The following is a 143,692-nucleotide window of genomic DNA, read 5'->3' as shown; positions in this document are numbered from 1 at the left end:
CTTCTGCTGAATGACTCACGGGTGATCTGTCAGCGTGTTTGTCCATCGCTGCCAGCCATGCTCACTCCAGCCTGCTCACAAAAGCTACCTGCCGCAGGCTGATGAGCTTGGTTCTGGCGAGCTTGCTGGTCACCATCGTGATATAATCTCCTTCCAGAGCAATTTAATTAGCACAGTGAAAGAACTGACCTTTCTCAAGATTTCTTTTTTTTCCCACTACGCTAAAAATATCCCGCTGAATATGTCAATAGTATCCTTGATGCACACAGCACTCTAATACCCTGTTGTAAGGAAAGCAGCATTTTGAAAGGACTGTTTTATAGGGAACGAGAAAAAGAAGCTTTTATGTGTTCTTCAAATTAGGCAGCATTATCTGGAATGCAAAATTATTACAAATGTCCTAGGTGAAAAAAGGACCATAGATAACAACATGCCACTCTTCTCCCAGAGCCTTTTTTACTAATCAGTACTGCTAGTACTGATTATCCATTACTAGCAGGAATGGATATTACGAGGCATTTTACAAAAAAAAAACCCTGTATTTTTTTTTAACCGTCATTTATGAATAAAGAGCCAGACAAAAGATAAGTGACTTGCCAAAGCCCAGTCTTTGAGTTGTCCATCTTACAGATTCTGGACACGTTTGAAATCTGCTCCTTTATCATTTATTAATGCCATCTTTGCCTGGACTGCAAAGGCACCAGCTAATGCTGTACAGCACGCTCACTGCCTCTGCCAAGCAGCTACAGCACAGAGTGCAGGGCTCGCCAGCTTCTTCCCAAACTCGCAGCCCTCCCCACTCCTCCTGCCCACCCACTCCCACAGAAAAATAAACCCTGTGGTTTTCCAGAGCCCCCCCCCCCCCCCCCCCCCCCCCGCTGCTGGATGATGGTGCAGGACAAAGTAGACCCACTCCAGTAGCTGGAAAGGAGTGACACTCCTGTCCACGTCTGTCCCCTCAAGGCCAGACCTTGGCACAGGGAGAGGATAACATTTTCCTATTGGAAAGCTTAGTCTTCAAGCCTGACAAGGTAAGTGAAATATTCTGCATTTCCATCTGCATTAAAAACCTGCTATTGTCTTCAGTTGCCTCTTTCTACTATTTCCTTGTGAAAGAAAGTGGTAGATGGGTGTCCTGGACAGGCCAGGACTCTCTTCTGCCCCCAAAGTCAGTAGCAGGAAGGTGATTCTGAGCTCAGACAGTTCAAATCTTCATCTCTTTGATACAAAGTAAACAACTCTCTGTTGTAAGTAAATACACTTAATGAATGGGGGAAATGCATCCTTTCAGGAATGTAAACAACATGAGAAACTCAGTTCATGAGCATCACAGTGCTCAACTGAAACGGGGTGGGGTGGGGGGGTTACTTGTGCAGAGGTTTTTGTTCCCAGTGTCTTTATGTCACTTGTCACTTCAATTTTAACGTGTCTTGTGGCTGGTGGTACTGTGTCTTGTGGCTGTCCCTGCGGGACAGCATCTATGTTGGAAGAGGAGCCCAAGGGTTGGCTCCCTGCACATCCTGGCTCTTTGTGTATGGACAAGACTGGCTGTCCACCATATGTCTGCAAGGGGTGATGTGATGTGCCACTGGAAAAGCGTATCTATTTGTGCGTGTACACATGCGTGTACACCCACAGAGAGACAGCAGGAATGCCCCAGCAGGTACCTTCTTTGTAAGGTTTCACGTAAAAAGAAGCATGAGGCTTCAGAAAGAAAAAAAGGAAGAATGAAAAAATGTTTTTCCTCACTTGTGCTTCAATGTGTCCAAACTGTCCATTATAACAAAATCAGACATTGCTGTTTTTAAGATACAATGCTCTGCTTAGAAAAGTTAGCAAGCTATAGTGACGGGATGGGGTCTACTTTATGGGTGGAATAAGCCCAGCTTTTCTCCTCCACCTTATTTTTGAGATCTCTTAAATGCCTCGTTTTTTTCCAAGCAGTCTGGGTTAAAAACGTAGTTGAGCTTAAGCACACACTTGATCCTGCAGCCAAAATACAACACACACTTTCTCTAATCTGCGGCAAGTTGTTCTGTGCAGTGTCTGTGTGACTGTGACCTGGTGCTCTGACTCCCTGGGCGTCTAATTGCCAGGGACAATGTGAGATACGGACTGAACAAAATCTATAAATCCTGCAAGCACTCAGCTACAAGAGCAATAAGGGCCAGAAAAGTGCTCAGATGGACTACACACAGAGGGAAAATGGCAAAGTGCCAAACATAAAGAGACTAAATGGTAGGAAAAGAAAGCAGATTTGAGCTTTCAAGGGGTAATTATAACTTTTGGTAAATGAAAAAGAAAATATTGAATGTCAAAAGTCTGTGTCATGCCTATGTAAGTTACAGGAGTGACTCATAACTGCTTCACCTCAGCACCATAAAACAGGCGTTGAGCACAGCAGCCTTCTCCTCTGGCTGCAGCTATTTATAACACCCTTTGGCATGACTTGGGGAATAAAAACAGCAGTATCTTAACTTTACATCTTACTTTCTTGCTTTGAATCTTGCAAAGTTTTGGAAACTTGCATGGGTATGAGACGAGACCACCTCCCATCTGAGAGTGAGGCCACAGGCATCTGGGTGGGAAAAGAGTGCCACAGGGCTTCACCAGAAACCCTTTCTCTTTGAGGCTTCAGGCAAAGTCACTGGTTAATACCTGCTTACTCCTTCAGGTTATGCACTTCCACAAGCAAACAGAAGTTTCACAAGTAATATGCAAAGTTTCTGCCTGCCTAGTCCTGGTGTCAGTAGTCATTCCTTGCAGTAGCGTAGCCTTAAAGAAGGTTGTGCAGCCATCTGTCCCCAAAGTTGTCACTCTCTGGGCTGATAAAACAGTCCAGTCAATTGTGTGTTTTTTGCTGCTCAGGTTCCTCTTCTTCCTGAAGTGCTACAAGAAAAGGAGATGTTTGTACTTTTGATGCACCCAAAACAGATAATGTTCTTTTGATTTTTGTGGCTTTTTCATCAAGGTTACATAGCAGTGCATGGCAAAGCTGTATACCAGCGTATAACAAGTGAAATCCAGCACACAATTACAGGGCAATCGAATGGTTTGGGTTGAAAAGGACTTCAGCTCACTCCAACTCCCCTGACATGGGCAGGGACACCTTCCACCAGACCAGATTGCTCTAAGCCTCGTCCAACCTCCCCTTGAACACTTCCAGAGATAGAGCAGCTACATTCTCTCTAGGCAACCTGTGACAGGGCCTCACCACTCTCACAGGGAAGAACTTTTATATCTCCACTTTTTCAGTTTAAAGACGTCACCCCTTGTGCTGTCACTACAGGCCCCTTTCAGCTTTCTTGTTGGCCCCAGAAGGGATCAAACCAGATCAAATTAGCATAAAACTAAATAAAACTAAAGAAGCATTTTAGCAGATGCAAAACTAATGAAGGATTAATTTGCACATGAAGGATTAATCCACACCAGAGAGTTTGCACTTCTCTTCGTGCATCATCTGAGTTGTTATGGTAGCCTGAAGACATGCTAGCCGTAAGTGTTAATCGCATAAAATATTAGTTACATGCATAAACCGTAACACCACACTTTTTGATATGTTTTTTGAGGAGAAATGGAGGGGTCTATTTGAGAAGATACTCCCATTTTTCCTTTTTCACTGATACCACCTTAGTAGCTTAGTGGGATGGGGTTTTTTTATTTTAAAAAGGGCCTCCAGGTGAGTCAACCTCAGTGGGAAGACTGTACACTGAAATAAGAGATTCCTCCATAAAGCATTGGAGGATTTGCAGGTGACAAGTGCTCGAGAGGAGCCCGGCCACAGCATGACCAAATAGACCCAGCGAGGCCTGCAGGTACCAGTGCACCCCACAAGCATCACACCCATCACTCCCTGGGAGAGGGGTCAATTCTTTGGCACTGACTGCAGCTGGCTCTTGGTAAAGGTGTAGTACAAATGACATCAGGGACAAAAAGAAATAGAAAGAACAGGGTATTTTACATGAACTTCTGAAGGCTCATTTAGTGTGAAGTTCCTGCACAATGAAGATACTTTTAATTGAATATTAAAGCGGGAACTGATTTTGCATTTACTCTTCAGTGCTTTCTCTCAGGACTGATAGCATCCTGCAGGCTCGAAAGACCTGCAAAAGTAATGCATAACAGTAGCTGTCACCCAACAGTTGTAATTTCTAGGGTAGTGTTGCAACTCAAAGTGTAGCCTATCTGAAAACAGAAAGGTATAGTTACTCTAGCAAGGTAGACCTGGTCATAGTTTATTTTATTTCCTGAACTGTTGCTCAAACTTTTGTTTAAAGGCAGAATCTGATACAAAAGTATGTGAAGTAGAGAAAATCTTTGTATGCTGGAAAACTAAATGTCAAAGAGACTGATGTAAATGAAGAATAATTGTTTTTTTCAGCTGTCTTTTGCATCACTGTTTTCTCATTAAAATCTTTATTGTGTTACAGAGTGTTCTCATACTTCCACAAGGTATGAGAAAAGATGGATAAAATGATCTTAGAGTCATTTTCAAGAATGTTTAAAGAACACAAGACAGTGAATTGAGAGTCCCTGCAGCGATGGCTGAAGTCTCGCAGCACACCCTGACTTGATGACATTTGCAGAATCATTTGTAAGTAAAAAAAAAAAAATTAAAAAGGAGTTTTGCTTGCTTCAAGATGGATAGTAAGTGCAGTGTTTCCCAAGAAATTTCACAGGCAGCTTAGCCATCTCTGTATCTGTCTCAAATGAATGTTGGCTATGGCCTTCTCACCAATGAGATGGTATGGGGGCTCTCATGCAGGCTTTGGTGACCTCTTAGTGGAAGCTCAGCAATGCCATGAACACATAAAGGTTCATAAAGCCTGTGTCCTGAGGAAACTCCAGCTGTTACAGAAACCTTGGAACAATCCAGGTGATCATGGGTACATCAGATATGGCCACCCTTGGGGGAATTGCATGCACAAAGAAATGTCTGCAGATGAAATGTCTAGGTCGCTGCAGGTTGATCTGCTGCAGCTGCAGCTCTGATTCCTCCTTTACACCAGCAAGGACACAAACATGAGCATGCACATGTAGAGCCCAAGAAAGGCCAGACAAAGCCAGGCTACTTGCACTCATGAGCACAAGCTAATGTCTGGGTGACCTGTCTTCCCCCATGCTGTGAGGCAGGTTGTGGATAATAAAACCTCAAAGGAGCCATAGCTGCAAAATTTTGTTTCAGGAAACTGTCTTTTCAGCTATTCTTCCTGCAAGACCTCCATAGCTGATAGTATACCCACTCTTATTTAACTGTCTAAGATCAAAAGGTAAAACTAATGCTTGGTATAATTTCAAAACCTTCCTGCAATTAATGAAATAGAATAAATTTATTAGAGGCCACCAAATCAATGGAAACAAATTCCAGAAAAATGTGAGCATAAGCAGAATTCAATTAAATTGTACAAGAAGAACACAGGAATGGCTGTACCTTGCATACAGTGTTTAATGAGCAAGCAATTATATTTCTATGTCATCCCATTTTATTTCTTATTTCTATTCACTATACCATGGTTAAAGTGCTTGAAAGCTGAAGTAAATTCCTACTGGTTTTTTACCATTATTTTATCACTAAAGTGACTTGTACTCATTTAAAGAATACCTGTTGTGCTTGTTTTCTTACAAATACTCTAGCTGATGGTACAAAAAAACCCCTTTTTTCTATCCTACGAGATTGTTTCTGTTAAATGCATTTCTGTTTCCTAAATGGATGCAAGCATGACTATCTGGTTCAGGTCTGTGGGTTGCACTATGAAACGAAGTCGCTAGAAGGTAGGCAGCTTGATGCTTGTGCATCAATGCCAGGGTCAGCCCTTACCTGTAAAGACAGGTCTAACCTACAGTGCACTGACCTGAGTTCATTTATCCAATGCAAATGGATAGAGAGAAGTCACACATCTTCTTACGCTTTTTCTATGCCAGAACTGAGGGGTTTGGATACTACTGTGAAGGCAAAAAGTTTTAAAAATCACAAAGCTTTGCATGCAAAGAATAAGACTAATTGTGCATTCTGCTCTAAAGCTGTGGCAGGGAGGCACCAGATGCTTCATGCACACCTCTGCAGACCCACTGCTCAAGCCATGAGGTAACACACAAGCTCACATGGGATCCATCCTCAGATGATTTAATCAGAACCAATAACCCTCTCCAACTGTGACACCAGAGCTGCCTAGTCACTCATCCCTGATTAAGAAACAGTGAGTCACTTTCTGACTCTTCCCTGTTGCTTTTGTCTGCAGAATAATTTGAATTAAAAATTTACGAAGAGCTCTGCGTAGTCACAAAGTTATTATAAAGATCAAACACATTGCAGAAAGTGTACAGTGTGGTGAGAGCACTCTGAAGCTGTGGTTATGTAACATCAGGTATTCCTACTGAAAAAAAACCGTATTCTTGAATAAACTTTTGAGCCTCTCACTACAAGAAAGACATTGAAGTGCTGGAGTGTGCCCAGAGATGGGCAACAAAGCTTGTGAAGGGTCTGGAGAACCAAGTCATGTGAGGAGTGGCAGAGGGAGCTGGGGCTGTTTAGCCTAACAAGGAGGCTGAGAGGAGACATGATCACTCTACAACTAACTGAAAGGAGGCTGTAGTGAGGTGAGGGTCCATCCGTTCTCTCCAGTAATGAATGCTAGGACATGAGGAAATGGATTCAAGTTGCTCCAGGGGAGGTTTAGATTATGCATTAGGAAGAACTTTTTCACAGAGAGGGTTATTAAACATTGGAACAGACTGCCCAGGGAGGTGGTGGAGTCACCGTACCTAGAGATATTCAAAAGATGCAGATGTGAGGTGTTGAGGTACATGGTTTAGTTTAGTGATGGGCTTGGCAGTGTGAGGTTAGTGGTTGGACTTGATGATCTTAAAGGTCTTTCCCAACCATAATGATTCTATGATTCTAGGAATGTTTTCTCACAAGGTCTAATAAAGAATCATCTTCTCCTAAGTCAAAGTTTGATCTGACTTTTCAAAAAGCCCCTGTGACTGTTGCTTTCACAAGGTTGCTGACATACAGCTCATACCTGGGACTGCACACGTCCATGGCTAGGTGACAGGCTGCTGAATGAGGCCACCACCTGCAAACTTCAAAATTCAACAGAGCATTTTTGCTTTGTTTTCTCTGTAGCCCTCCTCCATTTCTGCAGTACAGACATGATTTGCTAAGATATCTTAAAGTAGAAAGGATTTTTGCACCTATTAGAGATTATATTCCTCTTTGCCATTTTTCTCAGTTACTAGAATTATAATCTGCTGTATTGTGGGTTTTCAGGATCTTTGGAGAAATACTTCATCTCTGATATACAACACTAGCTGTCTCTGCCATCCTGGGTACTAGATGCATCTTGCGTTTTCCTATTAGGATTATTTGGGGGAACAGCTTTTTTTTTCCTAGTAACTTACAAATTCTACTGAGATTTGTATTTCTTACAAGGTATAAGCGAGAGCATTCAAGACCTTCTGAGAACATAAATCAGTTTTTTTCAAGGATTTTGAAGCTGTTCCCCAAAAAAGCCCTGAGGTCATTCCATTTCTTCTACTGTGCACTTGAGAGAAATGAAAGCAAGTTATGCTTTAACAAGGAGTGGTTTTGCTATATTCACACTTCAAATTAATATCATGTTTTAGATTAGTACTCATTTTTCTCTGCAGGTTAATTTCAGCCTGGTACAAGATTTCATTAGAATAAATCTAAAGCTCTTCCTTCTCCTGGTGGACGCAAATTCAGTAACACTCAACAAGCCTACAGTTCCTTGATGAACGGGAAATCAAACAAGAGGATTGATCTTGTTACATACAACTAATAAGTGACGCAGAATCAACTCTCTTGCACTAGTCATTTTTATCGAAGTATACAACAGAAGCAGGTGTTTTCCCCACACAGAGCACAATGAATGCAGATCACATATTTACCTGACTTCAGAGGTGTATGTAGAGACTATGAGCCTGTATCTCCACAGACAGGCGAACAGAGTCACGAGAGGTGGCGGCCACTATGGAAAGAGGTTTCATTACCATCATTGTTCTTTGGAAGCCTTGAGGGACTGTCTCAAATTGTCTGCTACGTGGCTCACCAGGAAGGCTGGGTGCCCTCACTGTTAAGAGCAGTAAGGGGCTTGGTACCACTACATGCAACCAGTAACTGCTTTTCTTAAAAATTTGTTTAATCTCAGAAAGGTCAGGATTTGCCCTTGATAAGAACGGTCTGGTTCCTCTTCTGTGATCTGAGGTACAGCTGAAGCTCCTCACCAGTCATCGACTTTTGTTGCTGTGGATGTGTCTTATATCTTGTGCTCTATAACATTTGACATGAGGTCAAATGCTATATGTCAGTACATGGCTTTTATCAATCAAATTAATCACAGTAGGTTTGTTTAAACTGTAAAGAATGGCTGTGTCTTGGGCATGGAGGTCAGTGGAGAAGCCTCATGTTAGAGCTGACCACATGCACCTGCTTGGTACATGTGTGGAGCAAAGATGGAGGGAACAGGAGCAGGAAAGGCTGACTGCCAGCTCTAAGTGAAAATGTATGAACTGTTCAGAATCCCTACATTGACATGTTAATAGAAGGAAAGGAAGGTATATGGTTACCTTCATTAATAGGAATGGCAAGAGAGGGCTAGGTGGATATCTTAGCTTCTCTATAAATATTAAATAGAGTAGTGTTTTTAACTCTCATGAAGAGTCCAGGTAAAATACAGATGGAAGGACTCTCTCTCAAGCAGACATAAAGGATAGCCACATTTCAGCTTGCTAGGCATGTCTATTGCCTCCCCAGTGTTACATCAATAAAATTCCCATTTGCCTGATGTAGAACATTCATTTCCTCATGGATTGTTACCAATTGTGGGAAAGAACTGATCGATAAAGTAAAATGATGGGATTCATGAATGCTAAAAAGTCATGCATAATTTACAGACGATGTTGAATTCCAGCATGCTGGAAATGAGGCTGCTATAAACCAGTATAACTACCACACACCACAGATGTTAGGGAAAACAAGTCAGATGAATGCTTTTGGTTAAGGTATAGAAAGTCCCATCCTGACATTTTTAAAGCAATCAGGAGACACAGACATGGACAAAGATTTATGACTGTGATTATCTTTTTGCTTGCTGACGTAAATTAGCCTTCTGGGAAACCTAAGTTATTTCTCAATATGCTCTTAATGGTCTGAGTCAGAACTGCGGATGATCTCTCTCCTACAAGGGATTTATAGTAAAAACAAAGGTGAGAGCTTCCGTTGCAAAGGACAATGGAAGTGGGAACAGAAATATTTCATGGGCGTGAGCTCATCTTCCAGTGTATGACAGGTGCTACCACTCAGCAAACGCGGCTCTAGCCATGAAAATGAAGTGTTTACTTTTCCACTGAGATCAGGTCAACGATTATTCCAATCATTGACATTATCTCTGCACACAAGGAATTACAGCTCAGACTGGCAGTTCAGGGTTTTCAAGGTAATGGAAGCTGCTTTTGTCTGAGACCATCCCTCTGTTACTGACCTCGTGTCAAGGGGGCGGAATAACCGATGTGCTGCTGCACCTCTTGTTCTGATCGTACAGTCATCCTCTCAGCTCTGCAGCTGGTACCAGCCCAGAGTCCCACCTCACTCAGCCCAATGTACGTGGCTCTATGTAGGGCATCAATCTCAGCAGCCACCACACGGTAGGAGAAGAAAGGCAGCCATAAAGCCTGGACAGTCCCATGCTCTGCACAAGACATGAGGTTTGTCTGCTGCTTCTGCTTCTTCATGTTGTAACTGATGCATATAGAAGGACAGTAAGTATGGCTGCAGCTGTGACTGAACAAATCTGTAAATAAACTGAATAAAGAGAAGAGCCCCTGGAAAGCACTTAGATATGTTTATTTGCCAGTGGGCATCTGCTCTCATGACAAACTTCCTGGATACTTTGCATAGTATATGCTCCTGGCATATAAAAAGAATACCAAAGGTGATAACCAGATGCCGAGGTGGGTTGATACCTCGGAACATGGGTAGTTTCTACCTGATCCCAGACATTGCTGCTGTTTGCCTGCTTAAGAGCAATTTTTTTAAAAAGGAAATGGTGCCAGGGTACTTGTGCAAAGTTCTTCTGTTCTGCTGAAATTTCATAGATGATCTATAAAAGACAAATTCATTTCAGGTTTCCAAGTTTCATCTTAAAACCAGGCAATCTCACAGCCCACGTTCACTGGTGCAAGGAAGATGATCTGGGCTTTGTTGCAGGAGATCCTCAAAAGTAATGACCCCCAGCACCTTCTCTCATCTTCCTCAGTAGCTTCTACAACTCTGGTGAAGCCGAGGCACGCAGTGTTCTGTGTGCAGCTGACACAGGTGCAGCTTTTACAGTGACTAACCAGGAAGCATGTAATGGAATATTCATAATAGTAAAGGTGCTTCTGACATTGGTTACTAGGCTGTAACACATAATTATCTGTCATTATGAATATTAGTCTCTCAGCTAGTGCCCTCAGATGAGCACTTTGCTACCCAGTCCTTTTCCCTGCTCTCCTCCTGCTCGTTCAGTGCTCAGCAGGGCTTGCATTGCCTTCAGTGACATGGTGGCCTGTAGGTTGCCCACAGACACTGTGCTTGCAGCAATGCCCAAGGGTAGAACCACACACATACTCAGACAGAATTAACCAGTTCTCATTCATGCAATAACTGCATGAAGCCTCTTCAATAGCATAACATGCTATTGTCTCCACTGTCAGCCATTTTCATGTGATGGAACCCTGTTTGGACAACGAATACGTTTGCTTGGACTCTTAGGTTTTCATGCATTCAGACAGCAAGTTTCCATCTTGTCGCAGCAGAAAGTACAATATGTTTTAAAAGCCTGCCTGAGGAGGGATGGTGACAAATTCAGCTTTCTATAATTTTTCTCCTGCTGAATTATTTATTTCCACTTATTTCTCAGGGAAAAAAAAAAGAGAGAGAGAGAGAGAGAGAGAGAGACATGCTCTCCTCCCTACCAAATCCTTTCAAACAGAGCTCCTCCTCTCTTCTCCTGCTAAAGGCTCACAGAACAAAGTCTCGGAGCCATCCACCTGCCTGCCAGATGTTTCCTGACAGCATCCACCCACCTTGCAAAAGGGTAAGGGTGATTACAACTCTTCCAGGTCAGCTCTGTCTTTGTGCCATAAGCCCAGAGAATGATGTTATGGAGCACTCACTGTGTGGGGCTAGGACATAAAATGAGGTCTCAAAAACACATATATAACTTCTTAAAATAGAAATTAAAAATATATCTAAATTCTTACTGATTGTACTAATTGTTTCTATTCTGGAATAATTTCTTCCTTTTCCTGTCCCATTTTGCCTTATCTTATATAAATTATGCCTCCTCCTAATCCCCAAAAAGCATGTGACAAAGCTTTCACAGACTTTGATGGATTTGGAAACTGAGCAATTTTAAACATAGGAGCACTAATTAACCCATTATTCAAATGAGGCAGGAACCCTTCTACTGCAGTTGAGAGCACAGTGATGCTCCCAAGTGCAGCCAGGAGCTGAATTTGCAGCCTCTTCCCTAGGCTGGGATAGAAAGGTCAGGGCTGTGGCTAGAGGATTGGTGTACAGGAAAATTAGTGATTGCAAAACAATTCATCCCCTTTCAAATAGATTTTCCAAAGTGCTCCTGTGATATGCTCACACACAGAGAGAGTACAGAGAATAAACCACCTCATGTGGAAGAGGAACTTTCCTAACCTAATTTTCTATAGACATTTTTGTAAAAAAAGTGTCTCAGTATCATGCCTCAGGGGCAATGTTGAGAAAATATCCACAAAAATGCAGCAGTGATTCCTGTTGGGTCCTGCTGTCCCTCCGAAAGGCAACAGAATGTGTGTTATGGCTTTCACAGAGCCAGTTTTAATCAAGGTTTCCAAACCAACGGTAAGAACTGGGGAATGTTTTCATGGCACAAGTGCAATTTGATTCTACTCTGTAAGACTGTCTGAACCATGTCTGGAAAGGGTAGGAAAGGACATGGATGTCTTTGAGATGTTTGCAGCTTGACAGAACAGAGAAGAGGGTTGGACAAGCCAGGGGACAGCTGACTGCAGCTTTGCAGAAGATCACAGGCGATTTGAGGCAATATAAATCAAACAGGCATGGAAGGGATTATGAAATAGGATTACTGGGCAGAAAGATTTTCTGCACAGAGAGGAGCAAATCTTAAGTGAAAGTGGAGTAAAAGGCATATTAGCAGAAGAGGAGCAGAGACGATAGGCAGCGCTCAGAGGCGTAACTCAGTGACCTGAAAGCTGGTGTTAAAATTTTGCCTCTGAGTTCAGAAGCAAACCTTTCACCTGCTTCAGTACAGCCAAGATTCCCAATTTGAATCAGGCTTAGCTAGAATTAAAACAGGTTTTGGTAAGTTATCCTCATCATGGAGAAACTGGGTTTCATGATCTTCATCAGGGCTGAATGCAACTATAGCCAGTGGTACTGCTCAGTGCTTATACTCACACCTACACAAAAGATGGCAGGACCAAAGCCTACATAACTGCACACTCCTGGGCTCCTCCAGGTCCCTCCACGGTGCAAGCAATCCCCACAGAAACTCCAATCAAGGACAAACTTGGCTGACTACAATTTGGGCTACCCCAATACTATCAATCATCCCTGCAGCTGCTGAAATTCCTCTGATTTATTTTCAGATATTTGGCTACTAGTACAAAGGGAAGAAGGGAAATGCAAGTGCCCATTTTTACACAGAGAAGCTGTTTGCAGTCATCCAGTCTGTATTCAAGGCTGTTGCAATCCCGGTGAAACAGACACATCCTTTGAGGTGACACAGTAGAGAAGTTCATCACACAGCCCCCCGGGACTGCTGGCCACTCTAATTAACGGCTCTCCCATGGCAATTTAGGGCTGGGGAAGAAACCACTACGGCAGGCTGACAGCTTGCAGAGAGGCAGCCAGTGCTCTGCTAACAAGCCATGAACATACCCACTGATTAAAAAAGACTGGTGAGTAGAACAGATTATTCTTTTTCTACTTAGCAAAATGATCATCTTTCCAAAGATATGACAGCAGGGAGGTAATAGCTTCAATCTTCCAGGATAACATCTTCTACAAAAAAAAAAAAAACCATGAAGAGTTTAAGGTGGATTCGTGACAACAGTCCAGAGCCTTTGAAAAGACCCAGGGCAGGATAAAGAAAAAATTTTTGCAAACTGGCATCAGACATTCAAAATAGTAATATGTAATGGGATCTATTAAAAGTGGAGGAGAAGTGGGAATATAGAATAGTATCAGCTGTGATTGTTCAATAAAATACGTGGTGCTGAGAGAGATAAAGGTACCGTTAACAGCGGGAAGCCCCGAGGAAAGGATTTCAAGACAAAATTTATTCTGTACTACTGTCCCAATAGCTGCAAAATGCAAATCACTTGCAGACCCAGCAGTCAAATTCATTTAGTCTCCAGTTTTATTGCTTTTGTAGGATGCAAATTATCAATGAAGCTTCACAATAAAACCTGCAATGGTTAATAAGGCAAAGCTGATGCAGAGTCAAGGCACAGCAATCATTTATACAGGCAGCATGAACATCACATTATTCAGGAAAGCCTTTGCTTTTCAAGGGAAGGCATGATGTGAACTGATACTAGATTTCTCGTCCCATTTTGAGCAAAACCTGTCCAAAATTAAGCTTATGGAAGGAATGGAGTTTCCACACATTGATGCTCTTTACTTGGTCAGAAAGACCTCCCTGTTTCAGCAAATGGTAGAAATCAGAAAGCATCATTCAGCAGTAGCTCTGAGAGATGTTTAACTCCACCACGTTGCCATCCAGCTGTGGCGGCTCGGTGGCTTTTTCTCAGCAAGGATCGATGTCCAGGTTGGATGGGGCTTTGAGCTCTCTGTTCTGCTTGGAAAGAGGTAACATTTAAGATCACTTCCAACCCAAACCATCCTGTACTTCTATGATTCTACATGATTCTGTAATGCTGAGAAGTAGCACAGCTCCTTTTGGGGGTGGCATATATCGTCTGTACTCTCAGGGTTATGTGGCTGCTGGATCTCTAGATATAACCCCAAAACCTTTGAGCACAGAAACCACAGTTCCATGACCTGCTGTTTTGAAACACACAGAAGTGCATTTATGGTGAAAACATCAGCATAAGACTCCTCCAAAAGACAGCCAATACCCAAAGCAACACTGGAACTTGTATTAATCTTGTCAAGATACTAATTATTACTATATGTATTTTTTATCCAGTGGTACTGTTTTTCTAAAGTAAACGCTGTCTTGTGTTTTTAGCCCAGTTTGCTGAAGAGCTTTGAACCCTGTGAGACTGTGTGCCGAAGCCTCTTTCTGGAAGCACCACAGTCCCAGTGGCAGAAGGCCACATAGACTGTCCGTATGAGGAATAGCACCCAGCTGTTTCCAGTTGTCATCATAACTTCTATTAGTTGAAAGTAAAACTTCCTTCTGAGTTCATTATTTATTATACTCTATAAGACACTGTATAGTTTCTCTCCTGCCGCGAAGTTTTCGGCTCTTGGCCTGAAAAACCAGACTCAAAGTCTGCAACCCAGACTCTAAGTCTGATAAACCCAGGCTCGAAGCCTGAACCCAGGCTCAAAGCCTGAAACCAGGCTCGAAGCCTGAAAAACCCAGGATCAAAGCCTGAAACCAGGCCTGAAGCCTGAAACCAGACTCTAAGTCTGAAACCAGACTCTAAGTCTGAAACACCCAGGCTCGAAGCCTGAAACACCCAGGCTCGAAGCCTGAACAACCAGCTCCAAGCCTGCTTCATGCGGCGATCAACCCAGGGTCCGATTCTCAGCTGGGTGGGAAGAAATCCAGTCCTACTCAATGTGAGTGATAGCAGAAATCTTCTCTTTTATTGAGAGCAGGCTCTAACTTATATACACAGCAGCTTCAAAGCTAGTTCAGCAACAGCAGCTAATAGATTACATTCTTATGTTCATCCTACTTGCGGTTTCTGCGATAAGCAAGCTCCCTCACATTTTCCCATCTTGTTTTTCCCCCCGTAGTTGTTTTCCACCTTGGGCTGTTAGCTCGTTAGCTGAAAACAGCCCAACCTTGAGCTATTAGCTCGTTAGCTGAAAACAGCCCGACCTTGAAGGAGCAGAAAGCGGCCTGCTATCTGCACTGACTACATGACAGCAACTGTTTTAACCATGGTTCTGACTCTGGTCTTGATTGTGCATTAAATTCATATAACTAGAACTCAGATTGCCTTGCCCCGTCGGGCCTAACATTATACCCTAGGGTCCATGTCCATTCTCCCTTAACCACTCCTCAACACTCTCCAATCTTTATTTTTATCTTTAGAAAGGCATTTTGGTACCTAAAAGGCTGAAGCCTCTCCATATGTGTCTCATGGTATCTTCATCATATACATTCTTGGGCCCTTCCACTGCAATAGGAAAGGATCAAATGGAAGGCACAGATTTGTAAAGAATAAGGTAACTCCCACTCACATGACCATGAAGCAATTGGTTTTACTGGATTTTACTTGGGAAAATTTGCCTTAGATTTTAAAATTGCTTTTTCTGCTCCTTAAGAGAGCATGAAACTTTGCTAAGATGAACAGAGCTTGCACATTGGCCACCACTTTGCCTTCTCACTTGTAGGATTTGGCTTGCTTCTGTTGCAGTGCTGACCCTGACTAGTCACAGACCCTGGGAGTAGGATGTTTGCCTGTCCCTGAACCAAAATGAGTGAAGTGCATTTGATGCAGGCTTGTCTGGCAATCCTGGCCAAGGAGGAAGCAACAGCCAAACAAAACGAATCAACCAACCAAAAAAGCCCCTGAAGCCCCTGTACTTCTCTTAGAATATCACAGAGTGTCACCCTTGCTCCATGTGTTACTCTGCTAGGTTGCATTTGTAAGGACCTAGAAAGGGGTACAAACCAGCTGTGTAGGGGAGTAGCTGGAGTCTGACCTTCCTTATCGCTGACTGCCAGTTCTTCAGCTGTTCTCTTCTTCAACAAGAATATGTGAACTCTGGAAAAGAACTCAAAGGTCCTTACCTATGTATACTGACACTTCCGTGTCCTCAAAGCAGCCGAAGAGTTGCAATAAAAGCCTGTAGCGTGTATTAAAGATCACATAGAAGGGACAAGCATTGAAAACATTGGCAAAAAAACCCCAAAAACAACCAAGATTGAAAACATTGACATATAACCATGACCCAATACAGCTGCCATGTGTCCACTGGTGTCCAGGTGTCTCCCATACAATGACATTGGTGCTTCCAGTGTAACCACAGGATAACCAGAAGAAAGAGGTCTCCTTCATCATTACAAGCAAATTGTTTCATGCAAATTATGTGACTATTTAGTTTCAATGCACTAGCAAGCAGAACGAGGAGGACTGTGACAACAGTCAGAGTTCTAGTCAGTCTGGGGGAACAGCCTGTGTGGTACAACAGCATGTTGGTATCAGTATTGACAATGTATGTGGCCATTCATCATTGTTGCTGTTTTTTCTCTTATTCACTGAGAAAAAGAATGCCTAAAAATTGACCTCATTTGAATTACCTCAACTATCTGCAAAGAAATGTCTTTAGTTTAAGTGAGAATTGCATTTTTATATGAAGGACTAATGTTGACTGGCATACTGTTTGTACCCACTGAGCTGAAATGCCTGTGAGGGAAAATACCAGCTTTTATCTGATTCTTGAGCATTGATCTTTGAAATGGAATCAATATATTTGCACTGGGAATGTGGCTATGATTGCCTCCCCTTTGTTACTGTATGGTAGTGAGCAGATCTATCTCCTAACAGTAACTAAGCAGAAATAATGCCACAGAATGTCCAGGAGTGTAAGGATAATTACTGACAAAATATGATAAAGATCAAGCTTGCTGATGATCTAAAAAAAACCCCACCCAATTTATTTTAGAATAAGCAGAGACAAAATTTAATTTCCTGTCATGATATAGTTACAAAATATTTTTAGACAACTGCATGGCTCTGGTGACTGTAGTCACAGTCATATGGTAGCTGAAGAGGCAGACAAAGTGCTCTATACGCATCTCAGAGAAGTCTCACAATTGCTAGGCCTTGTTCTTGTGGGACACTTCAAACGACCAAATACCTGCTGGAAATACCAAACAGCAGAGAAAAAACAGACTTGAAGGTCCCTGGAGTGTTTGGAAGAGAATTCCCTGACACAGTCAGTGAGGCTGCTAGCAAGGGAAGGCATGCATTGGTCTTACACTTGTGAACAGGGAAAGACTTGTGGGTGGTGTGGTGGTTGGATGCTGTCTTGGGCACAGCAATCATAAATTACAGAGTTTTAGATTCTGGCAATAGTAAGGAGGGGGGCCAGCAGAAGCGCTGGCTTGAACTAGCTGAGGTCAGACTTTGGCCTGTTTAGGAGCCTGGTTAACAGAGTTCCTTGAGCAGCAGTCCTGAAGGGCAAAGGAGCCCAGAAACATTCTGAGCTTTCTTTAAGAAGCAAAGAGCTTTCTTTAAGAGGAGTGCAAGAGAAGGCTGTCCCCATGTGCTGGAAGATGAGCCAGCAGTGAAGACAACTGGTCTGGCTGAATAGAGAGCTTTGGCTGGAACTCAGGGGGAAAAAAAAGCATTTATGACCTTTGAAAGAAGGGGCAAGAGAGTGAGGAGGAGTACAAGGATGTCACGAGGATATGCAAGGAGAAAATTAGACAGGCCAAAGCCCAACTAGAACTTATTCCAGGTACAGCCATAAAAGATAATAAAAATGTTTCTATAAATATATCAGCAATAAAAGGAAGGCTAAGGAGAGTCTCCATTGTTTGTTCGATGCAAGTGGAAACATAGTGCCATAGGATGAGGAAGAGTCTGAGGTACTTAATGCCTTCTTTGCCTCCATCTTTAACACTAAGACCAATTGCTCTCTGAACTGGAAGACAGGGATGGGGAATGCAATGAAGCCCACTCAGTCTTGGGGGAAATGGCTAGTAACGTAGTACCGATTAGAGACACACAAATTAACAGGGCTGGGTGGGATCCACCCAAGGGTACTGGAGGAGTTGACGAAAGTGTTCTCCAAGCCACTCTTCATCATCTGTCAGCAGTCCTGGCTCACTGGGGAGGTCTCATTGGACTGGATGTTGGCAAATGTGGCACCCATCTACAAGAAGGGCCAGAAGGAGGCTGTTGGGAACTTCAGGCCTATCAGCCTGATCTCGAAGCCAAGGAAGGTGCCAAGGCACAGACAGGATAACCAAGGGTTCAGGCCCAGGCAGTGTGGCTTTATGAAAGCCGAGTCCTGATTGACTAACCTGATATTCTTCTTTTACAAAGTGACCTGCTCAGTAGATCAGGGAAAGGCTGTGGATGTAGTCTTCCTGAACTTCAGTAAAGCCTTCAGCACCATGTCCCACAGCATCTTCCTGGAGAAACTGTCTGCCCATGGCTTGGACAGACTCTTTGTTGAGTGAAAAACTGTCTGTATGGCTGAGCCCAGAGAGTGGTGTGGAGTGGAGTTAATTCCAGCTGTTGGCCGGTTACCAGTGGTGTTCCTCAGGGCTCAGTGCTGGGACCTGTTCTGTTTAACATTTTTATCGATGATCTGGATGAGGGGATCAAGTGTACCCTCAGTCAGTTTGCTGATGACACCAAGTTGGGTAGGTGCATAGACCTGCTTGAGGGCAGGAAGGCTCTTCAGAGAGACCTGGACAGGCCAGAGCAATGGGCCAAGGCCAATTGCATGAGGTACAACAAGGCCAAGTGCTGGGTCCTGCACCTGCATCACACCAACCCCAGGCAGAGCTACAGGCAGGGGAAGAGGGATTGGAAAGGGCCTAGAGGTGTTGGTCGACAGTGACTAAGCATAAGCCAGCAGTTTACCCAGGTGGCCAAGAAGGCCAATGGCATCCTGGCTTATATCAGCACTAATATGACCAGAAGGACCAGGGCAGTAGCCATCCCTCTTTACTTGTCATTGGTGAGGCTGCACCTCAAGTGGTCTGTTCAGTGTTGAGCCCTTCACTACAACAGGGACACTGAGGGGCAGGAGCATGTCCAGAGATGGGTACCAGAGCTGGAGAAGGGTCTGGAGCACAAGTGCTGTGAGGAGTGGCTGAGGGACCTGGAGGTGTTCAGCCTTGAGAAAAGGAGGCTCTCAGGAACTCCCTGATGGGAGATTGTGGCGAGGCAAGGTTGGTCTCTTCTCTCAAGTGACAGGAAAAGAGGAAAAAGCCTCAAGATGTGCCAGGCATGGTTTAGATTGGAGACTGGGAGCAATTTCTTCCCCAAAAGGGTTGTCAAGCCCTAGCACAGGTTGACCAGGGAAGTGATTGAGTCACCATTCCTGAAGGGATTAAAAAGACATGTAGATATGGCACTTAGGGACATGGCTTAGCAGTGCACTTAGTAGTGTCAGACTTGATGATCTTAAAGGTCTCTTCCCATCTACATGATTCTATAATCTTATGATTCTGTGACTCATTTGTCCACCTTCACAAGACATAAACAGGGACATGGCAGAAGGCACAAGCCTCTTTTGCTGACACTGATAATCTGCCCACAGACTCCTCTCTTTGGAATAATACAATATCACCCAATGGTTTGCTATCTTTTTACAAATGTCATCGCTTTTTCAGACAGTCCAGTCTCCTTTTCCCATCTCTGCTGTCGTAACAGATGCCTAAATCTGGATATTTGCCCTTTCCCAAGGCAAATATATATTGTTATATTAGAAACAGAGATTGTGAAACCTGGGAGGGGGTACACAGAAATATCATCGCTGCAGACTATAAACAGTGCAGACCCGAGGGCTCTGAACAGCCATTTTGCTGACTTGTGGGAAGCGTGGCTCTGGAGGTGCAACCTTGCTCCTTCTAGTGAGGCCAGAACAGATCTCCAGGGAGCAATAAGGCTTCTGGAGCTGTAGTGCCTGATTACAGTGATGCCTTTAGCTGGTGAGAGATGAACTGCAGGAAACGTGCAGTTGGGATGGAGCCAGGCCTCACACCAGACTGCTCCTCTGCTGACTTGGGTCAGGAAGTCACCATGATTTCCATCCATCACCTCCAGCTCCTTCGAGGGAACTGCTCCCAGTTCCCCACACAGCCCCCAGAGGTGCTGTTGGGATCAAGAGGATGTATGACTTTGCTTTCCTGTTATGTCCCGTTTCATCAGGCCCTCAGGAGGAGGACTCCTCGATGCAAGGAAAAGAAACAGTTTGAGATGCCCATAGAAATAGAGAAAGCTATTGGAAACCTTAAATAAAGGTTTTCTTCAGGAAATTTTCCACTAAGGAAGGTTGCTGCTGTGATAAGGAGGTATCTTTAAGGACAACCCCACTAGTATAGGCTAGAACAAATATCTGTAATAACAAACAACAGCAAAAAGCCTAGGAGCAAAATCCTGGGAGATATGACTCCATCCCTTTAACAATTTTAAGCTTGGTCCTGGAGAATCCTTTTTTCATGATAGGATATACATCTGAACAGAAGATTTTTTTTTTGAGACAGAATGTGTACTGTGGCACAGGGCTGTTTTTGACAGCAGCAAACCCAAATGTTGGTAACAGCCCTTTCTAAGGAGAACAGACCTCTTCCCCTGTTAAAATTTAATGGAGAGTGTCATGCAGCATCTCTGGCCTCACACTCAAGATGCAGGAAGGGAGAGGCCCATCACAGGATGCTGCAGCCCATGAAAGGATGCTGTGGCCCACCAAGAGATGCTGAGACCCACGAGGGGATGTTGTGGCTCACAAAGGGATGCTAAGCCCCATGAAGAGATTCTCCAGCTTGTTGCAGGTAGGAAGCCACAGGCAGCACCGGCTCCAGGGCTTGCCTGAGCCTGGCAGCAAGTTGTCATGGCTACAAGGTAAGCTGCTTTGTGGGAAAAAAATTGAAAGGATGAAGTCTGCCAGGGCTGCCAGCCCTTAGCCTGCCCTGCCTGTGAGCTGGAGCCATGGCAATACCTTATGTGAGGTGGACAAGGGCAGGAGAAGCTCCAGCCCCTTGACAAGCCACTGCCAGCTGCAAAGCTCCCACCTTTGCTGTTAAACAGGACTTTCTGCATGCAGAGGGAACTCTGCATTTAAATCCAATTAGTTCATTTTACCATTCTTCATATGCACTCCTTAGCCTAGTTAAAAAGGGAGGTAAAAAAGTTGCACTGGCAAGGGAAGCCACAGGGTCCTCTTGACAGCAAGCACCAGAACTTGTGCTACAAATAGAGAAAAACAGCTCCCTTGTCATAAGGCAGCAAAAAGTCTGCTCATTCCCTACACTAGGTGTCCAAGCCTTGTATGCTGCCAACTCTTCAGTGATACATATGTTCAAGATTGTCATGCTTTATTTTATATTCTTTTATTTTCAATATTTCATTTTTCAATATTTTGAATGCCATGAAAACTGTCATGGCATTCACCAGAGCCTTTCAGTACAGAAGGGGCAAATTCAGTGTGTGGGACAGGAGCATTGCTGAATGTAAAACACCTTTGATGCTAATGAGCTTCAGATGAAAGACATCACTTCTCATACTCCTGGTAAAGGTCAGCAAAATCAGTCTGGGTTAGCTAGACTGACACCCATGCAGTATTTTGCCATTGGACACTACAGACTACCCATCCTCTCCCTGCCTCAGCTCCTTCCCCAGGCACCCCAGTCTCTCATACTGAACTAATTTTTACTACAGGGTTGATCCAGGCAAGTCCAGACACACACCCCTCACCGCTACTCCCCTAAAGCAGCACAAATTGGCCCAGGGCTCCTGGCAGGAACTTCAATCCCCCAGCCAAGTGCAGTAACAGGAGGTCACTGCCACACTGCTGCAGATGAGGGCAGAAAGTAGAGGAGTATGAAGATACTAAGATTACAGCAGTGGGGATTCAAAACTGTTTGATGGAAAGATTTCAAGACTCATATTTGCCAACAAGCAAATAAAAAAGGTAAAATTTCAAGAAATCATTTAATGTGATAATGGAAAATACAATGGAAATGGCTATAATCCCATAGATGCTTTTCAATTCTTTTTTTCATTTCTTCTCTTTTTTCCCAATCAGGACCCTAAAGCACCCACTTCTATTCAGGTTGGAAGCAATGATGCCTGTCATGTGCATAGACTTTTATTTTTGTGCCCATCACTTGTCCTTCATGAGTGAGATGAAGGACAAAGAGGATGCTTTGATCTGTTTAGCAGAGCTGCTCTCTTTAAACATTTTCTTCCTAAACACTGAGAATCTGTGAAACATCTGAAAACCCCTCTTGGTATTTCTTCAGCAGAGACAGTGCTTCCCTGAGTATTTTTTCAGGACTGAGATGGATTACTTCACAGCACCCAGGAATAAACCTCAGCTTTGTCACTGTCATATTCATATTTGATAGCATGAATTGCTAACAGGCTTATATTTGCATATTAGATTAATCAGATGCTGTCTTCCTGGTCTTGCTTGAAAAACTTTATGATGTGTCAAATTAAAGTGTACAAAGATTTGTTTCACGCTTGAGATTTTTTTGTAACGTGTGTTTAATTTTCATTCCACTGGAAATTAATTAACGATGAGTACAGAGGAGGCAGGTGACAGACACATTGCCACACACAAAGGGAGGGTGGTAAGTGATGCAGAACATGTGTTTCTCACCCAGACCTACTGCTTCTGCAGGCTGCAAGGTTCACACGAGCTGGGTGGATGCCAGTAGGCATGTGTTACTGTGGGAAGGTCATGTGGCCAGAATCACAGAAGTCCTCATCGGTGCCACAGCTGGGTATTTGCCTGCCCATTCCCCAAGGCTGACACATTCCCATCTCCCCACCCTGTGCTTCCCCAGGCTGCTTCCCACTCAGAACTGCTGACTGCACATCTTATATGGCAGCACAGTAACCGACCCAAGGTAGGTGTCAACCAGCATACAGATATCCCAAAACCACAGAAGACAGGAAAACCATGGAGGTGTGCCATTAAGCTAGGATAAGGGGATTTTTTTATCCTCTTGTTCGCAGTTTTTCCATTGTGACGTTGCATTCACATCATGCAAACAGTCCCTGCCACTATTCCTTTAACAATCACATGGGACAAAGCTTGGGCGTAGCAGTCTGCAGCTTTTGACAAATCATCACAGCAAAACACTAGTGCTCTGTGTCACTCCTTGGCTGGGCTTGCAGTAGTTGACAGTTCAGCCAGCCACCTCTCGGCTTCTTTGCTTCTGGAAATCCTTTGGCCATTATTTCATTGCAGGACAGCTCGTAGCTACGGCTTATCCCTAGAATCACAGAATCTCAAGGGTTGGAGGGGACCTTGAAAGATCACCTGGTCCAACCCCCCTGCCAAAGCAGAATCTCCTAGAGTAGGTCACACAGAAACTTGTCCAGGTGGTAGAAGCCCACCCTGGAGGCAGATCCTGGGGATGGCCAGGTTTTCTCCAGCCTATTGGTAAAGAACAACAGAGAAAATCTATTGCATTGCAGAAAGCCCTGGGGAACGTAATCCCAGAAGTCCTCCAGGCACAGAGAGAGGAAGAACAACATGGTTACATTTCCAATGTCACTGGTCACCTTGGAAAAATGCCCCAAATAGGCTGCAAATAACATCAAAAGGAGCCAAAAAACATTCTCTATTGCCATACTGATTAGGATTTCACACATCTAAAGCAGTCTATAACCTGTATGGACTTGCAAATGGATTGAAAATAAGCTTCTTTTAGTTTCAGGCTTTTAAAAATCTTTTTACATTTAGGGATATGGTGTAAGCACTGACTCTTTAGAAAAGACCACTCTTTGCTGTGATGCCCAACCTGACACAGGCTATTACCTGTCAGCTGCTAATAACAGATATAACCTATTTTTCATAAGGTTTTATCTTCCTTGATTGCACACGGCAGATATTAGCAGACCCCATCAGCCAATCACAGTTTAAAGTAGTGATTAGTTTAAAAAAAGGGTCAAGAGTGGACTGAGAGCATAATTACAGTCTTCTAATATGGTAACTGAGAACAGTCAGGCTGGTACGTAAAGGTCTATCTGGTGACTCAGCAGCTGCTTTGCTTTGAACCAAGAGAAAGAAAAAGGAAAAAAAAAAAAAGAAACAGATAAAGGAAAAGAAAGAAAATTTAAAAACAAGCAGAACTCATGACCTCAACAGATGGCACACAGTTCACTGTTTCAAGAGAAAATAAGGAATGAACTAAAAGATGCTGTCAACATGACCTAATCTTTCTTCTGCCATTTCAGCTCCTGTTTATAATTAGCAGTAAACACATTAAAAAAAAAAAAAAAAAAAAAAACCAATCAAACCTGAAATAAGCTCCTCATTACTGGCATTTCGGATGTGTCTTTTCATGTATGCTGGCAGAACAGGCTTTCTTAGTGCATGAGATGTTAATTGCATCGGTCTTGAAGTCAGAACCCTGCAAGTAAACACGAGAGCACCAACATCCTCTCCCTTTCACCCTTGAGAACCACTCCTCTGCTTCTGGTCAGATGTGGTTCAGTTTACCTCCAAGGCACCCTGCAAGTAGAATCAATTTATTTGGATGATTCCCAAAGAAGTGAGGTGCACTGTGTTCCAATGGGACAGTTTTAATTCTCCCAGGCAGCACAAAGCCACTCACACACACAGGCTAAAACACAACGTGGCAGCTCCCACTTGCTTCAGCCTCATATCTGGCCACACCTCTGGTGGTTTTATTTATAGCAATGAGCCATTCACTGCTGAATTGCCAGGTTTTATCCAGTAAAACAAATTGAACACTGAAGAAGTAGGCTGCATCTGATAGAGTCTACAGCAGTTTGTTATTTCTGGGCTCTAAGGATTGCAAATCCATAAGATAGGTAGTTTCCAAATGTGTCTCTCTTCACACAACCTGATGTCTGCCTGGGTACTGGCTTTGCAGCTGGATTTCCATTACACAATCTTGCTGTGCAATGCAATAGACCTAATACGACAGCAGACCTTTCATTCCAACCACAGTGCCCACAAGTACAGACTTTTGGACATGATAAGGTGTGATAACTTTTCATAGAAGAACAAAATATCATTGGCACATCACTGGTTGGCTATTCAAATAGATGAAGAAGTAGAATAAAAATCACCTCAGAGATCCTTATTTTCTCTGGTAGTGGTAGGAAGCTAAATCCTCAAGCTTAGTTATGTTAAATGGAGACTCACACCACTGAGGTTTTATTGTCTTCTGTCCTCAAATTGATATAAATAATGACACAATCTATATCTGAGTGTGGGTGAAAATTATCTAAGAAAGGCAGGAGGATAACTAAACTCTTCTTGTTTTTAATCCCCGAAAAGATTGATTTCTCTGGCAAAGAAAGGACCACATATCTTGAAAAATACAAAGACTGGCTTTCTGCTGTATTGTGCACATACAAATGCAGGGTTTTACAAAAAGAGCAGGAAACCATGCACCTTGATTTCCCTGCTAGCCTGTTGCTGGGAAGCATGCCTGCTGCTCACTGCTGCTCATTGCAAAGACCCCAGCAATGGCACTGCCTTCACTCAATAACTTCAGATGTTAATTCATACTGAGATGTCAAGACTGAAGTTTGAGGATGCTTTATTTTTTGAGTTACTACCAACAGTCCTCCCCTGCAAGTTTTCACAACAGGAATACAAACCAGCATCTTATGCAGATACTGGATTTTCTCACCACCTTTCATTACATGTCAGACTGTATACAAAGCCTGGCTGAGCTGCCTACAGACAAGACTCTGCTGCAAAAAAAAAAAAAAAAAAAAAAAGGGCAAGATTTTCTACAACGTGATGGCTTCACTTGTTTTCATAACAAGTTTTGCCACTGCAGAGGGAGGAGCAAGCCCTAAGCTCCAGCAGCAGACAGGATGAGATGAGACATATGAGGAAATGAGTCACAGCCTGAGGTGGGCAAAGGGAGTTCCCGAGAGAAGCAGCAAAAATCAAAGCTTGCTGTCCCATAGGAGTATCCTGAAGAAGGGGAGATGAAAGCTGGGCCAAATATTCCACAGGACAAGGAGAACCCAGTGCCATCATGCAACTGATATTTGGAGTCATTTTAAGCAGTAGAAAGGGCTATGTAGGTTTTACAGCATAAACTCTTCTGATTCTGTCTTTCCACCACATACTCGAATATTTCTAAGTCCAGGGGAGTGTTTGAGACTCCCATATTTCCTCGTAGCACCAGAAAAAAAAATGCTGACTAATATTATTTAATCAAACTAAGTCATGATGCTTAGCTCACACTGTTTTGATTCCCAGTAGGAATGGTGGAAACCAGGGTATTTCACAGACTACTTTTGAAGGATTTGTTTGCTGTGTACAGCAAACACTAACCTAGGTATATGTCACCTTGAAAGGACCTGCACTGCTGCTAGGACATTTCTAAGGATCTAACAGTCCAAAAAGGTGAAAAGCACAGAGGGGAAATTTATTTGGCCAGGTCTAGAAGGATTTTAACAGACAGCTACAACTTTGAAAATAAAAAGCATAAAACCTGGTACCTCAGATGGGGATTTCCTGAGTATGTGGTGGAGCTGATAGGCTTTTGGGTGGTTTGCAGAGCCTCAGTACATGTGCCAGGAAGATGGAGGGGCCAGGAGGCAGCACAGCCCTGCTGAAAGGCAGGAGATTCTCCCCAATAGTACAAGCACAGCAGTGCCTGGCATGTCCCAAACATGGCTCAGAAATTCAGAGCCAACCCATAATTACTTTTGTGATCCTTTCTGTCCAAGAAAGGGAAGACAAAAAAAAGAAAAATGTGGAGTACAAGCACAGTCCTGTCGACAGGTCTGTGCAGAGAGACCCAGCTCATCTGCAGAGTCAGAGTACAGAAAGGAAGGTTTCGGGTTTAACAACCCGGCACTGCCATCCACTCTGCACTGCTGGTGAGTCATGCTTTGTGTATCTCTCAAAGATCTGGTCTGCAATCCTGCTGCCAGTAAACACGCCAGAGTGCAGACAGAGAGGAGTAGAGAACAGCAGGACTGTGGCCAGAGGGAAGAAAATCAAGTGTTGGCCAGCCACCAACTCTGGCAAACTCTGGAAAAGGGGCACAAATAAGCTTCTGCCCAGAAACATGCAGTGGTCTTGAAAGAGTGAGGTTGGGCTGAGCAAGGGACAATGCTGCTCCTCATCCCAGAGTGCTGTCACTATTTGTCCAAGCCCTCCCTTACTTTGGGAATCCTTTTCCCTTTCCAACTTAATAGCCTGTACTTCCCCCCTCCAGAGTGTCCTGGTTCCCCTGGGATTCAGATTAACTCTCTTTGGCATGTGGAGCATGTAAACCACATGCTTTGGCAGCACAGGCAGAGGACATGGAGGAAATGTCTGCTGGCATCACAGCACAGGCACAGGCACACTGGCACTTAACTATTTGTTCACCAGAAATGTCAGCACGTTTGCAACCTACTGACAGCAGGTTTGCATGTAATTGTCAACTAAAAAGGACTCAGTATCTTCTGACAACAGTATGCAAAGCTGGCAGAGCTTTCTGGAGTCTGACTTAAAAGCATAATGAACTTTCGTGTCGTGAATTACACACTTTTTCCCCATTTTTCCCCTACAGATGGGAAAGGGAATTTTCACACATGCAGATATCTGGACCTGGCTAATGTAAAAAACTGTTACGATACTTTAACATTACAGAAATATTGCTTTTTGGACTTAACCTAAAATTCACTTGGGGCTATGGGAAGCCATTATTTTCAGTGAGGTTTGAATCAGGTTCCTGGCAAGCAAAAGTGACCACATTTTGTCCTGTTACGGCAAATTCTGAGTGGTGGAGGAGGATTTTAATTTCTCCAGTGCTTGGCATAGGAGGTGAACACTTGTGCTTTTATGCTGTTTGCAAAAATGTCATCTCAGTTTGCAGACTCTTAGAGCAGGGAATGTTTATTTTCTCACTAGAGGTCATTATCTTTGCCACATTTAATAGTCACACATTAATTCTTTAGTTTATTACTCCACCCTGAAGGTGCTGTGCTGCTGGCCTGGGGCCTTGTGAGAGCAGAGCAGGATAGATTTGTCATCCGTGCTGGCAAGTGCTGGGTGAGTCACAGCAAAGGCACGAGGGGAGCAGAAGGCATGGGGAAAGATCCACCATGATCCACCTCCCAGCATGGGCTGCTCGGGTCCAGCCCCAGGAGCTGCTGTGCAAGCTGCCTCGGTGCCTCAGGTTTTGGTACAGGGTAGGGTTGTGCTGCTGGTGCCTGGGAGGCTGCTGAGGAGGCAGCAGAGAATGTTTCCACCATCATCAGGCAGCCAGGCTGGTTCCCTTAAGACAGGACATACCCCTGTGCATGGGGCAGCTGTCCTGGGCAGTGTCATTGAAGGTTGCTCCACAACAAATGCATTTTCTCAAGTGAAAAGCTTCCCCTCAGATGTTACTGCTCTGCTGCCCTATGGCAACTAGAAATACTTGGGGTTTTGCAACATTTGGGGCTGATCTATAAAAAATGTGAGTTCCTGCAGAGCTGCTGTGGGTTTACCATCCACCCACATTTGATGCAGCTGCTGTGTGCTTGCAAACAGCATTTCCATCGCCAACACTTGAAAGGCTGGGGCAGTCCATGCTGCACCGTAGTGGGCACCTAGATACGTGAGCAGAGCACTTGCTCCCTGGCTCCCCTAGCCCTCCTCCTTGGAGAACAGCCCTCCAGGTAGAAATGACAGATTGGCTCGGTAAGCTCTCACAAAGATGTGGACATCAGATGGGTTTAGATTGTGATGGGTTGCTTTACCAAGCAGTTTCACCTCAAAGTAAGTCCTCTGTGCTCCTGCGACAATGCACATTCCTGAACACATGCAGCAGCAGGCCCTGCTGCAATGCAAGGCCACACCACCACACACCTCAGGCAAACATGAAACTAATGTGTGGCTCAAAATAGCACAGAGAACTGCTCCCCAGGGAGAGCAGTGCCTGCTGAGAGGAAGTTATCCACGCTTTGGCTCCATTAACACTGTGCCTGTTTTCAGAGGAGTGTGAGCAGGAAGGGGAGCTGCTGCAAGCAGGGATGTCCCCAAGCAATGCACTGCAGAGGCTCTTGCCTGTCACTGCTGCTTGGCCGCTCAGGCGAGTCAATGGTTTCTATTATTGTGCTATTTTGCAGCTACAAAATAGCTGCAATCAGTTACAGAAGTGTTTAGTGCACAGTGAAACATGAAAAAGCTGAGAGTTATATGCCATTTGCTTTGAACTAAATGTCAAGGCAAGCTGCACTGAATGCACTGGTCCTATTTCCAGGTGCACACTTGTATACAGCTTTACTCAATGTTAGTCCAATTTGCTTTCTTTTTTAGTTATCAAAAACCATACTGCCTTCAAGAGAGCATATAGCTGTAAAATATTTTCCATGTTACCACTGTTTCCCTTTAGACCAATCCCAGTTTCTTGTCGCATCTACGAAACATGAAAGAATTTCCTGTGCAGCAGTGTTGCAATTTTCCATAAAACCTTTCTGTACCAGCCTGTAATTACTTTGACTTCCTTTTTGTTGTTTTAACTGGAAGTTGTGCTTCTTAAAAGGCCCAAATTGTAACACTAATCTAAGGAGAGACTTGTGAGACCCAGTTCTGCAGAAAGCATACAGTCACTAGTCACCAGTGATGAAGAAGAGGCTGAACCATGCAACTGAGAAACCATATGAGCAGGGAAGGAACAACAAAGCAGCAGATGGCTATAATGGACTCAGAGACATCATGCTGTAAGCAGAGCTAGTTTTTTAAGACATGGTTATTAATATTAATGCAGCTTTTAACACGTTAGTCTTACTTTTAGATGAGGCACTAGTCCAACAAGTGAAGTACCAGATGAACCAGACACTAATAAGGCTGCTAAATGCACAGCATCCACCAGCCCTGATCAAGCCATTACTCAGCAATGCGATGCTCTCCTAAGGAACACTATTGTCTGCTTTTATCCCCTTTTCTAGGCACATCACACAATTGCAACTGGCAGGCTATTCAACAATGTTGTTTTATAACTTTAGAGTGTAATTAATACATTGTTTTTCTGTGTGTATATTTAAAATGCATATATGATTGCCTCAATGAGAAGTGAAAAAGGGCCTGGTTTCTTGGTAAGAGTGTAGGAACACTGCCAGAGCATGCAGGGGCATCCAGGGGTGCAACCAGGAAGGTTAAAGCTCTTTTAGAATTAAACCTGCCCAGGAAAGTACAGGAAAATAAGACAGGGTTTTTCAGGTACATCAGCAGCAAAAGGAAGATTAGAGAGAATGTGGGCCTGCTGCTGAACACAGAGGGTGCCCTGGTGACAGAGGATGCAGAGAAGGCTGAACTACTGAATGCCTTCTTTGCTTGGGTCTTTACAGCCAAGGCCAGCCCTCAGGAAGCCCAGTCCAGCAAGCACAGTAGGATAGTAGAATAGCCTGGACAGCAGAGGACTTGCCCTTAGTGGATGAGGAAGAGGTTAAAGTCTTGTTAGGCAAGCTTAAGGCTCATAAGTCAATGGGACCTCATGGGATGCATCCTAGAGTGCTGAGGGAGCTGGCTGATGTGGTTGCTCAGCTGGTCTCCATCATTTTTCAACATTCATGGAACATTCATGGCGAAATGTTTGAGGACTGGAGAAAGGCCAATATCACTCCAGTCTTCAAAAAGGGCAAGAAGGAGGATCCAGGAAACTACATCCCTGGAAAGGTGATGGAACAACTCATCCTCAATGTTGTTACTAAACATAAGAAGGAAAGGATGACTATCAAGGGGACTCAACATGGATTCACCAAGGGGAAACCAATCTGATAGCCCTCTATGAGTGCATAACTGGCTGGCTAGATGAAGTTGTGGAGCTCCTTCTCTGGAGGTTTTCAAAACTTGCCTGAACGCATTCCTGTGCGACCTGATCTAGCTGGACCTGATTTAGCAGGGGAGTTGGACTCGATGATCTCTAAAGGTCCCATCCAACCCTTATCATTCTGTGATTCTGTGTGATTGTGTGAATGCTTGCACCTGCATACAAATACATCTTGCAGATATAATTATCTCATTCCGCATGAGTGCCTGCTGCAACAAAAATGCAGCCAGGTCTCTCACAGACAATATGCCAGAGAGGACATGCTATGTGATAACTTTTCTTCACTGTTCATATAGCTGTTTTTAAGCTTGACAATCAAATCAGAAATATGGTGTTACTGAAAGGACTGTGCGTGAACAAACCTCAGGGTCAATGCCTTTATCTGCTACTTGCACCTTGTGTGACCCTGGATATCTCTCAGTCCTCCTGAGCCTCAGTATACCAGCAGCAAAGCCAACAGCTTCACTCACAAAGGCCAACAAAACCCTGCACTCCTCAGACTCCAGCATTGCAGGGGCTGCATCCATGGTGGAAAGGCAGATGTGCTACAGTTCATGAGAGCTGCTAGAGCCTAGCACTGTAATTCCCATCTCTCCTGACAGGAATTTCTTGTTTGCCAAAGGCTTATTCCTAACCTGTCACAAGTGCAGTGTGAGATACCACAGTAATTACTGATGTCTTGTTTCATGGGCAGCTGCTGAAATTATATGAGAAGATGCATCACTGCCCAGCCAATACAGCATTGGGGAAGAGTTTTCAACACACTAGCACAAAGCAAAAAAGATATTTAGCAGAGTTAGCAAGGAACCATTATGTGTTGTCTAAAAGGCAGTAGTGTTCAGTACTCTCTCAGCAGGACACTTCTATAAGGCACCAAGGAACATGCCCCTATAGGGCACAGCTACAAAATTACCTTCTTTTGTGGTACTAAAAGAATCATGGCCACCATGTGCTCCTTGTGTCAGAAGTAGCTGCAAATGATACCCAACTATAGACATGCTGTGGCTACTCCTCACAAAGCCTGAGTGGAGGCAGATGGAGGAGATATTTTTCTCCCTTTCCTGGTCCTAGAGATTCTCCAAAGTTTATATCAAAATTCTTAATCTTTTGTTGTGCAGGTTCCGTGTAAATTAATTATATCTATCTTTCAGCATTGCTTTGCTTTAAATTCTTGTTCTTTATTCTTTAGTCACTAGTCTTTCATTTTACCTAGGAATCTTGGGGATACTGGTCAGTAATGCATTACATCATCTACTTGTACGAAATAGTTGTGAGACAGATGTGTATGTATGTGTGTATGTACCTATATCCACACTATACATAGACAAGTGTTTGTTTTACTTTGGCTTTGGGGTTAGTTGCAAACTATACTTTTGATCTCGCTTGGGCTTCTTCAGCCATAATTGCATGTATATCTGTGTATGGATAAGACAGTGAGAAAAAGAAAACATAAAACAAATGAGAAGTGGTGTTATGCATAAACCTTTTCTTGGTCACCCTGGGATGACTCATTGAAAGTTACCCACATCAATGATTTCCTGCATCTTTGCAAAACAATACAAACAATTTTTACCTTGTTTTACAGGACACATTTTAGAAAACAACAGCTATTTTTCATAACACTTCCCCTGTGAAGTCTCTAGTAATAACAAGAATCTCAGGATTAATTTCCTCAGAAGGAGAGTATTGCCCTGAGGGGATCATTGCACATCCTGATGATGAGGGGCAAGTGTAGCGTTGCCCTGGAGAGCACACTATCATTCTCACGGAAATCATTGTTTCTGTGCAAAATGGAGATTAAGTGAGAAAATGGCAAAGAAGTGCATGAAAGTTTTATTCTCTTGCATGGGTTTTATGATTTGCAAGATGAAACACTGACACAAATAAAAACCATTTTGCTAAATTTTGCATGTTGAAAATGTTGACTATTCTTCAGAGGCATGTATTTTAGTTAGCATGATTTTCTGCTGTTTTTGAAACTTTCTAGTGTATAAAGTCTTCACAGTTAACTTCTAAACACACTTCTAAACTTTTTTCTTTTGTTTCATCTCACACAGAGGTCTACAAAGTTTTCCTTATCTGCAGTTTCTTGTTACAGGCTAATATAAGCCTACAGTTTGAGAATACGAGAGAAATTATATTGTTATTTTCATATGTATAAATTTTCTTTCAGCAGAGCTCCTCCAGGTTCACAAAAATCATAAATGTCTAGGACATACATTTTACTGTCATTTCATAGTTTAGCTTACACTTCCTCTCAGAGAAGTTCTTATCAGATAAAACCAGCAGCCAGAAACAAACTGCAATTTAGCCACTCCTACATAGCTGCAATGTTTGACATTCACTGGGGTAACACCCAGCTCTTCCTGCTGTACTTCCCTCTGGACCACATTGGACTTGTAACCTCCTACTGTCTATGTCTGTACCCAGCCCAGAAAATTTGCTAAAAGCTGAATTTACACTTAAACAAATCAATGATTCAAAGCACATATTCCTAAATTGCACATATTCAAATCAACAGCTAGGACTGCTCTAGGGATTGCTCTGTGGTCTCAATATAGCTGCCTTGAATCCCAAAACTGACGGTACTGTTCAGCTTCCCTGGGAGAAGCTGTCTGTGGGGAAAAAAAAAGAGTACCAAATGCATCAGGTGAAACAAAGTCTTGTATGATGGAGGCTACAAGATATATGCTTTTCATTGATGATTGTACATTATATGTTCTGGTGAAGCTTTGGGATTCCTCTGTTTCAGGGCAACGAAACAGAATATCTAGATAAGAAAATAATGTTGCACCTATCACTCAAATGCAGCTCTAGTAGTTGTTCAAGGTTAATGTCAAAGTTCGGTTGTTTTGTTGTTTTCTTTTTTTTTTTTAAATTAAAGCTCAGACCATTTTTCCAGGGATTTACAAAATAACAAACCCCAAGGAAGACTACAGAATCAACTCTATGTTTTCTCTTGCTTACTGTTGGAGCTTGGGCTTTCTGTTTGTGGAAAGGAAATTTCTATTCAATGGTGTGATGGAGTCCAGCAGGAAATCCTCAAATCACACTAAACAAGCAGAGGACATACCACTTATATGATAAAAGAAAACATGTTTACAACATGTACAAAACTATAGGTATCACTATACATAGAAGGAAACCTTTTCAATAGTAAGTACCTCAGCTATTACTTTGCAGAGCAAGGACGTTATCAAACTATTTACTCTTATCAACAAATATGATTTCCATAATCAAAAATTACAACCTCCCTGTACTGAACACTTGTTGAACAAAAGCAGTACAAGAAGTAATGAAATATACTTGTCCATCTTCATTACTGTTGATGTGTTAAAATAGGGTGGGACTGCATGCATCAAAATAAAAGATAAAAGTAAATCCCAATGGTTTTGGTTTTACGAGGAAGAGAACAGAAGGGAAACTTGTTATGAGTTTCTTGGTAGACTAGAAGAAGAGGAGGAAGGAGATTAAACAAATAGCTTAGTTGACTGAGTTTATGTAAGTTTTTATACTTAGTTTTAGACTTTTTTTTTTCATTGTTGCCCATGATAAAGATTCAATTACACAAGAGATTTTGTACTTTATTTTGTAAAGTTGGTGGATGACTCATAAGCCTGCAGTAGTACTGTTATGCAAGCTATACTCATAAAATACAGACGCTTGGCAAAAATTTCATCCCATTCTGCCAGGATTTTGAGCACCTTTTTCTTCAGAGGCATTTGATGTCAACTAGTGCCCTTTGGAGATGAAATACAGTAGGCAAAGATGGGTCCATGATTCTGGATTCCACTTTTAGATTCCCATTGTCTTGAATAACATGTAAAGGTATATATGAAATGTATCTCTAAGTGACTATTCAAAGCATAAAAATTGTTTTAAAATACTTGTTTACATGACACATTATCACAGTAAAGAACCAGTATTTTCAATGTGGCCACCTGCTGTTGCTTCAACCAGTACACATTGCATAAACTGTATACCTGGACTATCTGTCATCTCCTGTACCATTTCTGATCAGCCGTGTGCAGACTTCCACTCACAATGCCATGTAACACCTCAGCAGGCTTCAATCAGTTTATTCAGCTGCAGATGCTGTGAAGAAGTAGAAAATGAAACAGAAATCACAATTTGACTTTGGAATTATGCACCTGTAGACTACTGAAAGGTGCAAGGAAAACTTTTTTTTTCCTAATTAAAGATTTTAAGTGTCAGACTAGTGTGGATAATTACTGGCAACTCCTTCCCTCAAATACACAAATCTTTACCCAAATTAGCAAACCGCTGGAATGGTGTTTAGGTCTGCAGTAGTTCAAGAGGTGACTCAGGCATCCATCAGCTAAGATCACTTTTGTTAGAATAACAAGGATCTGCTTTTAATTCCCTGGAAATGTGTGCAAGCCACATCCTCTATATATAAAAGTCAACTAGACTAGTTATGAATAAATTTCTGCAGAAATTGCCAATAACAAGTCGCTTCTTAAAGCCGTGGCAAACTTAAGGAGCCTTCTAACAGAAGAAGAACTGTGCCAAACCCTTTGCCCCAAAGCAAGATGTCCTTGCAGTGCTGGAGCTCAGACAGTTTCCAAAACATTGCAGAAGTGTACAGTAGCTGTGAGAACAGGAATAAGTGCCCGGGAAAGCTCTCCTCCTTCCTGCAGCTACCCAGTGTTCAAATCAATTCTCATCTATACACCTAACTTCCTACTAAGCGAACTTAGAACCAGTGGTGTGCTTCTGGATCAGCAGAACCTCCAGTGTCAAGTTCAGTTCAAGCCTCAAACATAAGGATGTCATGTGTTACTGCCTTGTTACTGTGCAGCTCCACAATTTCAATTACAGGCAGTTGCTCACCATCAGGAACATAATAAGAGGGGTGAAGCTCACTGAAGGCTTCCTGGAGCACTGTGTCAGCAGGGAGAGACCACTGCCTGCATCTGAGGAATGCAGTACAATCTCTTAGACCTGATAGAGTGATCCCAGATAAAAGAGTGCACAGGAGCCTTATGTAAAAGCCAGGCACTGAATACAGTCTTCACCTTCACCTCCTTCCAAGCACCTTACCCAGGTGCACAAGTAACTGCTTTACAATTCCATGGCCAGATGTAATGCAGGTGACCCACCGAGTAGAATGCAAAACTTGTACATGTCACAGGCTGAAACACTTCAAAAGCCAGACATAAATCTGCATGGAGCTAATGAGAAGTGAAGAGCAGAGGCAGCTTAGGCAGATGACATGTCTAAACTGTCCTTCCTCCCTGGAGATTAAAGCCATTCCCCAAGGCCTCAAGGGATTCATCCTCGCCCACTCATCTCCATCTCTCTGTCTGATAGGAAAGGGCACAAGCACTGATTGTGTTTACAGACTTCCCACAAATGGTTTAGTCCTACTCCCACTTCCCTGGAGGAAGCAGGGAGCAGCTGCTGAGGCAGCACAAGTTCCCTCAAGTCTCAGACACTATGGCCTCCTCCTGCTGGTAGACATGGCCGTTCATGTCCTCACATCCATGAACTGCTGCTGCTGCTATCTCTTTGAAGTAATAAAACTCACTCAATGGCTGTTCCGCCCAGCCCATGTAAACCTGCCAGTCCCTAGCACAGAACATCCTAAGCACCTATTTATTTTACTTAAGCTGTGCGCAGGCAAGACCTGGGAAAGACAAAGCTGGTGAACCATGACATTTGTGGTACACAACCTCTGTGTTTATGTGCATGTACACAGCTAGGCAACTATTGCATTTTGAACACCTTTCACTGGAGGTTGACTTTATGGTACTAATCACATTGTGCTTGCTATAATACCTTAAAAATATTTGCTGCACCACCTCAATTGCAGTTATGTTTCCTAAGGGAGGCAGCCTTGGACAACTGCTCACAGTAGATGAAGAATTTTTCATTCCAGCTACACATCCACACAAACAGAAGACATGGTCAAACTGGGCTCAGGATTGCACTGTTCCTATTCCAGCTGTTGATCAGGATGGTTTGGTCATACACAATCTTCCTTTGTCCTTAACTGACCACTGCGGCTTCCTTCGGTGTTTTGGAAGAGCCACCAGCATATCCTAGACATCTAATTTGTGTGGAGACTCACAGACAGGAACATTTGAGACCCACTCTTACAAACCCATCAGACCTTGAAAGCTTTTCCATGTCCTGTACAGGTAAATCCTGTAGATGTGAGCATTAACACTACACTAACCCACGGAATACATGGCTGCAAAACTGAGGAAGGGCATCTGCATGGCAGGAAGGTATCCCTAGCTTTCCATGCCTGTTCAGTCCAAGGTGATGGCCAAGGCTAGAAGAGGAGCTGGGGTGGAGTAGCCGTCACAAGCACCTGCGGGGCTCATCCCCTGCTCCGAGCTGCCCTGGTGCCAACCTCCAGGTGAGTGTTAGGTGTCTAAACCTAACGCTTTTCCAAGAGGACAGTTTGAGCGACCCACTTTGAGAGAGGTAAAAGTATTTGTACATTTTCTTTTCCCCACAATAAAACTTTTAAGAAAAGCCACTCTTGTTCCGGGACAGTGCCGTCTTGTCACCCGCCCGGGCAGGGTGAGGGGCGCCGGGGCCGCCGCCTCACGGCCAGTACCCGCCCACCCGCCTCAGCCGGGGCCCGAGTCCCGGCCAACGGCTGCTGCCCGCTTCTCCCGCGGGCCCCCCCCCGGCCCGGGCCCCGGCCCGGGCCGGCCCCGGCAGGAAGGGGAGGGACCGGCCGCCGCCCCAACGGCCGTGTTGTCGGAACCGCTGAGAACTGCGACCTGAAGTCTCCCGCTTCCCCGGAGCCCGCAGCAGCTTTGGGGACAGGCGGCAGGCAGCCCCGCCACCATGTCGCAGCCCGGGACGGGGAGGAGGCCACCCCCCACTGCGCCCGCGGCGGTAAGGTGGGGCGAGGGCGGCTGGGCGCTGGGCGCGGGGGGGTTGGCGGCGGCCCGACTGCGCTGCCCGGCCGCCTCAGGGCTCCGGCGGGGCCGCGGCGCCGCCTCGCTCTTGGGCCCCGCGGCGGGTGCCGCCCTGGGGCGGAGGCGGCTGCCGGGGCGCGGCCCGGGCCCTGCCGTGCCCTGCCGTGCCTTGCCGTGCCCTGCCGTGCCGAGCGCGAGGAGAGTTGGCAGCGCCATGGCCTTTGCGAGGTGGTGGTACGCCATGGTAAATAGGGGTACGGGCCGGGGAGCGAGCCGCGGCGGGCCCGGGGTAGCCTGGGCCACTCGCGGGGAGCGGTCGGGGTGGGGAAGGGAAGGGAGGGCTCCCGCGGGCGGGGTGCCCAAGGCTCCGTCCCATTGCTGGCAAGAACGCTTAGGAAGGGATAAGGAAAGGATTTCTGTGGTGAGTGGAGGCAGGTAACGCTTTTTGTCAGCGCTTATGTGGTAGGATTTCAGGTCAAATGAGAACAGGGCGTTCTTTGGGTGCATTTCCACATCACTCCACGGTCTTCTACAAGCGACGCATCAAAAGCAGGCTTTTTCATGCTCTTGACTGTTTTTCGTCATCTTCCGAGTAATGCAAGATCCCTAGCTGACGAAAGTATACTCCCTGGTCAACACACGGCAATTTGAAACATAAAGCAGAGTTTTTATGGAATTGTTTCTACTCCGGAAAAAACTCTGCAGTGTGCCTTTTTTTTTTGAGAAACATGTTTCCAGGTGGGTGGTGGAGTTGCCAGGAACAATCATTGCTTGCTGAGTAAGCCACAGTGCTCTGATGGCTTCATGCAGTTTGGCTGGACTTGAGTCTTTGCTCATTACTATGACGAACCTGGAGTTACTTTAAAAAGTCATCTTTGTAATTTATTAATCATATGAGGAAGCAATTGGTTTCTCTATGGAGTAATGAAAAAAAGTTTGCATTCTCTTGAAGTTTTACACAAAGTAAGCATTTTGTAAGGTGGCTCTCAGAGGAGACATCGCTTTATCATATTTCCTAGATATAGAAGAATATAGATGAAACCTGTCACATTTGGTTTTGTACTTTTAAACTACTCTAAGTAGCCTGGATCAAGGCTTAGTAATGTTTTCAAGTATCATTCATTGTGTGGAGTGAAACTGGTGATAGAATCTGGTGGAGATGACACAGAGTCACAAGGATGAAAGTTTGGAAATTGCTGCGTTAAGTTATGACAGTAAGTGTTAAAGGCCTTAGTAGTCCCAGGTCACTGAATCCAAGGTAAGAAAAGAGACTAAGGCAACATGACTACCTGTGATGGGGTAAGGAAAGGCTTTCTCCACATAGTGCAGTGGAAACCCACCATTAGGATTGTTAGCAGCAGCACAGGACCAGTGGGGGTTTTGTGAGACTAAAGTCTTCTCTTATCTTGTTCACGTGTCACATGGGATAGACTGGAAAACCTATGACCTAAAGAATGAGAAAGGGCAGAAGAAAAGGTGGGAGAGAAAAATAGATGCAAAAGAGATTCGCTGTTTGCTCTGCTAAGGTTTTTACTGGGTGATATGTTTAAGGCAGTGTGGATTGGCTTTAAGAAGAATTTCATTTTCACCTTTCCATTTCTTATATTGCTTGATTGTAGTTGCTCTAACACCTTTTGTTGTTTGGCAGTTTTCTGAGCAGCTTCAAAGACATCTGTCTTCTTCCCAGTTTCAGTGGAAAACAGAGGTCAGATTCCAATCCATGTGTAGTGATATATCTCCTTTAATATCTGTAATGCAGAGTTGGTTGTCTTCCCCTGAGAGTTATGCAAGGAGACTTGCCTTCTCACACAGTTACTGAGCATGTTGTCACTGCAGTCCTCCAAGATGCTTTGCCATGGCTTTGGACCAAAGGCTTGTTAATGCTGATGCGGCTTCTAGGGTTTAAAAGTTAAGTCTTGAAGCAAGACCTTTAGTTGAGGTCTGATTTCTGCAAGTGTGGGCTAAGGATCCAGTTGTGTGTTCAGTTGTTAGTATTTTTCTCTGTGCTTTTCATCTAGGCCAAATACTTTCTAGTTTATGAATGCTCTTTGAATTGGAAGTTAAAGGTGTGTCTGTAAAGTAATAGTGTTATGACATTTTTTTGAACTGTAGAACAGGATGAGGATCTCAGGATGAACTTTCTTGTTTGTAGTACTTGTGTATTTTGTGAACATGTGATTATAGGTGGGTTTGTGTGTTTTGTTTTTAGTAAATTTGGAAAATATTTTGAGCTAACTTAAGAACTGTAAGAAATTGCTGTTAGCTCGCTAGTGAAAGTAAAAATATAACTTCAGCTGTACACCCATGGTTTGTGTGACAGAACTGCAGCTATTCACATCTGCTCACTGTCTTGGTTATGGGTATGTTTTTTTGATGTTGTATGGAAAGATGAGCAGAAGAGGGAAGGAATGCCCAAAGGAAAAGTCAACAGCTGTTTAGGGAGCCAGTGTGGCCTTCTCAGAAGGTGCATTAGGAAGTTGTGCTTTCCCAGGTTACCTCCTCAGCATGGCAGGGTTACAAGTTTGGTAATAACTTTAACAGGCAGTTTTAGTATCTGAGGCCAGAGAGTGTCAGTGTGCTTGACGTGTACACATTGTGTGACTCCAACCAAAAAATTACTTTAATTGGGCCAAATGTGCTTTGTTCCCACTGTTGAAGTAGCTGGTCTTTAAGTCAAAGTGTCATTATTACAGGTGCTGTTTGACAAAGCCTTATGGAGGAAACAGTGAATGGGTTTTTAAACTCTCTCTGACTTCAGTTTAGCAGTTGCAAAGTTGTGGTCCGTTTTCCTGGTCCATTCCTTGTCCTCTCTGGCCAATGAAGCCATGTTGGTGTCTCTCAGGGCCTTGGAGTTGGTGTTCTGTGTGAAGAGTGGTTAGGAGAATCCCCCAAGTACTTGACCCTCCCACACTGGGTCTGGGAAGAGAGAGGTCTCTGGTGAGGTGGGCAAATGCAGAAGCCTTGCCACCTGAGAGGTGCACCCCAAGTTCCATCCATCTGCTTGGACACAGCCTGTCCCTTTCTTCATAGTGCTGGAACTATGTGCCTTATTAGCATTGTATTCTATCTGGTCCAGGTTTTCTTAGTGTGAAAATGAGATGGACTTAGGGAGGAAGGGTGACACCAGATTTGGTCCTGATCACAGTCTGAGACATTCAGTGGGAACCGAGTGAAGCTCCTGCATTCTATAGTTCAGTTTAATAAATGAAAAAAAAATCTATGCTTTTATTGAAGTTGCTTCTTTTAAAGCTATGTCCACGAGTAAAGAAGCAGTAAAATACATGCAATGTGCGGGAAGATGTGCTTGCTTTATTATCTGAATTGGCTGGATTAAGGGTGTTGTGATGCCCTGAGTATCTGTTTAGGAACAGAGCCCTGTCTGCACAACAGAGTTTTGCTGGGCAGTGCTGGCTCTAGAGTTACTATTTTGTCAGTAAGAGCTTGCTCACTGATGCTGCTTTACTGGTATCTGTGTGGTGTGCTTTTATTGTTTCAGTAAAAAGCACAGATAACTGGGTTAATTGTGTCTATACTGAAAGTACCATCATGGGGCAGGGCATCAATTAATTTCTTACTCAAAAGGACAACCTATGGCGCTTGTTTTCCCTCTGAGGAGGCACAATTGGAGTATGAGAATAGCACTTCCAATTTTTAAACTTGTATCTTAGCATGCCTAAACTCATTTTAAAAACTTGAATTATTAGAGGTTATCTGAAACAAATATTGAAATTTCTGCCATGTACTGCCACAAGGGAAACAGATTAGAGACATGCAGCTTTTTTAGTTTTATTTGTTCGTTCAGCTATACTATTTTCCCAGCCTGTCTGCTGATGTGCTTGAACACATTCTGGTGGAATATGGTGTAATGATACATGGATCATTACTTTCTCCCTATAGCCATGTAACGAAAAATCTGTAGGAGCTCATTACTTGAGTGGGTTAGCATGCTTCACCTCCTGCTGCTCAGTCCTCAAAACAGGAGGGAATAAATGGGTCTCAAATCATCTCCTGCCTTTATTTAACAAAACAAACCAGACACAAATCCTCATTCCCAGATGTCACAATTGCTGTGGGAAGTTACAGTAGCTGAGATATTAGATAATAGCTATATTATTTTGCCTTTTATGTTCCTGGTAAAACTTCTTGCTTTTTACTTCTTTTTTACATGCTTTAAAGAAAGATTTTTTCTGAGACACCGTGTTCCCACTTTTCAGAGATGTAGAGAGTAAATAAAGCGTGTACTGAGTGCCAGTGTGCATGCTGAATAAACTCTTGTCTTTCTGTACATTGTCGGGTCTTGGGAGCAAATGGTATGAAAAGCAAATGAGATGAAGGCAAGAGGTTAAAAGTCTTGGAGGGAATGAAAGACAGAGAAGGTTTGGAGAACCTGGAAGAACTGTGTTTCGTAACGTGCACCTGTGCCTGAACTGTTAACAGCATTTCTTTTTTTGTGTATCAGCAGCAGAATTCTAGCTTTCTTCCAGATGAGGACGACTGGCCATAATGAGCATTTTAATGTATGTGAAGGAAGTCCAGATGTTGGAGCAGGTGCTCATTCATGACTGCATGCGTCACGTTGGTCTCTCTATGGATTGTCGGGTTTCTGCTGAACCCCATGGGACTGACAGCATTTCCAAAGCCAGTACTGGAGAGTGCTGTGCTGGTGAGGAAGGAGTGACAAGATGATTATCTTCCAGAACTTTTCATGAGAATAGTCATGTTACGTATACTGCCTTGGAAGTCATGACTTTGCAACTCTGATTTCAGTTGAAGTTGTCCAGCAGGTTGTCCATCATGTCTATTAGGGAGAAGGAAAGCGTAGAATGCTCCCTTCTATTTTAGTGTGGTAGGTGAAAGGAATAGTACATGCACTAAGATGTTTGGGAATTTCTGTACTTAGAAGGTGTAATTTAAGATCTTGATAACTCCGCATCTATTTTGTCTACTTACAGCATGGTGACAAGAAGGCAAGTGGAGCTTCTTCCAAATCGGAAGAGAAGAAAGCAGAAGTGGCAGAGGTAAATTCAAGTGTTTGAACATATTAAGAAGAAAACTTGGTCATGAATTTCATGGTATACAGATTTTTGTCTTTTGATAGTGAAGTTTTCAGGTAACTGAGTGTTGACTTTAGTCACTTGGTGTTCCCTCTGAGAACGTAGTTTTGTATTGTGCTGCTGAGCAGCCTACTGAAATTATTTATTTATCTTTTTCCTTGCACATAGTATTGGTGGACATGGTCTCTGTGAATGTGTTTGTTCTGCAGTGCAGGTACACTGTGAGACACATCTGATGGTCCAGTTTTTTCGAAGTCCAGACATATGGATGAAGTGAGAGTACCCTGTGAAGCTTTCCACCTTATCTGTGTCCTGGCTATTTTTCCAAAGATGCAAACTCAGGTTCATACCTAGATGTTGCATGTCTGGGCCATCTCCTGACACACTTGTAAATATGTGGTCAGCACTGTATTTTAGAAAAAAACTCCTTATTTTCCAAGGTACTGCCATGTCAGGAACTGATATTTTCAGTTCAAAACTCCTTGCTGCGTTACAGCATTGAGTTTACACAATTTTATAGCCTGATCATAGCAGCAATTTTCAACATTTAGTCAGAAGCTATATAGGTTGCAGGCAGTGTTTGGATTGGTATTGGGAAAGGGTCACTTCTCTCCCAGCAGCCACAAGCCCTGTTAGCCACTGAGAGGTAAGTCCTCATGTCCAGCAGTGAATCAGGCTGGTACTGCAAAGAGAAGGTGCTAGTGCTGACTTTTAGTTCCCCAACAGCCCCTACTGCTTCACACAGGAGCAGTGCTTCCCCAGGGAAGGGTGAGAGCAAATTCAGAGAAGAATTCATAGAGATGTGTTAGTAGTTGTCTACTTGTTGGCTTCAAATGTCAGTTGTTGATATAGGGAAGGCAGAAATAGGTGTACCTGATGCTTCATTTATAATAGAAGCTATTTGGAAAATAACTTTATCTAAGCTGTGATGTGTTTAACTGTACTGCAAATCTAGGCCAGTGAACCCTTTTATTACCATCCTCTGAAGTATATGATTAAAGCAATTACCTTCATTTCCTGTCCAAATACCAAGGAATGCTTGTCTAACCTGGGAACAGGTTCCTCCTTTCCTCTCTAGACAGTTTAGTTTTTTTCTTAAATAGTATTGTTCTTTTATACAATCTTAGTTTAATGCCAAATTCTTTGGCTGCACATTGTTGCTCTTAATATAGAAGTGCTAAGTTCTTTGTGGGAGGTGTGTGAGTTGAAGCCTGTAGTTTGGGTTGTGGAGTTCCTGTTTCTGACCTCTCACTGAGAAGGCCTTTTTCTGTCTAGCAAAAGAGGGCTGTTACTAAGTTTATCATCCTGATGCTTTTGCTTTTTGTGTCCTTAGAATACTATTTATGTGTTTTCTCTTGCAAATTACCTTGACTTCACAATGCTTAAAAGTGAAAGTAGGCCACTTTTTCTTGGGCTGGTGTAATGGCATTAGCTCCACCATGATTCACATCAACTGCCTGAACACCCTGATTTTTTTAAGGAGTTGAGATGGCACCTCAAAATCTTTTTACAGCTTTCTTAAGAGCCTGCTATGCTACATTTTTGTTTGACAGTTGGAGGTTATTCCTGTAGTGTTCAATTTTTGAAGCAAAAATTTATAATGTCTCTATGGATAACCTTGTCTAGGAAGGTTTGGTAATGTACTTTAAAAATGACTAGAAAATACAAAAGTCTTTGAAGAGTTCATATTGAAGGGAAAATTTTAAAAGCCTGTATGCTCATTGATTAACTAAAAATAACAAGATACTCCCTGTCTCAGATTCTTTGGATATGTAGTCCTGAAGGAGTGAGAGAAGCATAAAACTTTGTAAAGGAAAGGCTCGACACAGATTTGAGTAGGGGATGCTAATGAGCCACAACATCAGGGAGAACTCAAAATCAGTATTGTTAGGGGATAGAATAGGCTTCTCAAGTATTTTCTTCTTGGAGACTTTAAAGTAAGTTGCAAAAAGCACAACAGATTTGCTGTAAATAGAAACTTGATTGATAAGACATGCACTTGCACAGAGGTGTTGTGATTAAATGGCTCCGTAATATTTTTCTATTTCTAGCATTGTAATACAATACAATAATAATGCCTTAAAAGAGTGAGGAATGACCAGTGTCAAGGTGATCTATTTAATAACACTTTACTTTTGGAATTACATGCAATTATAGCAGGGAGTACATGCACTTTATGTTGTACCAAGAGACGTTCGTTTCTAAGACTGTTTCTTCAGCAAGTACACAATCTTGAAGTTGCAAATTACTTACTGCTTAAGTATCATGCAGTACTTCCATCCTTAGATCTTAAAGTATTGTATAAAGGAGACTAGAGTGCCATAGATGAAATGAAGGGGAGCTGCTGAAGCACAGAGCTGGATTTCACTGACTAAGGATCATCCAGCTGGTCAATAAAAGAGAAGAGAAACCAGGTCACTGAGCCCAAGCTGATCCTTGCAGCTGTGCCATGAACCCAACGAAGGCAATGAGCCTTTACCTCTGCATTGTGCAGCAGGCCTCCCTTCCTGCGTGTTATCAGTAGCGTAGCTGGCAGCTTCAGCTTCCATCCCCTCCTCACTTAAAAATGACCCTTCTAAAATGCACTGTGTTGTACAATGCTGGAGTGGCTGACAGTGAAGGCACGCAGCTAGAGCTTTCTGACTGGCTGGAAGAGAGACACAGCAGATGAGTTCAGCAGCTGTTTCCAGCAACCTCCATTCTGTTTGTTGGCTGACTAGCCTTGAGAGTAAGGGAAGATGCATTAAGTCCTTCCCTGCTTCTCTTCCCAAGGGTCCATCCTTTCTTCTGCTCAGTGGCTAGAAGCATAAAGCTTACCACAGTACTAAGGTTACAATTCTTCCTTTGGGAACTTAGTCTGTTCAGTTTCTGAAAACAAAACATAAAATATGGTCTTAAGGCCATATATACCTGTTTTACTTTCAACCCTGATCCTTCACAGTAGCATGTGGTAGATACTTAGTAGCATTAGTTGCACTAACACTCAATGCCATTGCACCTATCATGAGAGAGAAAAGTTGTACATGAGTTTTGGAAGGGACAGGACTGTGAGATCCTACTTCACAGGGCCATTTTGCTCTTGGAAAGATTAATCTCCTCCACTTCATTACCTAATGTATGTTAGCAAAGGAAAGACACCATCATAGTAGTTGGCCTCATTTCAGCAGCACTACTGAAGCTTTACATCCACTCAGATATGGAGATCTATTTGAGAGGAAGAGTATTTGGAAGGATTATCAACAAGTAACCAACTTATTTCTACATCACTAGTTTTCTTTTATGTCTGCTGTTGGCTACTGCTAGAGACAGGAAGATTGGATGTGTGAAGCTTAGCCAGACTCCGTAAGGCAGGTCTTGTGTTGCAATGACTTGCATGGTCCTACTGTCCTGTTTTTGAATACCCTTCAGAGGGCTGCCCATGGCGCACAGTGTGCTTTAATACGTGACCATGTGTATGACTCATAAGATGGATGCAAACCAAATTCTGTGTATGTAATTGTGCTTTGAAATACCCTCTTCTCAGTTTTAAATGGATGCATGCCTTTGTTAATAACTGCATGTAATCTGTCATAGAGAGGCTTAGCAAAGAAGGCTTCTGTATCAGTATAAAAATCTAGCCTTTTCATTATTGGTGTCTGAATGTAAAAATGTGATATTAAAAGGAAGACAGGGCCATATATTCCAGGAATTGAAAGCACCAGTTTGGAGTGGGCCCATATTTAACTAGAATTGGTATGAAATGACCCTCCCTAACACACCCTGCCATTTCAAGTTGTACTTTACAGCAGTGTAGACAAAGTATGTGCTGCTTGCTAGCTCATTATTCTTTATCTAAAAGGAAATAAATTCTTTACTTTGACAGGATGACAGTGATGATTGGCGATGAGGCATTATGGCCCTTTTAGATTTTTTTCTTTGCTCTAACATCAGGATTTCAGTGATAGCATTTGATCCTGATGCTTGTCATGCAGGATTCATTATCCAGAAGAAGCATTAGTAACTCCAGGGGCATATGACTGGTAAAAATCTTTCAGGGTGGTGCTACTGGTCTGAATTATGGAGGTACATATGTAACTTTGCCTGGAGCTTTGTAAGATTATTTCTACTTTGGTACCAAATTAATATTTTTTAATCTGTATTGTTTGAGTGTTTTTTCTCCCTGCACAAAGCACCAGGGGTTTGGCTGGGGATGCCTCCCCTTCTGCCCCAACATGCTTGGAGAACATGGTGGCTGCAGGGGAGTGTGGCCCAATCTTGGTGAAAGAATGATGGAATTCTGGGGGATACATCACCAGCTTTTTTCCTTTCTTTTCTGTTTTGGTTCTTCTGTGCCAAGGTGCAAAAAAAAAAGAGTTGAAAAATAGTGTTACTTCCATTAAGTTTTGGTACTTGTTGGATGCTGCTATGATACAAGGCTCTTCTTATCGTAGGAAGAAACAGAGATGAATGCTGCTAAAGCAATTCTTGAATGAAGGATTTAGAGGTGAAGCCTGAAAAGCTGCTTATGGTTGCCAAAGTCATTTCCAAGACAGAGATGGCACGTTCTTTCCTCTTGTGATTTTTCATTTTTTCTTAAAACAACTGTACTGTGTGCATTCTTATTGCAATAGTGAACACTTGAATGTTACAATCCAAAGTAAACATTTAATCTATATTTCTAGACACCAATCTTAATGCATGTCTTCTCTTAGAAAATCTACTTATCAAAAGGATATCTCCCCTTTATAAACATGGGGGAATTAATATTCCATTCTGAAACAATGCTTTGACTGTTTGTTTTGAAGTGTAGACTGTAAGTACCTGTATGTCACAACTTTTATTCCTTCACATACAATTCTGTACAGGTTCTTGATTCTTCTAATTCATGCTTTGATAATTCATTAGCGCTGTTTTTATCAGTTTGGGAAGTGAGGCATGAGTACTGCTGCAAGGAGATTCCTCAGCTGATCGTGTCTGAGACTGTCACAGTGGAAAAAAAAAAAAAGCTCTTGCCCTTCTTAGAGTGAGAAAAGATGGAAAAAGCTCTGCTGGGTTTGTTGATAAAGGGTGTCAGAGCTGGTTTGCCCGAAGGGAGTGTTGTGGAGAGAGTGCTGGCAAGCACATAACATTATTTTAATAAGAGAAAAAGAAGGACAAACCTAGTAGTATGATGTGGCCAGTTTTTCTACTTTGACAAATCTACTAACGGACAAATAACAAAGACATTAGTGTTGAAAGATAAGCCTGGAAACTAAAATGGAATTTAGCCTACTGTCAATAAATCAGAATTCTTATTTGATGGGATGCCTTTACTTTCCACATAAAGAGCAGCCTTTTGCTGCTCTTGAGAAAAACTTACTTGCCTCTTCTCTCTCTACTACCTCTATCCCTATTGCTGTTCAGCTTACCATGAAACATAGATTCTTGCATTAATGATTTTTGTTTATGCTGCCTAATTGATTAATGTAAGTTCATGCTCAGAACAAAGATTTAGTTCACTCAATATTAAGTTTTATCCTAGTTTGGACTTGGGGTGGTGGGGAGGCTAGCCTTGTGCCTGAAGTTTTTTAATATGTTGATAGGTGGCATAAAGACTCCTACAAAGAAATACTTATGTTTTTTCAGAGCATTATAGTTACACTAGACATAGATACTGAAAGTAAGTCCTGAACACCATGACCTATGAGGTCCTGAACCAAAGGTGCAAAGCAAGGGCTGTAGTACTGAAGGCTTACCCAGAATACTGATCGTTTTTCAGAGGTCCGCTCTTTTTCTTTTTTTTCTTTTCTTAGGTAGCACTTAAACAACTTAGTAACTTAGTTAAAAGTCAAAGCATTTGTGGCTGCTGCTTCTTACCGAGTCTTCCGTGCACTAGAGGTAAAAGCAAAGGTGTTCTGCATCTTGATACTGTCTCTGCAGAAGTGTAGTGCATCACTGATTTGTCACCTGCCATCAGGGGCATCATTTCCTCATACTGACTAGTCCCCTGGTCACTGTCAGTGGTGGATGGGTTCTGGAGGAACTGCGAAAAGCCAAGGGTGAGGCTGGAAACCTGAGAGCCCAGGGTGTGGGAGGGGGTCAGTGCTGTGACAGGGTGCCAGCCAAGCACCCACATGTGTGCTGTGGAGTCTGTGTGTGTGGGATGAGTGAGCCGTGCACCGACACAGGTGGGCTGCACTGTGGGCAAGGTGCAGACCCCAGCTGTGGGCAGGGCTGCTGGGTGGGCAGAGCGGCTGTGCTGGTTTTAGGGGCACCAGCACTGTGGGACCAGCAGTGTGGGGTGCCCATGGGACGAGCATGTGAGTTGCAGCAAGCAGCAAGCCAGGCCAGGCAGCAAGCAGGGTACCTGTGACAAAGCAGAAGGAGGGGGGCTTGGAAGGGGTGCTGGAGGGACAGAGAGGCTGTGCTGGTGGTCTACAGCTGTGCCTGTGCTCATGAGCTGAAAGAATCCACTTACCCTTAATACCTAAGACTATGTCTAACATAGCTATGTTGCCCTCAAAAACCACAAGTTGAAGTACTTCTTTACAGATGTCCTTATGCTGCCTACCAACATATTAAAAAATTTCAGGCACAAGGCTAGCCTCCCTCTTGCCACAAGTCTGGGCTAGGATAAAACCTAGTAGAGTGAAATAAATTCTTGTTCTGAGCATGAACTTATATGAAACAATGGAACATATTTTAAGATTAATTAATTAATTGATAAAAAATGATCAAAAATCAATCAATTAAACATATATAAAAGTATAAAGAAAAATCACTTTCACTAGTGACCTGCCTCTGCCAACCCCAGCTGGAGGGATGTGGCAATGGGTGCTGATGTGTGATGTGGGTAGTGCTGAAAGCACAGTAGCCACCTGTGTCAGTTTCCCATGTGTCTGTGTGTGTCTCTCTGGGATATGTGTTTGGCTTTGCTGCTGATTGAACTTGGAATCACATCCTTCAGCTTGGGCATAGACCCTGGTCCCCAGGCACTGGGCTGGCTTCAGTAGCTGGGCAGATAGGTACTGGGTAGCACTAGTTTGCACTGGGCAGCACTAGGCTTCAGTACCATGCAAGGGATCCTGGGCTGGACTGTCAGATAGAGGCAGCCATACTTGAAACACATCCCTTTAACAGGAAAAATCAGTACTACAGTAAGTTTGCAACATACTGTGAAATTTTACTTGGATGTCACTGTCTCCAGTCTAGCCAGTATTAAATGTTAAATCCTTGTGGTTAATATCCCACTTTGTGTCAGTCTGTACCATTAAGCCACATTTATGTGATATTCATCATATGTAAATGGACATAGGATGGCCCACTGTCACTGTCTCTGACTGGATTTTGGCTGTTAAATGTGTAGATTTTTTTATTCAAGATACTCCTCGTTTTTAAGCTGAATCAGTGAGACAACAGGAGGTGGAATTACCTTCATGACAGAGGTCTCGAAGTCTCCCAGTCTGTGACAGTAACTAGTGTACCATCATTTGAAAACTGGTGCTTCTGAGTTTGCTTACAAGTTTGCTGGTGACCTCTGGTCATTCTGCAGACTTCTCTGCTTGTAAATAGTAGAGTGAAAATGCTTCAGCTGTGTTACAAGTCTTGAGCTTCCAATTAATTTAATTAATAGGTCTCACCCATCTGCTGCCTCCAAAAATGTGATGTTTATTGCCCTGTTCGTTACCAACTGCTTATTTTCCCAGGCTTCATTAGATGTGATTTCAGCAACTGCTGAGTTTTTGCAGCAATACTTAGTGGTACTTGATAGTAATGGCATTGCATTGGTCAAAAACTGTTTTGCCATGGTTTTGTATCAGTTGCAAGAATAATTATTAGCTAGAAAAACTATCATTTTGCATTTAAGTTTTTATATTTACTTCCCTGCCTCAGGTGCAATGTTACCTTTTGTGTTAGCCTTCAGGGTATGTCTGTACAGCAATAGCTTACCCATCTTATTTTCATTGACAGTTTTCAATAAAGAATGTACGATTACTGTTGCTCCGTTAATTGAAATGGAGTCGCTCTGCCAGAGGAAATAGCACAAATTCCTGCATTGTCCATAAAACAGTTTAAGAGAACTCAGCCCATTCTGGGCTAGGCAAAACTGTCATGAAACAAGTCTCTGTGAATTAAAGTTACATGGGAAAATTTATGAAAATTTATTTCTGAATGACTTGTATAAAATGTTCTAATGGGTGTTTTTTTAGTGTACCTTTTTTTGTTTGTTTGCAGTTTTACTTGGCTTTTCATAGTCAACATTTGTGATGTTTATTATGTCTTTCTCTTGTTTTGTAGAAGAAACCAGCAAGTGCTAATGACAGTCAACCCCCCAAAGTACAGACAGGTGGAGCACCTCCTGCTGTTCAGGTAAGTTAAGGAAAGACTTATTTAAAGGTAAAGAGGATATGATACAATTGCATCTCCTGCAAGGGGACAGAAAGCTGTTTGTTTGTCAGCATTCAACACGGATGCTCTTCATGTCTTGCTAGAAATTGTAGGGAATTGAAATGAAAGAGGAACAGAAGCCAGCAGAATGCCAGTGTTGGCTTCATGAGGAAATGGATTTGTTAACATTCTCCCCTTTCACAGGTTGTTAGTCTCTTGGTTGCTTTCAAAAAATCCCAGTCACATTGATATCAGTGGCAAATTTCAGATGAATCCGGGGTTCTTTCTTCACCCTTAGGTGAAGAAAGGTTTGTGTGTCTGGGTTCTATACACTCCGTGGACGTGATGAGATGGAACCACTGACAGCTGCCTTTGCTTTTGTAGCTCCTGGAGGAGTTCAGTCCTTCAGGAAGTTAGTGTAAGAGGTATAAGTACTAAAGATTACTTCCATACAAGTGCAGCTGATGCTCCCTGAAGAGAAGCAGGGGTCACATTAAGTGTTCTCAGGTCTTGCACAGTGTGGAAATAAGGAGTCAAAACCACACTTTCTGATGGTAGTCACTCATGTGAATTCATGGCTGTAGTTGCTAGTCACTGTTAGGTGTGTATTTGTCATGGATGAGTGGAATGCACCTCAGCCAGAAAAGCAGCAGTAAATTCTATTGAGATAAAATAGCAATTTGACAGTTCAATAAGTTTTTGATGAAATTTAACAAAGTTTAACAGTGGTTTGACGGCATGTAATAGGTTTGATGGCAAGGTTCACCACATTAATTACTGCATGGAAAAAGCATACAAAGGAAAATTGAGTTAGAATGATTCACACAGAGACCAAAGACGCGAAGAGTAAGAGGGCCCTCCTGTTGAGTCATGAGGTTGGACCTCATTGCTTTCTAAACTCCTTTTGTAGCCCAGATGCAGCTGGGTCCAGTCTTAGTCTCAGACTTGAACAATGGTTTATGTCTAATGGAATTACCTATACAATGTTCATAATAATACTAACTACATGGATTAGTTATGTATCATAGCCTTAATTCTATATGCTATCAGTCAGTTGCCAAGAATCTGTCAGAAGAAGGGGATCTCATCACCTTGGGTAAGGAAGGGTCTCTTAGTCTCAGATAAGGAATCTCTAACCTTGAAAGGCATCTGTGTGCAAGAGGTGAGTCACCTGCTGTGCAGCCCAGCTGGAATTCAAGGAGAGCTCAAACTGAGACAGTCTTGAAGGTAACATTTAAGGAGTGAAGTAGTTGGCTGCTAGACAAATGTATAGATAAGATGGATGTCTTCATTTTAGCTCTGGTATTTTCTTCTGTAGTTCAGTTATCTTGCACTTTCAATTTCAAAAGCACCTTTTAAAGTATTTTTTGAGACATCTTCACTCACCTGTACATGAGCCAGAGGCTCTCCAGTCACCACTCCCCGGATGTGAGGCAAGTTCCTCCTTAGTCAGCCTGAACCAAAGTAGAATGAGCAGTCAATAGAATTTGCCACAGTATTCTGTATTTGGAGGTACCCCATTGTTCAAAAAATCTTGTCAGCAGGAAATGTTTCTGCTTTTGCATGCAATTTTTTATTTTCTTAAACAATGCTTTTGTAAAATAATACTCTTAAAGATACTTCTGTGATACCTAAGTTACTATTTTTCTACTCAATGAAGACACAAGGATATAAATCCTGTTGTACCTTTCTTTCACTGCCTTGTCTATAACTAAAGACAGACCACCGCTTTTGTCACTTTTCTTTCTGTTCCTTGCATTTTACCAGGGCCTTTCTGCTGCCATTTAAGCTGGATGTAGTCACTCATATGTAGTTCCTATGACAGATGCACAGGCTTGGACAATCTTGAGTAAAGCCTTTCCATGTTATCAGTCACTAGCTGCATAGTCCTGTGGAAGCTGACATATAATTTGCTCCCTAACACATCTTTAAGCATTTTTGGGTTTTTTTTGGGGATTTTTGTTTGTTTGTTTTCTGTATGTATTCTTTCTATTATAAGTGCACCTTTTACACTAAGTGTGCAAGGTACAATTTCCAGTGGTGCTGTTGACCATAAGAATTGGAAGGTAGTGTCATGAAAAAATGTCACATAATGTAATTGCTAGCAATTGCTTTATATTAGTTTATGATGACCCAGCAATGTGCCCTTATGGCCATGAAAGCCAATAGTATCTTGGCATACATCAAGAAGAGTGTGGCCAGTAGGTTGAGGGAGGTTCTTCTCCCCCTCTACTCTGCCTTGGTGGGGCCTCACCTGGAGTCCTGTGTCCAGTTTTGGGCTCCCCAGCTCAGGAGGGACAGGGAACTTCTTGAGAGAGTCCAGCACAGGGCCACCAAGATGATCAGGGGACTGGATCATCTTTCTTAATGAGGAAAAGCTGCAGGATCTGGGACTGTTCAGCCTGGAGGAGATGAGACTGAGAGGTGATCTCATTAATACTTAAAAGATATTTAAAGTATTTAAAAGGACTAGAGGTAATGGACAAAAGCTGGAACACAAAAAGTTCCACTTAAGGAAAAACTTCTTTCCTGTGAGGATGAGGGAGCCCTGGCACAGGCTGCCCAGGGAGGGTGTGGAGGCTCCTCTCTGGAGGTTTTCAAAACCCACCTGGATATGTTCCTGAGTGAAGTGATGTAGGCAGACCTGCTTGAGCAGGGGAGTTGGACTGAATGATCTTTAGAGGTTCCTTCCAACTCCTGCCATTCTGTGATTCTGTGATAACTGATACTATTTTATTCAGCAGTTGATGCTGCTCTAGTTTCCGTGACATTTCAAAATATTTACTGGTAAAGATGATGTACTATGAAAATACATACCTCATGCTGTCTAATACTGACCCTTAATCAATAGCTGTTTTCAGTTTTATGTCTGTAGTTCACACTTGGCCATGAATACCTTTCTTCATTTAGGCTAAGCCTTCTCTTAATGATATCATTTAATTGTAACCACCTTCTGCCATTCTGCAGTGTTACTTAGCACAATAAATTTCTGAGTTTTCTGTTGGTCTTGTAGTTATTGCCACCCATATTTTTTAAAGTCACTTGTCCAGCTATATTCTCTTCCACCCTTCTTTTTCTATTTGTCTCTAAAAATACCTATTGAAAAGGTAAATTTTGCATGGATTTTTTCTTTTAATGGAAATTCTACAGGAGAATAAGTATTTATTGAAAAAACAAGGCAGCATTTTCTCTTTTGCTGCAAAATTAGGTCAAATCTTTTAATGCAATCAAAGTTACTCAACCAGTTCTTAGACAACTTTGAGACTGCTGTTTCTTCGTTTAATTTTTTCCCTTCTGTAGCTTTAATGTATCCTATGTGCAAAATCACTTTCAATTACTTGGTCATTAATACTTTAATGTACCTTATCCCAGATAAACTTCTAACTTCACTGAGGAGGTGAGTGACATGGGGCAGTTCAGTTACTCCTTCTAGAACTGCTCTTTTTTTTAACCTACTCTTACTCTGTGGTGAAATTAAATAGCCAGGGAATTTTTTGCAGCCTTTATGTTATGGCTCACATATTTTTTCCTTCAGTTAATGAGTAATAGAAACTTATGGCTTGTGTTCTGCTTGGTTCACCTGTTTCTGCATTTAAGTTACAGGAACTTTTGTGTGATGCGTACTTGTCATTGCCTGATGCCTGGCTAATCTGTGGGTGGTTTAATTTTGCTGTAATGGTATCCTGTGATGTGGAGTACTCCTAAGAGTGGGCTCTTATCTGGCTGGCTACGTTTTCATTTCACTTTGTATCTAAACTGGCATTCTTCGTGTCCTATTTTTATCTCTGTGCTCTTTATTGTTTCACTGTTGAAGTCCTGGCATTTCAGGCAATATTTATTCACTACATCTACTCAATGTCTTCTTACAGGCATTTTATTCAGCTGCATATATGTCCATGTGGTGTAAGGAATAAGTTCTGAGTCTCTTCTCTTTTTTATATCAGTATGGCTTCTAAATACTCTGTTAAGGACACCTAGGAAGTGTAATAGCAGCCTTGATGTGCTTGGTTTCTGTATGACTCAAGGCCTGAAATAGATGTTCTGACTTCTTTCTATCTGCCACAAATCTTTCTTTCCTTTTTGATGTGACGTCCTGTCTGACTGTTATTTTGTACCAGGGTGTCTTCAGTAAACTCATGCCTTGTAGTGCCCTGTGAGATACATGGAGTGAAGAGTTAGATTCAAGTGAGGTTATGGTCATCAGGAATATTTCCTTGTTGCTCATGAGCAGCCTTTTCATGTATACATTGACTGCCAAGATGCACAGACCAGGAGGTCATTATTAGCAGGCAGCAGGAAAAGCTGAACTCGCCTCGTTACTCTGCAGAAGGTAGCTTACAAGTGCTGCTGCATTTTCTTATACACCTTTAATTGGTTTTGCCAGTTCTATAGCCAACAGGAAGGCAAATTTCTAGCTCAGTGTTCAAGCATGGCTCTTAATAGAAGGCACTAATATTTGAATGCGGCTGGATCCAGCTATCTGTCTTTGATCTTTGTATTTTATATGGTAATTCTGTTGATACCAAATGAAATTTTGCTGCTTTTTATGTAGCAGATATTTGGCATTACTCTCAATGAGTAGCTATTTTGTTGTTGTTGCTTGGTGCTGTAGCTTAGTGTAGGATCTTTGCCCATATTACTTTCATGGACAGTTTATTGAAGTGCTGCTGGAAGAATTCAGCAACAGTGGAAATTCACTAAGGATTATTTTTATTTCACACTCGACTGATCTTTAATATTTTCAGAGGAAAATATTAAAATTTGAGATTAGTTACTTTTAGCTGTCATCCAAAATAACACTGTTTTACAGGGGGATTCAGTCTGCTTTTTTTTGTATAACAAACAGGAAAACAACAGGAATAAAAAGAGCAGTCACTACATATCTTTGAATCCCTACTATTTCTACAGCAATCTGCAAATTCTGTCACAGGTTTATCCAGATTATCATAAAAAGTGATTACTACAGTCAATATATTTTCTGGGATTTCTTTTTTTCTGCTGCATACCTTACTTAACTGTCACAAAATTTTTATTCTTGTGAGCTTTGCACAGAGACCTTATTGTGAAGGAAGGTGTCTTTGAGTAGAAGGCATCTGAAATACTGGTTGGGAATGTCCACAGAAGTGAACCCATTTATTTTAGTGTTACCAGTTGTACTGTGAAGGTTGGAAAGCTATCTCTAAATTTTGAGGTTATTCAGCAAAATATTTAAATGGACTGAGAACTCCTTTACATGTTTTCCTTAGAGTAAATGTGTGTTGTGGTGCATAGATCCTTAAATTACAGATGTTTTGCAGCAAGTCTGTGCAAACCATGGGGATGTTCCTGTAAGTTGCCCTCAGAACTGTTGGCACCATGTAGCCCAGCACATGAAAAGCACAAGAACTGTGTCTGCCTGGAGAACAGTGCTGCTTTTCTTGGTAGAGAGGCTTGCTAAAAAAACACCAAAACATTAAAAAATGAAAGGTGTTGGAGTACAGAAGATGCGTCCTGTGTGGAAGATCTGGCTTTGTGTAGTGTTACGGGATGTGGTCTCCATCACTCAAGGTCATCTTCATGTTTGAAAAGTAGCAGTGTAAACGAGGCCTCTCATCTGATGACCACAAGAAAAGTTGCAACTTGTAAAGCTATGCAGTGGTTGCTTCTTACCTTGACATAATGGGTGGCATAGTGGCTATTACAAAAAAAAAAAGTGGCTGAAAGGCTTATTAGTGGCATGGGGGAGTCTTCTTTTAAAAAAAAAAAAAAGCATCAAAATGTACCAAAACCATATAGTACAGTTTTATTGATTTGATTCTGCAGAAAAAAATAAACATTCAAGAGCAGGTTACTGTTGCTATTTCAAGAAGCACCTTTTAATTTCTAAATTAATATAAATTATTTAGATTTGTCATGCTTAAAAATAGTCTTTAATGAGTCAATTTTGAGTGACCTTTCCAACTATCTTCTCTTGATTAATAATACATATTCAGGGAGTTGAGATTCCAAATTTGGGGAGAGGATGTCCCATAAACTTCTGATAAAGGTGTTAATCAGTTGAGGAAGTGAGTAGGCTGCTTACCTCAGCATCATGGCTGCTAACTCAAAAGGTGTGAGACTAATACTGCTTTTTGAATGCTAAAAGTAGCTCTGTCCTAGAGTTGCATCGTCGGCTCGTGCCTGCCTGCGGTGCGTGGAGCAGAAGCCCTGCTCACACCTCAGCATCCATGCGATGACGGCACTGACGGGGCCTGAACCGGCTGGTTGGGTTCCCCGCCCGGTGCAGGGGTGGCCGTGCCCGCTGCGTGGGGAGCGTCCGCTCCGCACACCGGCTCGCCCAGGGCTGGGCCTGTGCCTGCTGAGAACACAAACCACAGCCTGCTCATGCGCTGGGGTGAAGAACAGCTGTACCCTGCATTCCTGCTGGAAACAGAAGGCACACGTGTAACCAGTAAGTTCGCTGTTTGCACCGGCTTTGCTTCCCCACTGTCCCTGCTGATTTATGTTTGTGTTGTGGTTCTTTGTTTTTCTTGCCCCCTCTGGGGGATTTTGTGAGCTGAAATAACACAAGCTACAGACTTCCAGGGCTTCTGACATACATGATCCTGTCATCGGAAAGCTTGAAGCACTCCAGAATGTATGCAGTGAAGTGGCTTTTAAAACTGTTTGAACATATTAGAAACAGCCTTTTTAGGCACTGTATAAGACTGCATGTTTTGCACATTACACAAGTGCTTTATGTGATATAAGCAGTGTTGAAGAAGACAGGAATGAGGAAGAGACAACTTTCAAAGTAGTGCCTAAACTGTTCTGTATTTATATTTTTTTCTAAGATTGGGGTGGGTTTTTTTTTTTTTTTTTTTTATTATTGTTTTTTCCATAGCTTACAGGCCATGTTGTTCTTGCTTCAAAAAAACATGTAATTTTTTTGGGCATACAAACACAGTGAGAATCTGTAAGAATAACTTCTTGGTGGAAGTGTGCTTAGGTATTATTAACTTACAGACAAGAAGAGTTTGTTGTACTTCATACCTAAAAGATGCTAAAATACCATATACCACAATCATATCACCAAAAAAGCAATACTTTTCAATAAATTGTACATTATGGTTCTCTCAGTAGTAGAAATTAGGTAAGTGGATGTTGTTTAGGTTAGGCCACTATTTGTTTGGTGTTCCTAGTATACTACTCTGATTTGGAGAAAGTGAAAATAGTGTGTTAAGTAGCATAGTGTTCTTGAATGTTGCAGTCACCTCTACTGAGTTCTTGATCTTTTATCTTTTTTTGACCAGTAGTTTTATCAGCGCTGTATTTTTTAAAATTGACATGAAACATACTGGATAATAATTTCTTCCATGCAAGACATTTTGTTTTCTTTACTAAGATATTTGTTACTGTCAGTCTCGTATAGAACAGTGATATTTTGCTTGCTGATTTCTTAGGGGAGTTTCAGGGATGAGTTCATTGGCCAGTTCTTCTCACAGCTCTAATTGTGGAGTTTTGCACCTTGTTCAGATTCTCCCAGTCTGAAATTTATTCAAAGGTGTGTTGCCCTGAAGGTAGTGGCTCTTAGAGGACTAAGAATGGGGACGGAGGAGAAACCTCTGCTTTGAGAAGGTAAAGGAACTGCGTTTTCAGTGACTTCATTCTCCATTGTGCTCATTATGTGATAATGTGCTCATTATCATTGTCTCTGCTCTTTCTTTTTCTGAGAGTAGAAAACCTGCTTTCAGAAAAGCATGGGACTTTTCCCAGGGTCTCTTTTGCCCAAGGAAGAACCTCATAGGCAGGCAAGAAGGCTGGTCGCCTTGGGAACTCCTTGGGAGCTCTGTAAGGCTCGGTGACCTTCCTGGCTCTGGAAGAAGTCAGCTCTGTGCCTGACTGTACACCTTGCTTAGTAGTAGTGCTTGAGCCAACTAGAAAGTTCACTTTTTTGATGCCTGGGGAGGAAGCCTCTGTGAATCAGGACAAGGCCTCAGGAAGGTGGTGGAGTTTTCTTATTTTTTAATGGAACAATGATGTACTTATTCTTCCAGAGCATGTAGAGGGCCCTTCTGAAGCAAGTTGAGAGATACTGAATGAAGAGGTAATACTCAAGCAAGAAGTGACCCAGTCTATCTCCTTTTAAGTGGAATGGTAATACAATATTGAGTTTTTATAAATGATTTAAGAACAACACCCAGAAGCACACATAGAAGTTATGCAGTGTTATCCTTAGATTATGTTAGAAAAGAAAAATTCTATTAAAATTTCTTATTTTTAAAGAAATAATTGATTTTCATTTGTTCTTCCATTTTTCTGTTCATTTCAGTAGCCAGCACCATTGTGACAATATGTCAGTAAGGATAGTATTTTGTTCTGCATCCTCCAGTTAGGAATTTCTGCATTTCCAACCTGGAGTTATCACTCACTGACAACTTCTCATTTTGAATATTGTCTGGTTTGATTATTGTAGTAAAAATATCCAAGCTCATGACTTCAGTGACCTTCAATCTTAAGATGAAGTCCTCTTTTATGTAACAGTTTTGTCTTTTTAAACCCCTTTTTAAAGAAAACTGTTTCTGTTTGTAATTCCACGTTTCTCTTTTACTGCTGAGGAGGGCTTTGTGTTCTGTCCCCGGGTGATACTGCAGACCAAGTGACACAAATCCTAGCAGAGCTCAGCAGCTCTATGTGGCATGTGGCTGGCACCTAATCATGTGGTTTCCTGGTGTTTTCTTATCAGCTTGCCATTTGCTTCTGCAGATAGCTTTGGAACATTCTGATGTTTAAAACAACATGCAGAAATGCAGCAGTCATTACAGATAATAGTAACGTTCTGCAGGACATAGAACTGAAAAGACACTTCCGAGCTATCTAGAAAAATGGAGAGCTCTGCTAGTACATTTACTGTAGTGCTGTGTTGTGCAGAGTGGGAACCTGAGAAGAGTAGTGACAGTACTGTGTACTGCTTCTAATATTTGAATATGACTGAATGAAAATGACATTTTGGTATGTGTCAGCCTGTAGAATTTATTGTCATGAGAACAGGAAGTTTCCAAAAGGAGGTAACCTCAGAGCACGTTTTAAGAGGAAATGAGAATGAGGAGTTTAGACCAAATCATTGATGTGAGAACTCTTTTCATTATATTTGTATATATGCATGGTGAGGAGTTTTATCTGGTGCTTAAAAATATGGTTTTTTTCTGAGTATTTCTCAATGCTTAGCTGAGGGAAATTTCAAGTTATGTAACACATCCTGCGATCAAGTGGAAATACCAAAATCTCTTTTCATCAAAATGGCAATAAAGTTAACATCCTTGATAATGAAAATTAAGTTTGAAAATTAAACACAAGTGACCTGTGCTGAGTTGAAAAACTTTCACAGTGGAACAAACCCTCTGATGCTGAAGTATCATCTGGATACAAACCCAGAGCTTTCTTACAGTCTTTGCTTTTAAGTCCATTTAAAAGAAACAAGGAATGTGTATCCTGTGATATTAAAGCTATGACTGTTTGCATCAACACGGAATCTGAGGGCAACAGATGAATTCTGTTATCCTGATTGGCATAGACTGGTTTTCTTCCCAGATCACTTGAAATAATCATGAAAGGACATTGAAGTTGCCCTTGTGTAATAAAGGTTATAGAGCTATAGCCATGCTGAGGCTAAATAATTTCTTCTGCCCACAAACTGAGCTGTGTGCATGTAAAGGTTCTTCATGTTTAGGTATGGTGCTTGCTCAGTGACCACCTAGCAAACACTTTTCCTGTGCTTCCAAACAAAGTAAACAACCAACTAAAGAAGCTTGTGAAAGCATTAGACACAGTAGGAGGTAGTAACGAATGAATGTGTAGGATTTCTTACCACCAGCTATGGGAGAGTACTAAGTTTTCCTGGGTATCCTTAACTTCCTGCATATAAGTAAGCATAAACTCAGGTGTACAGAGTTTAGAGAAAAGAGTCAAATGGTATAAAAATTATTGCTGTAATTCACTGCCCTCCATTGTTTTTTGTTCAAGCATAAAGCAGTTTCGGAGTCTCAACCTAATAGTTACTAAAATATAGGAAAACAAGCATGTAAAGTTTTGGTCTTGACATATATTGTTGAAATCCAGAAATCTTAAAAGAGACATCTAACCTACAGGTGTTTTGGCGGATATATGAAGCCTTGTTCTATACTGGTAAATGTAATACTGATCTTAATCACAGGTTGTGCTTAATAACACATGATTTAGTATGACCAAATTCAAAATGCAAGGAGATTATCTCAGAAAACACTGCTTAAAAACTACTGTAAGTTTGAGTGCTATGGTTAATCAGCTTTACCTGATATATAAAATTCAGTGACTAATATTGCCAGGTTTTTTTTCCTGTGCCAAAATGGCAGAAATTGTATTTTACTTATCAAAATAGAGGACAACAATAAGTGTGAGTCTGTGTTATGGAAGTTGTCTGTCTCAATGTGCTGTGATAGTCAACAAATTTAGCAGCACTTGAGGCTATAAAATGCTTCATGAGCTAATCAGCTTTTCAGTGTCTTGGTTCAAACCAATTGCTTTAAAAATATCTGTCATGTTTTTGTTTCATGAGAAAATGGGTTTATTTCCTATGTACTCTTCTAGCATCTCTGATGGTTGATCTTCCTCCTGGGTATACATTAGTATTTGTTGCATACATTTACTCTGTATGGTAAGAAAATGCAGGCAAATAACATTCCAGGGTTAATCTTTTCTGCTATAGTAATCAAGATAACCTTTTAAACAGAGTTTTGCAGAAAGTCATGGTCTGGTGCTACCAGTGGGCTTTGAGTTTTGTCTCTGATTTACTGCAGTTGACTTGCTGATCTTGAAGTACCTACATAATCCTATTTTCTTTCTTGTTTAGGAGGAGAGTAGGTATGGAGTTTTGTCAGATGGCAAATCCACTTCTGAAGCTCTTTTTGTGTTCCAGCTTCATCCCATTACCCCTTGTCCTGTTGCCTGGCTACAATAGAAAAAAGGGATGTCCCAACCCTCCTGACACCCACCCTTTAGATATTTATAAATGTTAACAAGTTCTCCCCTCAGTCTCCTCCAGACTAAACAGCCCCAGTTACCGCAGCCTTTCCATATATGAAAGATATTCCAGTCCCCTGATCATCTTGGTGGTCCTGCACTGAACTCTCTCCAGCACTTCCCCATCCCCCTTGAGCTGAGGAGCCCAGAACTGGACACAGGACTCCAGATGAGGCCTCACCAGGGCAGAGTAGAGAGGGAGAACAACCTCCCTTGACCTGCTGGCCACACTCTTCTTGATGCATCCCAGGATGCCATTGGCCTTCTTGGCCAATTGCTGGCTCATATTTAGGTTATTATCAATCAGGACTCCCAGGTCTCTCTCTGCAGAGCTGCTCTTTAGCAGGTCAATCACCAGCCTGTACTGGTGCATGGGGTTGTTCCTTCCCAGATGCAGGACTCTGCACTTGTCCTTGTTGAACCTCAGGAGGTTCCTCTCTGCCCAACTCTCAAGCCAGTCGAGATCCTGCTGAATGGCAGCACAGCCTTCTGGGGAATCAGACAGTCCTCCCAGTTTGGTGTCATCAGCGAACTTGTTGAGGGTACACTCTGTCCCCTCATCCAGGTCATTGATGAAGATGTTGAACCAGACTGGCCCCAGAACTGGTCCCTGTGGAACTCCACTGGCCACAGGCCTCCAACTCGATTCTGTGCTATTGATCACCACCCTCTGGGCTCTGTCATTCAGCCAGCTCTCGATCCATCTCACTGTCCTCTCATCCAAGCCACACTGCTTGAGCTTTCTGATGAGGATGTTATGGGAGACAGTGTCAAAAGCCTTGCTGAAGTCAAGGTAGATGACATCCACTACTCTCCCCTCATCTAGCCAGCTGGTTATGCACTCATAGAAGGCTACCAGGTTGATCAAACAGGATTTCCCCTTGGTGAAGCCATGTTAATTCCCCCGAATAACCATCTTATCCTTCATATGTTCAGTGATAACATTCAGGATGAGTTGTTCCATCACTTTTTGAGGGATAGAGGTGAGGCTGACCGGCCTGTAGTTTCATGGGTCATCCTTCTTGCCCTTTTTGAAGACTGGGATGACATTGGCCTTTCTTCAGTCCTCAAGCACTTCGCCCATCCTCCATGATTGTTCAAAAACGACGGAGAGAGGCTTAGCAATCACATCAGCCAGCTCCCTCAGCACTCTAGGATGCATCCCATCAGGACCCATTGACTTATGAGCCTTAAGCTTGGCCAACAGGTCTTTAACCTCTCCCTCTTCCACCCAGGGCAAGTCCTCTGCTGTCCTGGCCATCCTGTTACCCTTGCCGGACTGGGCTTCCCGAGGGTCAGCCTTGACCGTAAAGACTGAAGCAAAGAAGGCATTCAGTACTTTGGCCTTCTCTGCATCCTCAGACACCAGAGCACCCTCAGCGTTTAGCAGCGGGCCCACATTACCCCTCACCATCCTTCTGCTGCTGATGGACTTGAAAAATGCCTTATTACAGTTCTTAACATTGCTGGCTAAATGTAATTCTTGAAGGGCTCTAGGCTTCCTAGTTGCACCCCTGCATGCCCTGGCAATGTTCCGATATTCTTCCCAAGAACCCAGCCCCAGTTTCCACCTCTCATAGATGGCTGGTTTCTGCCTGAGTTGTCCCAGCAGATCCTTGCTCATCCAAATTATTCTTGTTATTTTTGCCAAGTTTTTTCAATTTAAACTGTAGTGATAGATTTTAGGTTGTATTCACACCATGAGTTTGTGTGAGTTAAAAACACGGGAAGCATCCTTAACATAGGGTTTTTTTTGTTGGTGGTTTGGTTTTTCAAATGGATATTTTAAACATGTATATTCAAGAATTGAAAAGCACAAAAGCATGAATTCAACAAATTGTCCAAATGAATATGCTTACATATCAAATCCTATTCGGTTTGATTTGATTTATTGGAAAGAGTGCAAAGTGGGAGGGCTTTACTGAACCAGGGCTGTAATGAGCTCCTTGACATTAAAAATGACGTGACAGTAAAAATGTTAGTGAAGAATTTTAGATTTAATTGAAATTTAGGTACAGAAAAAAAATAACCATCCTCCAAGCATTTTTTCCCCATCTCTCTTGGGAGCTGTCAGGGGCAGTAGGGTTTGTTTACAACATGCAGTGTTTGGCAATTTCAACAGTGGTAATAGGCTTTAGAAACAAGAGAGGCATGCTGGTAGTCACGTGTGGCAAAGTCGGTCATTAGAAATTGCAATGTAAATTGTTTAGAAAAGAAATGGTGCTGATTACTCCTACAAAGAAACGCGTCACAAAAGCAGCATATATAGTAGAAGTGTTTTATGTAAATATACCACTTCTTGAGTAATATAAAGGTACTGTTCAGAAAACTATATCCTGCTCTTCCATTTTGTTAAGTTTTTAACTTAGACCTCACAAAATTCACTTGAAATCTTGGAAAAAAGATATTATTCTACTGGTTTTGTGTGAGTTTTTTACTCTTTCTTTTAAAAATATGTTGTTTTCTTAATAACAGAATATGTATAAGAACAGTAATTACAAAGTAATTCTTTCAGAATGATTTGGGATGGAAAATGGCAGAGGAAAAGCTCACATTTGTGACTTTTAACTCAGCTGCTATAGATTCCGTAATAATAAAATATATATAAAGAGCTAGTATCAGTGCTACATTTTTACCAGTTTTAAATCACTGTGTATCTTAGCTGCTATGTGGCTTTAAATATGACTATGTATTTTTGTGTATATATTTTTTTTGTACATATACACACACAGAGATGTGGGCTCCAGTTGTATTTGCAACTCGACTTGGCTTAATGGAAAGTTAATGGACTCATGCTTGTGCCACAAGTTGCAGTATTGATTCTTCAGCACAGATGTGTTTTTAAGACTCCACGTTGCATTGCTTTGCTGGCAATGTACAGATTGCTTGGTGGAATGCTGGAATGGTCTGTCACAATCATCCCTGGCCTGCATCTGCCTGCTAACAGCCTTTGTATGCCTGGGGAGATGAGGGCTACACAGCCATTACCACATGCCAGCAAAGCCAACAAGAGGCTTAACCTGTAACAGCTTGGGATGTATTTTACATGTAATTGAATCAATCTATTATTTTTCAGAATAGCTCTCTAAAGGGCATTTGCTGCCTGCATCTTACAAAGACTGATAATTAAAGCTCAGTAACAAAATCATGTAAAGAAGCAACCGTTTTTTATCAGGTAGATTTGGTCTTGCGCTGTGTTACCCAGCTGCATTGATGTAACCTGTCAGTAATATCAAAATAGTAACACCAATGTTAGATTTAAATCGGAGAAGCAGTCCTAACTCATTAATTTGTATGACGTGTAAACCCAAGCGAGTACTGAGGTGGCTCTTCAGTTGCCTGTCCTAGACTGAGTACAGCTAGATCACTCAAAGTAACTATATAAGCTGTCCTATAGGCTTCTGGGGCTGGAAATGCCTTTTTTATCTAGATAACCTCTGCCACAGGGTGACTCTTCTCCCAGGAGGAACGATCTTTGAGCTCTGACTTGAGAGATTCTTTGTTACAGAATAAGCCAGTCTCCTTTTCCTTTCTTCTTGGCTCCCTTGCTGGAGGATAAATTGTCAGGTGCTGGTTTGGTTTTCCAGTCACAAAGTCCCACGTACATGCTTTTAGGTTTTTTCCCCTGGACCTGTCCTCGGATCTTTCTTCATTCATCTGTAATGCAGTGTGATGACCAAAACTACTCAAGCATTTGACCTTGACAAGCTCAAGCCAAACAGATTTGGTTTTCTCATGTTTTACGTTTATATTTATGTTGTCAGGGCAACAGGTTTTTGTCTCAGATTCTTCTTTCCTTGTCTGTTTTTGGCAAAAGTATGTTAGTCTGTGGCGTTGTAACCTCACACGTTTTTGTCAGTATTGCTGCCTTCCTAGCTTATGGGTTTTTGTGGTATTCTTTCTGATCTCCTTCAGACAGTTTGTTGGAGATCCCTTCAGGAACTCATTGAAATGTTTAGGCTGGAAGTTGGCTGAAAGCAAGCCTGTACACTCACTTCTCCCTTTCATTTGAGAAAATGGCACCTCAAGTACTGTGAGAAGTTGCAGTCACAGCATTTCCTCCTCTGGAGATTTCGTTTGTTCTTATCCACCAGGCTTATTTCCCCATTGAAGTGTATTGAGTGCTGTGTTCATTTTACTTGCTTTATTCTTGACCAATCCATTGCTTCTTATTTATTCTCTTATTGTCATCCAAGTGTTTCTGTATTGGTTGCTTGGTAAATGTATTCAACATCTCTTCTCTTTTGGAAGGAAGCCAATTTTGGTGCATTGTGGTCCTTTCTGACAGTGGGCAGTCTGATCAATCTTCTCCATGAATTTAAAAAATGTATAGTGCTAGCTGTTCATAGTTCCTGCTATGTTGCATATAGGGTGGTTTCAACGATTTGTAGCTTTCTGCAACTGAGAGCTGTCATAGATTTCTCCACTTGCTGTTTTCTTTTTCCAAAGGGCATTTGCACCCAATTTGATGAATGGTTAAAGTTTTCTTTTGATGTTTGTCACTTTTACTTTTGTTTTTTTCTACTTTTGTAGATTAGATTTCTGAGGTATGTGCAGTGAGACTATATAAACAACTTTTGGAAGACTTTTTTTCTGTTTTTATTTACTAACTGACTTTTTGGCTTTTGTGAATATTCTCTTTCAACAGTAGGATGAAACATTAACAGTAGGATGCCCCATTAATTTGACTGAGTTTCTAAGGGTATTCCTTCCCTTATCAAATCCAGCCCTAAGTCTCATCATCAGACTGTCACAGGAGGCTATCCTCTAACTGACAGCCATGAGCATCTGCTGTCTGTTGGTCATGTCCTGCACTTGTCTGTCTCTCTGTGCCTGTCCTGCCAGTTGGCTGGGCTGGTGAGAGCACAGGCTGTGAACTGGCAGTTGTCACACTGCCTGTCATCCGGCAGCTTTGCTGGCAGGGAGGAGTAATTAATAGGTGGCAGTCTTCATTTAATCACTGTTAACCTGTAACCTCTTCTCTGTCTTTCAAGCCCCTTCTGTGGTTATTATGGGAGGCTCATACTGTTGTTGGACTCCTCTGCAGGTTGTATTTCCACATTCTTCCTGCTGGTGAGCTCTCTGTGATTGATCCTGGATGCTTTGCCATGAACTTTGTCTCCTCTCACACTCACAGAGGTGTTTTCTGAAGAGCGATGCAGCAGCTGTCCCTCTGGCCAGGGCCACTTACTGCCTCTTCACTCTCAGGAGACCTTCTGTGGGTTAAGATGGGGGCCAGTATGGCATCCTGCAACACCCATTTACACCTCTGTCTGGGCAGGATCTATGGGAGTGCAGCCACAGTAGGTGCAGGTGTCAGCAGCGATGACACTCATTTTTCCATCTGCTGTTGGCTTTGCCCTGCGGTACATCCCTAACAACACAACAAAAACTTTGCGCTCCCTGTGGGAGCACCTGCCTGGCTTTCTCTGCTGCGCCCCAACCTCCAGGGCCAGTCCAGCTCTCCTTGTTTTTCTGTTTGGCTGCGTCATCTTTTTGCAAGGGGTGTTTGGCCCAGGCCACAGCAGAGGTTACCAGCCCTGGGCATGAGCAGGGTGTGCCTGCCCAGGCCACAGCCACACTGGGAGCTGTGTGTCAGGCCCTTATTATGCTGGTTGCTAGGCAGCATTTTAATATTTACCTCCACGCCTGACAGACGTCCGTGTGTTGCTTCATCCCTTTTCAATCTGACTGTTGGATTGCAGAAAATACAGCTGATTAACGGCTGTGTTGCACAGCCCTCAGAAGTGGAAATACAGAACAACATGCAGTAAAAAGTAATCCCCCAGAAACAGGCTGTGGCTACCAAATGAGGGGCTAGACACTGGCTGCTGCTTGTATTCTGTGTGTGAGACTCAACATGGTTGCAGACCCTGCTTTGAAGGACAAGGACATCTTTCTTCCTTGTAGTGGCTTTTGAGGCGGAGAGAGTGGAAAATTAGAGGCCTTGAGTATTGTAGAATTCAGGCAAAAGGTGCTGTGAATGAAGCAAGGCACAGTATGCTCCTGAGGGAGCCAGAGGTCATGGTTGTACAGCATTGCCAGACAGATAGAGGGGGTCTGCAGGAAGGTGCTCTGCTCTGAAACACCTTCTTGCTTTGCCCCTCTGGCTCCCAGAGGTCTTGTTTCTTTGAAATCAACTCTGAAAGTTTATGGGGAGGACGGCTTAGCATTCTCGGTAGCTGCTCAGCAACTGTGCATTAAATTGTTAGTTCTGTCCTCAAGCTACTCTTCTTTCCATGAATATTTAAATTCCTCACCTCCCAGTTTCTCTACTGGTTACTGCCATCCAGCTGGACAGGACAATTGTTAGTTCTGTCCTCAAACTACTCTTCTTTCCGTGAACATTTAAATTCCTCACCGCCCAGTTTCTCTCCTGGTTACTGCCGTCCAGCTGGACAGGGTAGAAAGAGGAAGCAACTCGTTTCTTTGGGAGGATTTTTTTTTTATCTCTTCAGGTTTTAGTGTTGACACTGTGCTGGAGCTCAGGACAGAATTTTTCAGTGAATTGGAAGAAAATGGCTTTGTAGGAGTTTTCTGAAGGTAGGAAGAGAGAAGGGCTCAGATAAATGTGTTTTTATTAAATGGACAGGGACTAGGTGACTCATAAAAAGGTGTAGACTAGATAACTGTTTGTTAGTCATGTAGAAAGAATTCAGAGTACTGTCATGGAGAAGAAAAAGGAATAACTGTTAAAGATCAAATTAAGAGGAATATGGTGTTGCCTACAGATGACTTGATGGTGGTAGTGGAAATGTATTAGAAGATTGTTCAAATACGTATTTCTTCCCTGTCCTGAGGCTCTGTAGATTCTTGTGTGTCTCCACCATACAAAAGTTCACATCTGTTATGTAGTCAATTTATACCTATAGTCATATATGAAAACAGGTATTACTTGCTTCCATTTCTGTAGTGTGACAATTGCAAATCCTTTCTGGTATATATTTAGAGTAGTCAAACCTCATACTAAGGTGTGCAAGATACCGGATATGCTGCCGGGAGGAGCACAGTGTCATCATTGTAGTGTACCTGTTAAGTTCTGTGCAACTTTTGTCTTGTTGTTGTGAAATGCTTGTACTGTGCAGAGTTAGGGAAATGAGAAGATTTTCTGTGTGAAAATAAGAGTTCATTCAGACAATATGTAATTTCACATAGAAAGTGGCACGGTAAACATGAGGAGAAAATCCAGAAAAATCAGGAACTTATGCCATTTGACTAAATGCAAACTGTGAATGTGTGATCAAGCTGGGACATAGACCTTTAAGGACAGGAACACAAAGCAGCAGTAGAGAGATAGTATTACGTCTTTATAAAGTATTGATGATACAATTGAATATTCAATTCTAGGCTCTGAAGTTGGATACAGTCACAGCAGAATTAAACATGCTGTTCTCAGATTAACATCACTGAAAACAGACTGTGTCATTTGCAGCATTTCCAGGAGGGTGGCATATGTAGAAACACCTCTGCGTGTGTGTGTGTTACATACAGATTAATTGTTCCTTTTTATCTCAGCCTATTTGAGTTTGCTAATTTAGTATTAAATATTTTGTACCACAAACTAGTCCATCCAAAAGTACAATTTTTGTAAAGAAGAAAAAGGACCAGTCTTGCACAGTAAGTATAGATGTTTCAGTATAAGAGTAGGATTTGAGTTTGTTTTGATACTTCATATGAAATTTGCTTTCAATACATATGAGAAAAAATAAGACTGTTGTGAGAAAATCTATGGGCATTATGCTGTCAAAATTGAACATGTATTGCAGAAATACAGGAGAGAAGAAGATCTAACACAGTAGCTCTAATTTTCAGTAACAATTTATTCTTATTTTTTAGCTGCATGTTTCATTATTTCCAGTTGCTTATGGTTGCCTAACAATTCGAAGCATTTGTAACAAAGGTGAAATTAATTAATCTATTTTTTTCTCTCAGAAGCAGTCCGCCTCTGTGGATGCATCAAAACTACAAATTACGAAGCCATCTGAAACAAAGGTATACATTCCTGATAAACTCATGTTTGGAGTTAAGCACAAATACATGAAGCAATGGAATTTCTTTTTTAACACCTTGATACCAAGCAACTTTACTTTGTATATTTCCTGTTTGCAGCTTAGTTTCCTTTTCCAAAAATATCAAAAAATTGTTATACAAAGCACTTGGAGGATTTTATATAGACAGCAATAAATGTTTCATTTTAGCTTGGTCACATTTTGTGATGTGTACCTAGCTCCCCCCAGTGTAGTTACTGGTTTATTTACCTCATGGTGATTTTTTCACATATTCAAAGCATTCGAGACAAGTTTTGGCTTTTAGTGTGAGGGCAATTGTGTCTGCTTGTTAATTTCCTATCTCTGTATGTCTGACAGGTTCCTTCCCTTTGTCCTTTATGCTTGTCCTCTCTTGTCTGATGAGTAGAAATTCTTCAGTATTGAAGCTGTGTCATCAATCATGTACTCTACTTGTTAGAAGAGAGTCATAATCCTCCCTATGCCTATCTTGCCTAACAAAATTTACGTCTATTATTTAAACAAATGGTTAGGGATTTGCTGCCTCTTTCATTTTCCATAACTGTAGCAGTGAAATCAGCAAACAAAAATGCTGAACACCGAACCAGACCAGCAGGGACTTGTGCAGTGGTGGAGGCTAGGACAGCCTGCCCCTTGTGTACGTGTGTGAGTGAAGGAGCACTAAGAGCAGTGAGGTTAGCAGAGCCCTCCAGTCACAGCAGAGCCAGCTCTACAGGTGACTCAGACTGCTCACAGATGTGCCAGACAAGCTTTGACTATCTGCAGGTGTGCAGATCAGAGAGTGTCTCTGGGCAGCCAGTTCTTATGCTTGGTCACCTTCATTACAATGATTTTTTTTCCTTTTAGCAAATGGGAAGTTCCTTTGCTGCAGCTTGTACCTTGTCGTTTTAGCATGCATCTCTGAAGAGAGTCTGGCTCCATCTTCTCTGTATCAGAAGTTACCTCAACCTTTTTAAACCCTTTTCCCTCATGCACGTATATGAGACCTAGGCTAGCAGCCATGAGCTGGATGACAATGAAATCTTTTGTATTTGTTCATGATCGTCATTACTCATAAATGAAGGTACCTGCAAGTCTCAAGTTTCATTGCCATGTTGTGGTTGTGAATAAACTCACTTGTATCACATTCAGTGCTGATGTGGTCATCTGCATGTAACCCTGCTAGCTATCTAAAAGTAGTTGTGGTCTTCCCTACTTGAATTTTGAAATAACTCTCAGAAGAGTATGATAAATTTCTAGTCAGATCTTTAAAAGTGGTGTTTGCAAGATGAAACGAAAATACTGTAGCAGAGGCAGGCATTAGTGCTGAGAGACTGGTAAACACAAATCCCTTTGAAACAATGTCTTGCCTTTGCATGTGTAAGACAATTAATGATTTATTTTAATGTCTGTTGCATTATTAATGTCTTCCTCCTGGATTAAGCAAGTCATCTGCATTTTGACAGGAGACTTCTTTGAAAAGGAATGAGGTTGCTGAGTCACTTTCATTTCTAGTCCTCAATTTCTTGCAAATTAAGAACTCTTGCCTAATTGCCTGCTATAACCATGTCTCACTTGTCTTTCTTAGAGTCCCTGTAGTATGCAACCTCTCTTCAACATGCTCTGAAATCCTCTGTAGCTTTCAGATATGTGTGTGTGAATCCCTTGATCAAATTACCGCTCAGCATTATGCCCCTCTGAGTAAGCTGGAGTGACTGCAGCAGGGGAAGGAACATGAACCTGCTTATTTGGTAGGAAAAGCTCCAGGGTTGGATGGAAAGATTGGACCAGGCTGGAGACAGGGCAGACGCCTGGCAGCTTTTGCTGGAAGTGCTGTTACTGCCACTGAGAAAAAAGCCCATTTAACTTCCTTCCTTTTTCATACATTTGTGCAATTATGCTCTGAACTGGAGAACTACTTAAAAAATACTCTCTTTCTTTTGCAGGCTGTTTTTCAGTTTCCTGTGTTAGTTTAAAATGTGGCCTGTCAGGTACTGACAGAGTTCAGGCAGTAGAAGGGGAGGTGGAATATATTTTTCTCCGTAGGAGTTCAGTGAATGCTGTAAATAGATGTTGTGGCTTCAGGCTGTGACTGCTCACAACTGGCTGCCTTTAAACGAGGACTGAATGTATGGTTTCATACTAAAATTGTTGTTTCGATTGGAGCGCTAATACATTTTTTTAATTGTATTTGAATTTTGTCATAGCTAAAAGTTCATCTAAGTAGATGGGGCTGTGTGTGCATGTGAGCATTTACATGTTCATGAACCTGTGTTTTAAAATGACCGTAGCATCTTCTTATGTGTGTAAGTCTTGAATCCAGGCACTGCACATACGAGTCCATATATTCTTTTGTGTTGTATGTGAATTAATAGTATGAGCAGTCCTGCACATTTGAAAAGACGTGTGAGAATAATGAATAATGCATACCCTACCAAAAATACATTTAGTAAAATAATATTTACAATATTACAAAAAAAAAGGCAGGCAGTTGCTAATGACTGGTATGGCAGTTTGAGAGTTTGACTCTGTCTTCTCTACAGCTGTTGTTGGCTGCTGACAGAAATGCAAGTAAATATATTTTATTGGCCTGCAAAAAAGACAGATTTAGTTTTCTTCTGAAAAGCACATAAGGAAACTGAATTACTGTTCTAACAGCAGGGTACTTAACATCCTGAGCAGGCAGCCGTCCCTCAGCAGAAACAAACTCTGTTTCTTGAATGTCATGCTTGCACTTCTGTTGTGTTTCTTTGGAGTCTTGCTGCCAAAGGAGATCTCATCACAAAATCCTGGATTGGTGGGGATTGAAAGGGACCTCTAGAGATCATCGAACCCAACCCTGTGCTAGAGCATTTTTACCTTAATCGGGGTTTGGAAACCACCAGAGGAGACTCTGCACTCTCTAAGGCAGCCTGTGCCAGGGCTCCCTCACCTGAACAACAAAAAAAATTCTTTGTATTCCAGTGGAACTTCCTGTGTTACAGCTTATGCTTATGCTTGTTACTCCTTGTGCTGTCACTGGACACCACAGAAAAATGAATACCTATCCTCTTGGCACTTAGCTTTTAGGGTTCCTTCTGAGCCTTCTCCAGGCTAAACAGCCTTTCCTTGTCAGAGAGGTGTTCCAACCCCTTCATCATGTTGGTATCCCTGTGCTGAACTCTATCCATCAGTTCCCCATCTCTCTTGAGCTGGGTAGCCCAGAACTGGATACAGGACTCTAGATATGGCCTCACCAGGGCAGTGTAGAGAGGGAGAATGTCCCTCAACCTGCTACCTGCACTCTTCTCAAGGCCCCCAGGATGCTATTGGCTGCCCTACCCATGAGGGCACATTGCTGCTGATGTTTAGTTTGCTGGCCACCCGGATCCTTCTTGATGGAGCTGCTCTCTGGCAGTTTGGTGTCACCACTGAACTTGGTGAGGGTCATCCCTCAGCAGGTCATTGATGATGATGTTGAACAACACTGGCCCCAAAACTGACCCCTGTGAACCCCATTGACCACAGGCCTCCAACTAAACTCAGCTCTGTTGATTACCACCCTCTGGGCCCTGTCATTCAGCCAGCTCTTGATCCACCTCACTGTCCACTCATACAAGCCACACTTCCAGGGCTTTCTTAGAATGATATGGGAGACAGTGCTAAAAGTCTTGCTGAAGTCAAAATAGATGACATCCACTGCTCTCCCCTCATCTAGCCAGCCACTTATGCACTCATAGAAGGCTATCAGGTTGGTCAAACAGGATTTCCCCTTGGTGAAGCCATGCTGACTGTCCCTGATGATCATCTTTGTATTTAGAGATGACTGGTTGACTGCTTTAGATGTTACATAATATAAATATCATAGAATCATAGAATAGTAGGGGTTGGAAGGGACCTTTAGAGATCATCTAGCCCAACCCCCCTGCAGAAGCAGGTTCACCTAGATCAGGTCACATAGGAACATGTCCAGGCGGGTCTTGAAGACCTCCAAGGAAGGAGACTCCACAACCCCTCTGGGCATTTTTATGTGTGTTCAGGATTTCCCAACCAGGTGTCTGTGGTTCAGCTTGTGGGTGTGAATATTTACATATCAAATAGTAAAGAAATTCAGCATATTTCTCTATGTGGTCATAGAAAAACTGGATATATCTTAATGGTAATTAATATTTGGCAGCCGAAATGGGAACATTACAAAACAATGAAAATAATTAAATTGTCACCTAATTGAAATTTTTGGGGAATTGTTCACTGAATTTTAATAAGTTACTGAGTGGGGAAAAAGCCCCTAACTTTAGATGTGCTCAATGGATTGATGGGATAGAGAGGATAAGGAGCGCTTCCATCTGTAGCTTCTCATCTTCTAATGGAGTTCGAAACTGCTGCAGGTGGACAGAGTGCAATGAGACCCAGAACTGATGTTCCCCACTGGCTCTGGAGTACTTGGAGGAATGCCAGCCCCAGCTGGGAAGAAGCCCAGGCTTCAGGGTTTGCATCTCCCCCCAATCACTCCCTGCAGCTGGTGCTGTTACTGACAAATCAAACCAGGTTCCCCTGGTGTGTACATGGGCTTCCCAGGCTGTGCAGTGGCCAGAGATGCTGAGGCTCATGCAGGAGGTAGCAGCCTTCTCCAGGGCGTCTCTAGATTGCTTTCCAGTAGCCGCAGGAATTCTGTGTGAATCATGGCACAGCTGAAGTAGCAAGAGCAAGAAAAAATAGTGAGAAAAATGTGGTGAGCTGACATTTTCACTTTTCTTTCTTTTTACCAGGTGTAACTGTCCTTTAATTTTTAAGTGTTTGTTCATGTTTCTACTAGTACTAATTTATTGCTCAGTGTACTTTCACTTCAGCTGAGTCACAGGAATCAATTTTGTGGCATGGCTGCAGAAAATGTTCAGATGTAAATCAAACTGTTCATTCTGTGTAATACCTTCTTTCGCTCTCTTTTCAGTCCTCCATATGAACTGTGTGATGTATGTCTGTGTGCACACATGTTTGAGTGCTTTTTGAGTGGAGGTCTGTGCCAGGGCACTGTAAACTACAAGATCAAAGCACTGTGTGTTAATTAGATTGGATGTGTGCTCACGAGTGGGAACCCAACTGATACTTACCTTTATATAAGCTGACTCCTTAGAAATAACCAAGCACATTAATCTCTGGACGTATTTTGCTTATGTTTCAGTCCACACCAACAGCCAAAGCAGAGCCTGGAAAAAACATGCAGTCAACCAAGGTAAATACTGAATTTTGACCTTTGGTGCATAGTTGTACTTCGATCTTTGGCTTAGAAATAAGAGACTAAACTCTTTGCTACTGCTGTGCCACGCGAAACTGTGTGTGGTTAGTAACACACCAAAGAACTAGGAGCTGACAAGTGTAGGAATGTGATGTTGGTAGGGGGACTGTCAGGATGTTTTAGTGTTTCACAACAGCTAAAGTGTTCTGTTAACTGTCTTTAAACCTATCTGGTGCTTATTTGAGCTAATGTAGATTATCTTCCATAGCATGAAGAGTGGTAAGAGTAAATGATCTGGATCTTTTCTTTTTGACAGCCAACAGACTCTCAAAATAAACAGCCATCTGAAGAGAGGCAAAAAGAACCCCATGGTGTAAGTTCTATATTCTTTTTCTTCTTTTTTTCTTTCTTTCAAATGAGAGTCTGTTGTGGTATTTCTCTTCTTTCTTTCTTTTGTTTTGTCCTGATTGCATCTGGGATAGAGTTCATTTTCTTCCTACTAGCTGCTACAGGGCTGTGTTTTGGATTTATGCTCAAAAGAAAGTTGATGACAAGTTCATCAATGCTGAGCAGTCTTGCACAGCATCAAGGCCGCCTCTGCTCCTCACGCTACATGGACAGTGAGGAAGCTGGGGGGCACAAGGAGCAGGGAGGGGACACAGCTGGGACAGCTCACCTGAACTAGCCACGAGACTATTCCATACCAAAGAAGGTCATCCCTGGTATAGAAACTGGGGAGAGTTGGTGGGGACAGGTTGATCACTGCTCAGGCATTGTTTGGTGGATGAGGAGCAATTGCATCAGACATCGCTTGTTTGGGTGTTTTGTTTTCTTTTTCTTCCTTGAGTTTTATTTCTCTTTCTTTGTGTTATGTTACTTTTCATTATAATTATTATTATTATAGTTATTACATTTAATTTCATTTTAGTTAATAACTGTTCCTATCTCATGAGTTTTATTATTTTTTTTCCTTAATTCTTCTCCCACTGCACTGTGGGGGACCAGTGAGCAAGCAGCTTCATGGTGCTTAGTTGCTGGCTATATTTAAACCAGGGTAATTTAACAAAAAATCAAAAAACCAAACCAAAGAAAGCCAGCCCATAAGTATTTTTGTATATAGTGATAATGCTTTATCTTTACACAGGCAAAAAATCAGACCTTGAATTCTCTGACAACAACTTCTAAACCAAATAATGCAGGAAAAGTAACTACAAGTCAAGCTGACCAGCCTCCACAAGTACCCTCCACAGAGACAGCAAAGGTATGGCAGAAATAGCAATCACATTTTTGTTGCTTATGATATTGTAGGGATTAGCAATATGTGTCCAGCTAGATTCTGTGCTCAAAATTGTACAGTGAGACTAGGCCCCCAAAGATCACAGTGTAGAAAAGCTCAAAAGCTGTCTTGTGTTTAAAGGTGTCTGTGACAACTGTCCGTGTGCTGTTTTACAATCTGAGACTTAGAAACTTCACGTTACCCTCAAATAAACTTCAACAACATCCAGAATATACTGCTTCCAGCTAACCTATGACAGCATTAACTGCATCAGCTGCAGATAGAGCTGCCCAGATAGAACATAGGGGTAGTTTGCAATGGCTGTTTGGTGATCCTGATGTGCATCCACCTTTTGTCGTATTTGTACTCCCATTTTCATTGCCCAGCATGCTCTGGCTGTTACTCAAGGAAGTGACATTATCACAATTACAGGCCAATTCCTCTCTGGGTTTCCTTTGTCATTCAGAGGTTTTTGCAAATCTCTGATTGTTGTACAGAGGCATTCACCAGTTGCTGAGTCCAAAAAATGTCTGACCTCAGAATTGGGTGTTTTAGGCTGAGCTCAGGGTCATGCAAACTTGAAGTACTCAACTTCAGGCCACTCAGTTAGTAGGTAGAACCAGCCTATCGTTCTTACTCAAAGTGTAGATGAAGAGGGACAATTAGATACGCATACCTGAGTCAAACATCTCTGTTTCATTTTGTTTTATCTGTAGTTATTTTTAATGTGGGGCCATGTGATAAAACCATCTCTTAATTTTTCTCTAATTTCTCCAGCCTAAGTCTGAGAAGTCCACAGCAGCTGGGGCAGGTGCACCTGCCATGAGTGTGGTTGCAGCAGCTGAGAAGTCAAGTACTGAGGTTGGTAAACACAGTCCCAGACAAATACTCCTTTATGAAAATGTCTTCAAACACTTCAGGTTCCAAAAAAAATTAAAAAAAGGTGATAACTGCTGAAGTATTGCTACATAGTTGTGGTGTGTGGTGGTGAATGGCTGAAAGAGTAGGTAACTGGTGGCATGTAATTTGTGTTTTGGCAAATAGAACTTGACTTAGAATCACTTTTACCACAACAAACATAAAATTAATTGCTCTCTATCTTCAGTTATGTTTGTATATGTATATCTGTATATCAGCTTATATACAAATACAAATGATCCTGTTGCTGACAGTGGGGAACAAGTTTAAGAATCATACAGAATGAAAAATTTGAAGAAAAAAAGCTCTTGCTTTGATTTCCAGGAGTTTTCTACAGATTCAGAGAGTGATTCAGATTTTTTTTTTTTTTAATTTATACAGCATGATGACTTCTCTTATGGTTTGCTTATGTTTTAGCCTGCTATGGATGAGTCAGCACTAGATAGCCTAATAGATACCCTTGGTGGACCTGAAGAAGATGTACCTACTAGTCCTGTTTACACTGGTCCAGAAGTTACGGTATTTTCCACTGTTACTTTTTAGAAGATTAATCTCTAAAACACGTCTGTGGCTTCTGGCTACTGCATTGGTGCAGCATTTGTCAGTTTGATCTGCTAAGAGGTAAAATGGAGTTTGCACAGTTGCATTTAAGTGCTGTTTTCAGTAAAACGGCATGATACAGTCGTGTATGTGTTGCAGTAGAAAACAGTGAAGTGTCAGCAAAGAAAGTGTGTTGCCATTTTAACTGACTTCCCATCAGGGTCTCCAATGGATTTACACAAAAGACAGTAGAGAAGGTATAAGAGAGCATAAACAGTCTAGGAGATTTCATTTCTGCATGAGAAAGAGTGAAACATGGAGAATTTGGGGAAGTTCGCATAGAATGGGAGAGTCATAAGGAAGATAAAGATTGCAATCTCAGTAGCTCAGTGCAGTACTCAGCAATGATAAAAATGTTGAAATATATAAATATTTAAAATTTCATCTAGGTAAAGGAATACATTCTATAGTCCAAGACACTGAAATGGCTTATGTTAATGCAGAAGGAATCTGTAAATGGAGCTGCAGAGTTTTGCTAGATGAGGTGCACTGTTGCTTCTAGTGGAGAGGCACGTGCATGACACCAAGTTCTTAAGATATCATTATGGTCTAGGATAGTCCCTCTGACCCAGCCAACCCTCATATTCTCTTTTCTGAAGTATCACTGTAGATAGTTCTACAGTAGAAATGCATTTCAAGAAACAAGAGTACAAAAACATTAATGTATGTGCATTCTTTTCATAGGAAGATGTATCATCAAGATACTTGGAAGAACTGGGAAAACGAGAGGGTAGTCTTCCTCCAGAGTATGTTAAATTGTTGAAGGTTAGTGTGTCAAAAAAATGTTTCATGCATGTTTTCTTTCATGTTGATTTTGCTTCTCATTTACTATACAATTAATTCTTGTTGTAGAGCAAAGTGAAGGGCAAAGATGGAGTCCTACCAAAAGCAAATGAACAAGATGAAGTAAGACCTTTTTTTCCCTTATATTGAAAGATGAAAATAACCCATTTATCATAGGATTCCCAGGAAAATTAAAATGTTGCTTGTCTTCTAAAAATCCCAGGAAGTGGGAGAGGGCTGTGGGCTGCCAGGTAGCATAGATACTGATAAAATTAAACACAGCTTGGAACAGCTGTTTTTTTTAATAAGGAAGTAGGAATTTTCAGGATACCGAAGTCAAGTAAACACTCGCAGAGACAATAAATGGAAGAAATTGTAGCTGTGCATGCAGGAGTCTCTTCTTAACATCTTTAGCAGAGATTGAATTTCTATACTTAGCAAGAGAATTCTGTGAGCCAGCTTAATTTTAGTGTTTATAAGTTTAGATACAAAAATACAAGCTTATCTGAAAAATGAATCAGCCAGTGAGGGGAAATATCTTTGTTTTTTCTGTGACAGCAGCATTTGCTTATGAGGTCATTGTGTGACTAAGCTTGGAGAATGCTCAGATTTCAAACTGTGTTTGACAGCATTGATATTTGGCTTCAATAATCATAACCTAGTTTGCAATTTCTTACTCAGAAACCGATGACAGATGATGAGCTTGCAGAGGCTCTGTCATCAGACTTTGTCTGTGGTACTGCTTCTGCTGAAGAAAAGAAGACAGGTCTGACAGAGGTATAGATGTTTTTCTTGGCATTGCACACTTTCATTGCACCGAAACTTTGTCATTATCTTCATATTTCACTTCAAAATTATATTGACAACTTTCTCCTTTTTTTTATTTTTGTAAACTTTCTGTAATTACATCTCTCTCATAGAAACCAGTTAAGGAAGGAGAAATTGTGCAAGCACAGGCAGCAAGTTCAGTCAAGACCTCAGCTCCTCCTAATGAGAAGAAGACAAAATCAAAAGAGGTACATATAGTAATTCTATGACTGGTTATTCTCTAATTAAAATCTCATTGAATCACAGAGTGGTTTGGGTTGGAAGGAGCCTTAAAGACCATCTAATTCCAACGCCTCTGCCATGAGCAAGGACACCGTCCACCAGATCTGGCTGCTTCAAGCCCCTGCAACCTGACCTTGAACACTTCCAGGAATGGGGCAGCTACAGCCTCTCTGGGCAATGTGTTCCAGTGCCTAACCAGTCTCACAGGGAAGAACTTCCTGCTGAAATCTCCCCTCTGTCAGTTTGGAGCCATCATCCCTTGTTCTGTCGTTCCAGACCCTTGTACAAAATCCCTCCCCAGATTTCTTCGTCACCCCTTTAGGGACTGGTGGCTGTTTGTAAGGTCTCCTTAGAATTTTATCCAAGCTGAACACCCCCAGCTCTCTCTTAGCCTGTCTCCGCAGGACAGGGGCTCCTATTAACAATAATATATCGTATTCTGTGTGTACCTGATCTTGTGGAGATTCTCATTTTCAGTTCTGTTTATCATAGAAAGTAGAGGAACAGTAGGAATTGCAATTGCTCAGACTGCTGTGCCTTAAAGATCTAGTGTTGGTGGGTCAGATATTATTCTTCTGCAGAGTACTTGTGGTTCTTCTGACTAGGGGCAATAGACTAGAAAAATGTTTTCTTAGCTTTGTGAGGTGTGTTTAAAACTTGGATATTATGTAATTTTCTCATGTTTTAGACACCCTTTTTCCTTTGTAGAGAGCAAGTTAGACCTTACACTTTCTGGGTTCATGATACGTGTGGCAATTGTGTGTGAGATACTGTTCTGCCTTTTTTTTTTTCCCCTTTTTTTTTTCTTTTTCCCTCTCCTTAGTGGAGTCTCCTTCCTTGGAGGTGTTCAAGACCCACCTGGACATGTTCCTATGCAACCTGATCTAGGTGAAACTGCTTCTGCAGGGGGGTTGGACTAGATGATCTCTAAAGGTCCCTTCCAACCCCTACCATTCTGTGATTCTATGATATGTCGTGATTAGATTGTGCTAATCTTATCACATAATTTGTCATATCCTGCAATGTATTAAAGAGATCAGGTAAAGACAAATAGAAACAACCAGTCTGGTGCTGGCTGTTTGCTTCCTATGCAGCATAAAATGTATGTAAATAAAACCCATGTCAAATGAAAGAAATAATGAAATTATTTGTGTGTTCTCTTAAATACAGGAAAGTAAAGAAGATGCAATGGAAGCTCTTCTTGATACTCTTGGTGGACCTGAACCTGAACCTGAAGAAGATCTTACCCCTGTTGTAGAAGTGTCAGAGGTATTATCTTCATCTTTTTGCAGCAGCTTTTAGACTATCCTGTGGAATCTTGAGTCCTCGTTGTTAGATACTGTGGAAATGTGTAAAATAGTAACAAAATGACTTTCATGTCAAAGGCCTAAGGAGTGTCTGAGTAATATGTGATTAAAAAATGGAGAAATCATGAGTGAATACAGGCAGAACAGCTAGTAGTAAAATGGTCTGGAAAATGATAAGCTTTTAGTTTGACTGTACAAGCAAGCATACGTATCTCTGTCCCTGTGTTTGCTATTGTTGCTATTTTTTTTTTTCTGCAAGCACTAGGAACAATTTACAGCAAGCTGTTGTTTTGCATATATTTACTGTTTGATTTTTAATTAACTTCTGTGGGTTTCAGTGTGTGTACTACTTTTTCCATCAGACTTCATTATCATCATAATCTGAGTGTTGCCTTTCACTTTGTCACCTAAGACTTCAGTATTTCTTCAGCGGTTGGGTTTTTAACAGTAGCCTTGTGTTTGCACATTCAACTTTGACTTTTTAGTTTAGTTTTGCAAACTCTCCCTGTAACTCTGCTAATATCAGTTGTTTCCCTCTATCTTCACCTGTAGCTCAGAGCAAAGAGAGAAATAATAGAGTATAATTTGTTGCTGGTAGAAGCTGTTAGAGCAAAATTTTGAGGAAAAAACTCATATGTTGTATTGCAGATTCAGTAAGTCTGGGTAACATTGATGGAAAAAGATAGAGCTACAGCTTCTATAATCAGTGTGATGAAATACAAGGAGACTTGAGGATTTTGTATGCTTCAAATTCTGAAAGTGCCTACCACAAAGTTAGGTCTCTGAACAGTGTCTGAAGTATTTGAGAATTTCAAATAATATGGCCATGTTCACATATGGCATTGAGTCTTAAACCATGATGATTTTACCACAGAAATCTGAAAGGAGAAAACTGAGGAATTTTAGTGTCTTGATATACGGAATAATTTTATCTGATGTTAGTGCTGCTTCAAACAGTAAACTGAAGAGTCTTGACAGTTGAGTTTTAATTTCTCTGAGTGTGTTTCTCTATTCTGTCTTTATAAGGCAAAAGCTAAAGAGAAAAAAGAAAGAAAGGCTGGAGAACGTGATGATACAATACCTCCAGAGTACAGGTTAACACCAGAGCTGGTAAGTTTTTCAAATCTCCATTGCTTTGTAAATCAGGCACTGACACTTTCTGTTGCCACAGAAAGGGAAACAACATGGGGAAGACAAGCAAAACGGGTGTTTAATCAATGGTTTTCTGCAGTTGATTTATCTCTAGTTCCCTTCCCTTCCTTTGTGGACATGACTGGGTTTTTCAGGCATGCTGAGCAGAAGTCTGATCTTCCCAGGCTGCTTATGCCTTCTGCAAGGGTGGTGTTACTTGTTTCTGACATTAAACCCCAGTGTTTTAAAATCCATCTCTTTACAGAAGAGCTCTTAGATACCAGTTTATAATGTAACCTTGAAACACTATTGTGGTATGAAAATTACACTTACTTTTTTAGATTCAAGGATAAGCAAAGCAACAATAGAATTGAGATATGTTTTCCATAAAGTTAATAATTGAAAGTTTTTGCAACAGTTGTTAGTATCTAACTGATGTTAGTAAGGCTGCTGTATAAACTGCCCTTGCTGCAGCTGACTGTCAACATTCTTTTTTGAAAGGAGCAGGTTTTACCCCTCTTTTTAGAGATTTCAGGACTACTTGACTACAGACCTTGGATTTAACCCTCTGTTATTCAAGTGCAAAAGTTTATCTTTTGCATTCAAAGCTTGCTTTGCTACTGGATGAATTCCTGCTGGTTTACTATGGAATTAATTCCTGCTTCATATTGATGCTGGTAGGAATGAACACTTCTTGGCCCATTTGTATTGTGCTGACATCACATTTGCTTTTTTTATCCACTTAACTGGCCATGTAAGAATTCCATCTTTTTAGGGGAATTCCTATTACTGTGTCACTCGTTTCACCTTGTGTGCATTGTTTATGTTGTATTATTTTGGTGGTGATGATGGAGTGTGGCACTCTTTATAACAATGGAAAAATGTCAATAACGCTTACTTTGCTTTTAGGATAAAGATGGAGAACCAATATTGCCAAAGCCTGAAGAAAAACCTAAGGTTAGAAAACTGACAATATTGTAGGAGTGTGAATAGATAACCTGTTTTCTCCCTCTCTGTCATCACTTCCCTCTGTGACATTATGTAAGTCTCTGATCTTCACTTCCTTGCCCAAAACCTGCTAATCTGAACTGTCATATAAAAGTTGGACTTTTTTGAAATTCATTGACTGTGAATGGACAACTGATAACAATAAAAGATTGTTGAAAAAAAAGTTACTAAGATAGGAGAGAGTTACAGAAGCAGCTGCTGACACAAAGAAAAGCTGTAGGAAGAGTTAGCGTAAGTGTAAGGTATTCTGCAAGTGTTGAAGGACAGAGACACAAGTCAGGAAAAACTTGTTTTCTTGACAGTTTCCTCTCATTAGTCTTCAAATGTAAAGGAACACAACTGGAAAGAAGGAAAAACTGCTGTGGATATTTTCCTTATCACAAAGAACAACTTGGTCTTTGCAAAAAAATACCAGTTATGGCCTAGAAAGTGCAAGACAGAATGAAAAGACTGAAAGAGATGGTTACAAAGGTTAATTTAAAACGCATAGGAAGAAATAAAAACTTAGGAAAAGCAAAGGAGCTGTGCACTGAAGAAACTGAGAGCTCCTCTTTGGGAATACTGTGATTTGAGGAGTGCTACCAAAATTGAAACAGTACAGGAAACCTCTGTTCTGAAAGGAGTGTGAAGGTTGGCATCTTCTGAGTGAATGACACTATGCCTTCTTAGCAGAAGTGTGAAGTCCTTTGTATTATTCAGGCTTGAAATATCGAGGAATTCAAAGGCAGTAATGAAAGGACTTTACACTTCTAAAGGTTTGCGTGTCAAGTCTTAGACATGTGGTTGTCTTGAGTGGATGTTCTATGAGAGCAACACAGAAGGAACACCTGCCAAGTATGTCATAGAAAGAGCACAGCTGTGCTCTGAGGGGAGTGGGTACTAACACTAGGAGACAAAGCTTCCTGGTTCACCAGAAGCACAAAAAAGATGGCACACAAAGATAAAGTCTGCAGAAGAGGAACATGGCTTGAGCCAAGGGAGATTGGTTCATAGTTTGGCCAAATCCCAATACAAAGCAGGTGATGAACTCAGCATCAAGAGGTCTTACGTCTAAAATTAAGTGGTTAGTAGGACAAAAAGTATTCCTGTGCTTTTCCAGGTCTACCTGTCAGAGACACACGTGTAATTATGTAGTTGAGCACTTGTGCTCTAGGTGAATCACAGTGGTATCAAAGTCAATGTGTTGAAGTATTTTTTTCAACACTACTTTGCTATTTGTAATTTGGAGGAGGCGATCCTGAGCAAGAAGTGTTCACCAGTGTTCCCATGCCATCAGCAGAAATTTAGATCTGTGAAACCAAAACCATCAGAACAAAAAGGTTATGCTAGTAGCTGAAAAACCTTGCATCATGGTTCTTACTTGATTTCTGATGAATGCCATGTTCTTCTTCATGACTTCATCTAGGACTTCTGTCACTTTGGGTCTCTGGTCTGCATACACTTAAGCACATGCTGTGTCATTACAGTTGCAAAAAAAGGTTGTTACTGCCTAAAAGCTTTTTTAATATAGTGATTGAGAAGTGGGGCCTTATGTGAGGAGACATTTTATAAAGACTTAGGGGCACTAATGGACAAGGAACAGACAGGGGGATAGAAAATAAGAGACTTTCCTTTGCAGATGTCATTTTATAAGTGTGAATTTGACCGAGTGAATCCTGACTGAGTTCTACATAGCAAGTGAATGACTGTCACTGCTAGCAACATTTTGGGGTAATGGTAGTTCGAAGGATCCCAAGAGACATTAGTAATAGATCATAGAAGTGTATAAATCACATAGTGTCAACATATTGGAATAGGGCATACCACAGGGAATTAAGACTGCAAGTTTATTCACTTTTGCCTAAAACATGCACAGTGAAAACAATGAAGTGTCAGCAGTCAGTGCACAAGCTAGGAGAACTTCAGGGTGACACTACCTCTGGGGGAGCTCAGCTTCTGCTGGAAAAAAAACCAAACATGAGAATTGCAATCTGGTGATGCAGCTTTCCAGTGCCTATATATAATTTATTCTTGAGGTATTATAACAACATGATGATGTTATAGTAAATATTATCTAGTAGATATTAGCATTCTCTTTTTTTTTTCCCCTCATTGAGAGGCTTTATTTTCCTTTTCAGTAACACTGAAAACATTATGGAACATAATGTTCTTGATGTCATACTGGCTTTTGATAACAAAGCAACTGACTCATTCTGAAAGATGATTTTCTAAATTTTTATCTACTGCAAAATCCATGCTATTTTGTTGCACAGATAAGTGAAAGGTTATTTTGATGTAGGTTCCAAAAGTTTTCCTGCTTTCTGAGTAGCTGAAATATAATTCTCAAAAAAATGTTGAAAACAGGCAGTGAGTAACCTGTGCCACATATGTCTTTCTTGCAGCCTTTGAGTGAATCTGCTCTTGCTGATGAATTTTCTAAAGACTTTGCCTGCCCTGCACAGCCTGCAGTACAATCCAAACCATCGAAGCCCAGCAGCACATCCAAAGTATGTCTTTCAAGTTCACTGAAGATGCTGACACTGATAGTTTTGCTAAAACTGCGTAATGCTGCCACTGTTCTTTCAAGGAAAATGGTTTTTTCTGTTTTCCCCACTCCATTGCCTCAGTGGAACATGTAATATTGGTGCTTAGTCTATAATTGAGGAGCTTCAACCTGTAAATTTAGAGTTTTCTTTCTTATTTTGTACTGTATTAAAAAACTAGCTACTTAACAGGTACATTTTTGATTTCTGAGCATGTTCAGTAATACGCAGTGTAACATTTCTGTTTCAGAAGCCTTCAGATGCTGTGTCTGCAAAAGCTGCCGAGGATGAAGTAGTCCCTCGTGCCACAGCTTGCACTGTGCAGTCTTCAGCTCCATCACCTGCGTCTTCAGTGAGTAGTTTTAGCTGGAGCTAAGGTGAAACTCTATGCTTTGTTTAGACAATGGTGTAGCATGTTTCCAAGAGGCAGTGTTGCATATTCTTCTCCTTGAGAGTCAAGCCACAAAGAACGGTGAGCACAAACTGAATGGGAAAGTTCCGTGACCTTCTTAATAGAAGAAGTCAAACTGGCAGGTTTTGTCGTTTACTCTTAACTCACAATGCTCTAAAAGGGACGCCATTTGTGAACTGAAGGAAAAGACAAATTCCGCAAAAAAAAGGATCCATTAATGGCTGATATTCTTGTGTCTTGTCTCGCAATATATAAGCTTCTATTAAAAACAAAAGAAATAAGCACTCCCATACTGTGGAACATGTTAGCTATGAGTCAGTCTTTGGAAAGGTGAGCCCCTTTTATGGAGCAACCTTGTCAAAGTTTCTTTATGCCCTGAACTCAGCAGCTCCCAATAATGTGAAGACAGTTAGGGAGAGACATGTGACAGTTTTTTCTTAGTTTAGTTTTCATTTTCTACCATAAGTACTATGTGGCTGGCAGTGATAGTAAATGAACAAGTTTGTTTAGCTGCAGCTGAACTCCAAACTCAAACATCTTTTTTACTGTGTCGATACCCTTACAGATTGGTCATGTGTCAGATGAAGCTCTGGAGGCTTTGTCCAGTAGCTTAGGAAAGAGGGAGCCTGATCCAGATGAAAAGAAACCTGCTGTGGACAAAGTGAAGGTAGAGAAACAATCAGACTTACAAGATACACTGTTGTAATTATTTGAAGCATTAATGTGCTTCCTCAGGCTGGGAACAACTTGAATGTGATGTTTAAACTTTTTTAAAAACAAAATTTACTTAGGAAACCGCTTGTGTTCTGCTTAGTAAGTACTAGTAGGATTTCAATGCAGTGACTAAATTGTCTTTAATAATTTTGCCTGCCACACTGCAGTAGTTCCCTCAGCTTATGAAAACAGCACTTGCTTAGTGTCTTACTGCAGAACCAAAGCAGAATTAACGTGCACATCAGAGGTAGCATTCAGTGTGATTCTTTTTCAAAAGGAAACAAATTTATGGTGGTTTGTTTAAATTCAGAATGATACCTAAAACTTTGGAGTGACACTTACCTTGTTTTAACAAGGGTCCCTAAGTAAGTCACTGAAATGTGTGTATTCACTATTGCCACCCCAAACCATGGGCCAGATGGTATCAACTGAAGCCAGGAAAAGAGAGGATGGCACTTTTGGTGGGCTGGAACTCTCTCAAATCAAAGTTCCCAAAGTTGACTTAAGTACCTCTTCTTAGTTGTCATCTTCCATCATAACTTATATGGAGGGTAGTACTTTTGAGATTGGCTACCAGTTTCTCTGTTCAGCCTTCCATTGCATTCAGCCCAGCTAGCTGTTGATTTCTCAAAAAGTCAAGAGTTCTAATACTATTCTGTTATTTGTCCATGTGTGTCTGTCTGTGCAATGCTGTTGATCTCTGAGATTTCTATCTGGTTGTTGGATTGAATTAGAAGGACTAATTTGAATCAGTAGACTGAAGACTTTGAAAACTTGCTTTTGGGATGTAGTTTTTTTGTTTTAATACTGCTTTTGTTTTGCCTTCATAGGAGAAAACCAAAAAGGAAAAACGTGAGAAACTGGGTGAAGATGAAGAAACAATTCCTCCAGAGTATAGATTAACAGAAGCCAAAGTAATTTATTTAATGTGCTGTCTTAGTTTTACTTTCATTTCTCTGAAGATATGGGTGAAACTGAAACTCCCATTTAATTTCAAAATGGTGTTGTTTAGTTGGCAGTTCTATAGTATGTAAAAACTACCGTTCCTGAATATCTGACATCTGTCATTGGAAATAAGTGATTTTTAAGGTCCCTTCCAACCCAAACCATCCTGTGATTTGACGAATTAATGCTGAGTGAGAGTAGTGCACTGCAGTCTTTAATTGGCATTTTCTGTTTTAGAGCTTAATAAATTGGGAGTGGTCAAAGATGTTAGAAAAAAAAGGTGCTTCAAGGTGGTATGTTTAACAAACATCACCACATGCCTCATATGACCTAAAGAGGCTGCTTAGGTATAGCCAAGACTTGTACAACGTACCCCAGCTACAGCTGCTGTTGTGAAATGGGACAGGCTTTCTGGAGTCCTCATCCAGAACTACTGTTACCAGTCAGGAAGCCAGGATTTTATCTATTAATTTTGCTATTTCCATGGAAATTGAAATGCAGAGTTAGGGAAGGAAGCTCAGATTCCCACCCACTGAATCACTTTCAGCACTCAGATGTTTCTAACTTACAGGGCCTTGATTTTGTAACTGACACCTTGAGTAACAGCAGGAGATGCTGGAAATTGCTGGTTAGATGGTTTTCTTGTGTAATACTCTCTGTTGTTCAGTGCATGCTCTCAGTGACCATTTAAGGACCACTTGGTTTACTGTGCGGAGATTTTTCTTTTGTAGGATAAAGACGGAAAACCACTCTTACCAAAACAGGAAGAAAAGGCCCAGGTAAAAAAAAGTGAATATTCACATAGATGTTTCATTCATGAATCAACCAAATGTCAGCAAACTTTCCCAGTCTTCAGTTTAAAAACATAGACTGTTATCTGCTTACTTAATAGGTGAAAAGGCTTAAAAGCCTTCTTTTTTGTCTTTTCAATAATAGCCTATGAGTGAAAATGATCTTTTAGAGGGTTTGACGAAAGGATTTTCCTCTTCTCCATCACCATCTGCACCTACAACAATGGTAATAAAGGTGAGTATATATTTCTGAAACCCTGCTTTATTTTCACGTTGTTTCAATAATCTTAGCATTTTATTTGTTTCCCTTAAAGATGACACAAACTCTTAAAAATCAGTAACTAAAAATTTAAACTACTATTTGCAATAAATAAATAGGAGAGCAGGAATTTAATAATAAGAAAAAAATCTAGGTAAGTTAGTTGTCATATTTTACCAGTTGCTCGCATAAGTAATGCTTTGCAGTTGAGAATTTTAAGAGTGTTAATTGTAAGTGGGCTTGGTGAAATCTCAGCTCCTCTGAAGTCATGTTAAACCTGCCTCTGACTTAAGGTATGCCAGCGTTTAACCTGAGAGTTGAGGTGGAAGATTGAACTTGAGCAAACTGAGATGTGAAACAGTTGTGCAGTGCTTCTCTGGAAGGGGTTTCAATCTGAAATAAGTAGAGCTTCTAATGAATATAATGTCCTACAAATAAACTGCATGGCAGTGCCTTTCAAGGGCATAGCACTTGACGCATGTTTTTCTCTTAGTGCTCCCTATTAGTAATGATGCTGAGTCTTGTTTCAGAAAACCAAGGAGCATGAAGTGCCCTCAGGTTCCTCAGAGGTTATCTCTGCTGCTGCTGTTCCTTCTGTGCACTCAGCGGCTCCTCCAGCATCTGCCTCAGTAAGCAGCCTCTTCCACACACCCTTATCTCAGACCTGAGTAATGAGGAGAGGTGGGAGCATGATCCAAATGCTTTTATCAGTATGTATGCCAAGTGCAGTAATGTATTGCTAATACTGCCTGTTGAAAGAAAGAAGGTGTTCCCGCTGGGAGGAAGAAAAAGGAGTAAGTTTCTGAGTGAGCTTTGTGATCAGATGTCTTTAAAGACTGTTGTGGCCCTTTAGTCCAAGTTCTGTCCGTGGTCGTGTTTCAGCTTGCCTTGGAAAGTTGGAAACCCCATTGCCTGCGCGTGGGGATAAGGTGCCCTGTCCTGTGTTGCTTCCTCCAGAGTTGCTGAGGACATCAGAGGCCATGTAGCTTTCCTTGCTGTGGGTCATTGTGGGTATTTAGTTGTGCACAAGTGGCTTCATCTGTAGGCTTGGGCTTTGAGCTGAACCACACCTCTCTGTTCCTGGTTAGGTGGTGGGAACACTTAAAATTATAACACAGTTATTACCAGAGCAGTAAAGTCATCTGTGAAGCCTATAAAAGCAGGAGCCCAAGGTTAATGGAGGGACAGGCAGCTCTATAGCCTCCTTTTAGGGAGAGAATCAGGAGAACTTCTGTGGTTTCATTTCTAGTGGTGTTCCCTGTCTGGATCCTTCGCGTTGATATGTGCAGCAGGAGCTCCCTCTGGTGTTCCCAGCCTAACTTGAAAGGGAATATAAAGCTCTTCACACATGGGTTTTACTTGTTTTTAAGGGCTTTTTTCCTAGCCAGTGCTTGAAGGAGACTGTTGTGAATTAGCAAAAGACCATACATACTGTGAAGATAAAGTCTGCAGTGATAATGATGTTTGAAACATGAAAAGGAATTGCCAAGACCCAATCTTTTCATAGAACTGCTCACGTTAGATCAGTTAGGCTTATGTGAACCAAAACAAAGCCATTAAAATAAATTCCATAACCCCATCTTGAAATTAAGTTTCTATAGGTCTAAATGTTCTGTGTGTCCCCCCCCCCGCCCCGCCCCAGCTATTGCACTACATTGTAGTTGTAAAGGGAGAGCTGATTGTTCATTGCTGACTGGAGTTGACAGTTCATTACTCAGTACTGAGTAGTGACTTAGCGTAGTGACAAATTATTTTTACCTCAGATTTGCTTTCACAGCTGTGTTTATCCTTTGTTAGGGAGGAAAAGAGATGGATGAAGCCTTGGATCTCCTGTCTGATTCCCTGGGAGAGAGGGAACCGGACCCTGATGAGAACAAACCAATTGTAGATAAAGTAAAGGTAACAAAAGACAATCGGAAACTTACGCAGTCTGGGGGCAAAAAACAAAGGAAGAAACTCTGAGATACTTTATTTCTTAGAAAGTGGAGTTTTTTTAAATGCAATACTAGCTACTTCTGTGCACTCTTAGGAGTACCTGGCATGTGATTCTCAGATGTAAGAGTGAGGTTACTAGAAAAAAGCACCATGTTGTCCTACATGTAGGCATATCAGCTGCTCTTCAGTCAGCTGGATTACTTGTGTGTTTTGTGAAAAATGTTGAATTTACTGATAAACTTAAGCCACTTGGAGGTAATTTTTGAAATATTACAGAATGTTTGCAATAATTTCATTTCTGTGCCTTTTATTATCATTATTCTAATTATTTTTCAGGTGTCTTCTCTGACTTCTGTTTCTAAAATTATTTTTGTGGCCAATTTTTGTCAAACTTTGACTTTTGTAACCCTACAGATACCATGTTTATGAAGGGATGGTTCATTTAATCAGTCCCATTATATTAACTTGCTTGTTTCTACTTGTTTTGTCTTTGTCCATGTAAATTTTATAAAGTCCTTTCTGCTAATAAGAAAATCAGGCATATTTCTGTATAACAGTGATAGTAAATTGTAAACTGAAATTGTTAAGTTAAAGAACACTACAAGGGAAAAAGCCACCATAAGCCACCCATGAATAAATTTAGGCTGGAATATAGAAGGACGTTCCTAAGGTCAGACCACACTCCAGTATGGAGATTGTAGGCTGTTTTAGGAATAGTTTTATACGGTCTGGGTAGCGTTGTCTCTTGCCATAGCAAGAGTCTGGATGCTTGACCCATGAGATCTCAGCAGCTCCTGTGTTTCAGTGGATCTTTAGGAGCCCAGCTTCCTTCACAGGCTGTTCTTTACAAAGGCATGGAAAATGCTTATGTTAAAAAAATATTTAACGAGAAGGCTAAAAACATCTGCAGTAAGAGATGCAAAAGTAGTCTTCAGTGGTATGCTTAAAAGCCTGCTTGTATCTAAACAAGGTGTTTTGTTTGTCGTTTTTCTGATAAGTTTGACAGAAATCAGAACAACACAAACTGACAAATAAATGTGTAGGAAGGAATGCCTCCCTCCTCAGCGCAGTTTTCAGGAGCTTGTGATTTCTGTCTTCTTGTTATGTTGGAACTGGAACTACCTCAGGCACCTACACCTGAGGAGAAGTGCAGGCCATTCCTGATCAGTTTGGGTATGAGGTGGAGAAGTGTCCCAGGTTCTGCTGAAGGTACTTAGGTACCTTCACAGACAAGCTGCTTGCAGCAATGTCAATTTTGTGTGAAAGCCATGATGCGTGGATGAGCTTTGATGCAGAAGGGTGGAATGACTCCTTTTGGTCACAGTGTTGAAAAGCAGAAATGAAAGTTGACACAACTTATGTTTTTTCAATGTTAGGATGCTGCCATGTATATGAACATCTAGCTTAAGTGCGTGCCCTTGATGAGAAATGGTAATTTTAACACTTTCAGGCATGGAGCACACTTTGTAGTGAAATAAATGCATGGGTTTTTCCTGCTAGCTTTAAAATTTTAAATTCAAAAAAGGCATCTGTCCTAAATTTAATGGCTTACTGTTACTAGTATTTCTAACATAGGTATTAAAGTTGTTAAAAAGTGAAATGCTTTCAGGAAAAGGCTAAATCGGAGCACAGAGACAAGCTTGGAGAAAGAGATGATACTATCCCACCTGACTATCGAAAACTCCTGGAGTCAGGTGAGCAGGTAAGGAAAAGTCTTCTTAGGTTTTTATTTGCAACACCAGAAATGTCTTGTAAGCCAGTCTGTCCTCTTCAGAATTATGAAGAGAATGAGGAGACTGAGTGAGTAAGTGTATGTACTGTGTGTGTTTATTAGGATTAAACATATTAGAAGTCCAATATGCAGAGTGGCTCTGTATGCATGTAGTTAAAAAAAGGAAAAAAAATAGATAATTTGGGGTTTGGTTTTGTTTTGTTTTAATTGGGCAATCTAAACAAATCACTTTGAACTGCTCAGTAGCAACCAATGTCCTGGACATTTGGGAGTATAGATTTCAGTGACATTGGCTCAGTGTTGTGGGTACTCCAGAAAGCCAGGTGAAAAAATAGGGTGTCTCCCTTGAAACAGCTTGGCTTCATAGCCTGCTTTTAAATAGGAGATGCTTGTAAATTGTGGGTAGTAATGCGTGTTCATTTACAAATGGTTTTGTTCCAAGTTTGGGGAGAAGCTTTGTGTGCAGATATGACCTCGGTGGTGCACCTGAAGCCCTTTAAAACTGCATGAGCACCACAGGACTGCTCTGACAGCAATTTGGTCTTTTGTGGATCAGGAAACTGTTATTTCCAGTAGACTGCAAAGATAGAAAGACAATATCCCAAGTATGGTCAAAGTAACAGGCCATGAAAACACATCATGGACTGACTTTGAATAGACAGGATGAGAAACAGTGAATCCAATTCAGAATGCTGCAATTTTTTTGGTAATCGGTAAACTCTCAATGTCATGCATTTGTATATTAAAGTGCTTACAAGTGTAATCTTAAAACTAAACCATTCAGTTAAAACGAGGATGTAATCTTTCTTCTTCCCAAGGGTAAACCAGGGAAGCTAACAACAAAGGATGATGCAAAGCAAAAAGAACAAAAGGTATAATATTTTATACTTCTGTCTTTGTTTCATACTGTGTGCTGTGATTTCTTTTGAAGTAATGTCACTGTAGACTCAAGGCGTGATTCACTGCAAGTCCTCATAAATGCTGTTCATTGCAGCAGATGACAGTAGCCATGTGTAACTGTAAAACATTTGTGAAGAGTCACTTCACAATAAATGCAGCTTCCATGCACAACCACACCATGAATGTTCAGGCCCAGTGTCCAGAGAAGCTGTATATCTTGTAATCCTTGAGTAGACATCTCTGTTCAGATGAGTAGAGCTCAGTTATGGGATTCTTAAAGAAAGGGATAACTAAAGCAAACTAAGTTCCTGAAACATTAATTTGAGTGTGGGAAGTGTTGCATATGGTGTGACTTCAGAATTAAAATCATTGCAGAAGGCTACAGGTGACTCTGCAGCTATTGATGCCCTGTCAGATGACTTTGATACCTGTACAAAGGCTGCTGCCACGCCACAGCCCTCAAAGGTAGGACATTTCTGCTAACAACTTGTAAAACAAACATCCTTTCACTACTCTCTGGAAGTTCCTCACTGCTCTCTGCAGTAGCTGTTTAGAGCTAGAGTTAGCCTCTTTGTAAGATTTCACTAGTGTAAATGGAAGTTTGATGTTTCTTGCCGTGTACTAAATATTTGGAAGGAGAAAAGCTTGTGGTATTACAATCTGCCCATATATACCAGCATTTTCATCTGTACATGCTTTCTGATGCTCTGTTCTCCCCATTATTAAGGAAGGCTCCAGAGTCTGGCTTGCTGGGGACTCGGGCAGTAGTGACATGCAGCCACACTTAAACCAGCATGTCATGGCAGTTGTCAGAGTAGGAGCCAACAATTCTCTATTCTGCTTGTAACTGTAATTATTTTTTTTCTTTGGAGTGTAGGACAAAAGTGGGAAGGAAACCATCACCACTAAACCAGCCCCAAAGGACAAAGGAAAACGCAAAGACCCTAAAACGGTAGGAACATAAGCGTTGTAATATGGACATGGTTAACATACATACCGTATAAACGTGGGAGTTTGGATTAGTACTATGTGGAATTATGTTGAACTATAGGTTGGACTTCATCAGTTTTTGTAAGCATGCACATAGGAGAAAGGCACCTGTTTCAAGGGGAGTTTTTCACAAAAAGGGGCTAAACCATGTTTGTTTCAGAGAGGATGTGGCCTCCTTCAGGAAGCTCAAAGCGTGCTCCACAGGCTTCTCCTTCCCGTATTTGCTGATCCAGGAGTCAGGCTTCATGTGCCTGTAGCTACCTCAGGATCCCCATCACTCCTGTCATGTCCCAACAGTTTTAAGTACCAGCATTCTTCAAGTGATGACAGTGCACCCCTTCAGCTACACCTCTGTTCCTCAAGTCATTGTCTTAGTGTATTTTTAAAAATGAATTAAAACCTACGTACATTTGTAAACAAGTGTTCACAGTGAATCTAGGGTAAAATGGGAAAAGATGTTTCTATATTAAAAAAAACAAAAGGTTGCTTGGCTTTTGTCATGCAGAAATACAGAGAATGGGTTTAGGTAAGGGTGAGACTTCTCCCTTCTCATTCTTTCACGGAATACATGCAGTCAGGAGCCTGAGTCAGATGGTCACATCTGCTCTGCAAGTTTAATGTGTCATGTTTCAAATGATGGGGCTCTTCTTTGTTATGAAGTTGCCACACAGGCCTTTTGTGCGACAACAGAACAGTCTTAACATTTTGGATGTGAAATCGGGGGCATCTTCAACTCCTCTTCAGAAGGTTGTGTTTTCTGATGTTCTGAGTCATTAGTAGATCGCTAGCCTGGGTAAAAAGATGCTGAGAAGAGGGTGTGAAGAGGTCACCCAGAGCCCTCTTGCTCTGAGACAGGGTGAGTGATGGTGGAAAAATGAAAATGTGCATATACCACAGAAGCTGTAAATACTGTTGCTAAAACTTTCTGCATTTCAAGAGCAGATCATACTTGTGTCTGAATTGCGACTTCTAATGAGTATCCTCCACTGTTTTCTTTCAGGAATTGACTTAATTCACAATTTCTTACCATCTCATGCCTCTCTTGCTTTGTAGGCAAAGGGACAGTCCTCCAGCAGCAAATCTGAGAAGCAGAAAACAAGCTAAACGCTGACATCACTGGGTGAGAGTTCTTCCTCTGTTCTCTGAACCAACACAAAGACAACTCTTGCTTATGTTACTAGTATTTTAACTGAGTTGAGACATGGCTAGGGATGCTGTTAGGCAGAAAGCTTGGACTGACCCTCAGTGTTCCTAGGCAGAAAAGGGCCATAGCTTTTTTCCACACCCTTTGACCCTACAGCTTGTGCAGAACTACTCCATGTAGCTGCATTCCTTCACATTTGTGTACCTGAGGACTGCACAGCATGACACACTGCATCCCTATTCAGAGATTTTTACAGCATAAGGAGGACCAAGCGCATCTCAACTGGTTGTTTTTACATTTAGGACAGTGAGCTTACATCATTATTTCTGCAGCAGGCTACTTTTGGAGCAGCACCCAGAACATACAGAAAGTCCCATGTCTGAGCTGTCAGGTCTGACAGGTTTCTGTATCCTGCTCTGGATTTCCTGGCACAAACACACCGGTTCCGTGCACGTTGTCCTGCGCCCCTTTGTAGCTTGATGACACCCAAATGGCAGAGTGAGGAGGTGGACACTTTCATCATCATCATCATCAACTGATGCTGGATACAAATGCTTCAGGCCAGAGAGTGCACTGGGGGGATGGAGGAGAGAGGCATGAGCATGTCCAGCAACAGCTCCATCCATCCATCCATCCATCCATCCATCCATCCATCCATCCATCCATATGCCAGCACGGAGGGTCTGAGTTCTGGCTGTGAGGGACTCTTCTCTGATTGCTGAGGCACTCTGTCACAGGAGTTCTCAATAGGGTTTCTTCCACTGAGTCATGATGCTTAGGCTGGTCTCCTTTGCTTTCTGAACTGCTGAGAGCAGCCTGGATGTGGCTGGATCCAGTCTCAGCCCCCATCCAACAGGAGGTCAGATTCAGCATTCTGCCCCAGAGTCGGTTCATTATTACTCAAGCTGGAGCCCCTCTTACGAGAGCAGTTGTGAAACAAGAAGTCCCTGGGGTGTTACACCCTGGCAATGCAAGTTCCCTCTTTGAGAGGGATTGGTCTCATACTAATATTGAATCTGAAGTCTTCATGTTCATTTTTCCATCTGCAGACAGTTTCTGTTCTTATTTGTCAGTCCAGGTTTATACAGATTTACTATCATCGTAGCTGCACTTGGCTGTCGTCAGTGTCACCAGTCAGGCAGGACATGATTTGCCCCCTCACAAGGATTCCTTTGTTAATTCCCAGTGCTTTGTCATCCTGACGTTTGTGGCCTCAGCACTCATACAGTTGTTCAGCTTTAGTGAGTCTCAGTTCATCCCAATTTTACACAAGTAATTCCCGTATTTCACAGTCAAGTTATTTTAATTCCCAACACGATCCTGGCTCCTCTGAGAGCTCGAGTCATTGCTCTCTCATCAAACTAACTTCCTGGTTTCTTTTCTGTTGCTAGAGACTTGCCATTCCAGTGACTCTTCCCAGATGCACTCTGTGCGTTCTCTTCCAAGTTAAGATAAGCATTCTAACCTTTCTTCTTCTCCTCCCGCAGGATCTTGGCACATCATGTCAAAACATCTTCTCTCTGTTGGTGGATAATTATTCCTGAAGAACAAAAGCTGATGCAAAAAGCATGTGGTTATTCTGGGTGGATTTTGTAGAGTGATACTTGCTGGACTCTTTTCGTATTTTCTTTTTTCCAGTAGTAGACTAAGGTGTTCTTTTTTCCCCCCAAGTCATTCATTTTATTATAGTCGTATACTTCCACTTTTTGTAATTTTGTTCGGTTTTCAGAGGGAAAGAATGCTTTATATTTGCAAGAAATATATTTCATAAATGAATAGCAATGCCAAAAAAAAAATTCTGCAGACTTTTGCACATAACCTCCACATAGTGCCTGTAAATCTCAGCAGAACTTGTCTGTGCTAGCGTTTTCATCATTGCGGTGAATGCATTAAGTGTTCTGGATCATAGCAAGCTTTGGTTACCCTCAGCCCACCTCAGCCTGGCTGTGCAGCCTTTCCTCACGCCAGTTCCTGGCAGGAAACCAGAGACAGGCTGTGGGTAGCTAAAGATTGAGAAACTGGGGATCTACCGCTTCACCAAGGCGCATTGAGTCATAAAACAGGTATTTTGGATGCTGCTTTAACTGTAGTTAAAACAACAAGAACACACCAGAAAAGGCTTTTGGGTTTGGGTTTGGTTTTTTTTTCCAATTGTACCTGTACTGTTAATGTCAGAATTTCAGGCGTCTACTGGACTGAACAAATACAAACGTAGTATAAGAAAAGCACCGTTGCTGCCACAGAAGAGGAAATGACGGGTACACAAGCCTCAGCAGAGACCAAGGAGAAGTTCAGGTCAACAGGCAGGCTTTTCTAAACTGCATTTTGCATTGTGATTAACCCTTGTGCTCTGGGAGGGATCACAGGCATGGGGCAAAGGCTGGAGCTGCAGGGAGCAGGCGTGGGGCAGAGGCTGGAGCTGCAGGGAGCTGGACTGTGCTCAACAGCTCTGCAAGAGAAGAGGCTTGAGGAAACCCCTGCAGCCCGTGGGCTATGGGCAGAGCTGCTGTGTAGCCAGTGTGTCTGTTCCTTCCCTCTACATTGCCCGCAGAACACCATTGTGTGCATCCCTACACAAGAGCCGCTTCACACCTGCTCACGGAGGGGATCACACCGACCTCTGTACCGATACCAAGGGCTGGCTTGAGGATGTGGCGTGCCAGACAGGGGCAGCCCAGAGATTTAAGTTGGGGATATTTAGACTTTCAGCTGTACTTGTCAGTCTGTACTTGGAACCTGTGTCACACTAATAGAGTTTTTAAGAACGCATAATGGTGTTTGTTCATCTGTTGCTGCTGACACCTGCACACGTGTTCTGAGACAAACTCCAGGAATGATTACAGACTCCAAACATTTGGGTTAATCAAAACTGATTATCATCTGTTTAAAAAGCCTCGAAAATACTTGTCTGACACTTCACAAAGGTCTTGCAAAACCAAGATCCAGCTACAGTTTTTCCCCCTTTCCTCTGCTTTTCAAAGCACTATTGCAGTGAGTGCAGGTTTAAGGTGTGGACTCCCTTTGTGTAGGGAAGCAGCTAAAGATGGACCTAAGTGCCAGAGTTTTCAGAAACAAAGCAGTGATTTAGCTGCAGACCTGGAATTTTTGTTGCAAGGTACGATACACAAATGATTTCATGGTGGTTCTGGGGTGACAGAGGAAATGCTGGGCTGCAACAGAGCATTCAGGGGACTGGAACATCTTTCATATGTGGAAAGGCTGTGGGAACTGGGGCTGTTTAGTCTGGAGGAGACTGAGGGGAGATCTTGTTAACATTTACAAATACCTAAAGGGTGGGTGTCAGGAGGTTGGGACATCCCTTTTTCCTGTAGTAGAGTAACAGGACAAGGGGTAAAGGGATGAAGCTGGAACACAAAAAGTTCCACTTAAACATAAGAAAAAACTATTTCACTGTTGAGGTGAGGGAGCCCTGGCACAGGCTGCCCAGAGGGGTTGTGGAGTCTCCTTCCTTGGAGGTCTTCAAGGCCCACCTGGACATGTTCCTGTGCAACCTGATCTAGGTGACCCTGCTTCTGCAGGGGGGTTGGACCAGATGATCTCTAAAGGTCCCTTCCAACCCCCACCATTCTATGATTCCACGTCAATGCTACCCAGCAGCACTGTGTCCCCCCCCACAGCAGCGTCTCACGACAGCACCATGTTCCCCACAGCACCCTGTCACCCATGGCACCACAGCATCTGACTCCACTGCTCAGGGCCAACGCACCAGATCGTGTCCTGCAGAGCAAGCGGCGGAGCAGCTGGACACACCCAGGCTGAGTGATGCTTCCTCAACTGAAAAGAGAGGTGAGGGAGCAAGAAAGGGGCTGTGGTGTGTCAGGAATAGTACTTTTATTATCCCTGAAGTCGAGAAACTGCAATTGCAGCTGAAGGAGGGAGCAGTGCTGCAAACCACAGCTCACAACAGCGAGACGTGAAAACGACACAAGTGAAGCACTTTACCCAGAGTCATGGAAACACGTTTAATTTTTTGTAAAATCCCCTTTTCAACTCTGAAAACATTTTAAAGGAAGCAACAGCCAACAATGCCTGCAATACCAAAAAAACACTGTACATGTTGCCACACACCTGACACAAAACAGTTGTTTGCCCTTAACAGTGGAACCCAGCAACCCTCCTGGATTCTGATGAAAGGGTTTTAACCACTCGGACAGATGTAGTTGCTATCCCATTGAAAGGCAAGCAAGGCACAGCCAAAGCTTGTGATTAGTTCCAGATAATGCATTTCTCACAAAGTCTTTGTCTTTGTTGAAAATTCCTGTCAGCTGCCGTGAATCGGAGGAAACTGAGGTGAGACACACAGAGGAAATAAGTATGATGGAATCATGCCAACAGCATGGTTGTAAGAGCAAAGAACTCAAGTGCTTTTAAGCACAGCCATTAGTTGGATTTCTTTAAAACAAGTTTAATAGAGCTATAAAAGATTTCTGCAGGTAAACAGAGGCAGCCATCTGTAAATGCCTGTTAAAAAAAATCCACTCCAACAAAAAAATCCCACCTCCACAATTTCAGCTGAGCTTTCCTAAGTAACTGTCCCTTCTGAGGACACAACATCAATTTCTCCCCTTGGAGCAATGAGTCCTGACTGCTAACCCCACAGGTAAGACGTAAAGACCATTGTGAGTGACTCGCTGTCCTTGCAAATGTCACTGAGCACACGTGACAACAGCAACATTTCAGTCAGATTTTAACAGAAAGTTCCACAGAGTTCCACAGCTTTTCAGTGCTTTTCAGTTCCTGCCAACGCATGTGCCAGTTGCTTTAGCTTACAGCTGCTTGTTCTGCAGCCATGCTTTGACTTCCTCAAGATTTCGATCCATCCACTGTATGTTGTCCTCAATGGTTTCAACAGCTTGCTGGACACAGCGAAGCTGTGCACTTCTTTCCTCCAGAGACCCAAAGAATTCTTTCACCTGTGGACAAAAAGAAGTCGATGACGAGGCTGCATCCGGGCCATGTGGCTTCCCCACCACCCCAAGAATGGGTTTTGAAACAGGTTTCACAGGAGATGGATCTCACAAGCTGAGGAACATTAACTTTTCAGTTAGATTATGAAGAGGTAGATTCGAAGGAACCACAGTGCTGTGGGCGATCCATCTAGCTCCTGCTCACTCAGCAGACCCGCATTCACAGGCAGGACAGCTGCAGGGAGAAGGAGCATCGCCTGCTCTGCTTGTGGCTGCTCTGCCCTTAACACCTTGTCAACTCCTGTTCTTGCTGATACAGGCGGGATCTGGGACAGACCTTGCAGCTGATTTTAGAGTGACTCAGTGGCCCATGAGCCACTCGTTGGACCCCTTTGTAGGCAGCAGTGATGTAAGTGTTGATGCTTAAATACTTTCAGAACTTTTCCCCATATGGGGAAGTCTGCCTCCTTTTAGTTTTCTAAATAAAAAACACTCTCCAACTCCCCAAATGCTCAAGAAGCCACTAGACTGATCCTTGAAGCACTTGGGAAAATCTCTGGCATCTACCAGAACACTGCTCCCTATAGTCTTTCTTTTCATATTCAACGCAGTTTTGTTACTTGCCTTGAAGCAGAACATTTTAAACTGGCAACAAAAGCAGCAGCTTCTGCAGAGAATCTGACCCAGAGACCATTAGGCCATTAGCCCTGTGGGAGGCCCTTAGCCCTGCACTGCCCAGTCTGGGTTTCTTACCACCTAGAGGCTGTCGAATGAGCAGATTAAATGATTGTCACATATGACATCAGGAACACAGAGGATTTTCCCCAGGAGAAAGGGGTGTAGAACACTGCTGTATTTCTCACTGTCCTTCAACATTTTTCCTCACTCAGTGGAAACATGCTTTTTCTCCCCCTGCTTCCAAAGTGGGTTGAAAATATGAATGGAGGTGGGTAAACTCTGAGCATTTTGGCCAAGAGATGTTCACACACTGCCCCCAGGCCCACAGGTGAAACAATGAACATCTTTCTCCTTGCTAATGACCTAATGCTCTCCCTTGAGAAACCTAACCCACTCCAAGGAAAGACCCTGTCTTTTGAAGGAAAAGGCAGGATATTAACGTGACACTTTGTAACTGGTCACGCTTTTACCATGCTGAGATTTAATCCAAGTTCTCATCTCTGTTTCCTAAAAGCAGAATCTGAAGGCCTCACCTGTGCAAGCTGTGACCTCGTTGAGTACCAGCTCGTCACATCGGTGACAATGCTTGATATCGAATTCGAACCCAGTTCGAACCTGGCAAAGAAAACCACTGTCACTCAGAAAAATGGCTGTTTCTGTAGAAAGTAGACTTTCAAAGTGCAACTGGGTAGACAGAAGAGTAAAACAATTTAGGTTCCTTACTTTTCTACAAGTTTCTCCCAGTTTTCTTTTAAAAACATCCACGCTAGATGATAGCCAGAAGGGTTTTTGGCCACATACATGACAATATGTGGAAGATCCTGAGTTCTTACAATGTCACCACGCAGACCTTGATCCATTAACCTAAGCATTAACAACAGAATTGGAAGCTATTTAGAGCAGCAGATGAAGCTGACAAATACCTGTGGCTGACATTTCTAAAGGTCCCAACACACCAGTTCTGCCAGGTCACTTCCAACTTCTCACATCTATGTGCTCCTCACCCACATCGATCTCTCCCCTTTCTCTTACTTCACACAGTAACCTGGCAGACATGTTCTGAATATGATGGATAAAAATGAGGCCCCTACCCAAAGTTTTCAAATTAGTAAGAAAGGTATTTGTTGTACACAGGTAGTGGAAAGTTCATGTCTGCAAGTGCTGCTCATGATCAAGGTGTCCAAATCGCTGTACAAGGCAAAAGCATGAACCACATCATGGAGGAGCTAAAGTATTTTCTGATCCAGTCATTTCTGATCACAACTAAACCTGTGTCCCATGCCATCACCCCATGGAATGGCAGGAATCAGGTTCACAGAATACACCGGGAGAACAGCTGGAAACCTCAGCAGTGCTCAGTTCTCTTAAAAACAGGAACTTCTAATTTTTATATTAAAGGTACAGCTTATCGACCTATAATCAAAGTAACAGCGAGTGTGAACTTCTCCCCAAACACGTGCCCATTCCTGTGCCACCACTTACCACTGAAGCTTCTCTTTGCTCCCTCTGAGGCTGAGCGCGAACTCGATTTTGTTTCTCTCCAGGCTGAAGGAGGGCAGCTGGTACTTACTGAGGAGGAAATCCCACCCTTCGGATACCTGTGCTCCGACAGCATACACTGCTGTCTTCACATCTGCTGGCAAGCTACAGCAAGTTGAACACCAAGTTACTCTCCATGTCTTATTGAGAAACACGTGTAGAAACCCAACCATATTGCTGTCACACACCAAATGACACAGCAGACAAGGAACTACAAGGGAGTTTCCCTGCAGGTACTGGGAAGCCATCCTTGTGGCTGGGAAACACTGACAGGTCTCAGGCTGCATCTTAACATCCTTCTGCCTTGCAAATAACTTACAGAAATTCTGGACTCGTCATTCCCTTTTTTTTTCCCTTCTACCTTTGCACATTCCTCTCACGGCTATGCTCAGTCAGACACTGACATGGTCTTCTTTGCCCTGTCCAGAACACTCTCTCAGAGACATTCTGGAGGGTGTTTCAGGGAGCTCTTATGTCCCAATGAGAAACGCAAATTAGATGAAGTGCAGGAAGAGGAGTTACCTACTTTTACAGCAGGCATAGATCAATCTTCAGACACATAAACAAGGGAAGACGTGTTATTTTCACTTTTCAGAGCTTAAGCAACCCAAGGTGTGACATCTGGGCTAGTTTAGACACATTGTATGCATCAAACTCTGCAGGCACTGGGAAGCTAGAGGGTATGATATGAAACTAAGAAGGTTCAGAGAGTGGAAAGGACCAAAGTTTAGCTCTTTTTGTAAAAATTAACTCTAGTGCAATTAAACTGAGTATCAGAAAAAATACCAGCAATAATTAAAGAACAGACCTCAAGGTTCCATTGGATTTCTGCCACTCTGTAAAATATCCTTGTGCTTTCTCCACACACGGCTGGTAGCCATGCACACAGGCAAAGAGCAGCAGTGAGTTCCTGAGGAACCTCTCAGACACTGAGCCTTCATCACTCCATGACTGAGAGTCAATCAGGTCTCTAAACAGATTGACAATATATTCCTAAAATAAGGCAACAATAAAGATGTATTTTGAAGTGTTTCTTACAGGGTAGAGGCAGAGCTGGAAAGTACCAGATAGTCAAAACATTACCTTTAACTGTTTTTCTGTAGTGTCCACACCCCTCCTCTCTATGAGCCTGTGTACAGGAATCAGCTCACTCAAACCCTGGCATACAGGCATGATTTGTCTTTCATGTTTCAGGTATAAGGTCAAATCAAATGCTTTGGAAACTGACACTTTTTTAATTCTAAGGAAATAGAAGAGAAAGGATAAAGCAAGTTAAACTTTAAAGCAAGATGCAAGCCAAATGGTTTTCAGGAAACCCACACAAAATGGAAAGTCTCAAAGGCATTTCCAAATCTCTTCTTTCAACATCGCTTTTTCAAGTGAAATGTGGTTAAGCAGCCACATAAGCAGTGAAATCTAATATTTAACCTTTGAACTGCGAAATGGACTGTAAGAGAATGACTCAGAAAGATGGACTTTCCCCTAACTCTCTCATGGCAAAGGGTCCCTTCTCATCCCCACCACTCTGGGATTCTATGAACACAGCTGGGTTCACACAGCTGTAAGCAAGAAAACAGTGTGCTCTCAGTCTATTTAATGGATTCAGTGAATGCCATATCCATCACTGACACTTCCTTCCTCGGTGGTATGTACTCACAGACACAGGGATCATCTATGTCTAAGCCTGGGCAGAAGGCCTTACCTCACGAGCTGGAATATGTTGTTAATGAGACTTGCTCTGTCGTTGCTGCTCATCACTGTGTGGTTCTCTTTCAAAACGTTAATCAGACGATCCCATCCATCACCTTCATAGTGCACAATGTAATACCCACTCATGTCCACATTGAATTTCACCCACTCCACCTCTTCTGGGAGGATGATGACATCTGGAAACAAAAGCATAACTCCTTTTTGTTCTAACTGTTTCAAACATATACTAGTACTACACCAAATAATACCATCACTCTCATGACATTCAGTCATTTAAAGAACACACCTACACACTTTCTGAATAAATTAAAAGACTGCCATAGCAATATCATTGAGCTGACAAGTATCTGCTTCTCTGGCACTAGTAGTTCCAGTTTCCCCTTCTGAAAAAGAACCCTGCAAAACTACAAGGCTTGCAAACACACCTGGAGTAAATTAATCACCTTATCACCCAAAGAAATTACCTGCTTTAGTTTTCATCAGAAATCTCTGCACAATGTCAGATTTACTGGTAATATAGGTTAGTGGAATGTGCCACAAGTACCTATTGCAAAACAGAAGTGCTTTGTTAATGAAACAACTTTGCAAAAGCCTCTCCCCCTTGTCCCAGCCAAGATGCTGAGTACCATCTTTTGCCCCCACCATAAGAGCAGCGGCTGCACTGACACTCTGCATTGCAGAGCCAGAGGCATCAAGCTGACTTTCAAGGCATTTGCTCCAGGGATCACTGGCACTGAAGCCACAACAAGGACTTCCCTGCTTAGCTCCACCACCACCTACATGCCGAGTGCAGACTCACCCAGAGGCACAGCTGCCGCAGCTCAGCAGTGCCCAGCCCACAGACAGGCAAGCAGGGTCCAGCAAGGAGGCCGAGAGGAGGTATGATCACTCTCAACAACTCCTTGAAAGGGAGTTGTGCTGAGATGGAGACCCATCTCTCCAGTGATGAATGACACGATATGAGGAAATGGCCTCAAGTTGCACCAGGACAGGTTGTACATTAGGAAGCACTTTTTCACTGAGAGGGTTGTTAAGCATTGGAATGGGCTGCCCAGGGAGGTGGTGGAGTCACCATCCCTGGGGATATCTAAAAGATGTATAGATGAAGTGCTGAGGGACATGGGTTAGTTTAGTGATGGGCTTGGCACTGTGAGGTTAGTGGTTGGACTCGATGATCTTAAAGGTCTTTTGATTCTATGATACAAGTACCACTAGCTCTGCAGCCATAGGGGAGAGCTCACACACACACACACATACACAAACACACACACAGAGCCAGCTCAGCAGTGTCCCCACAGCAAGGCCAGTGAAGGCCCTTGCTGTGACCTGCTGCTGGCTGCAGGAAGGTGCTGCGTGTGTAGGCCGGCCCTGCCCGGGCAGCTCACCCTGAAGGCGAAGCAGAGTCGGCTCCCTTCAGGTAGTGCTCCTGCTGCAGGTGGATGTTCTTCCCTCTCACTGTGACAGTTACCAGGGGAAAACCTTTTTGCAGTGTCCAAGTGTCCATCATTGCCCTCACATCAAGAGTCACTCCTTTAGTCCAGTGCTGGGGGGAAAGAGAAGACACGTAAGAAGAGGAGGCAGATGGCAGTGCACTGACACTGAAATGGAACTGATGGGCATTTGTAAGCTCTGCTTAGGTATGTTTAGACAGTGTATGATGACATTGTTCACTTCTCTCAAGTTACAAGTGACTGGATGAGAGGAAACGTTGTTTCTCTTGTTTCAAGTTGTGCCAAGGGAGGTTTAGATTGCAGACTGGGAACAATTTCTTCCCTGCAAGTGTTGTTAGGCCCTGGCACAGGCTGCCCAGAGCAGTGGTGAAGTCCTCATCCCTGGAGGGATTCCAAAGCTGTGTAGCTGTGGCTGAGGGACCTGGTTTAGTACTGGCCATGGTGGTGTGGTTGGAATAGTTGGACTTGATGGGCTTAAAGGTTTTTAGCAACCTCAGCAATCCTGTGATTCCATGACACCTCCAGACGGTTTTCTTGTGCACACTGTCATACTGTCAATGACATTTCTTCAGGTACTGCTGTTTTTCAGTCAGCCCTGGACACAGGAGTGGGATTCCTGTCCAATTTCAGATTCTCAACAGAACTGAAGAAACTTACGCTGTCCCTAGAACCATCCTCAAGTGGCACTGAATGCTTTTGGGAGGTCCACATGTCAATGCAATGGTATGGAACGTGAGAGGGCACAGACCTGTGTCCCAAACACTGATGGGTAAGAAAACAGAGACTTACCGCATTTGAAGAGGACTGTGGGCTTCTTCTGCAAAACCCATCTCCCTGTTGTTCTTTTTTGTCGTCCCCTACTGAAGGGCAAATCTGAAAGGAAAAAAACAAAAACGGTTTGGTCATCTCTAATGTCACAGTCAGAAGCACCGGCCACACTCTTCAATAGTAAGAAGTTACAAAATTTTAACAAAATAAGAGGGCAAGGAATACTTGCATTTGTCATGCTGTGCCACAGGTCTTCATTTCTGGTATTCTGATAGCTGTGTTTCTGCAGGTACTGCACGAGTCCAGCTTTAAACACATCAGCAGTCAGGTAGTCCCTCAGCATATTTAATAGACAAGATCCCTGAAAAAAAAAAGGAGGGACAAAGTGTTTACAAAGCTACTTCTTAGCTGGGAAAATGTTTGTTTCAGACAAATTTCAGCATGCAACTAATCTACCTGACAGTTCACTTTTGTATGTCTTTCTGGTTAATAAATAGTCTTGGTTTATGTGTATTGAAACAGTACCTAGGTTTTCTGTAAGCACTGCTCTTAAAAATATCACTGATTGACTATGCTATGATTTTTTTTAATTACAATACAAGCCAGCACCGTATAACACTCAAGTGAAAAACTCTTCCTTAGGTTAGGCACCCCAAAAAACAGTTTAAGGCTAAACTGATACAGAACAGGTTGAAGTAAAGGCTTCCTCACTTCAGAAATGGAAAAGGCAACTTCCATTTGAACCCACCCAGGTGTTATGGACAGTCAGGGACGCTTTTTATGTCAGGGTGAAATCAGCAAAATGGAATTGTGTAGAACAAGCAGCACAGCTGAACTCAACAGCAGTTATCTATTTTACCTTCTGATATGAAACGTCATCAAACATTTCTAAAATTTGAGCTGGGTCTTCCACAGGAGTAGATATAGGATGTGATGAATTTAATGCATCCACTGCCATGGCATCAAAGCATCTCCTTAAGAAATGGTCTTCCTAACAGGAAGCAAAACCAGATATTATTACTGAATTTTGCTCACTGCCCACCATTCATTCATTTTTTGGCCCATTTCACATGATCTGTAAAGCATACAAAGAAAGTAAGGCATATCCTTATTTATAATCCACAGCATAAACCTCCCAAAACAGGAATACAGACAGCCAAATGGTTGATCAAGTTGAAGATGTTCCTGCTCACCGCCAGGGTTTGGACTAGATGCCCTTCAAAGGTCCCTTCCAACCAAATCATTCTCTGATTCTATTCTTTGATTCTAAATAGCTGAGCTAGGGAGACTCAGAAGACACCCAAGCATTCCAACGGTTTGATGACAGCCTGGTCAGTAACCATAAAACACACGAAAAAATACTAATGTTGAATTTCTCTATCATTGTGCCACTGTAGTGTTGTGGGGAAATTCAGCCCAGATGGATTGTTCATCTCACTTTGGTTGAAAATTTCATACATTTGGCCTCTGATAAAGCTCATAGAAGGACTCCAGTGTTTTCTAGTCTGTCCCCATTTGATGAAATGAGATAAAAACTTTCTTTACATTTTTGGAAGCCTGAGTGTCTTTAAAAGAAGGAATACACCTTTGCTGCAATCACCAACTTTTTCCACAAGCTCCTGAAAATACTTACACAGAGTTAAATCAACATGCCTACCCTTCAGAGTTACTATCAGACACATGATATTGTCTGATGACACCCTCAAACAGGGATGCTACAGTGGTTCACAGCACAAATCTGCTTGATTTTCATCCTTACTAATCAGTGCACTGAGAAGATAGTTATGGAATAAAAGTACTGTAACTGCTGCTTACAACTCTCAGCTCTGGATAGGTAATGCTGACTGACACGAACTCCATGAAGTTTGCAAACCCTTCGTTTAGCCACAGATCGTTCCACCACTCCATGGTAACGAGGTTGCCAAACCACTGGGAGGGAAAAAAAAGAAAGAGATTCTGAGATTAAGTACACAATTTGTCACAAAAGCTGCTATGGACATGTATGAAACTGGATTTATAGTACATTGTTGACCTCTAAGGAGCCTCTTCTTAGTGATGCAGCCTGCTCTGGCAACTCACCTTCCAAGATACCTTGTAAGGAAATCACACTTGGGAGGACAGCCACGTAGGAAACAGTTAATCTTTCCAAACTTTTAGGTTCCTATTTTGTGGCCTGCAATTAATTCCAAGGGCTGAAAATGCTGGAAAGACCCCACAGCATTGGAGCTGCTGAACTGAACACCTTGACTCCTACAGCCCCACACGTCTCTGCAGCCACTCCAGGTGCCTCCACCAGAAACAATCCTTGTGACTGCCCTCGAGCTGCAGCAGCTACTTCCAGCTCATGGCCCCAAGATCCCCCTGCCCAGGCAGAATCCATCAATCCAGGCCCCTCTGCAGGCCCACTCTTCCTTTACCTGATGAGCCAGCTCATGGGCTATTATTGTAGTAATCCAAAGTTTAGAAGAGGCTGAGGACTTCTCAGGGTCCCACAGCAACGCAGATTCCCGATATGTCGTCAGTCCCCAGTTTTCCATAGCACCAGACTGAAAATCAGGAATAGCTGCTAAATCTAGAACAATAACAACCAAAAACAACCTCACATTAAAATAGTGCTAGTGTTGTTCTACTTGATGAAGAAGGTGCTCACCCACCCATCCCACTTCATGGCTGCTCCCACACAAGCACACGTATCACATGTACTTATAGAGGCCCTCTACAATGTAAAGACAATGGCATACTTGAAAAAAAGCTCTATACAGCACAAAAGGATTTTCATTTCCATGGGGAGGTATTAAATCTGTTTTTAAGATCTGTGAAGCAGTTTGTTTAAAAGCCTGTTAGCGAAACTCCTCCCTGCCTTAATACACTACATTATTCATTTTGTGCTATTTTACTCTCCATGCTTAGTAACGTCCTTGAATACACCAAATTACATAACTCTGACCTTGTTTAGGTAAAGGATATGGGATGCCAAAGTAGTCTTCATAGAAGTCCAGAAGCTTCACTGCGGCATCCAAGGCATAATCAGCTTGGCTGATCTTGTCTGGCACCGTGTAGACAGAAACCTAGGGCAGATAATCAGGCAGCACCTCAACACCAGCATCAGAAGCTTACAGAGGTTGGTCTTTACCACAGTGACTGACATGAACACAAAAAAAGGATACTAGAGGGAGACTCTCTGGAACCACTTTGCCCTACCAGGTTCACCGTCGTTCAAATGACATCAGTTTCTTTTAGTGCCGATCACAGAATTGGAATGGTAGGGGTTGGAAGGGACCTTTAGAGATTATCCAGTCCAACCCTCCTGCAGAAGCAGGGTCACCTAGATCAAGTTGCATAGGAACATGTCCAGGTGGGTCTTGGAGACCTCCAAGGAAGGAGACTCCACAACCCCTCTGGGCAGCCTGTGCCAGGGCTCCCTCACCTCACAGTGAAATAGTTTTTTCTTATATTTCAATGGAACTTTTTGTGTTCCAGCTTCATCCCATTACCCCTTGTCCTGTTGCTAGCTACAATAGAAAAAAGGGATGTCCCCACCTCCTGACATTCAACATTCATATACTTAGAAATATTAATTAGATCCCCCCTCAGTCTCCTCCAGACTAAACAGCCCCAGTTCCCGCAGCCTTTCCTCATATGAAAGATGTTCCAGTCCCCTGATCATCTTGGTGGCCCTGTGCTGGACTCTCTTCAGCACTTCCCTGTCCCTCTTGAGCTGAGGAGCTCAGAACTGGACACAGGACTCCAGATGAGGCCTCTCCAAGGCAGAGTAGAGAGGGAGAACCTCCTTTGACCTGCTGCCCACACTCTTCTTGATGCATCCCAGGCTGCCATTGGCCTTCTTGGCCACGAGGGCACATTGCTGGCTCACGTTTAGCTTATTATCAATCAGGACTCCCAGATCTCTCTCTTGGAGCTGCTCTCCAGCAGTTTGACCCCCAGCCTGTACTGGTGCATGGGGTTGTTCTTCCCCAGGTGCAGACTCTGCACTTGTCCTTGTTGAACCTCATGAGGTTCCTCTCTGCCCAACTCTCAATGAATCTCCATGAAAACTCTGTTTCATTTGCCTTTCATTATATATTCTTACACAAAAAACCTGTGTTCCTAATGCATATAATTATACGAAAAGCAAGCCTTATTGGTAGTAATGCAGCTAATCATCCTCTCATTGAAACAGTTTCTGTCTCTCCTTTCATTCCTGTGAAACGTTAAGACACATAAACCTGATGACTGAAAAGTAAACCATTCTGTACTCATGCAGGCATAAATGCAGGGGAAAAAAAAGCTCTAAAGAAAGGAGACAGAGTTACCTTAACTCCATGACTGGTTACTTTGCTGATGGATTCAAAATCCGAAATGATAAAGGCCACAAGGTATGTACTCATCCTGACAGTGGTATCAAAATGGTCCTCAACAAGCCAGGGAGTTATATTCACAGACTTCACCTGAAAAACGAGCAGAGCTCATCACCCACAGCACTACCTGCGAGGACTCTGGCATGAACAACTGCTGTGTTTCTGCTCAGTTCCAAGGTACTACCTTTTAAAAGCACTTCCTTACATTTTGAAGACATTATACTACATTTCAAAGATATCACTGGAAAGCAGTCAACCCCATGCCCACTTCCCCACACTGAGAACAAAACCATGTTTATGTATATATCCTGGCAGCTTCATTTCTAAGCACCAGTTTACACCAATGAAATGAGAAAAATACTGCTCATAGCTCCAGTTTTCCTCAGTGTCTGCCAACACCCTGATCCACTTAGCCTCACACAGTTCCTGCCAATTAGAAACTGTATAAAATCTCAGCAGCTGCTCTTACACACGAGAGAAATGAACTCCTTCGCATCATGACTCGGCTCCTGCAGGCACCCACTTTGGCATTGCACGAGTTGCCTGCTGGACGAATCCACTTTCACCCCTTAGTCACAGAGAGCCTTAGCTAACTTAGGCCTGCAATATATTTAGCCACACTGAACGCCATCACTGGCATCCTCTCCTGATTCACTATTGTACTCATTTGTCTAAAAAACCCAAAACATTTTTCATACCAATGTTCAAAAGATTTCATTTTTGAGAGGCACTTGCAGCAAGCGTGCTGTTACCACGTTTGTCAGGGTTAGTTCCCTTACCAACCAGCAACTCACAACACAAAAGAAATGAAGAAGAATCTCGTACCTGAAGCAAGATCCAATGTACAAATTGTAGCTCACCCTATATATGCATACTTTTACAACAACAAAGAGTATTTGTAGTTGTCATGGTTTGACATGAAGCTTTTTCTGGTAAGAAGGAAGGGGCTGTAAAGATGGCTCCTGTACAAAGTTGCTCGAAACTCTCCCCAGCTCTAAGCCAGACCCACTGCTGCGGCTGAGCCAATTAGACACCTCCACGATCACTTTTTAAGAAGAAGCAGGAATCCTGTTCCTTCCTTCTTCTGTCCCTTCTTCTTCTCCAGCAGGTGGTGGTGTAAGGAGTGGGAAGAGTGAGAGAAACAACCACGCAGACTCCAAGGTCAGTGAGGGAAGAGAGGTGTGCTGGAGCAGAGACTCCCCTGCATCCTGTGGAGATGACTGGTGAAGCAGTAATTTGTTTGCATTTCATTAAAGACTCCACACCAGGGCCAGTGACTCATTTCATTAAAGACCCCGTGGCAGAGGCAGTGACTATGGCCAGAGGATGCCATGTCCCATGTGAGGGACCCCATATTCACAGAAGCTGTAACTGTCGGGAAGGACCCAAGCCAAAGAAGCTCATTAAAATTGTGCCCAGAGTAGGCCATGTCCCGAGGGAAGGGACCCTGTATCTGCAGAAGCTGCAACTGTGGGGAAGAATCCACGCCAGAGAAGTTCACTAAGGACTGTGATCCGTGGGAGGGACTCCATATTAGAGAAGGGGAAGAATGCCAGGAGTCATCCTCATCTGAGAAGAGAGAAGCGGCAGAGCCCATCTTAGAATAAACTTCCCTACCTTCCTCTCTAAGTCGAGTACTGGAGTTTGTTTTGCCCAGAACCATAATTGGCAGTGAGTCCTCCCTGCCCTTGTCTGAATCTACAACAACCTTGCTTATCTGGGCGAAAGACTTCATTGCTGGCTGGGCCCAACGATGACAGTAGTGATTGCATGTATGGCACTTCAACTTCAATATTGTGCTGATCATTTTCTGTGAAGCCAGAACTCACATGACACACTGTTTTCTTGGAAATACTGTATTTGTGTTCCTTCATTATGTGCTTTGCACTGGTGAAAATCAAGAATGAAGGAATGATGTTGACGACTAGAATAATAAAATGAATGGAAACGGAAAGAGTACTGAGCCTTCTGAGGCTCACACACTGTGAGTGAACCTGTAACTCAGAGGAAACCACAGAATGTCACAGAATATAGAGAATATGTGTCAGAAAACCATCTCTGGGTATTCTTATCTGTGCTACCCTGCTGGCACTAGAGAAGCACATATTATACTAGTAATTTTCATAGAATCATAGAATGATAGGGGTTGGAAGGGACCTCAAGAGATCATCCAGTCCAAACCCCTGCTAAAGCAAGTCCATCTAGACCACGTCACACAGGAACGTGTCCAGATGGGTTTTGAAAACCTCCAGAGAAGGAGCCTCCACACCCTCCCTGGGCAGCCTGTGCCAGGGCTCCTCACCTCAACAGTAAAAAAGTTTTTCCCTGTGTTTAAGTGAAACTTTTTGTGTTCCAGCTTACGCCCATTACCCCATGTCCTGTCATTGGAAACAAGAGAAAAAAGACTGCTCCATTCTCTTGACATACTCCTTTTAAATACTTGTAAGTGTAATGAATATAAATAAGAAATAAACCTGCAACACTTGTATTAATGAGATTACCCATTAGTCTTCTTTAGGCTAATTTTCTTCACTCCTTTTCAACCTTGTGTCAAGACTACCAGCAACAGCAGCATACACTCTCACAAAAGGACCACAGAGACAGATGTTCAGATCACCATTCCCACCAGCAGCAACTGCCTGGATATTCTGTCCCCATTTTATTTTCCTGTTTCCGAGACAATCAATTAACAGCACACTGATAAAAGTAACCACTTACTACTGGCATATTGGAGAGCGCGAGGTGCCTTGGTTCCCTCCTGATCCTAATGGAAAACCTGGCTTTGAAGGCTGGCTCGTCGAAACAGGGGAAGGCCATTCGTGCAGCCGTCGGCTCAAACTGTGTGGCTGCCAGCACTCTGAGCAGGGAGACAGAGAAATAGAGGCTTGGTCACAGGTGCAGCATTCCCCACAATGCAAAAACCGAGTAATTCCACATTTACCAAAACAACGACAGGTCTGAGAGGACTACCTGAGCTCTCCATCCCGGGTCTTGTAGGTGCTTTTATAAAAGCCGTGGAAGGACTCGGAGAGGTTGGCCAGGTACTGGAAGGTGAGGGTGTAGTTGTGGCCGGCGTGCAGCGGCGGGGTGACGAGGAGTGCCAGCTGCTCGAGGGACGGCTGCTCTATCATCCGCACCGCCCGCGCCCCGACGGCTGCCCCGCTGATGCGCAGCCGCTTGCCGTGCAGCACCACCGAGCTGGTCTGGCGGGTGACCGACACCTCTATGGCGGCGGTGCCGGAAAAGGTCAGCGTGGTGAGGTTGGGGTGGACGAGCAGGTGGTAGTGTAGCGGGACGACGTGGCGGGGCAGCCGCACGGCCTCCCACGGGAAGGCCGCATCGCCCCGCGCCCCGCCGAGCGCCAAGGCCGCGCTCAGCAGCGCGCTCAGCAGCGCCAGCAGCCCGCACAGCCGCCGCAGCCCCGCCATTCCCGCCGCTGCAGCTGACGGGCAGCCGCGGCCGCTCCCGCGCCGGGCCCGACCCGCGAGCACCGCGCCGCCGCCGCGGCCTCCAGCCCCGCCGGGACCCACCACCGGCCCCAGCACCGCGCCGCCGACACAACCGAAAGCGAAAGGCCCGCGGGCCGCCGGGCCCGGCCCCGCACTGAGGGGCGGCCGGGGCGGGGCTGCGGGACGGGACGGGACGGGACGGGACGGGACGGGACGGGACGGGACGGGACGGGACGGGACGGGACGGGACGGGACGGGACGGGACGGGACGGGACGGCGGCACTGGCCTCTGCTGCACGCCGCAGCCGGAGCGCCCGGGCCCGGCCCGGCCCGGCAAGGCCTTTCGAGCGGCCGGGGTCCGGTGACCGCACCGGAGCAGTCGGGGAAGGAGGCGCGGGACGCGGCGGGCCCGTCGGCAAGCGAGTCCCGGGGTACTGCGGGCGCGGCCCTGCCGTGAGACGGCTGTGTGATTGCTTCCACTTCACGGGGGAGCCAAAGGCAGGCACCTCCCAGACACCTCTCGGGTCTCGTCAGCACCGCCTGCTCCTTTCCAGGCTGAAGCAGTAACTCGGGAGCACCTTACCTGCCGCTCCAGAAGCTCAACGCGTTCGACTCTTCTGTACCGCAGAAACTTTTACTGACATTTTTTTCCTTAATCGCGTTCTTAACATGCAGCAGCATTGCTGTTAACACTCAGAGGGCCACTGTGCCCAGCACTGCGTGTGAGCAGGCTGCAAACGCCGTGGGTTTGGTGGAATACCTCACCCGATGACAGGCAGTGTAATTACAGATGATTAATAAATTTTGTTGTAAACAAGCTCGGTAGTAAAACCCACATCTTACAAGTCCATCAGAAAGTCTCCAGGGCAGCCATTTACACACCCTCAAGGACCATCCTGTGGTATTTGTCTGGTGCAAGCGGGTGGGCAGGGAACTAACCTCAGACCTGACATCTCCCATCTCAAATGCTATTGAGAGAAGCAACTGTCAGGGATGCCACTCAACATCTGCATCTGTTCATATTCCTCAAGTGGCCTCAAACATCATCCTCTCCTAGAATGGCAAGGACTTCCTCAGTCCCTGCCCTGAGGTTCAGAGACTTGAGAGAAGTGAGATGAGAGATTGCCAGTGAAAACAGAGGCAAAAACATTGTTCAGTACCTTAGTCTTCTCTGTGTTAATTGTCACCAGTTTTCCTGTCTTATTTCTCAGGGAGGGGGATTGTGTGAGAGTGTATGTGCTTCATTTTCTAGCCATCGTACCTGTAGAAACTTCAACTGTGTCCTGATCCTGTCCCTATACTCTTCCCAGGACACCTGTCTCTGGTTCCACTGCCTGTGTGCTTCCTCTTTTCCTTGGACTCATTTACTTTACTGAACCATGACGGTCTCCTACCTTCCCTGCCCAATCTCCTCTATGTTCTTGCAGAGCACAGAAGCTCTTGTGTGATTTTTTCAGCAGATGCTGGGGAGGCTGAAGTATCCCGGATGGATCAGAGCCTGTGAGCCTGATGCTTCCTGGGCTTGAAGTAAGAATGCTTTATCAACAGGCTCCCCTTGATCAGGCAGGCTGTGGTAAACTGTCCCCAAAATACCTCAAGAAAACACTGTAAGCAGAGCTGGCAACCCTCAACCTGCTTAAATTGCAGGTGCAGGCCCACTGCCACTATTCCTGGATGTTCTCATTTGCTTCAAATGCTTACATTTTAAATTCTTCTTAAAATTACTATGAAGTTCAGTTCTGCAGGGATTAAGGAAACAGTGCCAGAAACTCGGGGCAATGTGCTTTCATTCCTTTCATTGCTGTGTTTCTCTTAAGACCGGTTAAGCTCAAGTTTGATGAGCACCTGACAGACGGTGAGCTCATTGCTCATCCCCAGGAGTGTTCTTGCGTGGTGTGGTGGTTTAACCAGGTGTCCACCAAATCATAAAATCACTCCCTTTCCTAAACTGGACAGGAGAGAGAGAGAGAAATACAATGAGTTGCTTGTGAGTTAAGGACGGAGAGATCACTCGGCAACTGCTGTCACAGGCAAAACAGACTCAAGGAGAAAAAGGTTTGATTTATTAAAGGAACAATAAGAGCAGGGAGATGAGAAATAAAACTGAATCTTAAAAACACTCCCACCTCTCCCTCTTGCCAGGACTCTCCTTCCTTCCCCCTCAATGGCACAGGGGATAGGGGTTATGGTCAGTTCATTACAGATGGACTTTGTTGCTGCTGCTTCTCGGGGGGAGGCCTCCTCACACTTCCCACTACTACACCGTGGGGTCCCTCCCATGGGAGACAGTCCCTCATGAACTTCTCCAGCGTGGGTCCTTCTCATGGGATACAGTTCCTCATGAACTGCTCCAGCACAGGGCCTGCCACGGGGGCAGCTCCTCACACCCTGCCCCAACGTGGGTCATCCATGGGAGAACAGTCCTTCAGGGACAGACTGCTCCAGCCTGAGTCCCTCACAGGGTCACAAGTCCTGACAGCAAACCTGCTCTGGTGTGGGCTCCTCTCTCCCCACAGGCTCTTATGTCATGCCAGGAACTTGTTCCTACACAGGCTTCCCACAGAGTCACAGCCTCCTTCAGGCATCCACCTGCTCTGGTGTGGGCTCCTCCACGGGCTGCGAGTGGATCTCTGCTGCCCACTGGCCTCCGTGTGCTGCAGGGGCACAGCTGCCTCACCATGGGCTGCACCACAGGGCACAGGGGAGTCTCTCTTCCAGGGCCTAAGCACAGGGCACCGAATGTGGGGAGAGGTCTCTGGTGGTCGTTTGGAGGTGGGCTTTGACTCAATTTGGCCATATGTGGCCACAATTCATAACCTGGCAACTTCTGCTTTTGCAACTCAGCAGGACCACGATGGTCAGTACTGACTGGCACCCAAATTGCCCTTTAGCAGAGACTTGCTCATCTCCTTTATGCAAAGTTCACGCCAAGGGGGTCTTTCCTTCCAATCTTTAGCATTATCAAGCCCTTCTAGCCCACTCTGTCACCAAAACGGGGAAATGAAGTCCTTAAAACCCCTGTAGCATTATGAAGCAGGCATTGCTTTCTTGCAGTGCTGGGTGCACGAGGGATTGCTCCACCTAACATGCACACTGAAAAAGCAAATTCCTTATATACACTACAGAGAAATGAAGCAATTATCTTATTTCTGAACACTGTGGCCTTGCTGAAACTGTTCTGAAGTTGTTTTTCTGCTCAGTCCACAACCTGTAGCCAAAACATAACTGACTGCTGGCATCAGGCTTCCTCCTTTGGCTTCTTCTCAAGCTGATAGGCTCCCTCCCTCGGTCTCTTCTCAGGCTGGCTTCTAAGGCCTCTGGCTCCAGGTGTCTGCATCTGGAGATAAGTGAGTGCTGGCACTTTTAATCCCGTTTAGCTCTTTGTTTGCAATTTCAACTCAAATTATGCTTCTATAAAATAGCAAGTGAGGCTAGGGATTTAGGTTTAAAAAAAAAGAGACATCTCTGAAGTCTGGTGTCAACCACAGTGGTGGGGAGGGCACCAGGGTGAGAGGTTGCTCTCAGACATAAAAAGTGAAAGGAGGGGGTTTTTGGAGGTTGGCCAGCTTTGGCTTGGCAGCTGGGTGGGCATAGGCCTATCCATGGGTGGTAGTAGGTGCTTGCCTCTTGCTTGTGCATTACTTTGTTTTCTTTTCTTTTTCTCTTCTTCCCTTCCTACTTTGCTTGTGAACAATTTTCATCTTGACTCACCAGGCTGCTCGCTTTTACTCTCCTCTTTACCCAGCCAACACAAGCAGCAGTGGGGAACTTTGTAGGCTGCCAGAATTTACCCCCACTCCTGAGGAACTCTGCCTCATTTCAGTCACTACTAGCAATGAGCTACTCGCATCTTTGCCATTCAGTGTCCTTAAGTCTGCCATAGTTCCATAGAGAATGACTGAAAATACAGGACTGAAATCAACCTACAGTTTTAACCAGGTGACTGTACTTATGAAGACACAAGGAGCTGATGAAGAACAGCAGAGGAGGCCCAATCTCAAAGAGACACCATTTGTCTTGCCCAAAAGGAGAACCCCCATTCTTGTTTCCTAAAATGTCCTCCTTCCTTTTTTGCCTTCAGGAGAGAACTGAACCTTACTCTTAGAAATGTAGGTCTGTCTCTTCATTCAGGAAAGACTTAAGCTGTCTGGGAGGATTCCAATGGAGAGAGTTTATGGAAATTAGATGTTGCACCATTATTCTTTTTCTTGCTTGTGGCTTTAGGCTGAGATCACTGGTCCATAGGTAAGAAACAAACAAGTTTTCCTGTGAAAGACTCAGGTCAGCATCTGCAGTGAAGCACTTTCGTTAAGTGCTCTTGCAAGAGCAGGTGTCCCAGCTAGCAGGCACACCTGATGGATACAACGTTTGGCTTTTTATTCCCTGTTCCTGTCTGCCAGGTCCCTCCCTTGTTTCCCCAAGGTGTACAGCTGACCCAGAACACCTCAAATTCCTATCAGCTTTTTTAGATTTCTTGCACCCCCCTTGCTTAGGTCTTTCCTATGATAAGATTTTCAAAAGTACATCCTGATCATTTGCACATGATTGATTTTTTAATTAATGTTAAGACCTTTTTGTCCTAATCCTGTCACATCTGCTTTATACTGTAACACAGCTATATTTCATGCAAACAATCTATATCTATATCTACATCTTCCAGGCACAGCTATATCTCATACATACAGCCATACACTGACAGCTGTATCTGACTCCACAGTCGCAATTTACAGACACACCTACAAACACATACAGCTATGCCATATTCCACAAACACAGCTGCATTCTTCAACAACACTGTCATCTTCCACACGCAGACAAGATAAGAAGGCCATCTGCTGCAAAGGTGTTACTGCGATAAAGTGTCTTTTATTCGTCTTTGCCTAGATGATACTACACAGATTTAAGATTCCTAGAAGACCTCTTCTCATTTACAAAGATGATTAGGACTTTGAGTCGAGTGATGATTGGGGAGAGAATCACAAGCAAAGGGCTGTAAGTATGAAAAGCGCCCGTGTTGTGTGGACGCCAGCGAGTGGGAGGCTGCAAGATCCGCATGAGAAGCAGCCGAGAGAGGGAGCCTTACAGTGGTGAGACAATTATGTTTTGGCTATAAATCGTGGGACTGAGCGAGTAAACACTAAATAAATTCAGCAAAAGTCAGAGTGCCCAGAGTGAGCTCTTTGCCTCACTAACCAAGAAATTAGTATTACAGCTAACAGCCCGTCGACACTTCAGAGCCCGATGATGAACTAAAACGAGAACATGCTAAACGTACACAGCTCTCCACCTACATCACGCCGAACATCCCCCTGTATTGCGTACGCATTAGACAGGCGGTCACAGGCGGGCAGCCTCTGTTCTGTAGGGCCCGTAAGGAGGGCGCTTTCATTTCTCGCCGTGCGTGCGTCGGTAGGAGCCATCGCCACGCACCCCGCGCCCTGTAAAGGATCGCCTGCTTTCTCACAGTCACTGGAATGGTGGAAACTCTCCTGCGAGAGGGTTTTCAGTAACAACGGCAGCCCATCAGCACAGCCTCACCGGAGCTAACGCCGCCCTTCCACCCGCACTCCGCGCCCACCCCGGGCTGCTCGGAGGCGGCGCGGGGCAGGGGCCGGGGCCGGAGGCGGAGGGACCCTGCGTCATGCAGGGCCGCGCCGCGGAGCACGCTGGGACACGTAGTCTCCTCAGGGGGCGGCCCGGGCAGCCATCTTGTGTGTGGCGGCAGGCCCCGCGCCAGCCCCGGCACATTGCAGAAGGCGGCGGCCTCCTCGATGGGAGAGGGCGCTGTCTCCCGTCTCTGTCGGGACAAGGCGCGGCTGGGGCCGTCTTAACGGCGAGATACCAACTGAGCCTCTCCCACCATAGCGACACCCGCGCTCCGTCTCGACCTCTCTCCCTTAATGCACAGCGCCGTCCAGCCTCTTCCGCCGAGCGCCGCGCGTTGATTGGCGCCCTGGGCGCCGCGGCCGGAAGCGGCGGCTCTGTGGGGAGATTTGAACGGTAGCGGAGGCACCGGGTGGATGCTGAGGCGCGCTGGAGATGGCTAGAGATGACTATGAGAAGATCCTCAAGTACTACGAGTTACGTGAAACGATTGGAACAGGTAGGCTGAATCTGTGAATGCAAACACCTGCGTGCGGTCTATTTGACCACTTCGGTATGTATCTGAGGGTACCTTTACTGTTACCACAGAATCTACAGCTTATGCTTCAGGGCTGTATTTTGGAGGCGACAATCGTTACTGTACTCTAAACAGTGCTCTTAATGCAGACACTGCGCCCTGCATGTGCTACGCACTCCAGTGTAACTGTGGGATCGTAGTCAAAAAAGCATGTTACCACACTGAACTTCAAACATCTCTTTTGAATTCCAGGTGGATTTGCAAAGGTAAAGCTTGCACGACACCGCCTCACTGGTGAAAAAGTTGCAATAAAAATTATGGACAAGCTTGCTTTAGGGGTAAGTCAAAAGGTACATAAAAGTTGGTAGCATCTGCTGTTTATGTGGAGTTCTCAGGAACACAGGTGTACAGTATGTCAAAATGCTGCCTGCTTGTCCTGTTGGCTATTGTCAGATGGTGTAGTAAAACATGTTAACAGAAGGCCATGAATCTTGTGCGCACTTGAGAAGAGGGCAACATCCTCTGGCTGTAAAATTCAGAAAGTTAAAGGTTATAACAGTAATTAAAGCAGAATGCTGGTGAAAGTAGTTGAGTGGGATTTTTTTTTTAATATCTGCCTGTCTGTGTTTTGCTGCTCAATGTGCCACACTTGTATGTGCTTAATGTCAGGGCTGTTGCTGGACAGACTTTGAGCAGCTGAATTGTATGCTGTCATAAACATGCTGTGAAATTTCGTGTTGCAGAATAGTCTGATGCTTACTGCAATGTACAGGCTGTTAGAGTGGTTGGCAGTTTCATAGCTTGCTCTTGTGGCCTTTTAGGATGACTTGCCTCGTGTTAAAACAGAAATTGATGCCATGAAGAATTTACATCACCAGCATATTTGCCAATTGTACCATGTCATAGAGACATCCCGGAAAATATTCATTGTCTTAGAGGTAAGAAAGGATGTTTCTGCTGTGGCAAAGGTTCCCACTTTTATCTGTAGCAGTAAATGATGACAGACTTCAAAGGGAACAATTCTTAAAAAGCTATCTCAACACTGACTGTGTTCTATCATAGAATCATTTTGACTGGAAGAGACCTTTAAGATCATTGAGTCTAGCCTTTGTCCCAGCCCTATAAACCTCTACACCATTTCACAGAATCTTAAGGGTTGGAAGGCTTTATTTTAATATTGAAGCTGGTAATGTCTTCTATCTTCTTGTAAGATACTTCTCGTGTTGTTTGGTCTGACACAGAGCTGATCTAGTGCACACCTGAGGGCACTGCTGTGATAAAGTGGAGGGAATGGAAGCGTGTCCTCCAGTTGCTACTCAGTGGTGTCATCCTGGTTCAGATCTCATTGCTGAATAGTAAATGTATTCTATTTTTCTTGTCTTCACGCAGTACTGCCCTGGAGGAGAGCTCTTTGATTATATAATTTCTAAAGACCGCCTTTCAGAAGAGGAAGCTCGTGTATTTTTCCGGCAGATTGTTTCAGCGATTGCTTATGTTCACAGTGAGGGCTATGCCCACAGGGACCTCAAGCCAGTAAGCCTCAATAGTTGTCAGCATTGTGTAAACAATAACAATCACCCAATTTTCTCTATTAGGAACCAGACTAAATTATGCCTTCTCCATTCACTTGTGCTTAGCTCTATTTAACATCTTCTGAAAGAAGTGTGTGTGTGTAGATAAGCTGACATCTCTGAGAAAAGCAGGTTCTTAGTCTACAAGCATTTTCTTAGCTCAGGAAATCTTTGTCTGCAAAGAACTTGTCCACAAGCAAAGCCATGTATGTACCTTTTGGAGGGAGTTGAATGGTAGCTGGAAAGCTGATGCTTTCATAGGATTATGTGATAACTTGGATGAGAAGTGATTTCTAGGAGTTTCTGCTTGAACAAGCTGCTCAAAGCAGTGCCAGACCAAGCTTTGTGGGGTTTTATCCAGTCACATCTTTGACCTCTCCTGAGGCTGAAGCAGCACAGTCTCTCTGGCAACCTGTTCAGCTCTTCACTGTCCTTGTGAGGAGGAAAGCTTTTCCTCATTTCCAGTCTGAATGTCTCTTGATGCCTGTTCTGTGCCATTATCCCACTATGCGCTGCTGTGAAGAGACTAGGTCTGTCTGCATGCCCTCCTTGTAGCTCCCTGTTATTGTATTATTGTAGGTATTAAAAGGCTGCCATGAGGTCCCCACTGAACAAACACTCCACTACAGCCTGAACAAACATTTTCCCCTCAGCTTCTCCTCCTTGACTAAGGTGTCCAGCCCCCTCAGCAGGCTGGTGGTCATGCATTGAGCTTACTTCTGTTTGATGTCTTCCCTGTGCTGTAAGAGCAGAAACTAGATGCACAGTTCTAGCAGTGCTGAACAGAGGACTAGAGTAACAAATCTACAGACGAGAGCTTTAGGTAAATTCTAGCTGCTGTTGACAAGAAGAAATAAGGTGAAAGAAAATGTGGTTCCTTGGATATGTAGGTTATAGAAGCATTCATTGCCACTTTCTTTTACCAGGAAAACCTACTGATTGACAAGGAACATAAGCTGAAGCTGATAGACTTTGGACTTTGTGCAAAGCCAAAGGTAAGAATATCAGTTGCTTTCACAGAGTAGAGCATAATCAACTGCTGTACACACACAGAACATGCATGTTTGACTTCAGATTGCAGCGCAGGGACTTTCCCAAAGACTCTGAGTTCCAGGTGTTTGCACAGTTGTCGTGAAATCTCTAATTATTTGGTAGGGCCTTAACTGTGTGAGAGAGCAGTTCAATGTATGTTATGATGTCCTGGCTTTAGCTGAGACAGGTGAATTTTTTCCAGTAGCTGGTAGAGGGCTGTGTTTTTGATTTAGTATGGGAATAGTGCTGATAGCATGCTGATGTTTTCAGTTGTTGCTGTGCAGTGTTTATACTAAGTCAAGGCCTTTTCTGCTCACCCTTCCCTGCCAGCATGTAGGCTGAGGGGCATAAGGAGATACGAGGCCAGAACAGCTGACCCCAACTAGCCACAGGGCCATTGCAAACCACAGGATATTCCCAGTACATAAGCTGGAGGAGCTGGTGGTGGTGGTGAAAAGGTCACTCACTGCTCAGGCATTGGTGGGTGGGTGGTGAACAATTGCATTGGGTATCACTTGTCTTTTCTGAGTTTTATTTCACCCTCTTGTTATCTTGCTTTTCACTACAGTTTATTTTATGTTAATTCGGTTTTTTTAATCTCAGACCATGGGTTTTATTATTTTTTGTTCTTGTGCCTGTGCCACTAGAGAGGGGTGAGCGGGCAGGGAAAGGGGTGAGTGAATGACTGCATGGTGCTTGGTTGCTTGCTGAGGTTAAACCATGACACGTGACCAGACCGTTAGATTGTTTTCTCCTCTTACACTTAATCTTTTATCACAATCTAAGGCAGAGATCATCATGTATGTATAGCACCTGCTGTTCTCTATATAAAGACCTACAAAGCTTATGTTGCTGTGCACTTTTCCCTAATACGTTTCAATGATGTATGTCTTTTTCCAAAGGATTTGTATGTAGGTAGAGATTGTAGATGGAATCAAATGGTTTATTTCAGTTATGTTTACAAATCTTGTGTTTCCATGTACTTGTGCCAAGTTGTCTCCTGAGTTTAAAACTGGTTTCTAGGAGCCTTTTCCATAACATGTGAGGGCTGTTTAAAAAAAAAAAATAATGTGAAGAAGGTCTTACTGATCCAGAGGCAGTTACTTGTCCTCAGTGTTGTACTTACCTCAAGTTAGAGCACCTTGCAGGCAATCAAGATTATTGGTGGTATAATAGCATCTACTTAGAGCAAAGCCCAGGCAAAGTAACAAAGTAATGTGTTTTTAATAAATATTTTTAATGGCTCTTACTGAAGGTATTGCATTACAAATTGATGTAAATACCCATCTACCTTCATACCCAGTAGCTCTTGTCTCACTCCTTCCCAAGTTCCATCTTACTTCACAGCTGTAAAGGGAACTGTTCTTATCAGAGGAGAAGCTGTGGAAATAACTACTAGGATAACAGATGAGTAGGCAGCTTGGGATCTGAGTGCCAGTAGGATACTTGTGATCTTAGACAATTTTGCCTAGTGAAGCCATGTCTTACACCAAAGCAAAATACAAGGTGAATGTAGATGCATGTCAGAAGAAAATGAAGTCTCTGAGGCTTCCGATATGATGTTGCTACAAGACTTAAGCTATGTTAAAGACAATGATTCAGTGTGATTGGTTTTCTGTGTTCTTCAAGGGTGGGCTTGATTACCAACTGAAGACGTGCTGTGGAAGCCCACATTATGCAGCACCAGAGCTGATTCAGGGAAAAGCATATATTGGCTCAGAGGTATGTAGCACAGTTTTGGACTAGGGGTTCCCTCCCCTCCAAGTATGTTTAAAGGTGGTGAGGTTCATCTCTGCTCACTTGGTTTTTCTCTTGGATACCTCTGGATAACATTGCCTAGGTAGTTGCCAGAAGCTGTGTGGCTAGCCTCAGCAGACACAGTTTGGAGTATCACATAGAGCTCTTGGCCACAGGTACTGAAGTAATTCTGAATCACCTCAGGATTGTCTCTGAGTAATCCTTCACCATTTCCATTTGTTGCTCCATAGTTTAGTGTCCTACAACAGAGTAAGTTAAACTTCTTTCTTATACTGTACTTTCTTTCAAGCAGCAACTTGTTGTGTTGATTATCCATCTCTTGTTGCAAGTTTTTCTTCAGTCTCAGTATCCCATGTGCTTTACCAGGGTTATCTTTACCTTCAAATGTATGTAGGAAAATTTGCTTCTTTGTGCTGTGTGCTGTAGTAAAAATGGAGAGAAGAGAGAACACAGAGTTTAATCCAACTCTGATTCCATGTCTAGGGCACCAGGACTCACTATTTGTCTTTATGAATCCATCCAAAATGCTATATTGCAATCCAGGCAGGCATCCTTAATTGTTGTGCTGTTGGATGTACTCAGTCCTTTTTCCTTTAACATGCCTTTTTGCCACTTGCATTGGCCTCTAACTCCTAGGTGGTTTTCTTGTTTGTTGTTTTCCATGAAGACAAATGCTTGTGAGGCCTCCTTATCCTTTATGGTCTAAGTTGAAATTACTATATGAGGCAGTATGAGGCATTTGGACCTTGTAGTGCCCATGCACAGAAGCAGCAGTAGGACTTTAAAGTCGATTGTATCTGTGTTGACAGCTGCTGTAATCGGTAATATGTTACCAAATGAAATCCCTTGTGATGAGTTTGATTTCATTTTTGCCAGTGAAATCCTTGTAGATTCAAGGTAATGCAGCAATTTGGTGACCTAAGGAGAGGATATTGGTTTTACTACTGCTCCATCTTGAGCAAATTGAAAATTGAATTTGAGTTGTGTGCTTTTACTTGGTATATGAGCGTTCTGTCCAGGATTAGGGACCTTGCTTTCCATGCACTGAATATGGGCATTGCCAAAGGGAGACATTAATACCTGTCTGTAAGCTGTTCTAGATAGACTAGGTTCATGAACATACTTATTATTTTTTAGGCAGATATTTGGAGCATGGGAGTACTACTGTATGCTCTACTGTGTGGCTTCCTCCCCTTCGATGATGAAAGTGTCATATCTCTCTACAAGAAGATAGTGGTAAGTTTGGATAATGCTAGGAAAAGACATTGCTAAGCATTCTGAGAAGCCTTTATTTTTCTGATGGCAGAACCTATTAACCTCAGCCAGGGGTGAAAAGGCATATCTGCTGAACTTTGTTATATTTTGGTACTTTTCCTATCATTTATTGTGGATTTGTTTCTATCTTCAGTCAACCTTTGCAGTACTCTAGCTTGGTCCTACAATATGATAGGAATGATGTTTCGTGGGAAACGTTTTCTTGCTGATGGGTTGGATTGTTGTGTCTGAGCCTTTATCTCGTTTCTCCCTGTATTGTATTGAGTAGAATTCCAAATACGTTGTTTCAAGTAATGTTCTTAAATGTCAGCTGTTCTCAAGTCTGGAAAAAGCAGGATTCTGCATCTATTATTATGCTTTCCTCCTCCAAAATGTGGAGCAAATGTATGCAGCCAAACTGATCCAAAGAGATCATGTAAAAGTGCTGGTATTCAAATGAGACACCATTAAAATGGTATGGCATTCCTACTTGCATAATTGTAGAATATCTGGAGTTGGAAGGGAGCCATAAGGATAATTGAGTCTAACTCTGCTCACAGGACTACCAAAAACCTAAGCCATGTGATTAAAGGTATAGTCCAGATAATGTTAGCAAGCTTTTGCAATTTCTCATGGAAATCACTATAAATGAGAATAAACTAGGTCATTAATCAGGCCTGAGCTACCTTTTCATCTCTGCTTGTGGTGTGAACTGTGGTGTCTACACAGTATATGTTGAACTTGTCCATTTGTTAGCATACTTCTGCCGGAGGACAGAAAACCTTTTATGCTGCTCATTACACCAAGATGCAGAACTTGATAAGTGATCTACCTGCATAGGTGTTCATTCTCTCAAAGTTGTCAATAGCTGAAGGATGATCAGGAAGATTAGATGTAGAATGGAGATATGAGCTTGTCAAAGATGATCTCGGTATAGTTAGAGTTAGTCCAGCATGAACAGGATCTGGGAGCTGAGTTGTTTGAATTACAGAATGTTGGCCAGAGCAACTTGGGTGAACTGAAACAACCAAGTTTTATAAACTTTAAATTTACTGAAATTTATTGTAATTTCAACTGGGAACTATAGTTACAAATCAATCTGCTGCTTAAATCTAGTTAGAATTGTATGACTTGCAGTGTTTCCTTCCCTGGAACGTTCTACATCTCTTCATTTGTGAATACTTGAATAAATGCCTTTCCTTTTTAAATCGAAAAATCAACTGTGTGGTATAACTTCTGTAACAAAAAAGTATTTTTGGTGTGATCTTATGCATCTTAAAGGTATTTAACTGCTGGCATTGCCAAGTAGGTGCTAATTTCATTTTTCCTTGTCTTCATGTTTTGTAGCAATATGTTAAAATGCATTTGTTAGTTGACTCAGCTTCGTTTCAGAGTAAGCTTGTGTTGATGCAGTGTACAAACTATAAGTGTCTCATTAGTAGCATCTATAAAGATGTAACTTCAATTCTTTAACCTGTTATGTCAAAGCAGTACATACTCTGCTTAGAAAAGTACATTGCATATAGTACCAACTGTTGTGTTATTGATGCATTTCTTCGTAGAAGGAAAACTGCTGTGACAAATTGTAGTTACATTACTGCCATTTAACAATGGCAGTTTACTGATTTTTGTTTACATTTTTCTCAATTTTTGTTGAAGTAAATGAACCTCTATGGTGCATTTGGTTTGGTTTTTTTAGCTACTGTTGTTATACCTCAAATCTGAAAGCTAGCTTCAGTTTTCTTCTTTCAAATAATTAAAAGAAACCCTAGTAAATATTTTGATTGGAAGAGATTTACTTGTCAGATTTGTAACTTTCTCCCTGTCCTGAGTATGAGTAGAGGTTGAAACTCCAGCATTAGGTATAACCTATTCAAGAAAGAGTAGCTAAATATTGAGGATGGTTTATTTTAGTGAATGAAATGCAGTGATTTGAATGCATAGTCATATTTCAAAGTGTTAATATCGGTCATTCATGCTCCAACTTATTTGCACTTCTGAGACATTGTACTGAGTTATGATGAAACAATGCAATAGCTAAGGAGCAGGTTAGCTACAAAAGTGGGCTGAGAGAGGAAAATGTCACAAGCTCAGTGGTACTACTGTTATGTTTATTCGAGTCATTCTTAAAGCTGAGTTTGAATGTGCCTACTGTTCTTCCTTGCTGACTAAATAGAGATGTCACTGTTGTCCAAGTAATGTAGAAGTTCATTTTAAGCTAGCTGTTCATTCTGAAACCTCTTCTTTTCTACAGAGAGGAAAATACAGTATTCCAAATTGGCTGTCTACCGGCAGTATACTACTGCTTAGCCAAATGCTTCAGGTAAAGGTGTTGTTTCTGTTCAATAGGTCTATAAAGTACTATTTTGTATGTCAAAACATTACGTCAATGGCATCCCTAAAATTATTCCATTTAAACGAGAAGCTTAATTCTTAATTTTTGAGGAAAATATTACTACTGCCTTCTGCTGAAAATTCTTTGGGAAGAATGATTCTATATAGAAATGATTAAGCAAAGTTTAAATGATTAAATAGAGTCTTTGAGCAGCCTTTGCTTGTTCTTAACAGTGCTGTATAAATAAGAGGTGTTTTATAAATGAAGCTTTACAGACTGAGTACACATTTGGGCTGCATCAAAGTAATTGTAGCCAGTGCTAAATACTCTTGGAGCACTTATTGTAATTGTAGGTTCTGTAATGGCTGTTCACAGCTCACGTAGTTTGGAAATTCGTTTGTTGAAGCTATTAAACAATATTGGTTTCCACTTGAGCTTCACCCTAAAATTCTGAATGGAAGATGAATTGTCTTTGCTGCTTTTTCATGCTTTCAGTATCAAGTAGATTTTTGTTGCCCACTAGGTGGACCCAAAGAAGCGGATTACAGTGAAATGTCTGTTAAACCACCCTTGGATCATGAATGGTCATTCTGATGCTGTTGAGTGGCAAAGTAAATACCTGGTAGGTACATTTGTCAGATAAATAACAGTATTTAGAATAATCTCTGCTGGTTTACTACCATTCTCACAGTGTAGGGGTGTGAATACATCTCTCCAAAGGTGGGCTTTGAGATGGTCATGGTTTCTTTCTGATTTCTCTTGCCATCTAAATGTGACATTTTCTCTCTATTTCTCTGGGACAGAAACTTCAAATGTCTTTTCATTGTGTTCTGTAGTTGGTGCTACATTTGCAAAATGACTTCTCATCAAAATGTATATTTCCACATATCAATGACCAATTGATTCTCCAGACTGCTTGATCAAAGTTTTAAGGTGCAAAATGCAAATGTTTTGGAGAGTGTATTAGACATGATTGCGGCTCATCTTATATCTATTCCTCACTGAAAATTGCTAGCTGGAATAAAAATTTGACCTCATTAAATTTACATTCGTCCTGTCTCACTATCACTAATTTTATGCATGTGAGAGACTAAGGTAGTATAGAGACAAAAAAAAAATCATCTGTGTGTCAATAGTAAGTACTCTTCTTAGTAAGGAATAGCATAAGTATTCGTAAATGTATGAGAAGTTCCTGCACTTTTGTAGCCACTGCTTCCCATTGGCCACTGGATGCCACTATTTCTCTAGATAAAGAACAAGCTTACTGTGCTTGCAGGTTCCATTCTAACTGACTGTAGAGAAGATGTGCACGTCTGATAGCGTTGAATATTTATGGAATAATGAGAGTGTAGCTTCAACTCTAGTAAAAATCTCATCTGCTGTCAGGCTTTCTTATTTGAATTCACAATCTCTCACCGAGGAGGGGCCAGACCTTGAAGTTGTTGAAGTTGTATGACTTTTTCCATCTGTTCCCTACAATGTTTAGCCCTGATGCTAACTATATAAAACACAAGGCCTAAAATAATGTTTGATTATTTACTCAGTCCACGGTTTCACGGCAGTGCCACAGTCAGATATGGGTTATGAGACAACTTGAAAGCCTCATGCTTCAATATCTGTCATGTTCTTGCAGCTGGGACATCTTGATGAAGACTGCTTAGAAGAGCTTTCTGTGTTTCATAAAAAGAGCAGAGAGAGTATTATCAAATTACTATCAGAGGTAAGAAGTATATATCCGTAATTTAGAGTAAATACAGTCATACAGTAAATAAACTTGCCATATTAAATAATTCTTACTTATTCTCAAGAATGAACTTTTTAAAATTTTACAGATTTAAAGTGTTCCTGCAGAACTCCAGAATCTAGCTGTAGCTTATAACTATGGTTCTGAAGTTCAGATTTGGGTTTTTTTTCCTTTATCTCCTTTAAGTGTGCTTGTGGTGTTTCCTAAACCTGTTGTTTCCCACCGTGGTGAAATCCCTTTGAATCTCTTTATACTTAGAGAAATGTATAGTTTCCCATTTGCTGGGTTACTCATTTGCTTTGAAATGGTTCAATAAGTAATAGGAAAAAAAAAAAGAATAAGAGAAAAATATCAGAGTATCACCCAGACATACTATAAAATACACTTTTTGGGTTAATATTCAGTTTTAAAAAAATGATTGTTTAATCATGTTTGAATACAAATGACGGAAGTTGAAGTGACTCGTTCTAGAACTGTACAAATGTTAGCAATGACATTGCAGGTGGTAGAAGAGATTTAAAACATGATAGGTACTCTGGCTTTAACCTGAATTTGGAAATTCTCCCTTGAAATTATGGTTTGTTTTTTGGTGTTTTTCTTTTGCTGCTTTGTACATGGCAGCAGAAATATAGTTTTCATAGGTTTGGGAAAACTTGGTTATTCATATAAATATAGTAGAAACAGACTTCAAAAATGTGTGAGATACTTATGATGGATTTGTGGAGTCAAAGCTGTATGTTCTTCAGTTGTAGTGAGTAATAATCTATGTACATTGGGAAAAGTCCTCACAAACAGCATTTACATAGTTCTTTACTGGAGGACTTATAATCTCTTATAAACTAATTCAAACTAATTGTACTATGCTGCAAAGCTATCAAGCATTGTATCCATGTTTGTTACACAAACAGAGTTGCTGAAAATCACAGAAAAAGTTGGTGCTGCTTGTGGAGGATGACTGAGGGGAGAACTTGCAAAGAATTGAGACTGTGATTGAAATATTGGCTAAACTGGATTAATAGCTCTGCCATTCACTTCAGTAGATACATTCTGTAGTAGATAGTACTAACTTGCAAAGAACAACTATAGTCTGTTTCTTGTCCTCAAACATGTAATGTCAGTTGACTGAAGTCTGAGGTAACTTAACACTTAAATGATCAAACATTATAGATGCACATCAGGTTGAAAAACTGATTTTCAAAATCAAATTTTCAGAAGGCTGAACTTGCTTTGTACTTACAGTGTTTTCAAAGAGGAGATGAAAATATTCACTCCACTTTTTTTTTATCATTTCCTAGTGGAAATATGACCAGATGTCAGCAACATATCTCTTGCTTCAGTCCAAGAAGGCTCGTGGCAAGTGTCTTCAGTTAAGGGTTTCATGTCTAACAGGGCATGCCTGTACAACACAATCATCAGACCTCGAGGTAAGTTTTTGAATTCAACAGGACAACATACTGATTAAAATGCTACTCTGCATTAACAAAGCTCTACCAGGGAAAACAGGTTGGTGCCCTAAGCATCAGTAAGAGAGTGTGTGTGCAGTCAGCCAAAGTCTCGATCATTAAGCAGTTCAATCTCCTCATTAACATGTTTTAGCAAACTAGACTGCTTCTATGAATTGACATTACTGGAATAACTATCTGGGAGGACATGGTGCACGATGAGTACTGCACAGAATCTCCCCTAGGCCACGCACAGAAGTGAGCTAAAATTGTCCATTGTCTGGCCTATGTGATCGTTCCACATTTTCCTCCGTGATGCCTAACATCTTATTGCACTCTTTCACATTTGCCTCTAAATATTTGTGTACCTTGCTAGTTGTATTTATCATGACTTAGTGAGGAACTTCTGAAACCTTTTGGAATGTCATCTGGGCCTTTGAGATGACATGGGCACTACATGAAGTGATGGACAAAGAGGAGAGACCTATTCTTTTCTCATCTTTTTCCTTCTTGATAATAATACCAGGGAGGATTTTCTCTATTTTGAGTTAAGAGAACGTGTTGCTGAGATGATCTCTAAAGGTCCCTTCCTACCCCTACCATTCTATGATTCTGTGTTTTTCTGATTAATTGGATTTTCAAGCAGTTTTGTGCATCTTGCAGTAATTTCTGTTCCTGTTGTTTTGTAGTGAAGTGCAAATAGGGCACTTCAGAACTTTCTCTAAGTTGCTAAATTGTGTACAATGTTGTAAATAATATGCAGCTATATGTGGTATTGTTGATGCTTGTGCACTTTAAAATAAAAACCAATAATAATTGTAATGAAAAGGAATAACAAAAACAGCTCAATAAAACCTAAGCAAAGACAAGTGATGCTCAATAGAGTTGCTCACCACCTGCTGACTGATGCCTGCTCAGTGATTGCACCTCCTCACCAATTCCCCTCAGTTTCTTTACTGGGCATGATATCCTGTGGTATGGCATAGCCCTGTGGCTAGTTAGGGTCAACTATCCTGGCCATGTTCCTTCCCAGCTCCATGTGTTTCCCAGATCCTTACTGGCCGGGCATAGTGAGAAGCAAAAAAGGCCCTGATACTGTGCCAACGCTGCTCAGCAATGACCAAAACATCACTGTGTTAGCAACTGATAACTTAGAATAACTGTATGCAGTATCATCAAAGTGGTATGAAACAGATCCTTGGAAAGAGTGTCCTGAAAATAACAAAAGGTATTAGAAGATAAGGATACTGTGATACACATCTGACTGTATGTGGTGTGAGACATGAAGGTTTGCAGTCTTGGCTGAAGTTATGAATTCTGTGATTTAGTAAACGAGAACTTTTAGAGGGATTAGCAATTAGATGAAGGGTTCTGGATGCTAGTTAAGTGCTGTTGAAGATTCCATAATCATATGTTTTAGAGGTAAAATGTTTAGCTTTATCTGTCTCCCTTTCAGACTTCTTTGTTTTCTTGGGTTCTTTCCATCTTAGTTTTTGGTGAAAAGAACTTGTGCTCTCAGTCTTGAAGTCAAAGGCAGGAATTTTTACGTCATTTGCTTCTTTTCTTGACACATCATAAAAGATGTCTTAGTAGTGGTTCTTTGAGAATAATTTCACATCTACTTTTGATATAAATGATGAATCCACAGTAACAATATTGAAGTCATATTATAAGACTTAGGTCACCAGCATAGGTGATTCCTTAAGCTGTTAACCATAATTAGGAGCTAAAAAAGATTGAATTTTAATGACAGTTTTCTGATGAAATCTTCCTTTTAACTGAGCAGTGGAATCCCTCTTGAATCTTTCTTTTCAGTCTGAAAAAACTGTGATGCATGAGGACATGCCAGACTGCAGTGAAGTACCACTTGCATTTGAATCCATGGAAGTTCCTGATGCAGCTTTTAAAGAGTCTTCACTAGAAGAATTTGTTCTAAAGACTCGGAAAACAAAGCAGGTATTTAAAGAATGAATACTAGTTCCCTGAAAATAGAAAACCCCAATAAGCTATTCTCAATTTAGAAAATCTTACAGTGCATAAAACTAGTTACATATTAAATGTTTGGTGGACCCTGGCTAAAGGGGGTTTACAAACTGAGTAAAGAAGCATTTTAAATGTATAGATGAACATAAATTTTGTCTGCTTCTAGCTGTAGGTCATGATTCATTTGAGGCTTTGAGCTTTGACATTTTATTTGCATGAAAAGAGCATCTAGGGAATGAGTAAATGAGGCAATGAGGATTTTAAAAACTGACAGGAAAACAATAAGGTACAACAAACAAGATCTCAGAGTTAGGCTAGAGCTGAGCAAGTCTTTGAAGGAGTTCAGCCTGTCTGTATTGCACAGGAAAATCCAATGAAGCAATTAAAAATATACAATTAAACCAAATGAAAATTCTTAACTGCATTTAGATGAGCAGATGAGGAGCAGTCTTAGATGTGCAAGCTGAAGAAGGTAGAAGAGCATATAAAGAAATGACAAATGAGATGTTTATTAGCAAGTTATAAAATGAATCAAAAGTATTGAAGAGTTTTTAACTATTTTGCTCAATAGGCAAGCATTGTAAGGTATTTTTAACCTGCATCCATTTCAGAATTTCCTTGTCTGTAACGTTCCTGAATGTGATCAGAATACAGCAAAGGATGGTTTTTTTTTTTTACATCTCTCATAGCATTCAAGGCATGATGCTGAAGTGGATGATACAGAATTCACACTGTCAACTCCAGTGACAAGAAAAGTGGCATCAAAGAAGCATGAAAACAAAGAGAATGTTGATACAGAGTCAGCTTTAAGAAATGAAATGCCCTTTGCGCTTCCTGCTCAAACGAGTCCGTTTACAAAGAGTCAGATTGAGACAAAAGTACAAACCATACCCTTTCAGGCATCTGCCTTTAAAGGTTTGTTGAATGTAATTAATGAAAGCTTAGAACATACGCATTGCTTAGGAATTATAAATTCAAATATGAACACAGTATGTATGTGTCCAACATGGAAGCCTGGTGTTTCTGGTGCACCTGGTATGGTACTGCAAAAGGTTTAACCATATATCAGGGCATGGAACTTGTGTGTTAATTACGGAAATCACCACTGTTGACAGTATCACACATGTGCCTTTTGGACATACTCTGACATGGACCTGAGTGCTGTGTTCTGAAAAATTGCATGTGATTCTACTTTTCTGTGAAGACTGAGAACACAATTTCCTTAACACTCTGTTTTTTTAACTTATCTCCTTGAGTGAAAGTAAAGGTATTCTCCTAGTCAAGTTTCCTTTCACTGCTTCTTCTAAAATTAAGGTGGCTATTTGATTTTTCATGGCAGCTTATCAGCATTTTCACAGTAACAGTCCAACGTGGCAGTGAAAACACTTCTGTTCACCATGCACAGATCTTAAAATTGTGTGATGGATCACAGAAATCTAATTGTGTCAGCTTCTCTGAGTTACCAGAAGTTTCCTTCCTTAAACTGTCTAGACCATTCTTATGAAAAATGATAGATCCTGTATGTACATTAGCATTCCCTTCAGCCATGAACAGTGAAGTTTTGGTGTTGAAACTGTACCAGCAAACTCTTTCCTTCAAATGCCAAGAACTCCTTAGAAGAGGAATCCTTCTGGTCCACATGCTAAGGAATGTTGTTCAGAAACAGTAAGTCTTTGCAGGCTGATTCAAGTTATAAGGGATCTTGCACATACCACTGCTCAGTGACATCCTTTGTAAAGGTTTTAAAGAAGTGTGCACTACATGGCATAGTTATTTCTATGAATTTGCTTTTGTGTTAAGATTGTATGCAGTAACTTATTTAAGTTTGAATTTATGGTAAGTTTAAAAAGCAAAAGTAGATATGTCCTGGTTTCAGCTGGGATGGAGTTAATTTTCTTCCTAGCAGCTGGTACAGGGCTGTGTTTTGGATTTACACTGAAAAGAATGTTGATAACACAGATGTTTTGGTCATTGCTGAGCAGTTTTGTACAGAGTCCGGGCCTTTTCCACTTTTTGCACTGCCCAGACAGTAAATGGGCTGAGGGGACGCAGGGCCCTGGCAGGGAACATTGCCAGGACAACTGACCAACTAGCCACAGGACTGTTCCATACTGTAGGGCACCAATAAAGAAACTAGGGGGGAGTTGGTGGTGAGAGGGGGATTGCTGCTTGGGCATTGGTCAGTGCATGGTGAGCAATTGCATCAGGCATCACTTGGATTTTCTCTATTTATTCCTCTTCTTAATATTACATTACAATTGTTGTTACATTTTAAATATTATATTTTATTTAATTTAGCTAGTAAACTGTTCTCTCAACACATGAGTTCTTTTTGTCCATTTTTCTTCCCTACTCTACTGTGGGGGGCAGAAGTTGAGTGGAGTGAGCAAGTGGCTGTGTGATGCTTAGTTGCTGGCTGGGGTCAAACCACAACAAGCTATTCTTTGTGAAGTGGGAAATGCAGAAACACTGTTTCAACTCATTCTAGTGAGATATTTCTGAGGATATAACAATGAAAAGCTAATTAATCATTTCATTGAAAGATTTGCGATTCAGGGAGGGCAGTATCAATACTTTTAGAGATTGAAAAAGTCTTAAGTAGCCTTTGGAAGTTGGAAATGCTCAGTATTTGTTTTGAGACCAGCAGTGATGGAGGGAAGCAACACTAATCCTCTTCCTTTCTAAACTTGTACTATTGAACTGCATAGCTCGCTCTAAGGTCTTGGAGAGCCATGAGGAAATCAGTCTCAATTTTCCTTTGTAGAGTAGGGGCAGTATTGTTATTATATTAAATACATATTTTATCATCCAGAAGATATAGACATGAGCTAGAAAAGTGGGCCGGTTTTAGAAATAAATTATTAGCCATGAGGAATCCTTACTGGAGGAAAAAAGAAGTTGTTCATACTAAAACATAACTGCTTTGTCTTGGATGCTTCTTTCAGAGAACCAGTTCACTGCAGTCACCCCAGCTAGGACACCTGCAAACCCAACAAACACATGTGAATCAACAGCAGCTGAAGTTCCTCCTGGAAGAAGGTAAATGTCCAGTTATTTGCACACATTTCTAATTTAGAGAAGGACTGAATCCATGTACTGCCTAGGAGGCTTTGTTACAACAGTGAGCTATTATTTCTATTCACTTGGTAAAAACATTCCTAAAACCTCTTTCTAGATTCACTACAAAACACTGAAGGCAGAGAAAAGTTTTATGTAACTATATAACTCAAATGACATCAAAGTATATTCTATTTTCCATAATGTAAGTTCCTTCTTATTCTAGTTCCCCAGAGGGCTGAAGCTTCTGTGTACATGTCTTGGTCTCAGCTGGGATAGAGTTCATGTTCTACCTAGTAGCTGCTGCAGAGCTGTTTTAGATTTGTGCTGAAAACCAGCATGGGTAACACAGGGATGTTTTGGTTATTGCCGAGCAGTGCTTGCACAGCATAAAGACCTTTTCTGCTTCTTGTCCTGCCTGGCCAGTGAGTGGCTTGAGGGGCACAAGGAGCATGGCCAGGACAGCTGACCCTGACTAGCCACAGGGGTATTCCAAACCACAGGACATCACATCCAGTACAGAAACTGTGGGGAGTTGGTGTGCAGGGGCTGATCACAGCTTGGGCATTGGTCAGTAGGTGGTGAGCAATTGCGCTGCACATCTTTTAGGTGTTTTTCCTTTTTTAAATAATTTTTTTTGTTATATTCCTTTGAATTCCTATTATTATTATTATTATATATTTAGTTTATACTATATTTTACTTCATTTTAGTTACTAAACTGTGCTTATATTAACCCACAAGTTTTACTTTTCTATGATTCTCCTCCTCATCCCACTGGAGGTGGGGGTTGAACAAGTTGCTGAGTGTTGCTTTGTTCCTGGCTGGGGTTAAACCACAACAATACATTCTTGGATTTAAGTCCTATCTGACTTTCAAACAGAAACTCTTATAATACACTGCACTTGCTTTGCTTTTCTTCAGTTTATCACTTTGATAATCCTTTAGTGACATATCTGAAATAACTGATTTCTAAATGCTGAGGAAAAGTAACTGATTAGCTTGTTTATGTTCACAGGTGTCATTCACTGGAAATGGATCTCAACGTAGCTCACATGGATAGCAGCCAAAAGAAGAGAAAAGCTAAGATATTTGGAAGTCTTGAAAGAGGCCTGGATAAGGTGATCACAATGCTTACGCCAAGCAAAAAGAAACAATTCACCAGAGATCGCCCAAGGAGACTTAAGGTAAACTCTTACATGAAAAGAAGAACAATTATTGAAAACATCCAATACTTCTAGAAATGCTCTAGTGCAAGTCCTGTGATCCTCCTTGCTGATGTTCTACAGTAAAGCACAGTTGCTCACTGCTCCTCTCTGTTACTATCCGAGTTATTACCAAGGACGGTTGAGTCGCGCTGGGCTCCAGCAGTTCACCAAGAAATCAAGGGAGGAATTTGGCCATTGCTTTTTGCATCTCATCTAAACCAAATGTGAGGGAAGCAAGTTGGCTTTAAGGGAATCCTAGGTGGATTTTTTTAATTATCTTATGTGTTAGAGGTACTGCTAGGACTCCCACTGAAACCAGTAATGCTATCAATTTTTTTTAGGTTTCTGTACTCCAGCAGTGATATACTTGTTCCAGAATACTCTTAAAATGTCAAGAGAACCTGAAATGAAACTTAAAACCTAAATAACTACATGTTATGAAAGAATTTTTGACACTCCCAGCATAATTTTCCAGCCACTATGTCTAAGCCAGCTGACTACTTAAAGACTAAGTAACTCTTTAAGTAGCCATAGAAAAAGCAGTTCCTTGGTGCATTGCATGGAGCACTTTAAAGTTACATTAATAGTTTATGCCTACCACAGCTGACTCATGAGGTTAATATTAGTTCTGTAGAATACACATCAAATGTCATTGGTATATACTAGTGCAGTGAGCAGAATTGAATACATCGCTCAAAAGCAAACAATACACTTCAAAAGTTGTACAAGGAGGAATTTATACTCAAATCTGTAGATGACATGATTGAAAAACATGTTTAACATGAAAGAGGCAAGGCTGTTACTGAAGCATAGATGGTTTGATCACAGTAAGCAATGTGTACCTTCAGCTGACTGGCGCCCAGCAGTGCAGCTACCTCACCACTCACTGTACAGTAAGAGCTGCCTGTCAGTAAAAGGACCACTTTGTGCTTTGCAGCCTCTGAGGTGGAATTCAGCTACTGTATTGCAGTTGGAGGCTTTTCCAAGAGATACTTCTCAGAGGCAATCTGGCAGCCTTAAAAGTTCAGGACATGTGTTGGGCTACAAACCTGACCAGCTTGTCGGACAGGAGTCCAGATTGCGCAAATAGTTCAGGAACCTGAGCAATTGGAAACAAAAGCTAGGTCTTCTGCGTCTCAAAGCTTTTATCCCTCTGCATCACTTTCTCTTGTCTGTATTATATGCAGAATTACTGATGCATGTCTAAGGACACTGGAGTACAACAGGGGAAAACAGGACTTTGTTTCACAGTGCTACAGCAGTTATGGCAGGGAGACACGTACATTTTAGGCTGAATAAGAACCGTAGGAACCAGTCTTTTACTCCTCTGATTTTGCATCCTCGATCAATGTTCAAGCTCAAGCTACTTGATAGTCTTGTCTTCTCTCATCTGCTTCTGTGACTTCAGCTAGATAGACTGCTTGTGGCATACAGCAGCTGTGGCATACGTTGTTACTTATGACTATCTGCAAGTTGGAAGTATTGGATGTGATGTAAAACCGCTATAACTGTAAACTTAGTAGTAAGTTGCCTTTTTTTCTTTAAACATGGAGGTACTTTAGTCTTAGAGAAGCTGTAGTAGGTTGGAGGTGCAAGTTGCTGCCTGCAGTGGAGTCTGTGGGAGCTGCTCTGAGCACAGTCCTGGGGCTCTCTTACTGAGTCCTATATAGGAATTACCTCTGGCTTCATACAAATCCTCTAATAGCCTCTGTGCTACCCTGGCCCATCCCTGCATTTTCTGATTGGTTATAGTTGAGACATGCTTTGTTGTTAATTGTCCAGCAGTTGCTGTTTAGTGTTCTTGTTGCTACCTTTTTTTAATGAGCTGACTACCTCTAGGAACATTGTAATGTCACCACCACTCAGCTACTGAAACCAGACCAACTGTTGAACAAAATATCTGCAGTTCTTTCAAAGAAGCATGTGGAATATGTTCAGAAGGGGTAAGTGTAAAATATGATGACTTCAACTTGTATTTAAGTAGCCAATACCTAAGTTCTTGATAAAGCAAAGCATTTAAATTTGCATTCTCAGCCCCACATTGTAAAACATGGTAATTTTATAGAGCGTGTACAGAGCAGTAGATGTGTGCCACACCACTTGCCCACAAGAGACGAAACAACCTTCAGTGAGCTCTGATAACAGGTGGCTGATGGGTATGAACTGGCAGTAGTGAGTAGCTCTTAGCTGACATGAATGTTGTATCTCTCTTGTGAAATTGTAAATAAAAAATATTTGTTAGGGTACAGACACGGGATGAAATTGGACCGTTGTGGGGATAACATGGGATACCTTTTAAACCTCATTCTTGGCAGTTTAAAGACACTAGCATTTAGCTGAGAAATCAGTTTATTTAAAAAGCTACAGAGAATCCACACACCTTTATATGGATTATTTCAATTGATAAGATTTGTATTTTAATCTGATCAAAGCTTAGTGTTTGTTTCCTATTTTCCCAGTGCATGAAAAAAATGTGCTTACTTGTAAATATGCATTTGCTAAAGTTCCTGAATATTTAAACAAGAACCATTGTAGGATGTCACTGAATCACGGAATGGTAGGGGTTGGAAGGGACCTCTAGAGATCATGTCCAACCCCCTGCTAAAGCAGGTCCACCTAGATCAGGTCACACAGGAATACATCCAGGTGGGTTTTGAAAACCTCCAGAGAAGGAGCCTGCACACCCTCCCTGGGCAGCTTGTAATGTAATACCTGTTTCATGACTTACTTCAACCTTTGATACATTTCCCAGACAAAATCTGGAAGGATACTGAGTTGCACCTTCTCCCACTGTAGTGGTTTAAACTTCAGTTTCAGGTTTTTCCCCTTTCACACCAGCTGAGCTGCAACCAGCTTTCAGCAGTGAGAGGAGAATAGTCTTGTCTATGAAAAATGGGGGAACATCTCCATCCTTCAGGCTCTGTAACCTGAGCAGTGCCTCCTGTGGCAGGGGCTACATTGGAGCTACATGTTAATGCTTGGATTTAACGGCAATGTTCTGGGACTGAAGTATTCGGAGCTCTCAGTTCACTGAATGCTGGGTTGTTTACCAATATTCTCAATAGCAATGGGATAAGTTTTGTAGAGTGCTTCCATTAATTCAAGACTGCATTGCAACTCAACATTACTCAGTTTGATGGCCATTCCATTTTTTTTTCCTTCATTTTGTACAGTTATACTCTGAAATGTCAAACACGGTCAGATTTTGGGAAAACCACAATGAAGTTTGTGTTGGAGGTGTGTTATGTTGGGAAGCCTGAAGTGGTGGGTATCCAGCGACAGCGGCTGAAGGGAGATGCCTGGGCCTACAAGAGGCTGATAGAAGATATTTTGTCTGACTGCCAGGTGTGACGAGCTGACGGTGTGCTTGGAAAGCAGCACTTTTGTACTGAGGCCTTAGTCACAATGTTCCACAAAGATTCTGTCGCCTTCACAGCTATACTTGAAAACTGTCATCTTCCTTGGGCTTATAACTGTCCCTCTTTGTATGTTTTGTTTAATATGAAGTTTGTAATAAATGTTTTGCAACTGTGACTCCTTAAATACTGTCAGCTGTTCGTCCTCTTCCATATTTTTCATATATGTAGGTTAAAATGTTGGTGTTTGTACACTGAGGCTTATTTTTGTATGTCTTCAGCTGTCTGTACATGTGGTGCAGAAACAGTCATTTGCATAATTCTCTTCTTGTCTCTGCTTAAGTAGGATTTATTGAGATCATTAACTAAGTCACAGCTGTGATTCCCAGAGTTAGACTATATGCTCAATGTTGTACAAAATAGGACTGTCTTCAATAAATGTGAAGTCAGGAGTGCCAGGATTTAAATGATGATCCCACATAAAACATGGCTGTATCTCATTACTAAGCCTCAGTGATGCTTAGCACGTGTATGTACTTTGTGCTGCTCTCGTGTTAAGCGATCATCAGATCGTTGTGCTGAGAACAACAGCACCTCTGAACTACTGGGAATGGAGAAGGCATTTGTAACTCTGTCTGTCTACCATGAATTCAGAGTGTCACCTTCAACTGTAGAACTTAACCCCTGGAAATGGAGTTTGAAATATGCAAACTAGTACGCACATGTCAGAGTCAGTTGGGGTGTTGGAGTATCCCTGTAGGAAAAGGCACATATGGCCTTGCAATGCTCTTATGCATTTAACCTTGCTGCACTAGCGGTTGTGCCACATAAGCCCCAGCAGTGCTGGGAAAACATAGGTAGAGGATTTTATCTGTGCAGGAATGTCCAGATATTAATCAAGGCCTAAAGGTGACAGTGTGCTACAGATTTTTCTTAATGTACATGAAGGCAACAGTGACGCCTGCTGTATGTAAACCCAACATCATTGCCCCCTAACTAGAACCTGAAGCTGTGGGTAGGTGGATGGTTGGGTGTTGCTGGAAGTTTCCAGTGACAGACATGAGGTGGTTAATAATTAAAACTGTCTGCTTACTATCTGCAGCCCTTAATGCAGTTAGTAGAGACATTTGTTTGTTAAAGCAGTTACTGACCAAAGCAGAGGTGTCCATTTGTTTTTTATGAGGCCAAGTTGTGCCTTTTCTGCTCTTTAAACAGGTAGAGGAATAGAAATATTTTTAGTTAATTTCAAGAAAAGGTAGAAACATTTGCAAGAATATGTGGAAGGAGCGAGCTGCTTCTCCATGAAGTGTTTCTGGTCAAGAACATTTTATCTGTAGAAGAGGATAAAATAAGAAAAGAGGGAGAGCTTGAACAAGAACATACACTGACACAAACCTGGCTGACAAAGGGTAAGAGAGGCTGTAACAAGAGCCAGACTGGGCCGATCATATTGAAAAGGGTGTGTGGAATGTGGTAATGCTCATGTTAGAAAGGTTATGTGATGGAGGACCTTGTCACAGGGGCTGCTGAGGAAAAGGGAGGAATTCAGAAAGAGAAAATGCACGTGATTCTGGCAGCAAGACAACAAATAGACCTGGAGGAACTGCAGCAAGCTGGGACTTTGCAGGGGTGAGGCTGGAAGCCTGAGGGCGAGGGTGTGGGAGGGGGTCAGTGCTGTGCCAGGGTGCCAGCCAAGCATCCACATGTGTGCTGTGGAGTGGCTGTGTGTGGGGTGTGTGAGCCATGCACCGGCACAGCCAGGCTGCACCATGGACAAGGTGCAGGCCCCGGCTGTGGGCAGGGCTGCTGGGTGGGCAGAGGGACTGTGCTGGTTTTGGGGAGCACCAGCCAGCAGTGTGGGGTGCCCATGGGATGTATGTGAGTTTGCAGCAAGCTGGGCTAGGCTGCAAGCAGGGGACCCATGGGGCAGCAGAGGGAGCAGGGCTGGGAAGAGGTCTTGGGGGGCCCATAGCTGTGATTGTACTGGAGGAGACAGCCACACTCCTGACGGCTAAGCCATGTGTAATGCAGCTCTGGAGATCTTGGAAGTAGTGTGTGACCAGCACATGATAATGAGGTTTGTGTTGATAAAAGCATACCTAACCTATTGTTCTAACAAATTAGTGCTTAAGGCTTCATATCAGCACAGTACCTGCCTTCTCAAGCTGTAATATTAGACTCTTGTTCAGTTGCTGAAATTTGAGTCCACTAGATATTGACTGGAAAACAGCTGAAAATGCTGTCAGCGCATGGGGGCTGTGGCTGACAGA

General features: G+C 42.4%; 3 protein-coding genes across 7 annotated transcripts; 2 read left to right on the top strand and 1 right to left on the bottom strand.

Annotated features, from left to right (window-relative positions):
- The first annotated feature begins 37,435 nt into the window (after positions 1 to 37,435).
- On the top strand, positions 37,436 to 98,453 carry CAST (calpastatin). 5 transcript variants are annotated; one of them, XM_062018214.1, is made up of 30 exons: positions 37,436 to 37,604; positions 42,580 to 42,645; positions 50,938 to 51,009; positions 69,979 to 70,035; positions 75,211 to 75,261; positions 75,581 to 75,637; positions 76,409 to 76,525; positions 77,318 to 77,401; positions 77,876 to 77,977; positions 78,743 to 78,823; positions 78,911 to 78,964; positions 79,523 to 79,618; positions 79,762 to 79,857; positions 81,062 to 81,160; positions 82,225 to 82,308; positions 83,239 to 83,286; positions 85,719 to 85,823; positions 86,110 to 86,211; positions 86,837 to 86,938; positions 87,816 to 87,899; positions 88,662 to 88,709; positions 88,867 to 88,956; positions 89,511 to 89,609; positions 90,778 to 90,879; positions 92,525 to 92,617; positions 93,466 to 93,519; positions 93,923 to 94,012; positions 94,420 to 94,499; positions 95,591 to 95,657; positions 97,169 to 98,453. In XM_062018214.1, the coding sequence occupies exons 1-29, from the start codon at positions 37,554 to 37,556 to the stop codon at positions 95,646 to 95,648; spliced, it is 2,322 nt and encodes a 773-aa protein (XP_061874198.1). In that variant the 5' UTR covers positions 37,436 to 37,553; the 3' UTR covers positions 95,649 to 95,657; positions 97,169 to 98,453. The 5 variants fall into 5 exon arrangements, with proteins under 5 accessions (XP_061874198.1, XP_061874199.1, XP_061874197.1 ...); XM_062018215.1 differs by having other exon boundaries at positions 69,976 to 70,035; positions 94,425 to 94,499; XM_062018213.1 differs by having other exon boundaries at positions 69,976 to 70,035.
- A 1,197-nt stretch (positions 98,454 to 99,650) lies between these two features.
- Positions 99,651 to 114,592, bottom strand: ERAP1 (endoplasmic reticulum aminopeptidase 1). The gene is made up of 18 exons (XM_010197989.2): positions 114,084 to 114,592; positions 113,832 to 113,970; positions 111,069 to 111,203; positions 109,703 to 109,823; positions 109,173 to 109,327; positions 108,571 to 108,684; positions 107,615 to 107,746; positions 106,985 to 107,116; positions 106,777 to 106,860; positions 105,922 to 106,079; positions 105,001 to 105,080; positions 104,529 to 104,712; positions 103,910 to 104,066; positions 103,635 to 103,819; positions 102,770 to 102,931; positions 102,011 to 102,151; positions 101,821 to 101,902; positions 99,651 to 100,615 (listed from the first exon to the last, which is right to left on the bottom strand). The coding sequence occupies exons 1-18, from the start codon at positions 114,539 to 114,541 to the stop codon at positions 100,469 to 100,471; spliced, it is 2,766 nt and encodes a 921-aa protein (XP_010196291.2). The 5' UTR covers positions 114,542 to 114,592; the 3' UTR covers positions 99,651 to 100,468.
- Positions 114,593 to 120,563: 5,971 nt separating this feature from the next.
- On the top strand, positions 120,564 to 141,504 carry MELK (maternal embryonic leucine zipper kinase). Its single transcript, XM_010200845.2, has 17 exons — positions 120,564 to 120,665; positions 120,936 to 121,021; positions 121,505 to 121,621; positions 122,073 to 122,216; positions 123,181 to 123,249; positions 124,916 to 125,008; positions 126,182 to 126,280; positions 128,553 to 128,621; positions 129,157 to 129,255; positions 130,267 to 130,353; positions 131,673 to 131,801; positions 133,635 to 133,775; positions 134,492 to 134,717; positions 136,748 to 136,841; positions 137,877 to 138,045; positions 139,906 to 140,009; positions 141,240 to 141,504. The coding sequence occupies exons 1-17, from the start codon at positions 120,602 to 120,604 to the stop codon at positions 141,415 to 141,417; spliced, it is 1,968 nt and encodes a 655-aa protein (XP_010199147.2). The 5' UTR covers positions 120,564 to 120,601; the 3' UTR covers positions 141,418 to 141,504.
- The last annotated feature ends 2,188 nt before the right edge of the window (positions 141,505 to 143,692 follow it).

The sequence above is a fragment of the Colius striatus genome, chromosome Z, assembly GCF_028858725.1.
Source record: "Colius striatus isolate bColStr4 chromosome Z, bColStr4.1.hap1, whole genome shotgun sequence".
NCBI classification, from domain to species: domain Eukaryota; kingdom Metazoa; phylum Chordata; class Aves; order Coliiformes; family Coliidae; genus Colius; species Colius striatus.
This window is presented reverse-complemented; position numbering and strand designations above follow the sequence as displayed.

Coding starts and splice junctions, on each gene's coding strand:
- MELK (XM_010200845.2), top strand. CDS start 120,602: ATGGCTAGAGATGACTATGAGAAGATCCTCAAGTACTACGAGTTACGT. Junction 120,666..120,935: donor ACGTGAAACGATTGGAACAG/GTAGGCTGAATC, acceptor TTTGAATTCCAG/GTGGATTTGCAAAGGTAAAG. Junction 131,802..133,634: donor CACAATCATCAGACCTCGAG/GTAAGTTTTTGA, acceptor CTTTCTTTTCAG/TCTGAAAAAACTGTGATGCA.
- CAST (XM_062018213.1), top strand. CDS start 37,554: ATGTCGCAGCCCGGGACGGGGAGGAGGCCACCCCCCACTGCGCCCGCG. Junction 92,618..93,465: donor TCCTGGAGTCAGGTGAGCAG/GTAAGGAAAAGT, acceptor CTTCTTCCCAAG/GGTAAACCAGGGAAGCTAAC. Junction 93,520..93,922: donor CAAAGCAAAAAGAACAAAAG/GTATAATATTTT, acceptor AAATCATTGCAG/AAGGCTACAGGTGACTCTGC.
- ERAP1 (XM_010197989.2), bottom strand. CDS start 114,541: ATGGCGGGGCTGCGGCGGCTGTGCGGGCTGCTGGCGCTGCTGAGCGCG. Junction 113,971..114,083: donor ACCCGGGATGGAGAGCTCAG/GTAGTCCTCTCA, acceptor CTCCCTGCTCAG/AGTGCTGGCAGCCACACAGT. Junction 101,903..102,010: donor TGGGAGAAACTTGTAGAAAA/GTAAGGAACCTA, acceptor TTTCTTTGCCAG/GTTCGAACTGGGTTCGAATT.